Genomic DNA, 117290 nt, shown 5'->3' with positions numbered 1-117290 from the left:
CTTAGTGAGACGGAAGACAACAAACAGACGGTTGTTGTGTCGGATACAACGAGAGAAACAGATTTCTTCCAGGCTGATGACTGTGAAGAATCAAAATGGATGCCAAGTGAAGTGCTGCAGCTGGCACAGAGAGATGATGCGTTTGTGCCAGCGGGTGCCAAATGTACTGAAGCCACAGACTGCTACGCAGACACTTTTCTCTTCGCAGAGACGGTCGAGGGAGCGTCTGCTCACACGAGCGAAGCCAGCGAGCCGACGACTGGCACATCGAGCTTCCTCGAGGACATCTTCGCCGTCCTCAGTACGAGCAACTCCAGCCTGCTATCCAGTTTCACATCGAACACCTTGAGTCGATCTGCCGCGGAGACAATGACGACGACATCAGCGTCAGCGCTGGATGACCTTTTGGATTTCGGGATGGAGGCGAGAGAAAGTGCCGATAAAACGGGAGAGGAGATCGGTGACAGCACAGGCAGAGAAGGAGCTTCTCTGTGGTCCGATGACGACGAGGATCTGACGGTGGAGGAGCAGATAAAGAGGAATAGATACTACGATGACGACGATGAAGATGTGAATCCAGCCCATTATTAACTCGACAGCGTTGACCACATGTAATTTCACAACAGTGTCCATGGAGAGATGAACTGAACCGCTCTGATTTAATTTAGCGTTTGTTTTTCTTGTTTTGTACTGAGTTTTAAAACCATACTTCTGCTCTTTCATTAATATCTAGCTTTGTTTGATGCTGACTGTTTGCACCTGGTGTGCACAGAAATGGAAAGTGGACACTTTGTCCTTGGATGTCACTTACTATGCATATCACATTATTATTTGCTGACTGATTTAAACAGGCTTTTTATTCTGAAAATGTTCTGAAAGTTTTTCTTTGAACGAATGGGTGTCAGCTTTGGTTTGTGTCTGAATAAAGATGATTTTTTCCCCTTTTTTCCCCCCATTTCCCTAGTGTGAAATAAAGTTTCATGAACTCCACAACATATGACTATTCAATCAGCACAGACACAGAGGAGGAGCTGCTAAAGCTACTTAGCTGTGTCCCCCGTTTGTATGGCTGGCTAGTTTGATGTATAGCCTACCTAGATAACACAGTCCAGCTGAGACCTCTTTGGCGAAAGTCATATTGATTTCCCACTGATTGAGCAGGCCTGTTGTAAGGGTTACAGATTTTTCCATTAGGCTGCTTTTGTCACCTTTGACATATTTTTTCCCTCCTCTCAGTTACAGCATGAACAGACCAGGTAATTGGCTGCAAAGAGAATATACTGCGATGTTAATAACGCCAGCAAAAAAACAAAAAAGCTATACTCTGTTGTCAGAAAATTGATGGCTTTACAAATTCAGTGTTGCCTGTGCTAACACTTCCCTTCACATGGGGAAAAAGGTTGAGCAGTCAATAATTCAGCATCTTTTACAGGAATGCTGTTTGGCATGTTCTTAATTGGGCTTTTCTTTCCCCTCATAATGTTTTTTTTTGTCTTTGACAGTTGAGAGCAAATACAATTTTGTACATTTTTTAATTGTTATCGCTCCCGACAAACCTACCAAACAGATGCAACAGGCAACAACAAATAATAAAGCAAATAGTAAGACTTTCATATTCATGTGAGCCACCTAGTGTGGAGGTCCATTGTCTCTTAGTGTCACCAAAGCCTTTTTCCAAGTGTCTTAAATCAATAACCGTACACCCATATGTACATTAAGCCTCTGCAGATATTCCACATGTTCTTCATAATGACTCTGAAGGGATTCGTTTCACACATGTAATGGTTTTCACACAGATACATGAAACCGCAGCAGAAAAGGCAAAGCTCACCTTATGGCCCTTATCCACTCTGGTCCCGCCTCGCCTGAGCACGGCACGGCACGGTTTAGGTACCTGCTCAGCACGCTTGGAACCTCACCAGAGCAGGTACTAAAAAAAAGTACCTGTACCAGGTTTGCAGTCCCAAAAAAATACTTCCTAAAAAAGTGAGATGAAGACAAGACAACACCTCAAACCATGACATGACGCAGAGCACACACTGTTGTTTGCTGTAATTGTCTTGTCACTCTGAGAGTGGAAGCTTGTGTGATATTTAAAGGATTAAGTTTGTAGGATTTATTCATCTGAATGTCTCTCATCTCACTATGCACCTAAAAAAGTGTAGAAGAAACCTGCAGTAGCCTTCATATAGCATAAAATTAGGAATGAGACATTTTTGTACACACAATAATTAGTGATGGTGAATTTTTCCAGGAGCACTGGCCACTCCCAAGATTGAACCAGCAACCTTTTGCTTCTGAGCTCAATTCCCTTCCTCTTGACCATGGGCTACCCTTATGGTTATAGGGCTCAGTGTTTTTGACCATGACAAGTGAAAGTAAACCCACAACCAACTACCCAGGAATAGTTTGATACGATAGTTGGATTACAAAGTAAATAATAAATAATAAGTACAGTTACAGTACATTGGATTTTTTGAAATGTCCTTTATGGGCTACTGTCGAAACATGGTGGTGGATTTTATGGAAGAAGGTTATTTATGTTGTTATGAAGGACTCATCATGATGAGGTAATGATGAGGTGATTGGATAATATTCCTTTCCACCTGTGTGCTATACACGGGTGACTTACTTAATCTATATACTCCATAATCCATATATAGTTTAGTGAAGTCACAGTGACCTTGAAAGTGACCATCAAATTCTAACCAGTTCATTTTTTGGTCTAGTTGAACGCTTGGAGGTGTTTTTGAGACATCATGTCCACAAAAACAATTGGACAGAAGGACAGAGAGACAACCTGCGGCCAAAGTGCTGGGTCAGGGCACTGAGGCAGAAACAAGTCAAAGAGTCAGTGTATTTCATTCTGTATTTTTATTTATTATTATTATTATTATTATTGTTATTGTTCTTGAAAAGAATGACATCCTTTGTGATATGTGAAGGCCACCATAGTTCACTGAGTCCTCCCTGTGGTGCAGTGTCAACATTAGATGTCACTATTGCTCACACACTGGACCTCAGAGATCTGCTTCTTCATTTTCCTTCAAAGCGCAAAAATCATAGGGTTTAATTTTTGACACTTTACTTTTATAAATAATCAACACAATAAATAAATACTAATCATCAGCAACACAGTGTCACACAGCAGCATCAGCCTCCGCCTACACTCTCATTGGTTCCCACTCTCTCTCTCTCTCTGTTTCTCTCTCTCTCTCCCGCTGATTGGACAGCTCCTCTCTCCTCCGCGCTCCGCCGCCGCCTCCCCTCCATCCACTCGTGTACGGCGCGCGGCGAGACGCAGAGTGGAGGAGGAAGCCGCGCGGTGTGGAGCCGACGGACGGGGCTTGGCGTCCACGGGGAGCAAGTTGGAGAGCGACACAGGCAAGTGGGCATATGTTGCTGTGCTGCGTGCGTGCGCGCGTGCGTGTGTGGCGCGTGTCTTCCCCGCAGACACGAATTGTTTGGCTCAGCGCGCACGCGGTCACCCTTAATTCCGCCGCCGACGCGCGGACGCTGCTTTTGGGAAGTGGAGACAGAGTTAACAGCCTCGCCACTACCACCACCATCTTCATCATCATCATCATCATGTGCAGCTGTGCGTGTTACTGCTGCGTGGTTGATCCCTGTTGTGAGCTCAGTTGGTTTAATCCGCAGTTGTATGTGCATCCCCTGGTTTAAAGAACTGTGTGTGTTTGTGTGGACTTGTATTTGTCACCTCTTTCGGACCTTGTCTGGCCTAAACACTGACCTTGTGAGGACCAGCCCGTCCTCATGGAGACCCAGAACTTAATTTCTGATGAACTGGTGAAGTTGTGGGGGCGCTAAGTTTTGAAGGGTTTGACATTAATGGTCAAGGTTAGGGGATGGTGCTTGTTGAGGCTGGAAGTAAATGCGTGTCCTTAAAAGGACAGTTGTGCAAACCCTGTGTGTGTGTGTGTGTGTGTGTGTGTGTGTTTAAGTGTGTGCATAGCAGAGAGACTAAATAAATCTAGATAAGCAGATGAGAGCATTGTGCACTTTGCAGACTAATATCAAGTCCCCTCATGTATCTGCCTTCTTAATCCATGTCACTTAAAATGAACCGGGGCAATCCATCATCGGCACTATGCCTGCACAAAGGGATGAGCGTGTCCTTCCTCTCTCTGTCACATCCTGTTCCATTATTCCAAGGAATCACTGGGAACACTGGAAAGTAGAGTCAACCTCCACCTCAATGGGTATATATATATATATATATATATATATATATATATATATTATTTTACCTTGTATAGCCATGCGGTTAAAACAACAATCCCATGTGTGAAGAGTGTGGCCGTGCTCCTGCAAATCCATTTTGACAGCTTCTTTGAAACTTGAGTGCCACTGTTCTTGAATGAACCTCTCCCCAATGGGAAGATCCTCCTTTTTTTTTTTTTATATAAAAATACACCGGCTCGTTGAGGTTACAGCAGTGCTTCCTCACACAAGCCCCATTTCTTTTGTGAGCACCGTGGCTTTCAACCTGACAACAGCGCCCTGGGTTGTCGATACTGGCCAGCCTGCCAAATTCTCTCATTCAAGGCTGTGCGCTGGCGTGTGACCTGACACTGATATTGCACAAGTTTGGGGAGATGAAGGAGGGAAGGAGGGACGGAGGGGACGTCCTTTAAATTCCAAGACCGTCTCACAGTCCTCGAGTCACCATCTGTGACAAGAAATGCGGTCAATTGATATGGTTTAATATCAATTAGCCGAAGACAAATCATAGTGGCTGCTTTGCACACATTGATGGCTTCAGTTGTGATGAACATAGCCCTCAGAAATGTAGTTAAAAAAATAATGTTTTCTACCAGTTCATTTTTGCATGTCAGCGTTTCCTAAGTCTGCTTAGAATAAAAAGTTTGAATGTGAGTGTTTTAATGTTTCTAGAATGATGTAGTTCAATTATTTCAGGCTGGAGGAGGAAACTTGGGAGGGGTGTGAGATTTGGTGGATTTATGAGGGTAAAAATGATTTTAGATGTTTTGTTGTAATGACGACATTCCGGTGTGTTTTTATGAATGTCTTGATGCGTGATGATGACATTTGGACGTGTTTTGTTGGAATGATGACACTCTGGTGTCAGGACAAGACAAGATATTGTGATGCTATAAAAAAAAAAACCAAAACAAAACAATCTTTTTCTAGCCCTACCCAGATGCCAAAAGCAAACTGCAGGTTACCCATATAGTTGTCACACAATACAAGTAAAGAGACACATACATTTCTCACATAAAAACATTCACATGCGATGATTTGTTGTCTGCAGAAATGTACTGTACACCCGCATGAGTTTGCTGCTGGAAGAACTCGCTCTGTGTTTCCATTTATCTCTCTCTCCGTGTCTCTACATGTCTGCACAGCCTCTATTTGATGAATTTGCTCCCAACATGATGTACAGATTTAGGGACATATACAGTGGATCACACGTGATGGGTGTTAGGAGTCCCTTAGCGTTTCCTTTTTCCATTGCGCCTGTAATCCCCCCCCCCCCCCCCCCCCCCCCCAAATCAATGATTTTCACTCTCCCCTTTTAAATGGCATCCAAGTTGCTGTAAATCACGATTAAACACCTCTAATTCTTATCTCAGCTTGTATATCTATAAATGGGCTGTTTACATCTGCCGTGTTGTAAACTATATATTGACGTCCTGCAAGACGAAGCGAAGCCCCTGCATGTGCATCTTAATAGTCCTGGTTTTAGCTCATTTATCCCCGCGTGGGGATTAGATGGGGTTTTACATGTGAAGGCATCCATGCTGTCAGTTCCTGGCCCAATGTGACAAAGCAGATCGATCTTTTCAAATGTCCCACACTAAATAATTTGCCGCCATTCTCACTTGTAGCACAGAAAAGGAAGCCTTTTTTTTCTCTGGTTAGACTGAAACAAATCTGCAACACCCCCCCCCCACACACACAGACATGAGCAGATCCTCCTAATTACATCATATTTTTGTTCTGGGGAAGTGATTGAAATTGGATTTACGGAGCTACGCAGCGTCTCTCCCAGATGAGATAAACTGCATGTGGCACGGATGAATGTCGTCTGCAAAGAGGACTTCAGAAAGGACTGTGACTAACCAGCTTATTAACTCGTTCACAATTCCCGTGCACTTGCGTGCGTCTTGCTGGCTCGCCTGTCACCGCTGTTGGGAGAAGAGGATGTTGCCGTTAGTTACATGTGCTGTGGCGTTCTGGTGCCTTCAGGGAGCGGATTTCGTGTGTGCGGCTTGTCAAATGTCACAGCTGTTTGGTCAGACTATTCTTGTTTTTAAGTTATTCAGCCAACCACCACCTTTTATGTTTTTAAACCTCTAACCGTCTAATTCTCTTATTATAAACAATCCAACCATTGTCAAGTGAGTTCACACATTGAGCCCATCAGCTTTCTGTGTCTCTCAAGAAAGCAGTGTTTTGTTAAAATTACTTACATTATAATCAATTATTTAAAAACAAAACAATGGGGACAGTATTGCTTTCTATTTTATTATCAGCTTGTACATTAAAAAGCTTAATTTCTGCTCTTGAGTGTTGAAGAAACTGACTTTAATTTTGGTTTTAAACGTCTTTATAGGCAGATTTCACAAACTAGAGCTAATATTAACTCATGTCTATACTGTATATTGAACATTTGTAATATCATGATTCTCCAAATCCTTCCTGGAGGATCACTGTCGTGATAACTCATTTAATTTAATTTAATTTTTCCCATCTACGTGGTGTCACGAGTGATATAATGTCCATTTGTTTGCCGTGTATTACACTGAGGCCTTATTGTCAAACTTTAATCATTTATTAACAATGTGAATATAACAATAACCAGTAAACGCTTAAATCCAGGGTTTTGCGTGTCTGATGCTACAGACGCGGCGTTAGCGCTAGTTATTGTCGTTATTATGAATGCGGATGTGACGCTAACATAGCTTCATGGCTAAAGAAAACGATATGGTGACAATTATTCTTATTGGATTATTAGTCCCGTGTCAGTCAGCCCACCTAAAATTTCCGGTTGTCATGAAACAAACAGTCATTATGCCTCGGTTTAATCGCACCTCACTCTTTATACCAAAGAACAATTGATGCCATGCACGGTTGTTAGCAGCCTGCTACATTTAGCTGCCCGCGTATGTCTGTCTGTGACTTATTAAAATGACAAACTTCATTGGAGGCAGATTATATTAACTGTAGCTAATTAAAGTTTAATTCTGTTGCAGCTAAAATTAAAAGCTGGGGGGCTCTCTGGTTAGAGTGCTCTCTCTCTCTCCGACATTTTTACATTAGACAGAGATTGTGAGAGAGGAGACCACCAACATAGCACTCCTGTAGCTCCTAACCATTATTGTAGCATTAGTTTTAGCGACTATCCTATCCAAATTAAGACGATTAGGTGATTTCCCACTTGTTTTTTTTTTTCTATAAATCTGCTAATCCCTTAGTCCGCTAATCTTGTCAAACTCTAGGTGTAGGGAAGATGAACATTTGCTCATGATGGGTTGGGTACCAAACTCTCCTTTTAATGGTACTCACCAAATTGAGATGGCTGTGCCAAATGTTGGTACCTGAAAATGCAAATGAGTAAAGAGAGTAAAGAAGTGTGGACTTCTTTTTTCTTTTAACTATCATGTTGTCCCGGAGAGACGCAGGCAACAGTATCACATTCAGTATAGCAGTACTGGTGCTGTTATGAATTAAAATGTCAACATCAATAGCTTTAACTGTCGGCACACTAATTTAATGGTCCCTGTGATACAAATATACATTCTCATTGTTTATTAAAGGTCCTCGGCTTATTTTCAGGACTAAGGACAGCGCCACTGCAGCACACACTGCCTCAAATCACATTACATTGCATTACATTCATTTGGCAGCTGCTTTTATCCAAAGCGACTAACAAGTGGCAAACAGTGCCAGCACGGCTATCAGGAGCAACTTGGGGTTAAGTATCTTGCCCAGGGACACATCGGCATGTAGACTATAGTGGACCAGTGTATCATTTGATACAGGCAAATGATGATCAGACAAACAACCAGCAGATTGTTTTTCTTACCATCCCTCTGCAGAGCTGACACCTCCTTTTTTTTTGTTTTTTTTTTTGTTTATCTAACTTCCCTGCTAAGTAATGCTTCCAGTCTTTTCCCCCTGACGTTGCTTTGTATTCCAGCTCTTTTCTTTTGTCCATTTGTAGCTGCAGGCTGTGAACTGACGTGAATTAGGTCAGTGAAAACATTAGTCGTATTTCTGCCTTTTCAGCAAGCCGAAAGTGATTAGAGGTCCTTGTGTTATTTCAGCAGTTAGTCCCGTGTACGCGTCGAAAGGTGAAACTAATAATAAAACTCAGTTGGGGAATTAAAAGGCCTTTGATTGACAACTGGATTTGAATTTGATGAAACCAAGACTCAAGAGTGTGAGGAGAAAATAGATTTATTAGCCGTGTACGTCTGACTCTGCCTCCGTAGGTGGCGCTGTATCTCTCTGTAAACTAGTGAGTATTGAATCAGTTTCCTGTTGCCCTTTACGTCACAGAACAACAAACGGTGAATGGCGAGATGGACGGTGAGATGGACCGTGTTGTGGCTCTGTAATGTTCGTACCTGCTGTACAAGTCAAGTCCGACCAGTCAGACTAAGCGTATACATGCAGGAGTAGTCAGACTATGAATCGCATTATCCAGGCATGTTAGTCCGACTAAGACTAGCTCTATTTTGTGTTTACATGACATTAAGAGAACCAAAGTGTTGTCTCAGTCCGACTAAAATCTGACTTTCGTCATGCACGTAAACGCACTGACTGACAGACAGCAGCACTCAGCGTTGGCTAAAATAAGGAAATCGGCCCAAATCGGGTCTGATTCTTTGTAGAAAAAGACATGTTTGTTGTTCTACTTGTATAATCTTTATACTCGTACACTTTAATGCAGGACCACATATGTCTGCATTTTAATATCCACACAGAGCTGCATGCACACATGCATTTCTATCTATACTACTAATAATCTAAGATAATGTAATTGTTTAGTCATACAGACACACTGCTCATTAGCAGCTGGGAAAATATGCGATTACTTTGAGCTGTTTGTGTTCATCAAGCGAGTAGATATATCATTATTCGCAAATTAGTTTTCCCCCACTCTTATTAATAATGTAGTTGATTTAATCACATGCTCGGGGCAGTGTCATCCTTTAAATGCTGCCCTGTTTGGGGTCACTGGAGTTCCTCGTCTTATTTGTGAGGTCAACAAGGCTACTTCCCTCAGCGGAAATAGTGAAGTCGTACATTGTTGCCTCCCACCTGACCTTCTTTATGAATAATTAATCGGCAAATTGTTGAGTTTAATTGCGACATGAGGGAGTAAACCATGGAGGATAGCATTGCCCCGTTGTCCTTTTTTTCCATGTAGAATTAATGGTTTCTGGGAAACAACTCAGTCATAATTTACAATGCATTAGATTTTATTACCGTCTTGCTGCAGTGTAATTACTGACAGAAGGAGGCTGTAACTTACGACGCCGTCATCTTTTAGAAGGTCTTTTGTTTTGTGGCATTACAGTTTTCTGTCGGATTTCTTTCTGATTCGGTTTCTTCCTCCGAAGGCGTTCGCTGGTTTTGGCCTTGATGTTCTGCGACCCATGCCGTTCCTCCACACTGGCTCCCTTTCACTGTCAGGTTTGGAGGGCCAGCTACATTTCGTCTTTGGAGCCGAGCCCGTTGTGATCATGTCAGTGACTGATGCTTCATACTTTATTGGATCATTTGATAATCTTGTTGGACGGAGCTTAGCCTCGCATGTCACCACGTCTGCGCACAGACGATACGTTCGGATCAAACCAAGCCATAATGTGATCATAAGGATTTTCATATTCAACAGAATGGCACATTATGAAAAGAATCAACTTGTTATTTTATATTTCTGAAATAATAACACATAAAAACACATGCTATATGTTACAGTGATATAACGATCATAGTAAGAGAGGAAGAATAAGGTTGGAATTATATCCAGATATAGCAGGAAAATTCAAATAAAATAATCCAAAACTGCACATTATTTGTCAGTGATTGAAGACAGCAGCAGACCACTCCATAAACAGTACATTTATTTTCCACAACAAGGTTGTAATACATAAAAATGCTGTGCCTTAACCATAACCTTTAAACCACTATGTATTTTTCAAAGGCTGCAATTTAGTGTATTATGCAGCACATCTGAGGCAAGGTTAAGACCTGACTGTTCATGGTTTCAGTCATGGAAATGAATAGCTTCTTGCTTTCAGATAGAAAGCAGTTACTTTTTTTTTTAATGTATATAATTGAATTTCTCTGTTTGTTGGTTCCAGGAATATTATAACAAAGTAAATGGTTATTTTCGCTAACGCATTTGTCCTCTCTCATTCTTGTTAACTGTAAATAGAGTGAATTACTTTCTTCTACTCTGATGAAATAGACGTGCCGATCGCACCGTTCGATTAAACCGAGTTCATCTCACTGAAGGGCTGAATTGCATTTGCAAGGGTCAGGGCAGCTCACATTATGTACGGTGGATGGTTAGAGGGACGAGGGGAGAGTAGGCAGAAGCTTTGGCAGATTCATGCCGCTCTCCCCCATCCTGTTATCTCTTACTCTACCAGCTGTGCTCGTATGTTGGCCGCCACTGCCTTCCCTCTTCCATGCACAAAGCTCGACCATCATGGGCTGGCATGGTTTGAGTGCAGAGTTGAGGCTCCTAGCCCTGTTTTTATTTAATTGGGTTCTGATGAGGGGACTCTGATGGTTTGGCAAGCTGGCCATTGTGACTATTGATGTCCCCCCCCCCCCCCCCCCCTCAGTCCAGTAGATGATTGGATTTTCCATCGTAGTGGTCAAATGGTGCAGGGAGATAGAAGGGTGACGACCCAATCTGCTGTCCTGTGCTGCATCTCTAAAGGCTGTTTGGCCCCAAGTGCGCAGGTTCTTTCTTTCTTTCTTTCTTTCTTTCTTTTTTTTGGGGTGGGGGGGGGGGAGAGGACATAATTCAAGAAGGTCTTTGTGTCTTCCTGCCTTATCTCTGCTGCCGTATGGATACCCCGTCATTGTAATTCTGAGCGTCTGAATTGAAAGTTAATGCTGTCTGTGTTGCTGAGCAATATTTGCACACCCTGAATCACATTTTAAAACCCAAACAAAAGCATGCACTAAAATTGAGAGCATGATTTAGTTTTGGTTTACAAACAAACAAACATGAATGAATAAATAAATAAAAAGACCTTTAGAAGACATGTTGGACTGCAGCTTGGTGCTTTTCATTTTCACGGCAGATAATAGTCTCTGGGTAAAAGAATTATAGTGTTTTTTTTTTTATTTGTTTTCTGGCTCTGGCCCCTCTTCTCTCCACACTCTAATTCATGCAGCTAAGGGTTTTGCGATGTAGAGTTTTTTAATGATTTCATTTATATTTTTAAGTCTAAGTCTTACACATGTCAGTCGACATATTTTTAATGCTCCTCTATACTGTCCTGTTTTTTGATATTGATGTTGATATCCTGCGGTGTGCACGCCTGATTCCAGGATGCATCTGCTCTCACGGAGCTCACAGTGCTCAGTGGACCCCGACTAACCCATTTCAATCGTCGTGCGTTTGACTCGTAGGCCTAATTATAGACCGCGTGTGCACAAACACTACGCAGAACGTCATTACTCTCGCGCTAACTAGATGCAGCACTAATTATTTGAGGTGTTTCCGACACAGTTGATGCATGTTGAAGGGTCTTAATCCTTAGAGGCCTGTATGTAAATCTGACATTTGCCTCAGATTGACGTACACCAAACTGAACTTGAGTGCAGGCAGATTTAATGTTATCCTGGTCTTATCCCGGCTAGTCTTGTTAACGCTCTCTCTGGAGTCCATGAGAAGAGAAACACAGTATATTTAAAAGACTGACGGAGCTGGATTATAAAGTTTCCAACAGATGTTGCCTTTCAAACAGGTAAGAGAGTGATCTTGATCTCTCCTGCCTCCTCTCCTCTTGTTGAATTGGAGCCGCTGCAGGTTACCATATGCGCTCAGCATTATGCAGTGCAGCTGCTTTTATCCTGTGTGGGACTGTAAAGAGTTTGTACGTACCATGTCAGACCTCATCGAGATGCGAAGCGGCGCTTTGCTCTGGCGAAACATTTCGTCAAAGTTAAAGTGCAGTCGATATCCAGTTCTGGCTCCATCAGGGATTCACTGCCTCGAACCCACATTAAGGATTTTATCTCCACTTCTTCACATTGATATTTGCAGAAAGGGTGAATTATTCCCAGAATGTAAGAAGAGGTTGTAAAAAAAAAGGGCCAAAAAAGGGGATATTAGGTAATTTTGTTTTATTTTTATTTTTTTTACCACTGCCAAGACAGTTGTATGTGGATCTGTAATAATTATTTTTTGTGTTTTTCTGTCTCTGTTTGGAAATGATATAATATAATTTCTTTGCTCTGTCCATCTAAAAACAGTCTCTGCCAAGCAAAACTATCAGACGTGTTTGTGTGTAGGCTCAAAGTATAAAGAGTAATCCATCACATATGTGCCGATTCATTTAGTAGTCGTTAATTGTTGCGGCCCTATAATTGATCAGTCATTATTCAAATAGTGTACAATTTTCAGCTACTCCGTTTATTAGCTTATTATGTGTGTTCAGAGAAATCTGGCACACACACACACAGTTGTAGATCTAATTAAGATCTTACTGTGCTCGCTCCATAACAATGAAATTAATAAAGATTTGATCTAACATCTGAATGCACTTGCGTAAATTGTAAATAATTTAATTAACTGTAGTGTTGTAGCCTGTTTTTTTTTTTTGTTCCATTCAAAATCATCCTCTATATGGAGGATCATGCTTTTCTCCATTTTTTCATTTTACACGTTTACAGTACAATAGTCTTTGCAGTCGGCAGCAAGTTTGAAGTGTACGGTCTGTTCTTTCCATTCACGGTCACCTATATGCAGTAAAAGCAGCCATGCTTAAAAACACAAGACACCAGAGTTCTTCCACACTTTTCTCTCACTCTCTCACTTCTTTCTTTTCTTGCCTGGGAAGACCCGAAAGATCAAATAACATCAAGTGAAGCTGCTTGAATGATAATAGGAGAAGGCTTTATATTCCACACATACACTTCTGGCTCTTCTTCCTTTTCTGTGTTGATTTTGGAGTTTCAAATGCAGGTTGTTGTGGGATTGCGGCACTGTGTCCTGTGCTCCTCTCGTCTGTTTACGCAAAGCCACTCTTGTTTCATGTGGGATGACCTTGAGGCAATCTCTCCATCTCTGAGACTCTCTGCTCATATTGCCACGTGTTTTATTGCTTTTATTGTCCAACTTGCTTTAAGATTCTGCCCTGTGATTGGTCAAAGCCTCCATTTTATGCTCCAGATTAAGTGGTGAGGGTACACATTTGGTGAAGAAATGTCACATCGGATGACTTCATGTACATTACACTGAAAGATTATCATGGAATTACTGATTTGAGTCGAAAATATCATATTGAGATTATGCGACAGAGAGGCAGATGAAGTGATGCACCCATCATGCCTAGCGCCTACTGTACAAGCCTGTGGGGGCAGTGCCATGATCTGGCGTTGCTGCACTTGGTCAGGTCTAGGTTCAGCAACATTATGTGCTTAAAGAATGATGTCAGCTGACTACCTGAATAGACTGAATGACCAGATTATTCCATCAATGGATTTCAGATGACAGCGCCAGGATTTTCACACATGGATTGGCCACCACAGAGTCCAGACCTTAACCCCATTGTGGGTCTTTGGGATGTGCTGGAGAAGGCTTTGCGCAGTGGTCCGACTCTCCCATCATCAATACAAGATCTTGGTGAAAAATGAATGCAACACTAGACGGAAATACATCTCGAGACATTGCAGAAGCTCATCGAAACAATGCCACAGCGAGTGAGTGCTTATTTTGAATGAGGACAATCAGGAGTATTTGACATATTCAACAAACTAAACACATTTTGTCATCTGAGATCCAAGATTGTTTGGCCCTAGATATCCTGAAACACTGCAGAATTTCATTATAATCTGGTTTCTTTTGGATATCGCAGCCGTATTATTGCTCCCTAACTAAGAGTGTTACAATACTAAATGTAATATACGAAGGTCAAATCATAGACATATGTAAAAAATTGGGATAACACAACAATACTTGCTAATATAGCAAAATCTACCACGACACAAATTGTTTTGATGCAATTCAGGAGCCTGTGATTGAAAGTAAACTCATACACACATACTCGCCTATTTTTCCACAGCTATATTTATATGAACTTACAAAAAGCAACTTAAATATGATTTGGAAATCCAGGTGCATCGTTAATATAAAATTATGAATCCATGTTCATAAATATGTATGCATTATACAGTGCATCAAATTGTCGCAACATGAATTGTTAAACCACCAATTCATATACATATTCATGTGCTTCTGTGTCTTTGTGTTACAATCCAGTACATCCATTTTTTTTCAAAGGTGAATATATTATGTGCAATTTCATCTTCTTGTCCTGATCGTGAAGATCTTCAGGGTTTGAAGGGTTGGTCTGATAAAACGTCGCCCCGGGGCTCGAGGAGATCTCAGCAGCCACTTTTCATCCATATCTAACATTTTCTTTTTTTTCTTTCTTTAACAATCAATATTTACCTGCCCTAGACCCATGTTACAAAAACAAAGCAATGCCAAGTCGATTTGAGTTATGATTAATGCCGACCACAGAGGCTCGTGTGCTTTTTCGGTCCAAGCAGTGACAAATGAAAAACTATATTGGGAGTATATCAGCGCTCTCTTGTTTTTCTCTCGCTTATTTACTGCAACAGACATACAGTTTATTTGCTTTTTTTTTTACCTTGTTCACGATGCAGCACAGGGGTTCAGAAAAGCAAAACTGAACTATCGCTCCCTTGAGCACCCAAGAAGTCGCGGGGATACTCTCAAAACACGTTTGAGGTGTTTCGTGTAATCACTTCTTGTTTATTCCCAAGCACCTCTTTTAAACTCCAGGCGAACAACACACACGCTTTGTTCTAGAAAAGCCTATAAATTGCTTGTGAAGTGATCAGAATAATGGTGTATGCTGCACCGCATTAGCCACTGAGTTTTAACTGCGAACATGCTTTGCAACCGTAGACCTTAAATAAGAATGGATAGGCTCTTCTGGTTTTGAAGAGCCGCCAGGGGCCGACTCTGCTAATTGCAAATAGACCTTTGTTTGAATGTAAGTCTTTGAGAAAAATCATCTTCTACTTCTGACTTATTTGAGAACATTGGTAAACAATCTAAAAGCTCTATTAGCCCTATACTCTATTAACTGATTCTACTGATTGCATTTAAAAAAAAGTCACCAGTCACTCGTTTGTGCTTGTGCTTGTGCAATTTTTTTTTTGGGTGGAAAAGGGCCACTAGTTTCAGCTCTCCTTTAATAGCATATGATGCTGATTTTGTGAATGATGTCGTCGTTTTAAGATAAATGTGTGACGAAAGCACAGCAAGTGTGATAATATCATCCACTACAGGTGCCTGGTAGGGTCACATTTTTTATCGAAAATGACTTCATCCGTTCGAACTTGGTTAAGAAAGTTCTGCTTCAAGTACCAGTTCCAAATATGCAGCCTACAAGCGCTTGAGAGAAGGAGACAGAAGTCAGAAGCCGTGAGAAAAGACACCAATAGCTCACCAATTCCCCTTCTTCTAATAAATTCGGGCAGGCTGTACACTGAGAGCTTAAAAGCTGCCCTCCACAGATCCAAGTCCTGAGCTGAAGTCACGGCTGCACCGTCGGACAAAAAAAAAAGGAAAACAAAATGTTTTAAATACCTGTTTATATCTGATACTTGCAGTTAGTGGGTCAGTTTCAGTTTAGGGAACGTTCCCCTTCATATATCCGGTCCATGTTTGCATCATGAAGATGTGCATCTGTGCCCTGTAGTGTTGCCTTCAGCAGGAAACCTAATGAAACAAGCCCCAGCTGATGCATGTTCTGCTGCGATGCGCACTGTCTCCCCTCTAATATGTGAGCTCCATGCATTTTTCACAATGTGGTTGATTTCACTCTCCAGATGATTTTTCATATTTAATCAGCTGCAGGCACTGTGGGTTTAACGTACACGAGAGTGGCCATTAATATGCAATGTATCCACATTACAGACGTGCTGTTATACTTTGTTTATGCTCACCACTTTCGCTCGTGACTTATGGGGCAGTTTCAGGGGTGTTAATGATCTGTTCTGGCACTGTGGCGGAACGGTCTGGGTATGTAAATGATATTTTTCTGACAAATATTGTGATTTCATTTGCACCATTTTTTTTCTTGTAAGCCAAGCTCCAGCTTAGTATTCACTGTGTTACGTATTTAAAATGAGATGGAGCATTACCACGAGAGACACCACTCAATATACTTTATTTTTATTTACTTTTTATTTCATGTGATTTATGTAGGAAAGAGGAAAGACATTGGGCTTGCAACATTTTCAATTTGTTTAGCAAAATGCTTTGCAACACCTACTGCATAAACGGGAGATCTTTGCTGCAAATACTTATTTCCATAACCTTTTAATTGGGTGATTATTTTCTAGATTTATTATTTAGTTGTTCCATCCATAAAATGCACAAAAAAAAAGTCGATTTGTGTTTCCAAACCAAAAAAGAAACTAAAACATATTCACGAAAAACGAAAAAGCTGAAACCATCTTTTAAAAAGACACCATAAAACTCACCATATTATTATTAAAGTCTATATAACAATTAAGTAATCAATTAATAAACAATTGCTACAGCTACTTTTTCAAAAGAAACAATAATGGGAAAGAAAAGTATAACAAAAAAAGACAAAAGACAGATAATAAAGAAAAACAGACTAAAAATACAGCGCTGTGTAAAGTGATATTTGCTGTGTGAACAGAGCGGATTCAACACCCCCCAGTGAAAATACTAAAGTTATTTTTACGTTTCAGAGTTCTGCTCCTTTAATAGAAAACACAGATGGACCATATGATGTTTCACATATTTCAATGCGAGAACGATAACTTAAAAATATACGGACTCCTTCCAACATTCTATATCTTCTAATTGGCATGTTGAACTACATACTACACACACAAGCTGTTTCTGACATGTGCAATACATTCATAAAGTAGTTCTAATCCTGTAAATGATTTGTGACGTTGAAACCAACAGTTATGTGCCGCTGAACATATGTTGTCAATTGCAGCTTTCGGAATGTGCTAATGGTGTTGTTTGGAATTTGCAAGTTCAATTTGAATATAATAAGAAAAGGATGTATTTGTCTCCGACCGTTTAATGATGTCATCTCTTCCTTCGCTTTACTGATGGATCATTATTAATCACCTGATATGTTTGAATCCAGTGGTTCAACTCTCTATATTATAGTCAAAATGATCAAATATACCATAATGATCAATTATTTTCATTAGAATCGGATGATGCAGCATCGTGGGAGCAAAGCAGTTGCTCAGCAGGAGAGTATTCATTTGACTGACTTATGCAGAAACACAATAATGCCTCTTTGTTGTGAATGTGCAGCCGTTTTCCTGCTCACTGGCTCAGTGGGTAATCTTAATAATCAGATCATTTTTCATCGATTCATCGCTGCCATCATCCGTCTCGCACCGAGGGAAACACAGCTTTGGCTCAATCACAGATGCCTGCTGACCTTTACCAGCGAGCGTCCGCTTTGGAGAGAAAATTTGTTGCAGAGTCATTTAATTGAGCCGACTCCTAACTGGGATTGGAGTTTTTGCAGCTTCAGCTTTGCTCTATCATGTTATGAAGCACAAACACCCACTCCCATAATAAAAGACACACTCCCCCTGTTATTATATAGAGAGGCAGCGTGTCACCCTCCACTGTTTGCAGCAGCCACGACGGTTCCCACTCTTCACAGTGACGTTTTAACAGCTTGTGTGTAATGAAACGGACATTCCCGCTTGCTGTCTGCGCGGTTGCACCTTGGGACTCCACGCCCCTTGTGTTTTGAAGTCTTCGATTGGTGCTGTGGGGCCTAAAGACGCCACAGTCGTCCTGCAGGTTCAAAGCCGAGCGCGAGGCTGTCCCCATGCATGGAGAACAGGACGCAGGCGCGTGGCAGTGGGCTGCAGGCGCGTGGCAGTGGGCTGCAGACGACACAGCGTTTCGTTAGATTTGTTCAGTGGCATTGATGAAAAACTCGGCTGGTGATGTGTCATGTTAAAATGAAGGCGTGTCAACAACAGCTGTCCTCCTATTGTCAATAATTAAAACCATCAGCCATCGATCCCCTATGTTTTTTGTTAACATTAATTATTGTTCAGGACCATTTTATTCCACCTGTAATTATAATATGAGCGATTGGACGATACCACTTCCTTGATGACTGATATCACAAACTTGAGTATCTACCGACACTGTTAAGAGTCTGATTCCGTCATTTTAGACCATTTATGAAGTATGAGGCTGTTAATTCATTTGTGCTGAGTCATTTTGAAGACTTTCAACTGCGTAAATGACCGATAACGATTCCCATCCCTAGATAATATAGCATCAAAATTAGAGATAAGCCAGTGCAATACTCAGTACCACACTGATATAGGTCAAAATCACTGAAATCCATGTCAGAAAAAAATAAAAAAAATGTGCACATTGATGCATTCCACTAACTCTGAATGTCTCTTTAAAAAAGGTCTGTGGGCAGTTTATTTCTTCTTAAGGGAGCAAACTATCTGTAACACAGTATGGCAAATTATAGCATATTAACGTGTTAACCGCTTTGTTGTTGAAAAGACGTAAAACCATCTATAACGATTCGATATCCGTATCCGTAGATACTGAAGATGGTGACGTCAGTATCATTTGAGCAACATTAGCAGCTCTTAGCAGAAGTTCATTTTTAATTGAACAACATTATTATTATTATTGTTGTTGTTTTTTGTTTGCACAGCCTTAAAGTATATTTAAGTAAAAAAAAAAAGAATGCATAAACTAAATATTAAATACATCAAACTGTGCAATAATCTTTTGCCTAACATAAAGTTTTATGACCCAACCGATTAAAAAGGTAAACTATAAACCCACATAAAGTAATAACCTATAATTCCATTACATAATTGTCCATTGCCAATTATTCCAAATAGTCAAATCAGCGCAATTTTTCAGCCATACCAATTTATCCTAGTTATGACTGTCTTTAGTGTTTTCTTGATGACACCATGCCTCATGTTTAATGTCATGCCTGTACATGGTAGAAGCCGTGATGTAGAGTTATTGGTCCCTTCCATTGCTGCATCTGTGACACTGTGGCCTTCCATTCCCCATTAATTCGTCACCATTAGCGATCAGTGGGGCTGGAGAGCTCCGCTCAGACTATAGGATGCTCACAAGGTACATGGCCTAGACCATACCTTGCCAGCCTCCCAAAATCCCCCCCATCACTTTATCAAGTGCTGTGATCTGTTGAGAGAGAGAAAGCTGGAGTGGTCTTCAAATAAACGTAATAACCGTGCGGCTGGGGAAAAGGAAATCAGGACGTGGGCGTGTCCCAGACAGCCATCCTTTTCCCCGACTCAGTGTGGACGCGCATCCCTTATTCCTCCGCCTCCTCCACCACACCCTCCTCCCTATGCTTGTCTTCTCACTCAGGTTTATCATCAGCTGCTCCCCGTAGATGGCTTATTGCCTTTCCCAGACTTATCTGTCCGCCTGGCTGAAAAGGCCTCCCAGGAAGAGATTAGCAATCCAATAACTTGTGGAGCATCCACCCCGGCAGCAGGTGCTCCCCAGAGCGCATGCTGATGAGAAGAGGCAGGACACTGTAATAACAGGCCAGCCAGTGTTTGCTGGCATCGAGCAGCTTCCCAGAAGCCTCGACCTGCTCGTGTTCCTTCACTTTCTGTAAAGTTATTGCAATTTAGCGGTGGCTTTTTATGTGTTGCCACATCATTTTGAAAGGAACTAAGTTGTTTGCAGAGGCGGCTAAATATACTTTCCCGCTGCAAAAAATGTGAATGTTTGATGACTAGGATAAATGATTAAAGCATAATTAGACAAATAAATGTTTCCTCAAAGCTGCATTGTAATGAAAAACCAGTCATCCCCAGCAACTGTGTTGGGACCCACTGATGGGTCATGGTAGATATTTTTGATGTGACCAGATAAATTAAATTAATATTTTCCATCTTTTTAAGTATTGTTCATTAAATACATATCTCTTAGCTGTTTAACCCATTCATACAATCTGAATCTTATGCTTTATTAATCCCCTTAGAGAAATTATTTCTCTGCATTTGACTCATCCTAGAATTAGTTGTGTACCTTGCTCAGGGGTACCCCAGCCCTTTTGACCTGGTGGGGACTTGAACAGGCAACCCTTCAGTTACAAGCCAAGTTCCCTTTCCACTTGGCCACGGGCTGCTAAAAGGCATAGGTGTTATAGAAAGGGCAATAATAGTCAACATTATATTATGCACATATTTGCTCTTGCTATGATTTTTATATTATGAAGCGGGCCATCTTTAAAAAGTGGGTCTCTGAGACTGATTTAATTGGATTTTTTCCTTCTTCTTTTTTTCAAAAGAAAAGGTTCCATGAATTTTTGAAAAATCTTCTCTTAACTCTGTCGTTAAAGCTGTTTCGCTCTTTGACACAGGTCTCTCAGTCACAGGCTCTGGCATTAATTGAGAGGAAAAACGTCCCAGTTGTCCAATCAGGAAGCAGAACTCCACAAAGATGTGGTCCTCTCTGCTCGTGAGGTTAACCAAAACGGGTTCATGAGGTGACAGGAAGTTAGCCCAAAGTCTGTCTTTGACTCTTCACTACAGATTTAATCATTTATTCTCCTTCCTAGCTGCTCATTACTGTGCTTAACTTTCTTCTCTAGTGACACAATTCTCTTGCTCTTGTTATTTCTGACTACAATATTCTGCTGTGATGCAAATGATACCCAGCAGTAAATTGACCTAAAATCCAATGAAACCAGTGACCTTTTCTTTGGACTATACGATTTCTATCTGCACTTTCTAACTGTGACATCACTACTTGGGGACCTTTACACTCAATTATCATCAGCTATGAAACTCTCAGCCTGAACCTCTCCGATGTTAAATTTTAACTTTTTGCAAAACTATTTTTTATGACCATTCCGATTGATCTGTTTGTTCATTGGGTTAACATCTGTTTTACATTTCGTAGATTTAAGTCATTATGTGTCAGTTTTGTTTATCTATTTTCCTGGATGTTTGGCTCAGTTTTATCAAGATGCTGTTTTTACTGCGTTGTTTTGTAGCACATAATTGTAGCTTATGGGTTTATGATTTAAAAAAAAAAAAAAAAAAGCAAAGAAAACAACAAGAGAACCTGTTTTCACTGTTGTATAAAAATGACCTGTCTTAGATGTTGATAAAAGACCAGGTGATGTAATGTGGACTTCATCATGCGTTGTTTTTTGGTGTAGGATCAATGCGGAGTAGTTTTTGCAAAAAACAAAAGGAAAGCTAAAACTTCATAGTGATGCCATTGATCACTATTAAAAAAGTGCCAAGATAAACCAGATGCCTAATTGCACAACAGTAACTCTTTCTTTTACCCTATACATTGCATTTTTGAATCCATTAAGAACAAAAAACCTTAATTATATATCAATTGTAACAACCTCCCACCCTCTCCCCCCATGATTCCCCCTAAGGAGACATCACCCTACACTATGCATGTTTAGAGTACATAAGCACATGAATAATTGAGTATAATTTATCTGCGAGGCATTATATTTAAAACGAGTCAAGATACAATGGCTCATTTTCTCTTTCTTTATTATACAAACTTCTTGCACTGCACAAAAACAAACTCAGCACAAAACAGGGAGTTGTATTCAAATACTTGTTTCATGGGGAACACAGAAGGATTTAAACATTGTATAGCATTACTCTATGCCCTCTCTTGTCCATAAACCCCCCCTGGCTTTTTGCTCTGGGCTGTGCAGTGAATTTATGCACTGTGCTTATGTTTTTCGGTGTTTGTGTTTGCTTCAATTTCACGGGACTTGTGTTTCAGGATAAAGACTCAGCTGCTCAATGTGTAAAGCTGTAGTGTTGCTATAATGTGCTCGATGAATCCCGGTGGAGGCCAGTGCTTCTGCCATGAATCGTCTGCGATGCAAAGCTCCTACTTTATATCCGGCAACCGCACGGGTCAACAGGGATTATATCACTGTTAAAAGTGGAGGATTACATGTCGCATTATCCGTGCCATAGTTGAAGTAGACTCTTTATCTTTGTCTTCTCATAGGTGCAGTAAAAATCATTCAAAGTATGTATTTGTGATATCTAACTGCTTTCAGTCTAAATGTGTGAGAGGCACGACGAGCGATTTAGATAAAAAGGATTATCTTTTGCTGTGCTGTTGGATGTTTGTCATCTTCAGTGTGGGAAAGGGCAAGTACAGACAGTGAATGGGAGACACAGGTGCAATAAAGGCTTTCGCTTTAATTGAGTGAAGAACAGAAGCACAGGAGGGACAGAACAGGTCCACGTATACTAGCCAGGGTTAGCCTATATACGGTCCACAAGAGAATTCCTGTCTCTTGTGTTCTCATGTAATTGTAGTTAGCCTAATCTGTCCCCTGGCTTCCTGTCTGCGAGGAGAAAATATACACACCAAGTGCTGAGCAGTCATCTGGCATGAGGCTCAGCTGAGATCACTACATTGGCTTGGCATTCACCAGCCTGTAAGATGAGGAACAAATGAAAACTGAATCACTAGGCTGGGAGATTAATGTAGAAAAATGAAAAGGGATGGCTTAGCCCACAAAGAGACGCCAGCGTTACAGGTGTCTGGAGAGCAAAGACGGACTGCCAGGCTTCAGACTTGGCCGACTCGCGTCCCAGCGAATGATAAGTTAACGTCGTCATAAAACGGGCTGAAAAAGAGTGGTGTGATATTAATTGCGACTGGCGCTCCCTCCTCCTTCATTTGCAACTAGTGAAGGCACAACTTTTTCACAAGGAGAATTCATCTTTGAGGAAAGGTTTGAATAAATATCTGCTCAAGATACAAAAGACTGTGTTCCCGTCTTCTTGAGACTGAATAATGGGAGAGTCATTGCCTGCTATTTTTTTATCACATCCCTTAATAATGTATTTTTTTCTATGGTGGGTCATTATTTGTCAGTATTTTCTCTTTTGATGAGGGTTTTTATTAAACACAGATCTGTTTCATACCATTATAGATTGATGCACTGTGTCAGACATGATATCGCCCAAAGAAAATAATGGAGCCCAGTAAATAGCCCTGAGGGACACACGTGACAACAGTTATGAATAAAGGATTGAATCTGTTGCTGTTTTAGATAACTTCCTGAGAGGAAATGCCATCTTGTGTTTCTGGCTCCTGACTGGATCGAATGTCGTGGGATTGTACAACATATTTTATACAGAGATAAGATTGTTAGGGACTGCACATGTGAGCTTTACGGTGGTATATTAACTCTTGAAGTGACACGTCATGTACATATAGTTTTATTGGGATCCATATAACAAGAATCTTAAATAATGTCATTATAAATCATGAGGTCCTTGAAAGATGCAGACTCCCCCTTGTGGCACTTCAAAAAACAACAACCTAGGACTGGATGTCGGTGAGCTTCGTTGCATTTTCAAATTATTCACTGCGAGTGATTTTTATATTTGCATTGTAAGATAAAAAAGCATATTTTCCCATCCTTTTGTCGGATACTGCTTCTCCTTAATGTACTTGCAGACTTTAAAGACTGAGAGACCCTCTGTCACTGCCAGAATTACTGTTATTACCAAGTTGAACTATCCTGTCATTTGGGGGATGACATTTGGCTTCAGTATATTGATTATATGTAGGTGGCATTTTTCATTCTAATCAATATTGATTGTGAAAGCTGAAGTCATGTTTCCATTAGTCCCCATAACATGCCTTTAAATGTCACAAATATCAAAGATGCTGCTTTTTTCCCAGGATGGAAATGAAAATAAAAAAAAAGAATGCCACAGATTACTGAGCTCCATTTATCTCTCAAACATGTACTTTTGAATCCAAATGCACATCAGAAACTTGTTATCAAACGTCCTCGCTTGTGGTTCTTTGTTTTTGAATTCCTTTGGACATTGAACGAACGAGCACTCACACGACCTTCTCTGCAGAGCGTCGTCCGCTCTGTGTGCTTTTGGATTATAGATTGGGCCTTTAATAATCAATGACTGTGCGGTTGTCGGAACAGATTAGCGGGGTAATCTCCAGTGTACGGCCTCATAATAAGCATTGCACTGTAGGTCTCGGACAAGATACAAAGCCCCACTTTAGTGCAGCTGCAGCTAATGTGAGTCACCGTATTCCATTGAATACCATACTTGAGTTTATTTTCTGACCTGTTTGTGACAGAATCGCTCGGGTCATGGCTGCAGCGAAGTACACATGAACATCATTTTAATGTAAAGCTGCATCTCTCCACAAGTTGGCTGAGACACGAGGTCACCAGCTGCCTTTTTTCATGTTTATTGAGGTGTGAGACACTGGCATGCAAGCACTATTATTCTCCCCTGTCGCTGGCTGATTTCCCATCACTGTCGGCTGATAGAGGTGAGTGGATGATGGTCCCCATCAGGAGACGAGACGCGCTCTGTGGGCAACAAGTGTAACGTGGTAATTACGAGAAAACGGACAGCAATCAAGTCCGGACATAAATCTCCAGAGTGTACACTCGGTGCGTGACCCCACAGTTTAATACTTAGTGAAGTGGTGAGAAAATGCTGTCAGTTTGAGTGGGATTGTCGCTGGATGGGTTCACATTTGTCAGGATTTACAAGCTGAGGTTCACACACACACACACTATTTGGGCTGATAAAGACAGTTTGGATGGTTTGACTTGGCTGCACCTTAGTTTAGTCTAAGGAAACATTATTCTTTCCCATCATAGATTGCATACAAAAGTGGATCAAGACTTCCTGTTTTAAAACAAACTGCTCTTTTGAAGTCTGGTGCCATCCCTGGTGCTCTGACAGTTTTTGCTACTGGAAATCCAGATCTCCTTTCAGTGGCGATTTCTGTCTGGAAATTCTGGTGGGGCCATGCAGGAAAAAATTATCATGCAATCTAGAAATAGCACATATTACTCTCATACCCTCACAACAAAAACACAGTAGCAAGTGAGAGAGGGGACACAAAATGGCAGCTGAATAATGCCATCACACAAACAATGCCAATCTGATGACATATATTATCATATCAATAGCGCCACCAAATGGCAGTGTTCGGAATCTCACAATATCAAATAGTCATGATCCAAACAACAGCGTGACAACAGTAACAACGATGCACGACTCATAGCATGAACGGCGCACATCCCATATACAAAGCCACCACACACGTATCGCCTGTTACACATTACAGAAATCCCACTATAATTCAAACAATATGTAAACTACACTATCAATTCCAAGTTCGAATAATAATAATAAATTAGACTGACCGCTCACTTCTTTAAGATGATTGACGCTCTGCGGTCCTTCATGTGCACAAACCAGTGCCCGCCCTTGCTTCAAATCAACCAATGAGAAGCGCTCTACGTCCCTGAACTTCTGGCCCCACTGCCGAAACTGAAGCCAGCGCCCTCTGGTGGGGGCCCCACCGGCCCCTAATGCAAAGACGCCACTGTCTCCTTTGCAACCAAGCACTTGGATGACACCACCTGTCAATCACACTGGTGTCCACTCCTCTGCTGTGCTTTTTGTTTATTTTCCTCTAAATCTACACCATATTCTATGGTGGCGAAAGTAGTGATTGAGACCATTAACTTATCAGGAATACAGTTTAGAAAGAATTAGACGTTTATTTTGACCTCCATTCAAACCGAGTTACTGTATTTTTGCACTCAGCAGAGTCACCACCTGGTGGCTAATTGATACTTCCATCCCACTTCTGAGGTTTCAATTGAATCCCTTTTTAAAAATGGTAATTATTTCCATTTTTTATATGCAGTCTGTGCACGCCTATGTTCAAGTCACAAAAGAGCAATTCTATATATATGGCTGCAGCCGTGCTGGAGATCCATCGCCTGCTTTTGTGGCATATATCAAATGCTTCTGATGAAATGGATTTCTACTGCAACAAGCCTTGTTTTTTATCTGCTGATATGCAGTTTACACTTAAATGAATGAAGACTACGACTGTAACAATAGACTATGCCACATTTATTTAATTAGAATTTCCTTGTTGATTTATATTTTTTTTGAATACGCAATGTGTTACACTGATAAATAGCCCTTCAGCTAGGAATTTTGCAGCACATTTGAGATCATGGTGGTTGCCATAGTAATGAATACACTTATATTTGACAAATTTGGTGTTAAAATCAGTTGAACTACGGAGTATTGTCACAATTTAAAGCTGATCCATTAAATCAGTTTTGGCCTGTTGGGCACAAGCTCTGCTTATTAATATTAATACCTCGAGTCATTGTTAAGGAATTAAATATATACACCAGTGACGTAAAGAATGTTTTTTTTTTCTGTGAAAAGGTGAGAGAAGGAGAGTGTAGACTAGTGTATGACCTAGAAGGCGTTCTCTTCCATATGGAGGCTCATATGTTAAGAGCACTAACTCGGTGTATGTACAGGGGTAATTAGCAGCCTCAGGAACAGGCGCAGATGTAAGGAAGTGTTTGAAAATGCATGGAATACATTTGAGATCCAGTGATCTACTCTGATCTGGTCCCCATGAGCGAAAGGAGCTGTTACGTGACCCGTGTCGTGTTTTTCTTACGGTGGCTCGTGTCATGTACAGATCAGAGTTCGCTCATGTTTTCATACTATACATTTTTAATGAGTGAGTGACTTTGAGGAAATGCTTGTACTTGCCTTTTATCATTTGCATGTGATGCCATCCATGGGATTTTTCAACTGAACCCAGGTTAAGCACAGGCTTGTTGTCATGACATCAGGTCACATATCCCTCCTCGTGTCACCTCAAGCAGAACAGACGATGCTGCAACTCTCAATTATTTCTCAAAATCGATTGCCCTTTTTTTTTTAACAATCCATTCATCAATATGACTTTCAGTTTGACAAATGTATGTGCAATTCTGTGACAGCTGCACTTGCATCATGTACAGTAAAGTGTCATTTGTGTCTTTTTTTTTTATCTCTGTTATGTAAGCGCATTGAAGCTGAAAATCCCGCTGTGTCACATGGCTTTTGCATAACTCAATCCTTTGTGTCGCAGTGGAAGCTTGAAAAATATACCTTTGGACTGAAGATTCAAAACCGCACACGCACAGTTTGAGATCATCACCTTTTATTTGGTAATGTAATGAAATTCAAGCAGCTCCTTCCGCACAACTCTCATCCCAGTTATTGATGAAAAACAGGAGGAAATTATAAATGAGCATAAGAGGAAATTACAGAGAGCCACCTTCTCCTTTTCTGTCTGAAAAGTGAATGTCAATGGAACCTTGTTTAAAGGTTTAAAGGGTTATTAGAATTCAGGCCACAATTGCTCTAATTTATTCACAAAGTGGTGCCGTTCATTTATGGATTTGATCCAAATTCGGGGCGACAGCAGTGGCAAGATTCCCATCACAAGACGTCATTTAGAACAACGGCGTGTCTAATACGAGACGGTTAACTCTGCGTCTTTGTCTTTGACTCGCAGGTCAGGGATTAACGCAAGCAGAGCGTCAGCCGCTGTTGCTCCGCACCTGAGAGTAAATCTCTGTGAGGCGTCGACACCGTCGTTCCATCTTCATTTCCTCCTTCCGTGAGTAAAACTTGGAAACAACAACACTTGTCAGCTTGCATGGCGCACTTCTGAGCTCAGGGAGAAATGCAAAGGACTTTTGTGGCACCTACGTCTCGCTCGCTGATAAATGGCTAGAGGTGGAGGACCCATGTTGTGGCTTTGATGAAGCAATTTGTACAGTTCTGCGAGAAAACAATGGCAGTTCATTTTATTGCAATGTGTCTCCGGGGATACATCAGCACGCCTGCTACTGCGTACAGTGAGCGTCTTAGTGCAATAATAAATCAAAAAGATGCTGCTTTGCCAGGGAGGGGTGGTATTACAGCTCACTCTTTAATGGCCCATGTGCTGTTTGTGGCTCCATTTGGATGCAAAGTTTGAAGCAGCGTCTTATCATACTCGCATACAAATCCAAAGCCTCAGACGCTGTTGCTTTTTGATGATTTGCCTCTGGGTGCGCAGCTGCTGATCATTTAACCGTCGTCTTCTATACATGACATGTCCCTGGATGAACAAAGAGTTCAAGCAACAGTTACAGACGAGCTGCTCGGCATTCGTCGCAAAAAAAAAGGTATCAATAAGCAGTTCTGCTGATTCCCGGACTCATTACGCCACACGAGGCCTTGTTAGTCCAAGGAAAAGCTGTGAAACACTATTTTCCATCTGTTTTTTTCATTGACATCTTTGTCTCAATAATTGGCTGTGCGGCGCTTCTCTGCACTTTGTGTTACATTTCACATCGTTAAGGAAACAGCATCAACCTTAACTTTATAACCTTCACACATTGTATTACGTCTCACTTGTTGCAATGACCCAGCACTCAATGGGTCAAGATAGAATTCAATCGATCCATTGTAAAGAATAATCCAGAGTCTGGCCCTATAGCACATTGACTATTGATCTTCTTTTAGTTACCAATCATGAAAAATCCCCAGAGTGCCACATGGGTTTTACACAAATAATTTGACAAACTCATAAACACTCAAATTAGAATTCTATAAAAAAGAGAAAGAATTGAATTGATTGCAATTAAAGTCAGATAGCGAATCATTTAAAAGGCTAATACAAAATACAAAGCAATGCTGCTGCCTGTGACTCTGACATTTGTTCTTGATTAACGCAATTTTGTGTTGATTTACTAAATAATGAATGCCTCCTCTGTATAACCTTCATATAATCAGGTGCAATCAGGGCAGATGTGTCCTTGGGCAAGGCCAATGCACTGACAGCACTGGTTTAAGACAAACACAGTATGTTACAAAAACACATAATGAGAGATATTGTCAAATGACGGGAGATTGAATACAAACTATGACGTTTGAAGATATGCCGCACTTTTTCACATATCTACTGAAGAACAAAGTTTGCTCTTTTGATTGTTCGGCTTACAGTAAACCCACACATAATCACTGCAGCCCTCACTCCCATATTCTAGTCACATAATATTAGAGGCAAGATAGTATTTATCTGACGGGCGAGTCGAGTTTAAAAAGTGATGGTTTAGTCTGCTGAGAGGTGGCGCTCAATCTGACGATTAAAAACAAAGATGATGGAAGGCAGCTGTGTTGCTGCAGGTGAGAACTAACCTCCGCTTTTCTTTTCTTTCTTTTTTTTTTTACAAAGTGCGCAGTGATGAGTATGATATTTATATCCTGTAGTGAAGTGCATAGCAGTTTTAAGGTAGAGTGAGCATGTGACGACTGACTGTAACACAGAAACATGCTTTATCTACCAGCTGCTCACACACGCTGTCTCAGAAGTGACATTTCTCACCCCGGTTCACAGGTATTTATAAGAATAGACAATCACGACTGAAGTACCATTATGTTCATGGAGGGTAGAGAGAAGGAAGCTGCAAGTGTGTTCAGTTCATTCAGTCACTAATCTTGCTTTAGGGTGGTTTTCCATGTGGCTGGACTCAAATATTTTTCTTTGCTTTTCCATTAGGGATAGCACCTGGCACCTGGCACCTGGTGCTTTCTTTCCAAGTGAACTGAGCCAATACAAACATGTCCAACATACTGCCGGCCACTGATTGGTCAGAGAAATCCTGAAAACGTTCAGCAAGGACGTCTCTAAAATCTCAATATTTTACAGGGGGGAGTCTGGTTGACGTAGCGACAGCACGGCTGAAAGCCAAATCACAACCCGTTCAGCCGTGTTTCAGTGCGAGAACTGTATAATGGAAAAGCAGCACTAAGTAGGCACATATGTGACCGTGTCGTCCACAGAAGAATATATACGACATGGACATGTCCAGCATCAACATCCATCAATATCAGTAGTGTTTTGCCTCCTCTTGTACGCTGTAATACCGTCATGTGATGCTGCAACACGGCTCAAACAGCTTCATTCATATCTGTATAGCTCTGCTGGAACACGCAAACAAGTGTACAACTACTATTATCCCTGTAGCTTCCACCTTGTTCCTCTTCTGATCGACACAGCCATCAGTCAACAAGCATCCGACATACCCATCAACAAGTGTGACGAGTGACACTTTTTCCCCTGCTCATTTATTGCGGTGTTTTCTTTCATTTGTCACGTCCGTGTACGTTCACTTCAGTTTCACACTTAACCGCCATTAATGTCATCTTCGGTTATCTAGTTAATGACAGCAATGGGAGACTTGGCTTACTGTACCTGTCTGACTGAGGCACAATTTCTATGCTCATGCTGCTGCTGCTGCTGCTGCTGCTGCATTAGCAGGAGCCACAAGTCTGGACATAGATTGGTGTTGATTTAAATCTTTTTTTCCCATTAAATACAAATAAATCATTTATTTTAATAACCACTATTATACAAGTAAATAATTACTTTATTACGGTCACATGGCAATTGCAATACCATATATCCTTTGTATTTTTGTCAGTATAAGTAAAGTATGTCATTATTTGCATTCACCATGGTCTAAAAGAGCATTTTCTGGTTGATTGATTGATTGATTGATTGAGTGAATGTAAAAAAAATGTAACTTGCAGAAATGTGCTCAATGACTTGTGCTTTTCTCGTGGCTGGTCACATAATTCACTAACTATTTTAGATTAATATTAAAATTTCACCAGAAATACATTTTTTCAATGTTATATAATTATATCAAACTGACTATACAACTTCTTTACCTATGTCAGTGCCACTTTTTTTTCCACCTTTTTCCTTTTAAGACACTCCCATGCTTTAAGTGTTAACTTGCTTTGGTGTGTGAATTGTGTACGTTGTTTCTAATGCGTTGTAAGTGTCTTAATGATGTTATGATGCACAGATTTCCCCCCTCGGGGATCGTTAAAGTCATCTGTCAACCGTTCTGTCAGACGTACAAAGGTCTGCTAACGCAGCGTGAATAGCGACTGTGCCAGGCGTCGCATACCACACAATGTGCCTCTTCATTTTACGTTGGCTGTACGTTACCAAGCCTGCAGCTAAATGTGTTTTTGGGCAGTGGTAAGTGTGCATAATCCACTGCAGCCTTGTCAGCATCAAAAAGGATGTCACAGGCCACATCTGGGTTTGTGCAAATAGTTCTCAGGTTCAGTCACAGTACCTGTGTAATACCATATGTATTTTTATTTACATTGTCCGAGTATTGACTGGCAGTTTCTCTGCACGCATCTGTAAACAAGCAGTGGTAACGGCACCCTGGAGAGGGTGAAACAAACTCAGCGCGGCATCAGGTTATATTATATACACTGGACTCGGTTTGTTTGGACAGAAAAATGCACCGTGAGTCGGAAACAAACGCCTGCATTTAAGAAAACACAAAAACATGCTTTCACCTGCAGATTTCATACATGAGTCGAAACACATAATCGGTCAGAAAATGCAGTTTTAAAACATGTGTGGTCCTGTTTTCAGACGCACATCTGTTACGCCTGCTCCCTGTGTATGTTTGTGTATTTGAGATGTTGCAGTTTGCCTCTAGCTGCTGCTGCTGCTGCTGCTGCTGCTGCATTTCCTCTGGTGATGCGCTGACTTTGCATATAGCTACTCTGTGTGTGTGTTCCTTTTTCCCGGTGACTATTGGTTTAAGCATTCAACTGCTAATGTTTCCATGCTGAAAAATGTGTCAGTGAGCAGGCATTAAGCTGCGTGCCAAGGCCATCATTACTGTTAGTGCAGGATATATGGGCAGCAGCACAGCGGCTCTACAGCAATCAGCTCAGTGTAGAACAGACTCGATCAACCTCTCTGGGTTGTCCACTTATGGGCCGTGTCAGCTCTACAGAAGCCAGGAACCTGACTCTAATTGTTGACGTGAAGAGTCACAGCTGCACACGCGGCTACACATAAATGATTCACCTTTACATCAAACTGTGGCTCCAAAAAAGGACTGAATCTACAGTGTCTGTTAGTGAAAGTCTCAAATCTGATGACCTTGGATTCCACCGGTTAATCACTTTGATCACCTGACGCCTGCAAGACGAGAAATATTCTCTTCATGTCACTGTCTGTCCTTTAAGTTTGGCTTTGTAATGTGAGCTCTGTCTTATTTATTGACCTACAAAATGTGTGTGTGTGTGTGTGTGTGTAGATATTCTAAATGAGAGTTTAGGAACATTTATTTCTCATGAAAGGCTTTTTAAATTCGTATAACTTCCTACAAGCTCCGTAATAAATAATTAAATACTAACATCTCTAATGCAATGGTGTAGACTGCCTCTCTTGAGAGGGGGAAGTGTTTTTATATATCGAGTCTTTGGAAGATGTAACAAGACGGGTTTAACTTATTCCCTCACTGATCTAAATTAAAGTGGACAAAATAAGCGAAATGGCGTGTTCCAAATGATGGAAAGAGATGAATGGATGGATGGAATGAAATGAGTGAAAGAAAAAGAGCGTTGGCATGTCAGGACTCGGCTAACATGATCATGATTGAATATACTGGGGCTGAACTATTTAGGGAAATGTCAGATACAGGTATTACAGATTTTTCTGACCGATATTGCGGTTGCGATTTGATTTGCTATACAATTTTGATATATACGCTGTGTATAATGACTGTGTTTTCTAATACAACGATATGAACTGTTTTCAACATCTATCAGCTACATTTTGTAGTTTGTATTCAAAAAATAGAATAGAGTTCGATTGCAGCTTTTGTGATTTTGCCACGTGCATTGTTTCAAATTGCCTCTTTAATACAAAAGTGATCCATTATTCAGCCCTAAGAAGCACATGTTTGTAAAAACAAGAGGAGAAGCCCTCTCTTACTCGTGAAACTGGAGATGTGTTGACCTACTTTGTGCCACCGCCTATCGGCTTGTCCACTGCTGCTTTTAAGTCAAACATATGGGAAGATATTTACAGCTGATATTATTCTCCGAGCTTGTATAACACATATATGTTAGTTATGGAGGTCTACTTAAATATATTAACTTGTTTTCATGGTTAAAAACCTCCTAGTCGCTGCAAACGAGCCGATCAAAATGTCTCCTCACTGACGCTCTCGTCAGCCGCGCTGTTTCAGACCAAAACCACAACCCCATAACGTGGACTGTGTTGTGATTGGCCAGACAACGTGAGCTTTTCCCACTGTCCTGTGATTGGCCAGGTACCTGGAAGTGTCGTAATTGGTTGGCCAGCTCTCAGATACACAGCTCCCCCTCTGGCACGGTGGATGCTCTGCATCTCAGCAGCTACAACGAGAGTAGTTCTTTTTCTTCTGCGGTTGAATGTACGCAACCGGATGTGCCCTGACTAGTGCCCGCACCGGGAGGCACTACGGTGGTGAGAGGAGTGGTGAGGTTTTCTGATGACATCATCAGCATAGGGAAGTGCAGATCCGCTTCGCAGAGCCCAGGAAAACAATACAACGCTATTTTCTCAGCAGTGGCTGAACTGTTTGTTCTTAAACTTTAGGATTTCATAAACGAGGTAATGACGCAGATACACACACAAACGCAGCGTTAATTGGAGCTTCCGGTCTATGTCGCCTTTAAGTAGGATTTCTTACAATCAGCAAAGCGAAAGAAGAGTGATGCGAAAGAATAGAGCGATGGCAACATACAGTGAGGTGGGGGGGGGGGGGGAAACAGAGACCCCATGAAGAAAAATATTCTGTTTTGCACACCACTCGTCCTCTGTGGTTCTTCTATGCATAAATGAATACAGAAGCAGCTGTGTGAAATCAGCACAGCTAAGAAGTTGCCTGGCGCAAGATGCTGCTGCTGCTAATCAGTCTCTTCAACCAGTGTCCAACTCCACGTACAAAGCCACCTCACACACACACACACACACATACACTCAGTCACACCTTAACAATCGCTTTGTATTTCCTTTCACAATTGATTTCCTCTATCTATTCATCACCAACACAATCCAAGTGGAAATATGTGTTCTGCAGCTTATTATAGGACAGACTCTGGATGCTGTTTTGCATATTGAGCAACTTTCTCTTGGTGTGTTTTTTTTTTATTTATTTATTTTCTTATTTTTTTTAAGCATATGTCGCCATTAAATCACACAGGAAAAAGAACATCAGCACAATTATTTCCGTAAGCCCGAAGAAATTATAGTCGATCTTGGAGCCTGCCAGAATCCGAATGGTGTCACTTGTCTGTCATTTCATCAAAATGACAAAGCTGTGGCGTGTCCCGAGGGAATACATTAGGCAGGATAATAAAGGTGTGGGAGAGCACCGCGGGAGGTTTTCTGCTCCATAAATTATAATGTTGCCACAGAGCGACGCAGGTTCATGGAGGTGTGTGTCCATAAAAAGCCTGTGTAAATAAATAATCCCACAAACCGAGACAATAACGGACAGACTTGTGTAACGCCTCTTTGAATATAACGGCAACCATTTTGTCTGTAAAAGAAAAACAGCATACATTGCAACATCTGCAAATGGGAAAGACATATTTAACTTTCCTGCATTTAAATGTCTATGCAACTTAAATAAAAAGGCTGGATTACTAAGCGGGGATCAGTCTTAATTAGGAATTCCTCACTGCTCCCCAATGTCATCACCCTGACTCTTTGGTTGTTTTGAGGACAGGACAGGACAAAGAAGCAGAAATGACATACTGTACTTTTAAGAGAATTTTCCCATCACATCCTTTTTGAGGCTCCTACAACAATCATCGATCTGTACTGTCATCTGTCAGCTGTTTTCACCTTTAATTGGAAATCCAAACTGCTGAACCCCCGAAGCCCACGGAAACACCTCATTTTCACTTTTTACCCAAGTCCGTTTGTACTTCATCTTGTAGGTGGTTGGGTTGAGTTTGATGACCCAGGGGAAAAAAAAAAAAGAAACCCTGCTGTTCAAACTGCACAGAAGAAGAAAGTCCTTGCTATGTGCAGCCCAGCTTGAAACGCACTTCATTCTCCTTCCCCGAGAGGTCATTTGCAGATGAAAAAGGGAGTGCAGTCCATATTTCCACTTAAAAAGTGTTCAAAAAAATATACAGTGGAAGAAAAAGCAGCAATCTAAGGTCCTATGCAAACAAAGCAGAAATTCCCACAACACTGTCATGATATGATCATGAATAAGATACATTTTTGAGTTGTTCCACATTCTCGTACACTAAATCATCTTAAAATTCTTGTTTTTTAACGTTTCAGTGTAGTTTGGAGCATTTCCAAGAATTGAAAGCAAATTTGTTTACACTGTTTTTACAGAAAACAGTCTTTGCAGCTGTAGACTCATAACCTCGTCCATCCCGGATTAGTGTTTTCACAGGATTTCAACAATACTTACACTCTTCTGTGCAAAGGTCTTAGATGATGCTTAAGGAAGAGAAGATGTAAGAGTTTTCTGACCTATCTTGATGTGAACGTTTATGATCTTATAAGGAAAACAATGTTAAAACAGAATTTATAACCAGGTTGAAAAGAGTTGCAGTCAGGGGTTTGCCATTGGTAACTGATGAGCCTTTAAAGTTTACAAATATGAACAACACTATACAGAATATTTCACTTAAATAGCATAAGTGATCATAAACAGTTGGAGTTAAGTTTAGTTTAAATTCAGCATTGATAAGACCTCAACTATGACTAAATGAATCTCGAATAGTAAGGTTTGCTTTGGGGGTTTTTTTGTAATAGAAGTTTGATTCTTTGCTGTTCTGTGATGGTAAAACTGCATGTTTTTTGGTGTGATATAAATATAACATTTGTAATTTTGAGGTTTGGGCAACACCAATGTTACATCCATCCAGATACAGATGAATTGATAATTAAACGATATTTAATTGTCGCCACACTCCACTGATCAGTAAAAGTGTGCTGGGTTGTCATGGTGAAGACGCAAGACTGAAATTTCAGTGTAATTTTAACTCCCATTTGATTGAAGCTAATTACAAGGAGTTTGAAGTGTTTTCAGTGGGAATTATATCTTAGAAAAATGGTGTTCTTTGTTGTATTACACAGCTATAGATTTTTATGAAAGTAACCAAGGTTTGTGTAGGAGTTGGACTGTGTACTGTGGTTCAGTTCAGTGTATTATCTGTGGAATTAATAACAAACCGCGAGTCGATACAGGCCGACGCGAGGAAGAGCAACATTTTAAATCCTTGTGTAGTTGGGGGTTTGGTGTTCTCTCCTATAATACACCCAACCCAGAATTGTATTAATTCTGTGGCTGTGGCGTCTTTATCCAAAATACTTTAGTGTTCCATTTATCATCATCATCTTCCTGCTCCTGCACTATCATCAGCTCGTCTTCCACTGTCATTCTGTTGCAGTCCTCTTTTTTTGCTGCAGTGCTCTCATTACATGTGCCAAAACAAACGTTTGCCTGTATTGATGAGCTCTCTAAAATGTTTGTGATGAGTTTTAAGATCAATGCCCGTGTCTAATTAGATCAGACAATCTGAACAGAAATATGGGGCGCCATTATCTCGTATATCTGGCACTACCCAAACTATTTGGACACTCGTGGCACTTGCCATATGTGTCTGTTAAACATCTCGTTTCGAAGTCGTTAACATTTATGGCGTGCCCTAACGGCCTCCCCTCGTCTGGGTTTTAAGGTTTCCCACCAGATGTTGAACCTGCTGCAGTGATTTGCTCCAGTTCAGCCACAAGAGCATCTTTGAGGCTGATCTCAAAGCTGCTGGATGTGGTTGGATGTCAGAGCTGCTTCAGGTCAGTCTTGTTACTGATGTTAGAAGAGCATGAACGTGCTGATGTGGTGTTGAATTGTGCACATTATTATGGGTATTTCCATGTTCAGTATAACTTATCGTACTTAACCAGTCTGTGACTCACATCCTCTTTGTTTAGTGACACCTTGTCTGTCTGCACCCATGATCTTATATTTAGTGATACTCTAGATTACATTTGTAAATACATACAAATCATATTGCTGTTATTCTGATAGATATTGTGATTGTGATTAATACAGATGATCATTTTTGAATCCTAACTGTTATTTTCTGGTTCAAAGAAAAATCCCTTTTTGACATTGTGTGGCATCTGCCTCAAGTTTTGTTGCACATTTTTATCTTTAAATGAAATGATTGTAGTTGTAGCCGTTTCAGGCTGGTCAGGTTAGCATTAGAACATTATGTAGCAGCACTTACGCTGTATTTCATATTGTTGTAACCATGGCAGCAGCTGCATGTCAGCGACATGATAGGACAAACTCTGGTTGAGACACTGAACACCTGTTGGGACTGAGTCGCTCTCAGCTGGAAAAGAGCACTCTGTACTTGATACAAGTGACATCAATCCCGGCTTATTTTGTGAGTCTTTCAGAGCGTTGATTGATTCAAATATTACCACTAATCTTTCCTTGTTTATTCACTGACATAAAGACACTAAGTTCCAAGTTGCTCCTGGAGGATTTGCTGGCAGTATGTGAATGGATAATTTGATGGAATATATTTCAGCATATATAGATGCGCTGTAGCTGGGTATGAACGTGGCTGAAAGGCCAAACTGCAGTTCAACGCGTTTTCAAGTGGTCGTCAACACTAGACAAGTGCTTTAATCAAGTTCACTTTCCATCAAGTCACTGCTTTACCTCAGACCGCTGAATGCCGGATCATACAGAAGCAACTCGGATCCAAACAGACTGTATGCTGAGGGCCACCGCGTACTCGCACACAACAACGGCTGCAGTTACTGTAACTGACGCTCAGTCACTTAAGCTCATTTTACACTGGTGAAAAAAATCATTGACACTTAACATCTGGCATTTTTCTGTAATGGAAATAGATAGAATTGGCATTCAGTTCCTGTTTAAATGCCTCCACACTCGTCCATCAAATGCAAATGAATATTACGTGACACTATTCCTTCAAATATTTACCCGACTATCGCTCTCACACACACACAAACGTGAGGATTACATTAGGATTGTATTGCCTACATGCTTAGGAGGACAGTTTAGCTTGTTTACCCCATGAACAACATCGGTCTCATTGGCCCACTGCGCCCACATTGACTCAGAGAGAAGCTGAGCTTCCCTGGAAGCGACCTCTTCATTGCACATCACCGGTCGAGCTCGCCACAGTGAAATAAACCTATTCGGTGCCGTCCTGCAGAGGACAGTTGAAGCTGAGTGGTTTTAATGGGGAGGCTGCTACGGGAAATACGAAAATCACATCATCCGCGATAAACTGCTGATTCCGAACGGACTCTTGATAAGTTCTAATTGTGTTCTAGCGCACGCTGCGTATTGAAATGCAACACAACACACGTTTGACGATTCACTTTAGAAGAAGTTAAGCTTCGCTTGCCGTCTCCACTGATTTTAAGGTGCGAGTTTTGACAGATATCGGCTAAAAAGTGACAGCCCTAATTGGCAGTCTGCTTTTTTTTCAGCGTACTGTCGTGAACCGTGTACTGTGCAAGCAGAGATCTTAAATCCTTCTCCATGACACTGTCTGTGCTCTCTGTGGTGCTTTCTTCTGTCGTGTGTTGCGTTTCTGCTCTGCCACAATGGCTCATTGCTGAGCAATTTTACCTTGAGTCACTGGGGGAAGAAAAATACTGCTACAGCAACGTGAAAGGGGTAATTTGCCTTCTTTTAGCTGGTATACCCATGTTTAAAAAAAACCTATACATACATTTATTTATTTATGTATGTGTTTGCCTTTGTGTTTTTCTTCTTCCTCTTCAGTTTATTCCTATTTTCTTCTCTTAACCTCCACCTTTCCTGCCATTTTGGCAACCAATCAATGTGTGAAGTGATTGCAGTGTGATGCGACACCTGATACACCTTCTGTAAAGCACTTCCTCTACATTTAAAAGGTGCTACGCGCAAGCGCTCGCGGTTTGCCTTTTCCCCACAAATCTAGAATCAGATACCACAGACAGTGTGACAGGATGACACACTATGATTTATTCACACTCCCTATCCGTTACAGTTTACAGACAGAGAGATGTAAAGAAAACAAGCAGCAGTCACTCACGTTGAAGTCCTCACTGTTTGATGTGTGTTATTGTGTGTATTACAATTACTCCTCCCTCCTCCCGAGATAGCAGCAACGCATCAACCACCTGGAGGGAGAAATGCCTGGGTGGCATTTTGACATGCTGTTTGCAGCTGACAGGTTTAGGATAATCACTTCACGACTCCCATGAAATTTCCTAATGAGCCTTTTTTCGCTGAATGTCAAATCCGCCTTTACCTGTGTGAGGTGCGGCTTTTTTGAATTCGTACTTCTTGTCTGTTCTTTCCGTTTTTTTTTTTCTTCATCTTCACTTTTTGTCTTCTGCTCACTTCACTGGCTAAATTTGACAGCTGCTGTTCTTAATTTCATCCCTGGCTATTTCCAGAGGATCCATCTGGTGCTGCTGAGAATGAGGGGCTGATGGGAGCAGTGCGCAGCCAGTCAGACGCTCACACACACACACAGCGCTGAAGGCTCACACACACAGTGTACATGTGGATATATCCATACAAATAGTCCATAAACACGCAGACTCGTATTTATTATATTAAAGGAAGATTTAAACATTTTTGAAGCCTTTGACTCACATGTAAGCAACACATTGACGACGTTCCCCCTTGACTGCTCCAGCTGCATTCAGTACACTGAGTTTGTCAGTGGAAGAACATGTAAATCCCAATTATCTATCTGCAAGCTGTCTTAAATGGACCCATAGTGGACATAATTGCCTGAACGCTGCTGGGAGTGGATTTAATGGTAGGCATGTGCCCTGAAAAGTAGCCAATTATTGTGCGAGTGTGGAAGATGTGGCTCTGTGCACATATGCAGTGTTTCTTCCTTTCCCTCTCTGTTGGCAGAGGGAGAAGAAAGACAGGCCAATTACACTGAGTGATTTTTCTATTTGTGCTCAACAAACAAGAGGGATTTTCTGTTGTTAATGTGGTGCCATGGGCACTTTGGTTTCTGTCGTCTTCCAAGTACGCATCATTCCTGCTTGAAATAACAAGTTTGATTTTTGGTGTTGAAAGTTCTGGCAGAGTTGTTGTTCTCCTTCCACCCTGTTTCACCCTGTTTCACACACTTCTCTTTTATTTGTACACGTGGTTGTTTTCTCTGTAGGTTGTGGTGCTTTTTATCTCAGAGAGGTTAACAACAGCTATAATCCTATTGATCCAGAAAACTGATCCCTTCTAATCCCGTAACATGAAAGTTAGGCATTGTGCTATGCAGCACGGTACAGTGGAGCCGGAAGCTTTATAGCTTTATAAATCCTTATCCAGTGCCATGAGCCGTGCTGACAGTATTCATCTCAAATCTGCTTCAGAGACATGAGATATGTCCTGGCTGGACTCTAATTTTCTTGTATTGGATGATTTTCCTTTGTTAATTGACGGTGATTTTGGGCCAGACAGACAGAAAACTGTACAGATGAAAGGCAGTTTTTTAGATGAGCCGCAGGGAGTCAGCCTGACTTTCTGCTTCCCACTCTCCTTTCATTTTCTCACTCCTTGTTGTGGGCTCTTACTCTGTCCCTCTAGAGTTTTGCTCCTGGTGCGCCCTCACACTTATTCCTCTTTTGAATCCTTTCAACATTTCTCACTCCCCTTGTTTCGCCCCCCTTTTTTTTTTTTTTTCAGATTTTCTTTGCTGCTTCTCCCCCGAGGCTTGTGCCAGGTACAGCTGTGTTTCTGTGATGGCAAAATCATAGGACAGTAACCCTGCCACATCCAACACTCACCCATGCCAGTTAATGACACCAGGAGGCATCCCAAGATGCACATTAGCACAGTTGCTAGGCTGAGCATCGGCTGAGTCAGCAGTAAAACGTGGCATTTTGGCAGCGCTCCTGGTGCAGGGTACGGTGGAGGTGACATCTGTGACTCTGGATGACACCGTTTTGGCAGCCTGTGCCTCCTACGCTCTTATCACTGTCATGGATTTTTTTTTTTTTTTTTACAGCGTTTTGAGAGAGAGAAGCTGTTTGGGATTTTTTTTAATGTAAACTGGTTGCAACTGCAGTGCAATCAGATGGAGAAAGAAGGAGAGGAATTTGTCCTGAAATATCAGTTCTTGCTGTTTCTCTTGTTGCACCCCCTCTCTATTTTTTTCTGAAAGTGATTTACTCGAGCCGTGACACACTTTTGTGTCTAATAAGTTGGTATTTAAATGATTGTCAGTCAATGGCTAATGGATGTCACCATGCCACACCCCCCGTCCCTGCCATACACACACTCATTTGGTTTTCCCCACAATATTGTAAAATGCAGTCATTTATCACTGTCCATCATTCTTTGCAACAACACCTAAATCGATGCACTGGACTGGAGCTTGCAGCCCCTCTGAGTGAGTTCCTTCCAGAAATCATTTCATGTTCCAGCTCTTAACCTTTTTGTATGCAAACAATAGCCCTATTCATGCAACAGCTCAGTGTGTATGTAGACGAATGTGGAGAGGTCACTGCGTAAACTAAGCATGGATAAGTAACGGCTTTTATGTCACTGAGGACCATAGCGATCTAACTTTATATGAATAAGTAATATTTAAAACAAGGGGAATCACGGTGCAAGTGGATAATGCCTAAACCTAACTTGTATTCCAGATACTTATTCAAGTATCACTATATAGTAGTGCTGTCAGTTAAGCGCCTTATTAACGGCGTTACCGCAAACCCATTTTAACGGTGTCAATTTTTTTTTATCGCGAGATTAACGTTCTTTTTGGACGTGCAAACTTTGTCGTTTTTTTTTAACATGCTGTTGCAACAACTAGTAACGTTAGAAAAACTGATCTAGCTCGACTGGAAACAAAACAACACTTGCTGCACACACTTGTTTGGGGCGTGCGAGCCGGGCCAAAGAGTAGTAGGCTGACGTTACGCTTTGAGCGGACGGCGAGCGTTGTGCGCTTCTCCGTATCCAACGCAAGTAATGATGTGTGCAGTGTTACCAAACAATTGTTACCAAGTGTTACCGAAAAATGTGCGACTAATTGCAATTAATCGCGAGTTAACTATGACATTAATGCGATTAATTGCGATTAAATATTTTAACCGTTTGACAGCACTATTATATAGACAAATTAGTGTATATTATAGAGCATGTAAACCAGGGGTGTCAAACTCAAATACAGAGTGGGCCAAAATTTAAAACTGAACAAAGCTGGGGGCCGAGGTTGTACAAATTAACCTTTTAATAGGGACGCAAACAAGTTTTGCATTGAATATTGAACAAGCAAGGCTTATATAACTTTATAGTGACATGCAAAATCGAGTTTCAAATAATAATAATGATTAAAAAATATCAATGGCATATCAAATAAAATTTAAATAAAAATTGAATGCACCCTAAATACAGGATAAGCGGTATATAATGGATGGATAAAAATGGAATGCCTCTTTTCTATTTGCAGCCTTCTGAGGTAAATATCAACATTAACTTTTTCCACATGCTAATAAATTTGAAAATAAAATAACAATGAATAAATCAACCATTCAGGCCTTTTTACTGCTCAGTTTGCAGTTGGCGGTGCCGCTGTATAATACCGGCGGGCCAGCTCTAATGTTAATTTGATATTGCCTCAAGGGCCAAATGAAATTACACGGCGGGCCAAATTTGGCCCGCGGGCCAGAGTTTGACACCCATGATGTAAACGAACATTCTTCGTTGTCTCAGCAACTTGTGGAATTCTTGTTGTATTTTCTCTGCTTTGTGTCGATTGGTTGTAAAGTACAGAATCGTGTGACACCGTCTCATTCAAATGCAACATTTGACTATGCTGCTTCAACAGATGGTGATGTCAGTGAAATGGCAACAGGAACAAAGCCTGACCTCTGCTATTTCCGGATTCACAACTCGAATCAATTCACACACACAAACCGCTGATTGCTTGTTTGCCAGGAGCAGAGTGTCGCTGGAAATGTCAGAATGATAATAACTTTCCTAGCAAGCAAGCCAGCTTTTATACAGCAACACAAGCTGATTCTTATGTAGCTAGGGGTAGTGAAAAGTAAGCCATTTTTTTCGACATGAACTCGAGAAAAGGTGTGGAGAATTGTGTCTGGATGTCTCTGGAGACTTTTCATTTGAATATGATGAACGTAGAAGGAGACTTTCTTGATGAGATACATTCACAGAAGCAGGAGGATCTCAAGAGGATCCAGGCGTGAAAGAGGTTTGAGTGTGCAGGAAAGAGGACACTCACACTCTCACTTGCTGAGTTATTATCCAGAGATTATTGTGCTGTGTTCACACATGTGCTCACTTGGACATTATTCAGAGATTAGCAGGCATAGGAATCTGAGAAGAATACCAGGACGACCTCTACAGACCTCGGTGTTTACACAACATGTGTCTGGTGTGAGTTGGAATGAAGTCATGCGAGGAAAAGTGGTGCAGTTTGGATTTTTAACCTGGACAACTGAATGGATGAGGAGCTGTAAGACGCAAATGAACGAGGAGGAGATGTTTGATTCCAAAAGCCAAACATGAGGAAATAGTTTCCTCGAGACACGCTTGGCCGTCGCCTTTGTACCACATTGTAAAACAGCACATTCTGGCTTAGACGCTGCAGCTGTTGATTAGTGTGCAACCACACTCTGGTAGAGAAATGAACATGAATCACACAAAAACACAGCGCGAGGGGAATGCGCTGCTTAACCATGCACAGAGTGTCTGTTACATTCGAGCTCAGGAACGTCTCATTCACAACACTTTTGTCCTTGCTTGCAACATTAACCTCCACCAGTTTTTCCCCGGCGGCGACGAGGGAGCCAATCAATTTGCACGCTTTGTCAACCTCCAGTGCCTCCTCCTCCTTCTGAGACTCAAAAAAAAAAAAATGAACATCCTGCATATTCATCACCAGTGTGCAGAATTTCTGTCTTTCATTTCTTCAATTATGTTGCTTTTCCTTTCATCGTCGGCTCTGCCTCCTCTCGTTCAGCAAATGCCTGTACATTGTGTATAAACAGTACTGCAGGCTGCTGTTTCTTTCGAGTATATCTGTGAAGGAAGATAGTCACAAACTGTCTCTCTTACTAGGACAGAGATAATTGGCATCAACGTCGCGAGACTACTGCCACGCGCTGGTTTTCTGCACTTTGAGATTTAAATAAAGCTTAAATAGCCTTCAGAATTGGCTGTCGTTACTGTGTTAAATGCTCATCTCTCTCCTACCATATGACCATCAATACAGATTCTACTTAAGACACCTTCGTCTCTCGAAACCTTCCTCCAGCAGCTTTTCCATCACAACTATTACTGGAGTCTGAGAATTTAATTGAATATGGAATAGCGCAAGGGACCGAAGTGCAGCTCGGCTCATTGGCGTTTGTGAAGCGTGGGCAGGTGACCGGAGCTCCACACACGTGACACATGCAAATCCCACAATATGAGCTATGAGTCCAACTGTTCTACACGGAAATATGACCGTGAGATCTGCAGGATGATGATAAACAAGCAGCTCGGCAAACACAGTGTAAATAACGAGATTAAAACACGTGGTGCTTTGTGATTGAAACAGTGCCCTCTGGGCTTGAATTGATTGTCCATTTCAGGACTGCCAGTCTAATAAATAAACAGAAAGGAGACAAATGATGTGCTAAACTATTTGCTATTCCCATTTAACGCGAGAACCCGATCGATGTTGCAGGATCAAGCGTGGCACCTTGTTGTTTGCCGCACTCGTAACACCATGCTGCCGCTGAGGAGTGACCGCAACAATTAGCTGTAAACAGTCAAGGAACGGTACCACGATCCGGCACAACGGGGGAAAAAAGAGCCCAGAGACGAAATCTGTGGAGGAGGAGGAGAGTGCACAGGCTGAAAACTCTCAGAAATCTGACATCGCTGGGCAGAGGAGCAGCGGTGCCTCAGGGGATCAAAGGTGCACTCATCAAGTTCTTGTCTCTCTTTTTCTTTGACGGGGGCAAAGGGGACGGCGAAGGCTTCAGTGGAAAGTCAGTGATGATGAGGACAGAGGCGCTGTGGAGCAATCGGAAACAAAACAAACCTGCATCTTCATCTGTGCATCCATCACTGAAGTCTTGGTGCTTCTCCATATCATTTATATTCAGCGCACTCTCCTTGAAAGCTTTTTGTATGCACGTGTAATGCAACATGTAGGAGTCACACACTGTATAAATAATGTCTTCATACGTTTTCGACTTTCAATACTGATGTAATCAAGGGAGGCGACATGGGATTCGTCGGCCACGATGAAATGCTGGATGCAAAGTAAACTGCTTAAGCTACATACATTAAAATGTTCCTATAATTTATGTTTCTTGTTGTTACCATGATTAAGTTTTGTGAGAAGGATGAAAAGAGTACAGAGGTGTAAACAGGCTTAAGCTTCAGCCTACACAAGTGCTGTTTATTATCAAGGATTTCAAAAGTTCTTTTGTCTTCATATTTAGTTTGGTCTACTAACCAAAAAAATAATAAAATCAAATAAAATATAATTTTATCTCATCTCAAATGGTGCAGTGTAACTATTGTTAGCTGGGACGAACTATGGACCCCTTCTGCCCCTTTGTATAGTGTGTATATATATATATATATATATACTATATATATATATATAGATATTGGGGTGAATAACATAGCCCCATAGCCCATGTTGATTTAGGCGCCAGTGTTATTTGGCTTCAGGGCCCCATTAAAACAGTGTGATGAAGAGGCTTGGGCTTCAGGGCCCCCTGAATCTCTGGGCCCCTGGGCCCCACAGGCCCGTTCAGTAATCCATCCTTGATTGATTGATTGATTGTATGTGTTGCTTATTGGTCTAATTCTGGTGTCTGACAACAAATCAAAATTGCAATTTGAATGCAGTGCAGTCAGCAAAGTACAAAGGCTGCAATTTATTTCTGTTTTTTCAGCTCTCACATTGTTCTAATTGCAAGGTGTTCTAAATAAAAACAATACATAAACATAAAGGAAACTATTTATACCTTAGTTCTCATCCTTGCATTAGTAAATATCCTGATGGTATCTCTTATGTTCTTTGTATTCATATGCGTTTCAAGGCAGAACTATACCATCAACGTCTTTCACTGTGATTTATTCATAAACCTCGATTATGAGCCTCGATTATGTCAAAATAACGTAATTAAAATTAGACAAAACTGTGTGGGTTTTGGACATTTTTCTGGACTTTTGTTTCACCACTTTATCCCCCCCCCGCAGTATTTCATGATCAGCCCAGGAAACTGTTTTGACAAAACCTTAAAAAACAGACATGAGCATCCAGCCTTCAGAATTACGCTAATTTGCCCCAGGTACGACTTTAATTATTCCTTAAAAAAACAAGTTGTTTTTGTTACTTTGAAGCATCGACTGAACGGACTGAAAATACAGTGGCTGTACTGTATTTAGTGCAATCTGGATGAGACTGCATCATGAGACTGTATCATTCATGATTATTATAAACAGAAAGGTTACTCAGGAAGCTGTGGAGTTATGACCTATTTCTTTTTTTCTGAGTGCAGCTGCTCCCTCGACACTGAAGTCATAAGGAGGAGGAATATACACAGAATGCATGATTTACTATCATGCATTTACAATGCATCAACAGTTGGAACAGTAGACAGCGTAAAGGGGGCTATCACAGGCATGCAGTTGATGGAAAAGCAAAGTAGTTGTTGAATTGATGCTGCAGATGGATTTTAATCAAGTCTTCATCCGTGGTGTCTCTTGTGTAAATCTCTGGTCCATAATTTTATTCTATCAGGGATAAAAGCGAGAGGCGGAAAATATATGTTCCTCCCACCGTATATTGTAGAGCTAAATCCATCCATGCTACTCTGTTTTCATTTAAAAAAGCCATAAGTTCTGCTCCGGATATGCCCACGGTCCACATTACTCAGAGTCACAAAAGCGAGACAGGCGTTTTAGTCTGACGATGAGCATGAAATGGAAATCTTTAAAAAAATTATGAATTAACCGGCATTCACTTGCCTGTTGTGTTCTTAACAACTTACAACTCAACTATCAGCTGTAAATGAAAAGCTCATTAAAACTTACTTTCAGTTTCACCTTCACCTACTCAATTGCTCATCTGGACGCAGAAAATGGCATTTGCTGTTTTTTAACATTGCAACATGAGTCCTGGATTGAACAAAACTGTGTTAAGCCTTTTAAAAAAACGTTGTATTTTAACATATTTATAAATTTCAAGTACCTTAATCTTAAAGAAACCCTTTTTGTACCACTCCTTAATTTCTCAGGCCAGTTATACGTCAGATTCTCATTGTTATAAGATGCCGTTCACATTTTCAGAGCAGAAGGAGCAAAAGCTGCTGAGACCTAAATCTTTGGTGTTAAGAACTTAATAGAGAGGATCTTACATTGTTAAGGGACTATCAATTAGAGCTTTAATAACATCAAGTGCATTGAAAAGGTCAACCAATTAAGTCCATTGCAGAGATGAGTGTACGATGAGTTGTCAGCTCCAGGTGTGTAATTAGAGCAAGCAGGATCTTGGCCATTTCCAATGAAGGTCGGTATTTTGTAAACGCACCATTCATAACACAGCAGTCGGTCTAAAAATAAAAAAAAGAACAGGTCTCAAAAGACTGTGTCAATTAACTTGGATGAAAACAAGGATTATCTTTTACGAATTACAAGATGGTCCAAATGGGAACATATCTGATTTTAAGGCCTTTTAGTGTGTGATTGCATGTATGTAACCATAGTAACCATTAGGGCTGCACGTTATTGCAAATATAAAGAAGTGTATTGTGTTATCGCAATAATTGGGGATAATTCAAAGTCTACTTGACACGCAATGTATACAAATTGTTCCTTTCGCCAAGAACTTACCATAAAGTTAGATTTTAATTATTTTTCGGAAATCTACAATCCAGGTAACAGGGAATAATCTTGTGTAGATTAGCAGAATATACTTAAAGGTAGGCATTGAGGTGTTAATGTGCTATAGCGTTCAACCCAAAGCTTTGTAGCGAGAGAAGACTTTGTACCTGTGATTTGAGAGAAACCCATGTGATTTGGACATTTTTGAAATTCCAACTGAATCCAGTGCGCCGGCGAGTGAAATGTGGCCTCAACTTGCACATCCAATGGCGCAGTGAACACACTGAGCCGCAGTGTTGCCTGAGCTTGAGCTCAGAGTGTCCGTGGACCGTGAAGCACCTGCAAATTGATTGAAATAACTCCAGAGAAAAGGAAACTGAACCTTATTTGGGTGTTCGCTGAAAAGGAATGATCTCATTGTAGCGGTATCCCAATCAACCTTTCAGATGACACAGGGACAAAGACCACCACCCCTCTCCCTTGGTTGGCAACTCTAAGCTGTAATCAGGCAATCAGGATTGTTGGAATGTCAATAAGACGTGAAGACAAACACCAGTGGGGGTGATGGAGGTGTCTATCAGCCACTGCATCATTAGCAGGCAGAAAGGGATCAATGAAAACCCAGAGGAAGTCATTACAGTATTTTCTTTATTATTTTGTTAATGAATTACACTTCGAAAGGGCAGTGGTTTGAAGCTCGGAATCATGTCTGCGGTTATGTCTCCATTAAGATGGACGGACGCGTGACTGACAGTTCATTCTGAAAGGTCAGAGAAACCTTCAGGTCCTCGAGCGGATCTATGGATTAAGCTAAAGCCTTTCGTTATCTCAGACAGAAAGTCTACTGTAATGACGTTAACCCTGCCAACCTACACTCATGATACCACAATGTAACTCGTGATGGAAACAAATGTATATTGCAAACTGTTTTTGAGTCATTTTGAACAATCAATTTAAAAAAGTCTGTCAGGATTGAGTCATTTTTGTGTTCACCATGTGTCATTGAAGTGAATCAAAAGCAACGAGCTGTGCGGATATAACTGTTGCTAAATCAGTGTAATTAAACGTGTGGTTTTTCCATCAGCTCGACAAATGACGACAGTTGCCTTTGCTGTTTTGCTGTTGCTTCCAGAACTGTATGATGTTACCCATCACCTTCTGCTGCACTTTGTGCTCGTGTTAAGTGGAAAATGTTCAAATATAATTGTTAGGAACGGCCAAAAGCAAGGCTGCCGAAGATAATTCTTCCCCTCAGACAGAATCTTGTTTCTGGAGCTGTTTGACTGTCATCATTTATCTTTTCATCATCAGCGTTTCATTTGTACACTGAAACTTGGAAGAATTTAAATTCATAAAAAAAATGTATGTTATCGGTGTTTGCCGCGTCCTTCATCTGAAAACAGGACAAAAACAGTGTTTATACTGTCAAACATGTGGGTTTTACGAGTTGAATTCGCTTCTGAAACTCTTGTCGGTGGTTCTCTGTTTTTACAGGTGTCTCACTTTACTCTTTACAAATCACTTCCTGTGTGCAGCGGGGGGAACGTCACAGAGAGAGTCGTGTGGAGCTGACCGGCTTGATCAGCATTGAGTGAATTCATTAGACAGTGGTTTGAATGTAAAAGACCTGTATTTAAAAGTGACTCACTATAATGAAGAATGAACACTGCTATTGTTTAATAGAATCTTTAAGTTGAAACACTGATCCTCCGCTGTGAACCACAGGGAGGACTTGTATGCACTTAACACACTAAGCACTTATTGCAGTAAGAGAAAAACCCAGGCTGTACTGCATTAAAATCCAACTCATTTTATTATTATGATCCTGCTCCTCTGCGTTATTCACAGTTAGTGCAAACGACTGCAGTTGCAAGTCATCTTCTTCATATAATGGGGGTTTTCATGACACAGTTGTGCCTCTGGTTGTGTCTCCCGGTGCCATTGATATCATTTCTCCCAGTCCATCGTCCTCCACAATGCTAATTTGGCACTGGACATAAACTTGGTTAATTGCGTTAAAAAAACGTTAAATATTTAAAATTCCTTGCAACACTTAACGCATTAATTTTGACAGCACCAATTATGTCGTATTCAAATGTAAAAAAATAGTTTTTAATGATCTAACTGAACTGAGTAACCCTACAAAACTGCTTCAGCCTCCCAATAAGCACTTTATAACCCTTGCAAACAAGAAATTATAATGTGAAAAATCATTAAAAAAAGGGAAACTTTTTAGGAGCTCTCGTGGAAATTTCCACAGTAAGGCAAACAATACCAGGAGTTCATGCAGCGAGAAAAAACAAGCTTACTGCTCAAAATGATTTGCACCCTACATCAGAGACTTGGAGTCAAATTCTGCTCCCAAAGGAGAGAGAGATACAAACTCTAATGATTGTTGACAGCGTAAGCTAAAGGTGCATTTGCTTTCCTTTTTTATTATTCCTCGTTGTTGAATAATTAAGACCTATTGATATTTCTTGGCCACCCAGGGTAATGACGGCAATAATTCATATTATGCTGATTACCACAATGACGGGGGAGTGTAATGCATTCCAAATAGCATGGCTCTTTTCCAGTATCAGAAATGTTAATGGCAAACAGAGGTGTCGATGCACAATGAGGTGATTGTATGAGAAGAATGTAGTACGGCTTCTGTCGTGCCAAAGTCACCGGGGTGTGTTGGTAACACACTAATAGGTATTTCTCTGCGTCTCTGTGTATACGCAGTGTGCCAGGTGATTAGTCATCAGCCGCCTCCTCCGAGTGTTTCTGCGTGGGCTCATGCCGCCGCATGCGACTGCGGGTTTGGAGGTTTTTCAACTTTTCTCCTCCGTCCTCTGAGAGCCACCGCGGCGCATGAGCCGCCTGGTTAATGGAGGCCTGTGATTACTCCGGAGCCGGGGCTGACAGCTCGGCGTGTCTCGGCTCCGATCAGTAACTGACTCCATGCCACGGCTGAGACATGCCACTCAAGTCCGAGGGCAGGACAGTCTTGCCAATTACCCAGCTCGCACTGCTCTCAGCCTGTTAGCAGGATTGGTGACAGAGTTGTATCCTGAATTTGACATGGTGTTTCTTCTCTCTCTTCAACTTGATAGCGGTGATGGACACACCATCGTGGTCTATATATCGCCCTTCTCCTTCCATCAGTTTTTTAGCGAGCTATCAGTGTGTCTCTACACATAGTAAAGTCTGCCTGGCAACCACTTTTCAATCTTGTCCCCTTGTCTTTTACATGTCATGGAGTCAATGACACCTTATTGTGTAGAAACAACTGCAACTAACAGCAGAGAATACCCATATTTTTAAAAAGCAAACCTTTTAAGCCTCTAGCTTTATGATGTGCTCCGAGTTTTTTTCAATTAGTATCTACTTGTGATTATTTTGACTGAAATTGCGGTATGATTTGCGATGTGAGAGGGAATTGTACTTTTTACACATGTATTATTCTCATTTTAATTTGAAGAACATATTTAAAATAATTCATCTGTGAGAAACAAATGTGGTAGTTTTTCACACCTTTTGGCTTGTAGCAGGTGTTTTTTATTGCAATTTTGACAAAAATGTAATTCATTGTTCAGCCCTTTATATTTTGACCACTGATCATTTTGTGTGCGACGTAGGGATAAGTGAATGCATGAATGAGGGTGTCTCACTATACCACCACAGGAGGATATCCTGCACTCAATGCAAAATAAAAGGTGCAAATGATGTTCTGGGCTCTTTTGGGACATTTTAATTCAACTTGTGTTATCTGAGGTCTGTGCCACCCTTGACGTAAATGAAAACCTGGAACTGTTTGGAAATGCAGCGTGCGTTGGCGTGCCACCCGCCACAGACGCTTATTAATCAAGTGAAAAACTCAATTTGATATGAGAGAATTTCATTTGACCTTTTCTGGGGTGTAAGTGGGTCTTGAATGATAAGTTCTCACGAAAGAGCACTGCACATCAATTGATCCCTCCACCTTCCCTGCCTGTTTGTTGCCATAGTTAAGCAATAGCGGCGGCGCTTGCAGCATACTAATGACTTTTATAGCCTGATTACGCTTAAAAACTTTCCCTAATGGTCTGTGTCAAGACACAGTTGAGCTGAGCCTGTGCGGTTGGCGAAATGTAAATACACCACAGATTGTTTTCCTTTTCTGACACAATGAGTTCAGCTTGTGTAAATTAGGATTTTATTCATGTAATGAGACCCTTTTTTTTAATAGATTTACAGTGATGTCGTAGGCTCATGTTTATTCATGTTTTTAACTTAGTTGCAGTGTGCAACTTTTTGTTGTTGATGTTATAATTCCGCCTGTGTCTGGTCTTCATGAATAGAAAATAATGTAAGATTATTTTTATGCTGCATCCCTCACCTGAAAACAGGCTCTGTCACTGATGTAGCAGACAATAGTTGCTATTTAAAACAGTTTTCATTTCCTGAAGTCTTACACCAGGTTCCCCTGACCTGACCTGACCGGATTTTTTTTCATCTTTAATTCTACAGAGATAATATGAAGAGAAGGAGCACATATTGCATCGGACAAGAGCCAGCTGTGTCAGGTACGATACGCTACACTGACCTCAGCTTCCTGTCTATTTGTCAAATCGTTGCTCAGTCAGGGATGCAGCCTATTTCTGGTTTCCAAAGGCCTTTCATAAAAGGTAGTAGATGCATCGGTGCTTTATTTCACAGCACTCTCTCTGCTGGGGGAAAGCGAGAGGTGATTGAAAGCTGAGACAAGGCTTGGATAAAAGTTATTGTTGCCTCTGAGGTTGACCACTTCAATCTTGCTGTTTAATGAAGCATTGGCTTTATCACCCTTGCATGCGTTTACATTGCCCGTGTTCCCTTTGTCATCAAAGGGAATTACGACGTTATTTATTGAAGTGAAAATATGGTACATCCCAGTTTTTTTTTTTTTTTATAGTGGCCTCTCTCCCAAGCCTCCCCACGCTGACACAATATATCATCCCTTGCAGTATATAAACATTTTCTTTGAATGACGTCAACCATGTGATGCAGCAGTTGAGGATACAGTTGAAAGTGTTGACTTTCACATTAAGCACATATTACTGTGTTGTGGATAACAGTTTTACGCATCAATTATTTTGGTTTGCTTAGGTTAAACTTTGTCAACAATGTGGAAAATCAGCATGAATATAAAAATACGAACAATGACTAAACACTGGAGAGCTCAGAGTTCAAATACACAATTAACATTAGTTAAACAAAAGAACTTTCATTTGAACTGCACTTGGAACAAATGAACAATATTTTTTACCATTTGGTACAATGAAAGCTCCGATGCATAACTTATGAGACAAAAACTGCAATTAAAAATTATAACTACATCACAAAATTCTCAAAAACAGTGTCTGAAACTGCTATTAATTAACAAAAGCATTAACAGACCTACTGTACCTTATCATTAAAATGTAACTGTGGTGGCTCTGTGTTTATAAATGTTATTTTTTTTGGTGAATTGTAATTTAAAAAGCACTTTTATAATCACCGAGGTTTGCTGCTGAGCGACACTATTGCTTCAGTAATGTTGTCAGACTCTTACATTAACAATTTAAGACAATAAGTAGTGAAAAGAAGTTTTTTATAGTAGACATAAAGTAGAACGTTGCGCCTGAACCAGTCTACCGGCCCGTTTCTAAAATTTAAAAACATAGAGCCCAGGTAGAAAAATAGCAGAAATCCCCCTGGTAGCAGATGGCTGAAACTGTTTCCATGTATTAAAATACACTTTCAGGATCATATCTGAGAGAATATCGAGCTGCTTAAGTTTGGAATTTACCTTTCAATACTCCTGCCCCTGAATAGAGATTTTGTAAAACGGGCCTACAGGGTGTGAGAACCTTCAAAAGGCTTCATGGTGTGTCAGTGAACACAAGGAGAGTTGAGCCTTTTAGCTAAATTCATACTCTCTGTGACCATTCATTTTAAAGTGATCTATCTCCACATTACAGTAGCCTATGCATTACTACAGGTCATGTTATAGTAGTGAGAAGCACTAGGCGATTAAATCTCTAACTTAAAATCAGTCAGAGGCAGCAGACGATGTGAATGGAGACAACTAAAAAATGAAATTGGCTGTTTGAAAACGGATGGAGAGAATTGGTCAGTCGACATAATTTAACAACAGTTAATTGTCAGATTAATCGATAATTAAAGGAAGTTAGTTGCAGCCCTGAAAGCAGCACAGTATCAGTAATTCTTAAACCGGCTCTTTGAATATTATAAAAGGCAAACCAATTCCTACAATCAGGTGATTGTGCTCTTGAATTTTGAAAATAAGGCAAATTTCAACACATTCTGGATCTTTGTACGATGTTGTATTTTCTTTGTGTTTTTCATTGCGTCTAATGCCAACAGCCCACGGAGAGAAAAACAGTTAACGTGCATATGTCAGATGCTCCATGTGCGCCTATCTGCGCTTCCTTAGCGCCAAGGGCAGGGAGTCTGTGGAAAGGTCACCTCTCACGTCGAGTAAAATGGAGGCAAGCGAAGGCTTTCGCTTCTCCTCATCATGCCCGTGTGTAGCCACGGCTGAGCATTCGTGACTGCTGCTTACTCCCACTCACCTAATCACCACTTAGCATGCCAAATTAATACATGAATCATATTAGTAATCTGCATATAATTTGCATTTTGTAGCCTTGAATAGTATTTTGCCATGATGTAATTTCCCGCTGCAGCGCCTCTGCAGCCGGACTCATTGTGTCTCCAGCTTCATAATGATCAAAAGCTGTAATCACACCGAGATTCCACTTTTTAAACCCATCAGTGAGGGAAGCGGCGACATGAAAATGTCGTGGTGCTACCCTAATTGAAAAACATCTGATTTTCGCTGAGGAAGAAGATGATAGGGATCTCTTTTTCACAGACGGCGGCTTGTTTTCTAAAATTAGGCTTCAAAGCTGGATGTAATCACATATTACATACAACAGGAGTTGCAGCCTGTAACGTAAACACCAAATCTGAATGCATGGCTGATTCATGCACAACCTCCTGCTGAAATATTCAGGGCTGAATGTGTGGATGGGCTTTGGGGGGTGGAGCAGTCTGCATCTCAGAAGCTTCTTTGAACTTCTTCCCACATCAGGAGTCATGGAGTCGCAGTGAACTGTGCATGAATGTACTCCAACCGTTAAAAGGGAAGTCCGTTTTGTGGCGTTTTATCCAGTGCTGTCATTTATAAAGTCCACTTTCTTGAAATATTCGGCGAAACCCAGGAGACCATTTTTCTGACACGCCGAAGGATTTGATTCTTCGTGCCGTTATCTGGTTGGTGAAATAGAAACTACAGAAGGAGACACTGTGATGAATTGCACTCAGCTCACTTGAGCAGTTTTAGTGGCGCAGCCCATAGTGACAGATCTAGATATGAGTCTAATATGGGAACATGAATTAGCTTCCTTTATGAGGCTTGAAAAAATTGGTCTCTTTGTCTGACGGTGTTAATTAGTGTGTGCGCAAGGGTCAAATGCAAACTGCCTTGTTAGATTGTGGACGTAGCATCAGGATAATTTGTCTATATCTATACAAATCTGAAAATATTGCTTTTGATTTCATCATAATGCAGCATATGAAATTTCCCATGGATTCATTGCTCATCCAGTTCAATGTTCCTCCTAATTGAACAGTACATTCTAGAGAATCAGCTGCAGGCGTTATTTGCATAGGATCATCATAATTTATCAAAGACACCACAGCAGGCTCTTCATCAAGTTTCAAGAGCGATTTCTCCATCTTTTTTTATCTATGAATACATTACAGCGAGCGGCCCATACATCTTTTTAGGCTGTCCTTCAAGCCCTCGAATGAAGTGCAAGCGCAGGGCGCAGTTTGTCACACGCGGCTTCCTCCGCGCTGTGTGTTCAGCGTAAACTGCAGCCAAACACAGTGAGATATCGGCCTCGGCGCGACCACTGGCAGTGAGTTATTTGACGGCGCTGTGACACAATGCCTAATACAGTGGTGAAGAAGCCGCAGAGATGGACGCCTCTGTTTTCACACTGTGGTTGTAGCTCATTAGTCGATTTCACTGATCAATCATGGTTGAATTATTGCGCGTCATTAGGAGCATAAACTCTGATTGCTGGCCTAAGGGGGAAATCCATTTCGGTGCGATGGGAGGTGAAGTGCAGATGAGTGGCAAATCAGTGTGTGGCTTAGGTGTGAACTCTACTTGATGGCTTTTATTGTCAATGAAAATAGCCGTTTATGCCCAAAGATATAGAAAAGTGGATTATATTTTCTCCATAAAACATTTCTTATTTTAGTCCATACAGCCAGAACAACGGCAGCCTCTGTAGTACATGTACAGACTAGAAGCGCGCACACACACTGCACAATTTCAGAGCAATGATAAAACTATTAGTCCTTTATTACGTGGTTGACTCACTCACTGACTGGCATTGTTTGATATTATTCTATTTCAAAGGGTCTATTTGTGGTTATGGCATGGGAACAACAACAAGAAGGCCTCCTAAAGTGTCTTCGGATCAATGGAGTGAGTCCTTTATAAGCTTTCCAAACATCACAGCGGGAAAGGGCAATCTCAGAAGATTATTATTGTCAGATTAAATGGAAGTGTGCTGGGGTTTCAATTGGCAAGCAGCACGGGGGCCGCTGATTCAAACAATAACACCTCGCTGCTTTTGAAAGCAGAGGGCAAAAGCTGTGGCTGCGTCTCGCAGGTTGTCTCGGACGCATGCAAGTTTGATTTATAATAAGTGCGCCGTGGGATGAAAGGGTGATTAATTCAAGCACACACGCGTTGTTTGTCTTGGCTGACGTGTGAGTCACCGCAGCATCCCCACAGGATCTCACCTGCAGTCATATCTCTCTGCTGATGTACAAGATTCCACGTCATGTCTTGGATCGAGCAGGCTGAAGGTCGCGACGAGGGTCAAGTAGTAAATGCAAATCAGGTCTTTGATTTAAGCTGTTGTTGGGCGGGGGTGCATGCAGCTACGAAAGATCTGATAACGGCAGCTATGAACCTGGCACACACCCAGTATAACCTCTGTTCTTTATGTCCAATGTGTTATATTGTTTTCTTCAATAGCTCAATGCCTTAAAACGCTGTTAATTTACAGACTCTTCTGATTGTTATGTTCTGCATTTAAATGCATGGTATGTGATTTCTGCTACTAGGTGTCTCTGAATCAAAACAAACACAAAAAACCTAGTTTGAAGACACTGGCTAACTAGTATTACCAAATATTTCGTAAGAGATTTGACCCACAAGTTATAGCAGAGAGGGTCAAGCTGATGATGTCATCAAAAGGCACCTAAAATTCAAAGATTATATTTGTTAAGCAGAAGTGGTTCCAGTCAACATTTCCACTGTGTCTTCATTCTACAGGTCTGCTCTGTCCTCTGTGATAAACTCCTCATCTCCCTCTGAGCAGGTTCAGCAAATCTAAAGCAGTCCTCGCGATCAATGAGATCGATCGATGGGTCTGCTCCAAACCTCACTGTGTATAAGGCGGCGTCCACCTCGGCTTACTGCTTTTTACAGCTGCAGTGTTTAACCTGGACCATGGAATGGGCTCTGTGAGTCTTCTGATTCCCCAGAAATCAAACTGTGGACACTTGCGAGGTTAATATCTTTAAAGGAAGCAGCAAATAGTGTTGATCGTGACTTTTGAACTGGACTTAGCACAGTGCAGCGTCTGCCTATGCGGTGTCTGACCACTTATTTATTTGTAATACTATACGTATCCTCTGGAGAAGTGTCCGCCGGGCTCTGCCAGTCTGAGCATCACTTGACAAATCTGCACTTCCTTTTAAGCGAAGGTCGCACGCTGCTTTTGTTCTAAAAATCGGCCGAGTTGCTTTTCACTTAGCTGTTAATTTAAGGGTTTTTGGCTGATGCATCCTTCCGAGGACTGCAGAAGCAGTCGGTCACCAGCTTACTGCAGTTTTAACCACTTCACTGGCTCATAGTTCTGCTCTCAATCAGCACTTAATCACATATGGAACCAACAGAATAAATGAAGCCGAGTCATTGATTTGCTTGTTTTCCTTTTCGTCTCCTAAGGTCAGAGTGTTTTTGTGTGGTAGCAGAGCCATGTTGTGTTCATAGTTACATGCAGCGAGAATTGGCACAGACCTGTACGTTGGGGACTGAAAGCAACACATAAGTGTCAAGTGCATGAGTCAGAACAACAACCTTTGGCCAGAGAAGACTGATAGTTCAATAGAGTCTAAAGAAACAATCACAATCACAGGCCATCGAACAGCAAAGGTATTCTGTAACACCACTTATCAGCTGGTGCACACCTGGCACCTTCGTATTACCACTTAGAATAGAATGAAGTGCCAACTGCACTACCAGGGCAGTTTAATGGATATTATAAAGGACATTAAAATGTGTCCTGTATTGCCAATATGATAATGATAGCAATAGCGATTAGGCATTTTATATAAGCCACTCCATGATCTGTTCTTTGCTTTCGTACTGAGCTTCTGCTTTAAAATAGAATATGAAACACATGCGCCGTTGCCTTGTACATTCAGGCAGATGTCGGCCTTCAAAACATAAGGTATAAAGTACATGTAAAATACTTATTCTTAGTCTGTGGACATGCAATCATTATTATTTACTTATGCAAAACATACTTATTATTTTCAGTTTCTGCCAATAAAGCCTCCTGAAGGTTACACAGTAGACCTTCCAATTGAGTATTGATTGTTTTGGGTCAGAGTGAGAATCCTCAACCACTGTCTATAAAACTGTGCTGTTCAAAACAGAGACATGCAGTCACACCACAATTGTCCATTCTCAGCTCCTCTTGCATGGTTAAACTCATTTGCCCACTTCTTCTTTTACCCATTTACCCCACTGTGCTAGAGGTGTTTTTACACACACACACACATACAAGCAACACACCGTGTCTTAAAAACGGTGTTTGATGTTCAAAATGAGCCAGCGTGTGTGGACTGCGAGGCTTCCTCCTTATCCAAATCCTTCAGTCTTTTGTGATTGCATACACTTAATCATGCGTGACGTTGATAAAGCCTCACTCAGTGCAGATGAAAAGGCCCTGCTTGCACACACTGACAGTACACGTCATACAGGAGCTTTTATTCACTGCAATGCCTTTAATCGCGGGGCGCGTCATGAGGTGCGTCCTTGGCACAATAGTGTTTTGATGCCTTCTAAAAATGAGAATAGGCATGGCCATTTATCACATTCCCCTTCATCAATGTAATGAGTAATGTTTGTGTTATAAAAAGTCAGTAAGAGCAAGTTAAAAGGAGAACAGAGAGTGCAGAAAAGTGAACAGAAAGCCAAGGAGAATAAGGTAAAAGACTGACAGAGAAGGAAAAAAGTTCAGGTTTTTGCACTGCAGTAGACTGTGCGTGTCTCCTCACCCAGACTTTTCCCCACTGCGTTCATCTGTTGGTTTCAGTTTCTCTCTCTCTGCCTTGGTAAACATGTTGACGCTCGCTTTTAAATTTCAGAACATTTCTGTTCTGCTGCTTCAACTGAACCGGGATAGAAAGTCAGCCCGGAACTTTTAAAGTCGTGCTCACAATTATTTCTCTGGACGTAAGCACTCTGCCAGACACGCTCGCTCCTCGCTCCTATCTGTGGGAGTGCAGGCAGCCTTCTGTGGTGGGTCAAAGTGGGCTTGTGTCGGTGGCATGTTGTGTTGAGGTAATTGTTGCTAATTGATGCTGGATACACTGAGCGGAGATTCCTATTTAAACTGTATTTAACAACCAATTTGTAGCCAGGAACCCACAGCAACTTATTTACTGTATGTGCTGGAACTAATTTCAGCATCAATTGAATAGTGAGCAGATTTTAACGTCTTTTTGGCCTGTGTATGTTTGCTACTTCTGAGTCTAAGGTAGAGCTGCCACACATTTTCCAATGCTGTGCTTTCATTGTCTTTTCACAACTATACTCTCTCTGTGATCGCCAACTTCATGCTTTAATTGTGCTTTGCTTCAGCTGTTTTATGATGTTTTCCCTCTTTAAGAACACATGAGTCTTAAGCAACGCGACGCATTCTGTGCCGTGAGGGTTTGGAGTGACAAAACAGCTCATCACAGAAGGAGGGAGTGATCGCAGTGATATAAATGGCTTCACACATTTGTGTGGTAAAAGAAAAATAAGTACTTACCACAGCCCTAATTTAAAGTGACAACTCCAAATGTCTTGTTTTGCTCAAAAAACAGGCTAAAAAAAAAAAAAAAAGATAAAGATATTAATTGAGGTTTTTTTATTAGATAGATCCTTAATCAAAAGTAATCGTGTTATTCAGCAATTTGTTTTTAATGTCAATCAAAAGGTAAAATATAAATCTGTTACTAGCTGAAACTGTCGCTTTACAATAAAGTGTGTGTATATGATTTACAGTATATTCTGCATGCATACAGTAGATACATCTGTTCAATGGCTTGTATTTGGTGTCTGCTGAGTCCAGAAACCAGGCAGTTAATGTGGCTGCCTCGGATAGTATTACAGCTTCTTGATATAGTTGCAGGTGTTTGATTCAGTCAGCAATGAAACTCCCTTGTCACAGATATAGTTGCCCGCTGCACTATAGCTCAACCTGTTATAGCATAAGAACACATTGCATGCCATTTACTGAAACACCATGTCTTCGCCGTCTGCAATGTTCTGTGCATCGGTAGCTCGAGTCTCGAAAAGGGAAGGCAGGCATTTATTTTGTTTTTGTGCGAAGCTAAAAGAAAGAGTTCAAGGTCTGAGCAAGGACTCAAACACTCCCTTCCCCCCGCACGGAGATAATGATGGCCCTCCTCCCACCTCCACCTACCTGCCTCCCTCCTGTCCTCCATTTTGACACAGAGCACCAAGGTCAGATCCAACCTTGCTGTGACTTGCAAATGGGCGCCGAGCCGCTCTTCACACAGCTACAGGGAGGAGAAACGCCTGCAGCTGATGGACCAACAGAGGAACATGCCTGAACACACACACACACACACTCAAAGAGTGCATCTGCAGTGGGTCACAATTCTTAGGTCCAGATCACAAGGTCCAGAAAGCAATATAACCCCCGAGACAGCTCCGCCATTCAGCACTCTCTCCTCTGCTCCTCTCCCTCGCCTCGCCTGTCACACCTTCAGCATAATAAGTGTCTGCTGCATTCGCACCATGGCACAGTGTGACCCCCTCAGTCATCAGTGGCATAACCCCGCCCTCACTCTCGGGGCAAAACCAATTTACAACCCGCCCACCTCAGCGCTGCCTCTCAGTGCGTCTGCATCACCCCAACCGCCATTCATTCCGTTGCTTATTTACGACCCCTGGCCCTTCAATGAAGACCATTATGGAGAGGATAATACAGTCAAACCACTTGGCTTGGACCCCAGTCTCATTACTAACGGCTTGTCCAGAAAGACAAGGGAGGACACACAGAGTGAGAGAGATTAGTGTTGGGTGATAATGTATGTGTCGTTGCCGTCACGAGCGGTTTTGTCTTTCAGGGGACACCTGAAAATGCGCAGTGCGGTGGGGGCACCCGTTGTGAAGGCAGCTGTAGTTGAAGTGGAAATGACAAAAGGGACTCTGAAGCCCCAGTTGCCTGGAAGGACTGACAGACCAGAGGGGAGCTTGAGAAGCAGGAGGGAGGGTGATGCTGAGTTTCTCTGGCTTGCTGGGTCACTCGGGGCCTTTTTTTCCTCACCTTGGGATGCTTATTCACCTTGGCATAATAGGAAAAAAAAGATGAGGTAAACATGGAACGCAGCAAAGCTCCCACACAGAGAGGTGAGTCCTACAACTGTTAGTTGAGGAGATGCGTATTTATCCATCAGATTCATTATTTAAAGGCGACATAGACCGGAAGCTCCAATTAACGCTGCGTTTGTGTGTGTATCTGCGTCATTACCTCGTTTATGAAACCCTAAAGTTTCAGAACAAACAGTTCAGCCACTGCTGAGAAAATAGTGTTGTATTGTTTTCCTGGGCTCTGCGAAGCAGAAATGGCACTTCCCTATGCTGATGATGTCATCAGAAAACCTCACCACTCCTCTCACCACCGTAGCGCCTCCTGGTGCGGGCACTAGTCCGGGCACATCCGGTTGCGTACATTCAACCACAGAAGAAGAAGAACTACTCTCGTTGTAGCTGCTGAGATGCAGAGCATCCACCGTGCCAGAGGGGGAGCTGTGTATCTGAGAGCTGGCCTATCTATTACGTCACTTCCAGGTACCTGGCCAATCACAGGACAGTGGGAAAGCTCTCGTTGGCTGGCCAATCACAACACAGTCCACGTTCTGGGGGTGTGGTTTTGGTCTGAAACAGCGCGGCTGACGAGAGCGTCTGTGAGGAGATATTTTGATCGGCTCGTTTGCAGCGACTGGGAGGTTTTTAACCATGAAAACAAGTTAATATATGTAAGTAGACCTCCATAACCAACATATATGTGCTATACCAGCATTCAATGTCACCTTTAATGTATCAAGAAGGGACAGAAAGATGCAGATCCTTTCAACTTACTTTATGGTTAATGATTAAATGTTTTTTTCTTTTTTCTTGTTGGAGAATCAACTTCAGTCCTTTCAAATTTGTTTTAAAAACCTACTGAATGAGTCAGAGTATACACGCTGCTCAAGGCTGGAAAAAAAAAAGTCTTCCTCTGAGAAGCTGACAATTTAGAAAGGCAACAGTTCTTCCTGACAAGGCGTACAAAAGAGAAGGGCCTTGCACACATTGGCAGATTCTGCTTTAGGACGTTTTTTTTTTTTTTCAGTTCTGCAGCTGTAATGTGCAAGCACACATGCAGGATGTATAACAATGAAAACACTTGAGTGTCCAATAGTTGTAATCACTAATGTGTGCAGGTGGAAGCCAGGATTCACCAAAAAGATTTCAAAAGCAGCAGGTGGGCAGATTCCTGTAGTGTTGGAGCAACAAACATTCTTAAAGTTTGTGTGCGTGTGCGTGTGCGTGTGCGTCCATGATGCAGAGGAGTTATGTCATAAACTTTGCTTACTGTAACTCTCCTGGCATCCCGCTTTGATGTGAATCCAGCAGGAGGAAGAGTGATGTGGTACATCTCTAAATTAGAGATCAGAGTGTGTTTCAGCTTGTGTGTGTGTGGGGGTGGGTGGGTGGTTGCAGTGTGTGCTGGCAGCATGACTTGCAGCAGGTGGGTGTGCGCAGACACCATTCAAAAGTATGGCCATTGCTAGTCAAGTTAAAAAAAATACAGGGTTACTCTGCTTCCTGGTTGCTGGCAGATGCACCAGCGATGCAGCCCTCCTTGTTTCCGACAGTATAGTTACCAGGGGACACTCAGCTGGCGGCAAGCTCAAGGACAGAGCTCACTATCAAAGGGAACAGGATCCTCAGCCTCTCTTCATTCTCTCTTCTCTTTGATGGCATACCTTTATTCCACCTCCCTATAGTTTAAGTCAAAGTGTGGTAGCTACTGGCATGATTCATCATGTCCTGACACATTTTATCCTGGATGTAGTCGATTGATCCACATGTGAGGACACCGCAGCTGTTTTCACATCATGCTCAAAAATATTGGAACACTTTTTGTTAACTTTTAAAAGGTTAGTCTGCATAATAGAGGGACAGGGACGCTATAGCTAATAGGGGGGGGTGGGGGGAACCTGAAGCTGCCATAGATGGTCAAGACAACTTATGCTGTACTTCTCATTTGTTACAGCTCACTGTGTTTTTGTCGACAGTTTTTGCCCATTTTATTTGTTTGGAGCCAGTCGATGAAAATCTCCTTTTCATGTATATTTTGCGTAACAAATATGTATTTGTCTACTGCAGATGGAAGCAGGCGTTCCATTAACCGAAATAGAATTTCCCTCATTTGTTCATTCATTTCCATTTTCTGTATATAGCGACTCATTCGCTCTCTGTCCATCTTTGATTGGATGAAGTGAATGTAATGGCATACAATTTCACCAGAAAATCAAATGGAGCTCCAAATAAGTGACCGCTGCACTCCAGGCTGAATTAATGCCAATGCCAAATAACACGATAACGTACTTTTTTTTAATGAAAGACGGAGCTGATTAATAGATTCCTTGGTAAACGCTGGTTGTTTGTGCCTGATCGCTGCTGAATGTCTTGCACTTGATGCTGATGCTGTGAGCGAGGATGCGTCTCGACATTGAATATTTGCACGATACCTGTGTGATAGCTATCAGATAATACGTCTATTATATGGTTTTGATATACAGATAATACATAAATGAGTCCAAAATGCATCCAAAAAGTGTAGAAAATAGATTGTTTTACTCCCTAACATAAGCAGAATTAACATTCCTTTGATTATTCGTAAGCGTGGGAAGTCTTGAAATCCTCTGACATATCTTTGAACTCAAAAAACAGCCAAAAGCAGCGTAAACATGTGTTTAAATCTTCATCATGAACAAATGTGCCTGAAGGCTTATTATTACAGCATTTTGCCCGAAGTAGCCCGCGTAAAATCAACCTAGCAATGGTATTAAAATCAGATTCTCTAAATATCAACCCATTTAAAATGTAATTAAAAATTGAATGCGGAAATGCCATAAAATATTCAGTCATAGCTCATGTGTTGTATCGCTCCATATAAGCTCTTCATCTAAGGAGGTTATTGTGCATGAAATGAGAGGTGGGAGTAAAACAAGCCTGGGTGAATAGAAGTGAAAATGATCTGCCATGCAGTGTAATGACCTGCCTTCCTACGCCCGTGCAATTTAACGCTGGCTCTGCAGGACACACTTTGTGCCCATGTAACGTATACAGCTTTACATCCAGGGTCATGTAAGCCTTTAATGAGTCAGGCCCTGATGAGGATGTGAGAAGTAATTAATTCCCCCAGCAGTGGGAAAGTTTGCTGTCAAAGTGATACACATCATGCGAACCCACTCGTGCTCGTGTAATTGCGCGACTTTTCTTTTACTACTTTGTGTCAGATGATTAAATCTCGATGAGCTTATGAAGTGTTACGTGGCGGAATCTGCCTTTTTCACAGCTCACTTGCGATGGAGGTAACAGTTCAGGTGTCAATAATTGCATTAACTATGGCTCTCTTCTTTGTAATGACCCATTAAGTGTAATAAGAAGCCCCTTGTCAGCCAAAACACAGCTCAACCAACCATCATATTTACTATTTCCATCTTTCATACATACATGTGAACATAATATTGTCGTAAGTAATAAGTAAGTGGTGCTTTTCAAAGTCAAGAAAGAATGTTCAAAAAGCTGTATTTCAACGATATTACATCACTGAACCCCAGTGAGGAACTGTTTCAATGTGCAGATGCTTCACTTTCTATAAAAGTTTGAGTCCCTCCCACAGAGCTTTTACAAGCATGCATGTTGTGTATCCGTCAGTGAAGAGCAAGTACCCACAATCCTTCAAATGTAACAGTTCAAATATATAGAAAATAAATAACACCTACTGTATATACAGTTGGAAAATATACAAGAAAACCACTACTTGTGCTGCTCTAACATGAAATAAGATACAAATATTACAAATCAAACAAGCAGCTAAAGAACTAAAGTGTATAATCCACCCTGAGGACCGACTGTGTTCATGCTCAGGGATGAGCGTCCTCACAGAAACCACCTCCAAATGTGGTTTCTGTGATCAGATCTGAGGATGTATTTAGGATGGATTGGGAGCGTTCGGGCCTGTATGTGATCTCCTTGTAATCAAATCACTCAGAATGGATGTTTATACCATGTCTGAACAGGGTCATGGTATGTGCCAGACGGCAGGCCGGCCGCTTTGGGGTTTTTCTGTGGCTGATGCCAAATTGTTGAAATCAGGGCAGCAGATGGCCGATATATAATGACATTTATTTATTTATTTTTTTTAATCAGATAAAATACAACGGTCTCACAGACAGATCACCATTTCTTCTTCACCATTATTTTAATTGTGATATTAATACATATTTGTGTGTCTTTCCCCCCTCAGAGGCTGGAGCAGTGTGCCACTGCCCGTGCTTGACTGGCAGTAGCGTGCAGGCCCGAACCCTGGCAGGAGAGTGACGGACAAAGTGGACAGACAGTGTATTGTTAGTGCTGCCAAAGAGCCTGGAGCAAACACCAGCATCTAAATGGCCAGAAAGTCACATTTGCAGGTACGATCCCATGCTGTGTAATGTGCTGCAGCTCAGCAGCTAATTAGCCATTTAGCAGGCAAACTGACTTCTGCTATGTACTTCACCACTAAATAGTAGTTTGGTGGTTATTCAACAAGCTAAGGTGCAGACTCTTTTGTGATGTCTGCTTGCTCTGTGTGGATTAGGGCTGTCAATACATTTCTGAAAACAAATTTGAAACTTATTATTCAAATAATGTTTTAATGGCTTTCTTTAAATACAGTCTATCTCCTGTGAAGTACAAATGTGGCAGTAAAAATGCATCTTTCTTATATTCTGGAATGTGTATATATATATATATATATATATAAAATTCTAGAAATAATAATAATAATATTTCTATATAATATTTCTGTATATATATATATATATACATATATATATACAGAAATATTATTATTATTATTATATAGAAATTTTGTATATATATATAGTATATATATATATATATATATATTTTTTTTTTATATATATATATATATATATATATATATATATATATATATATATATATATATATATATACATATACAATTCTAGAAATAATAACAGAACACATGCCCATGTTAAAGTGCAGGTTGAATATCAAAACCACCAAGGCCAGTCAGTGCCAAGTGTGTTCATTTTTACCTTTATTTTCCATTTGTTTGCAACATCCAGAAAATAGTTAGCACATGCCTCGAAATAGTGTCTCTTTGCATTTTCTTTTTTTTGGAACACTTTAAATTATTTAAATGAATGTGGATGTGAATGTAACTGTGAATACTGGTAGTCATCATATAGGAGGTGCATAAATCTACTTCGACTACATTATATTGAGAAGTTTTAGGAACAGATTATGTGTCCTGAAAACTTCCAAGTGAGATTTCTTAATTGTTTTCAGTAAAATTGGATGTGGTTCATTTAGTCATTGTGTTAATGCCAAAAGCAAGCAAGCATGTTAGTTTCAGGCAGAATCTCTGTGTGTGGGTGTGAGCACATTTGATTGACTGCTGCAACTAGGACCAGTTATTAAATTCTGATGAGTGCATCCCAAGTGTGCAGCACTCACCTCTGCCCTTGCTCAACTCCAACAGCTTCAGTAACCCGAGACGTTCCGTGTGCACATCACACACAACAATGGGTTTAAAACTGCAATTATCATCCTTGTTTTTCATTAAACAGAATGGTCGGGGCATGAATTATCACAAGGGAGAAATTGGTTTCTAAATTTCAGAAGCTGGCAGTACAGAGGGATGGAAAATGAAAGCTGAAGGTCGAGATGGAGAATCATCAGTTGCTCCGTCTCAGAGTCTCATCGTTTAGCAGTGGATGATTAAAGATGAAATTGTATCTAATGAAGAAGACGTTGGACTTTCCACTATACCACTGAAAAATAAAGGTTAGCTCTAAATATAGTCACCTGTGGAAACACGTTTATTTATATAATGTAGGGACAAAGGCATGTGTCATTCCACAGCATCTCTAAATAAATACACCAGGGCTTGGAGGTTAACCATACTGCACACAGTGTTATATTCACCGCACCAAGTTGTCAATGAAGACATGTATTCATTATGTGTAGTTAGCAGGAGAGGGATTATTGTGTCCAGGAATAGTGTGGATCACGTGGCTACAAAGACATTTAAGAGTCATTAAGAGGTTTTCTGCAATTTTCAAAATAAAGGTATTTGTTTTGATGCTTAGCGATATATAATTCACGACATCTATAAATCTCAAAAACAAACTTTAGACATTCAGTCTGTCAGCAAACACAGTTCCTAGATATTTGCTCAACGGTGGTACGGTGAATAAATGAAGCAGATATGTTTATGTATCTTGTTGAGATGATCATTTCTTTAGTGTCGGACACATTGAAATCCAAAGAGGAATCATCACGCCAATCATTGGTGATGCTTTTTCTGCATGCGTCGAAAATATGCACCCACAGATTCATTATTCCATATTTAGATGTATGCACACATCTGAATCGTCACAGATCTGCCCACATGCTGCAATTACAGGGAGGAGGTAGAGAGAGAGAGCGGGTGCAGGATACAGTTCAACAATGCAGCCGTCACTCTCAGACCTCAGTGCAGCGTCTCAACGGGAATCTTCCTCTCCACGCTCTGTTTTGTTTTGGGGGTTTTTTCTGCGCAATGACATCTACACGGGGAGTCTAGGCGGCTGCGAGAGGAGATCATGAAATCCAGACATGACTGTCACAAAGAACAGAATTGTGTACATTTTCTTTTTCTTTCTCAGTTGATTTATTCCGTGATGCACTGTATAGTTTTAACCCCTTATCCATTTCTGTGGATTTAGTCAATGAAAAAAATGTATCATAACTGTATCCCATTATGTATATAGCAGTGTTCCAAGTCCCCCAGTGCCATGATGGATGCCCAATGATTTTGGGGGAAAAGGGAAAAGTGAGTGATAGCATTAGCCTCACAGCTGTATGAAAATATGTTTGATGGAAGCAATTGCATGAAGAAGAAAAAAAAGAAGCTGAAAAAACACCAGTGGTGTTCTTGCTATTGGTCATACCTCGAGGAAAGCTGCCTCATGGTCACTACACAAGTCCCATAAAAATCAAACTCAAGCCCCTCAGTCATTGTTTACAGCTGCAGCGAGATGATAAAGCAGAACTATCCTTCTGGTCATAGAAAGTAACACAACCAGGAGGGAGTCACAGTCAGATATAGAGAGAGCAGCTGTGGCTGAGGAGGTAAAGTAGGCCGTCCTCTAAACACAATCTCTTTGGACAGGATGCTGAATCCCTCATGGTGAATTTAAACCTGCAACTGACAGCGAAGCACACCAATTTATTGCGTTTGATAGATGTCAGCAGTTACTTGTGTTTCTAAACTGCAGCTGTGGGTCGATGAAGGTGTTTGTGTGCATGTGCAGGGAAATTGAAAATCACGCTCTGTCACAGTCGCACATCGCCACATCTGTCTTTACTGGGCTCAGGACAATACTTGGTGCTTAGAGTCACACGTCATGTTTGTTTTTCAATGAGGATTGAGCAGAGGAGTCCTCCCTTTGTTACAGGCTGCAGTTTCACCTTGAGATGGCGCACATTCTCACACACAGGACCTCAAAAATGCTAATTTAGCTAAAAAGAATTGCTTTTTTTGCTATGAGCATATATTTGACAAAGAAATAATATAATCCCTCCATCGGGGAGATACTGAGCCAATCCCACTCAATGCTTCAGCAGAGGCACACACAGGTAAGGTCACTGGTCTATCCCAGATACTTTATACCAAGAAATCACTTTAAACTGGCCTGACTCAACATTCAGCTGTAGCATTGATATGCATCCTTTAAATAGTCGGTGAAAGCTCTGAATCAGAAGAACACAAGCACACATGAGAGAACACTGGCTGAAGATTTTAGCACACAATCTCTCATACACACACACACTCTTTGATGGCGGCTGGGTGTGCGTGTGTGTGTGTGTGTGTGTTGTCTGTCTCTGTCACCCCAACTTGGTGCACACTGCACACTGCCTCTCAGCCTATCATATATTCTCTTTGATGCTTCGATGCTATAGTCCGAACTTCACGGCAGCTACACGTTCAAAGACCAGTTCAACTTCCTGTGAAACACCTCAGCAGCTAATGAGCTGCATTCTCTCCAAGCGGCACATCGTATTGTGCAAATGAAGGGGTAAAGCTTGGAGTAGAGTTTGTTTGATAATTATTTTTATTCACTTTATTGCGGAAAAAAAAACAAAAAACATTTTGGGTTTTGTTTTTGTGACTTTGCCTATGTTATTAAAAAAAGAAATACATATATATACATATATATATGTGTATATACATATATATACATAAGGATGTTGCCTGAGTTGGGGATTTTAATACAATAGCTGATTAAGATTTTATGAAAATAAATTGAAATGATGGATACAATTATGGTAATAAAAGCCAAGTTGTAATAAATCAGAATGATATTTTAATAACTATGGCCAAACACTTTTTAATCCAAATTGCAAATTGGAAAGGCTGCAGTTTAATCATTCTATTTGTTTTATATGTTGCATACCAGTTCTAAAACAAGCACTAAATAAATGCTAGAAACAATCGTTAAGTTGTCATCATTGCATGTGAGCATATTAGTAAATAGTCTGAGGGTATCTCATTTGGTAATGTCCCATCTTGTTTTAAATCTAGAACTCTAAATGTTATACTGAAGCCTGATAACTTGTTCAGCAAAAAAAAGTCCATATTGTTCCCTTCCTGTTCTGTTTATTCAGGTTTAGTTTTGGCCCTTAGGTACATGTTTGCTCTTCAGTATATGCTCCATGTCTTTTACTGTAAACAATTGGTCATTTCTGCTCCATCTCATTGCTGTTCCATCTTACTACATTTACTGGTTATACTCTGGACTGCTGTTGTCTAAATGGTCCCATCTGTTGAGGCGTTGACCTGCATTCAACCTGAAACAATTTCACTGTTATTGGTTCTAGAGTCTCTTTGCCATGAGGTCTAATTTCCGTTTCCAGGCTTTTTTTCTGTGCTATAATACATTTCTGCGGGGAACAGAAACGCCACCGAATACCAGGGTAAACGCCAAGTTCTTTTTAAAAGGGGATAAGATATATAGCTTCAAACTTTGTTTATTACCTCCCACAAATGTGGGTTGTGCAGAGAAGCCTGGCCTTTTTTTTTGGATAAAGTCCATCTCTGTGCGGCCACTGGAGTATTCGTCCTCCTGTACATAACAAACCCTAAATGAAGTTGCAGGGTTCACAAGAAAGAAAAAAAACTGCTGTGTTCCTGCAGTTAAAACTCTTTACTTTACTGTGGCAGCAAATATCTGAAATAATTGGCCGTTAGTGAAACTCTTTCTTAAAACAACTGTTGTTTGTCCGCAAATGGGTGTACATCGCTCCATATATGTGTGTTTGTGTGCATGTTTGAGGAAGGAGCATGAAAGAGCGACATGCATAGTCATTACTACACAGCCGGTGACCGACACGGCATTAGACTCTCCTGCAGCGGAGTCTGTGAAACTGAGCTCATTACGGCGTCGCAGTTCAGATCCAGGGCTGATTTGTTCACCGTGGTGTGGATGCCAGTCGTCATCCACTGGAATGATTCAAACAAACTAATCTCATTAGCAAACAGTGACCGAACATCATAACCTCTAATAAAGTGATATATTTGTGTCAGACCGGCAGTTTGCTTTTGTTTTATTGTGTTAATATACAGGGAACTAACTTGTTTTGATGCATTAACAAGTGCAGTGACAAATACATAATGATAAAGAAAGCCAACGTTTACCAAAGTTGTGAAGAAATGGCAACATTAGTCGCATTGTAGGAAGAAAAAAATATCCATGGAGGCGTGCATGTCTGTACTAAACACTAAATTATGAAAATCTATAGTAAATAAAAGACACCAAACGATGTCAGTGATGTTCACAACATCTATTTAATTAAATATTTAGTCCACATTTAAATAACTAAAAACTGGACTTCACAGTTTGCCAACTTGTATATTTAGATTATTCTTAACAGTTTCAATATTTAAACTTCCATCACGCAGTTCATTTTATTTGGTGTCCTGTTATTACACTGTTCTTCAGTAAACATTAGTGAAAACGTTTAAACACCTCATAGATATTCTTCTTCTACTACTTTTGGCTTCTCCCCTCTGCCTGATAGATATTATTCTTAATAAAAAATAAAAACTCTAGACACTAAAAACAAACACTGGACCCTTGTGAGAACGGGTGAATGTCACATAGTTCACCCTGAAAAATGACCAGAATAATGAATTGGTCAGATAATCAAAAAGTGCTGGTACTGTGTAACGAACAGTACTGGCCCACTTCAAGCACTCATCTCATCAAACTAAAAGCAGTGGTTTTCATAGCCCTAAAATACGTATTTTACTCGTATGTACTCTTAGTAAGGGTTTTGCTTTAAGCAGCTTATACGTTAATAATAAGAAAGACATCCTGGCATGTTAAGGCCACTAGTTAGGATACAATATGCAGTCTCAACTTTAGTTGTCACCAATTCCTATACTCTGGGAAATATAGAAATTAGATAATATACATACATTTAAACATTTTATGCCCAGCCATGGAAAAGCCAGGCTCAAGTCTCCCGAGGTGCATTTTCCAGTTATCAATAGCAGGTCTAGGAACTCTGAGGGTTCTATGAAGAGGTCCCAGGGGGTTCCCAGAGAAAAATAAAATGAAATATATGCATTTCATAAAAATGAAAAAACACGAATGGTAATTGGTAATGGTAATACTTAAGGATCAAAGATAGATATTCCTAATATCAAATAAAATAAAATACATTTAAGTGGCTCTGATTTGTAGTGTGGATGAATCAGTTTGTTGCTGAATGAGCTCCTGGCTGATGTGCTAACTGTTGCTAAATCATTAGCATCACAGTCAATACTTCATAACCAAAGCTGTGTCATTCACACATTAGTCAACACATCAGGTTGGTTTATTATTCATATTAATAGCAGATGCTCACATGCTCCCGTTACAGTTTATAATCCCATCGTCTGATCAGCGTCGGCATGACCAGAAGCCTCTGTCTTCGTTAAGACGAGCAGCCAACGATTTGCATTTAACAGCCACCATTTAGTTACTTCTGCAAAGTGTGAAATTTCAATTTCAACAAAAAACGAAAATGTCTTCGCTTACTCGATTTGTGCTGGACTGACTTGTTGTGTCTGGTCACATTTGTGCAGGATATGAATGTATGTGCATATGTGTTGGTTTGCAAGGGGTGTGGTAAGCAGTGTTGGGAATGTTACTTTAAAAAAGTAATTAGCTACAGTTACTAGTAACTTGAAACGATCGTTTAGTTAACCAAAGTTAGTTACCGAGTTACAAATTATATAAGTAACTAATTACTAAGGAAAATAACTATTGTGTTACATGAGTACATTTAAAGTGCTCAAAGAATGTGGACCCCACCTCCGGCCCCTCTTTAACAGAACTTAAAATGCATGTGCATGTCCAATTATTTATGATAAATCTGAATATTATAATGAAATGGACACTTATTACAATAAATAACTAATAGAAACTGTGTACACACTGTTGGACGAAGTGAGTCTAACATACCTGGCTACCAGTTTGTTAAGTTCGGTCTGAGACAAAAAAAAAAATCAAGCTTCAGTTGTTTTGATTGCGTGGCACTGTCTTCGTCTCTTTCGGTGTTACTGGCCACTCATTTGGTGGGAGCGTGTGACAGTTTCATTAGGTCAGAATTGCTTGAAGAAGCACTTTTGCTATATATATATGCATAATGTGCATTTAACGTATCAATTTCCTTTCCTTTAATTTAATTTTACGGAAAGGTAAGGGCTATACTTCCAGTTTGCTTTAGGATTAGTCGGGCTCACCATTCCTGTTGTTATTCGCTTACTCTCTTGTGTCGATATGTGTGTGCGACTACGACTGCGACTACTTTTTTTTTTGTTTTTGTTTTATAGATTGTCCCAGTTCAGTAATACCAGACTTCATGATACAATAACAAATTCAAAGACACTGTGAGAAAAGAAGAAAAGAATAAATTTGATACCGACTGGGCTGAGGTAGCTCACCTCTTTTATTTCCCTCAACATCACTGCAGCTGTAACAACAATAAACCAGAGCTGACAGCTCTCACTAACAGGCCAGTCAAACCAAAAGTGAGCTCTGACCTCAGGCTGTGTCTCTTGTAGATCAGCTGTGATTTCCAACAGAGCGTCTCACTCGAGTGGAAATGTATTTCCCTAAGGTTTTGGACTACATTTCCAAGCTTCTGTGAGAGGAGAAAACACAGAGGACACTTTTCCAAAGTACAGGTGTGTTTTGAAATGCTTCAAGACTGATTAACTGATTCGATTTGATTGATATTCATATGGTCTTGTTTTGAGAACTAAAAGCTTCTCTTTTTTTGTAGTTTTTAAATCTGAAATGAAAACAGACATCTGCCTTTAGTCTTGGACTGCCTTAACGGACTGGTCCTGTCATAAGATAAGATAAGATGAAATAGTCCTTTATTAGTCCCGCAGTAGGGACATTTACATTGTCACAGCAGCAGTAAAGATAGAGGTAATAAATAATAAATGTGCATTTCCTCATATGTGAAAGTACAATATAGAAAAATAAGTATGGGCTTGATATTTATAGTATAAACAGGATTGAACATGAGATATTGTATATGTAAAATGACACTATATTACACGTGGGATGAGTAACCTGTTATGTGTGGTCTACTGAAAGCAGTGATTGTTGTACAGTCATGATTTCAGGGTCTCGATAGTTGCACGTGGCCAGATAATGTAAGACTAATGGGGTTACCTACGGGAAAAGGCATACATTTGGACAATTACCATCTAGAGAGGTTTGACGGTAAAGTGCTCAGAGGCTGGTAGTTTTTATTAAAAGGTCCAGTTTAGGGGGTTAGGGGAGGGTTTATTGGCAGAACGTGAATATATTTCCCATATGTGAGTGGACGACTGTATGAGTGCTTTAAAACAAACATTGCCTCTCTTGCCTATAGTACATATTATGAACTACAGGCAGGGATCTTGCCACAGGTGCACCCTTGTTAAATTGCAGTGGGAATAATACACACAGTTAAAGTTATGGTTCATTTTATATTGCATTTTTAGTAGTGATATAAAGTAGAAATAATTGTGCACAAGTCCCAAAATAGACAGTTTTTCTTTTCTTTTTGTTCATAAAAATGAGCCAAGTGAACTTTGAAATGTGACATATTTCCAAATTTCTCAAATTCTATCAGATTTGAAATATTTGAAGTACTTTTTGCACAGGTGTGCTTATATAGTTGGTGATTTATTTTTTATTTTTTATTTTTTTTTACATCAGACTGCTGATATTGACCAGCATCTCAATGAGAGGCATTCACATTTCTTTACAGACACACATGTACTCTGAGTCTTATCTCTCTTCCCTGCAGCATTACCTCTATCATATAATTAAATCTAATTGCACATTTGAAACAGTACAGCTTGATGGTTTTTGCTAATTGGTCCCACATTAGAAACCATAATTACCTCTGCGGCTGCAGGATAATGTGTTTTGCTTTCACCATTGTCACTCATTTTAGCATCAGCATCAACACTCGCCGAGCCCTTTCTTGTCGTCAGCCGCGTGTGGACTCATTCTTGTGTGAGTGAGCTCACGTGTGCGAACACTTTATTGCTAATCAATCAGGATTAAAGGGATTTGTGTTTTTAAAAGCCACATAATATAAACGGTACATGTGGTTTCATCGTGACGCATGTACATAATATTAAGGACCAGCTCTTGAGTTAAATGAGCAGCGATTAAACATGATGAGTTGCCAGAAGATGATCACAGGTGATGTCTTTAGTAAGTGAGTTCAAATGTATGTCTCATCCTTGAATACATAACACCCTATGATGAGAGTTCTAGTCGGAGGATGCAGTTATATCAAGCTGTGCTGCAGTTTGTCACAGTTTGAACTAAAGACTCTCCCACCTGCAGAGTGTGATAACCGTGAGGCATGTGCGTATAGACTGGACTCCTTATAGGAAAGTGATGAGGTCTTTTTATGATAAGTCTTTTTACTTTAGGCAAGGGCCCTTGCCTAAAAAAGTCCCCCTATTTTGCGCTGCCATGTTTTTACAGCAGCTTGAAATGAATAAACCAGTCTAAGTGAGTGTTTGGCATTTTGAAGCAGAAGCTCGGAACTTAGCGCAATCTTGCATGTGAAGGCCACCGTAGTTCCCTGACACGCTTGATAAAGGAAGGTGTGAGTGGAGGAGTCCTTTACTTCTTATTATGTGAATTCTGACCACTAGATGTCAGTAAATCTTACACACTGGACCGTAAACACAGTCTATGACTGTCGTGAATACGAGGGGTGAGGGGTAAGTACTCACTCTCACTAGAGCTGTTGTGCGAGGATATCGCAATATATGATTTTGCAAATACAGCAAAGTCGTGATAATATTGCTCTGGCGATTACTAATGAATAATCTCAATTTCTGTAAATTTGGTGGGTCACTTCAGTCTAGATCGTTACTGGGGATCACTGCATATTGTTTTTGTTCCTCAATGCATTACAGCTTGTGTTATCCAGACTCTCAACCCACAAAGGGAGTAACAGAGGGACTGATGTGGCCGCCGTTTTCCTCCTGATTGCTCTTGTCACTGTTAAAGAGTAACTGCACCAGTGTGGATGTTGTAACTGCTTCAATTTGTTAAAGTTTAAGTGAAGTGTATCGGGAGGCTTGGAAATAAACAGCACCTCGGGGCCTGTATACAAGCAGCATCTTAGATCAATCTGAAAATGGCTCGCAGCAGCGACACACACAGTTAAACCAGGACTGTAGAATGTAGAATGTAGTCATTTTCTGGCAGTTGAGGTTTACGTTACTGTACATTGATGAAATTAAAAATGCTAAAGGATAACTTTCCACCTGCTCTTATGTTCTCTTTAATCTCGTACTCGCTTACGCTTATTAATCGATTACCAGATTAATCGTCAACTATTTTGATTCTTGAAATCGATTTGATTCTTTTTTTTTAATAGTTAATACAAGTTCTCTGATTTTCAAGCTTCTTAAATATGAATATTTTCTGGTTTCATGATGACATTCAAGAACATCATCATTTCCAGGTTTGGTAAACACTGATCAAACACTTTTATACTTGAGTATATTAGACTTTGACACTACTTTATTTGTAATTCTAGTGTTCTATTATTGTGTCTTAACAATGGCAACAAATAAATGACCACTACTTGTATGTAATATAAGTAATATTTCATACAGTAAATATGTTTCATGTACACACATTATCTTCTACCTCCCTTTATCTGAAAATGACATTTCTCCCATGTTTACCTAGGCTTATAATGACATACATAAAGTCTAGGTCCTGTCAAAACTCCAGAAGGACATTATAATCTGATTAAAATGTCTTTATCCGAATATGGCTTAATCTTTATTTGCTGTCCATGTAAACACAGTCAACGACTTGCGGTGTATTGTAATTCATTTGTAGTAGTAGTGCAAATTCTCCCCTCTTGTACTCATTCCAGAACCAATTTGTATAATTTAATAACCAGCCTGTGATTTGCTTGAAGCAGCGATCAAAGGTCAATTGATTTTTGCTGACACTGTGATTGTGATGGAGCCAAGAGTTCTTAGTGTTTGAGTTGAATGTTTGCCGTGAGAAACCGTCTCCTTGGCAAAGGTCAGTCAAAAAAAAATGACTCATCTTGCTCCCAAAAAAAAAATATTTCTTCATAAGTTGGTGAAGACCAATGGGCTGAGTCGGCACTTATGTCTGTCACTGCCTTTCATTTATTCACTTCTAGGGCTCTCCAAAAGTATCACTGAATATTTTTTCTTCCCGTGTTTTTATATAAACACAACAAAAATATATTTTTTGCATTTCTTTTATTTATTGCTTTAATTCAGAGCAGGACTGCAGTCCAGAGTCCAGAGCTTCCCCTTCGGGGATGTTAATGTATATTATACTTTATTGTGCTTGAATCTCACTGGGTTTTCACACCATTCAACAGTGTTAATAATTGAACTCAGTACAGTAACTTCAGTTTCCATTGTTTATTATTTTTAAGAGAAATATGCTGTGCGCATCCCTACACACTTCCTACAACGTTTTGATCTAATATTTAACTTATTGGTGCCATATATTTTTTAAAATATGTTTTTCTCTTGTACGTTGTCTCTTTATTTTTTCTTTATTTGCTCTATCGTGAGACTGTTGGCAGCTCCATCGACCCATTTTCCATGTAGGATCGTTAAAGTTTAATCTTATCATGGAATCTGAAAAGCCATAAGAAGCAGAGGAGAAGAAAGCAAAACAATAGCATCTGTGAACGGGTGCTGGATATCACAAGTGTTAATCACGGGCTTACATCTCCTCCTGTTGTCTGCGCGCACACCATCAGATATGACAGAGTATAGACTTTGGTTCACTTAAAAAGAAACTCGACACTTTCCTTTGTTGTTGTTGAGGAACTGTATGCGGCCGTGATGATCAACAGACTCAATGACTCGCACGGATAATTGAAGATACCACTTTTAAGAGATAAATCTTTCTTCTACTATAGGTTATCCACATTTTTTAGATGAATATTTCGTCCAAAACGCCGTCTTTGAGCACATCTACAAGGAGTAGAAGGAGAAGTTGTGGTAATAAGCTTAAATGTGAAAAGGCTACATTCTATTACGATTTTAGTGACTGAATCAGCCACCAGGTAACACCACCATCAGGTAACGCCGCCATCAGCCTTCCAGCTCATCTGCAATCCACACCTGCTTACATTTTTTAAGAAACTTTTTCATCCCTTTTCTGGCTGGAAATTGTTTTCCATCCTCATGTTTTCAAACGTGTGTCTTTGTTTTTAGGATTTAACTCGATAGAGAAGTAGAGCAGACATTTCTGCCTCGGTCTGATCTCAGAACAGAGCGATGACCTGTTTACATTCATTCATTAATAAACAAACAGGCATCTGTTTGTGTGGAGAAACCTATTGCTATGTGGTGATTCGATGCACTCTGCACACACTGTGTCTGTGCATTTGAGAAGTTTGAGACGAAATCATAGCACCTTTATTGTATAGCGCGTTGTGAGGGGGCGACTGTGCATCCGTGTGAAGAAAGGTGAACATGTCCAAGCGACACCTCGGCACCGGAAAGAAATTGAGCACAAAATCATGAGACAGAGCCGGCTCGGAATTTAGGAGAGCTGTGTGACTGTCGCGTCTTGTGCTTCCGTGTGAATGTTTGCATCGTCATCTGCCGCATGTCCTTCTCACTGGTGTATAGTAAACTGCCTACACACACTGAGCTGCCAGTGGTTTTAGTGGTGAAGGTGGGGAATCAGTTGTTTGGCTGTGCTTCGCTGATCTGTAAAAGTCACCACACTTCACTGCAGTATCTATATTCCTCATCCATGCATGTGTGTGTGTGTGTGTGCTCAGCTCTGTCCCATGTGAGAGCTGATTTAGAGAATCTATTGAATTTCACATGCAGGAAGATATTGAGTGTCTGCTGCTTTTGCTCACTTCCCCTCAGATATGAAAGAATGACATCTGGGATTTTCACAGTTTTTAGTGTAATTCAAAGGAAATGAACATGACTCTTTGAATTGTATCTGAATATATATTACCATAATACCCATTTATAGCAGTTTTTCTAGTGTTACAAAGACATAGGGCTAACCTCTCTCTCCCCTACTGTATTAAGAGTATCAAGTTGGTCCATCTGATACAGCTGATGTATCACCCATAAACCATTAACAGTCACTAAAGCAAATCAAAGTAGCATGATGCAAATGAACATCGTGGCATCGTCAACGTAAAACAGACAGCAGGTTCTTAAGTCACAGCCGTGAAAGCCGACAGTAAACACATATCCACTCCTGTATCAGATTCAGTACCAACATGGCAGCATGAATCATGACGGTAATGCGATAAAGTGCTCATCCTGGAGAAGATATCCCTTTGCAAGGCACTCGCATTTAGAGTTGTGATTTACATTTATTTTTATGTCCAGTAAAGTTCCATGAGGACCAAAGTACTTGAATCATGCAGCAGGTATTTGTACCCCTCTTACTCTATCTCAAGAATATGTTCAGCGCTTTATGTTTCTCACTGCAAGACAAGTGACTCACTCCCTGCACCAAAGTCCACTAAGAAAGTCAGTGTTTTTAGCTCTAGGTCTGCTGCTGCTGTTTGGTAGGTTTCATTTGGGTAAGTCTGAAGGATTTCAATCACAATTTGCAGCAGAAGCGTTGTGATATGGTCCAAAGCAGCAGTGTTGAGTGTTAAACTTCGGTACAAATTACAAAAAAAATCAACTTTTAATGGGGGAAAAGGTAATAAAACGTGGAGGTTCCATCTTATAGAACTGACAAAAGTGCAACAGATGTCGCATATAACAGTAAAGCATAGATAAACTGAAGGATATGGACACAGATGTAAATATAGACATGGATAAATTAATAGTGTTTATTTATACTCACGCATCTGTCGATTAAAAACACAATAAAATCAGTCAAAGTCACATTCATTCCTTTTAATGAAGAACCCATTGAGCTTGAATTTATTCCATGATTGTCACCACAGGTTCATCTGTTAATTCCCACTTTAATGAAATCACAAATAGCACTGTTGCAGATAGCCTAATTAAACAGATGGAATTATAATCTATAAACTCTTAACATGGGTGTTTTAATTAGTGATTTAATGAAAGCTGCAATGCAGGTCTGGTTATCGAATGCTAACTAATAAAACAAGTCTTTATTGTCACTGTGTTCACAGTGCTGTGCTTGGAAAATGATTTAAAAGGCAAATTACAGTGTAGACGATTGTTAGCTGAATAGATTTTCTGTAAACTGAACAACATGTGAAATTCAATTTTCTTGTGTAGAAAAACCTTTTTTCCACTTTAATATCAGTCAAACTCCCCCAAAAAGAAGAATCGACCAGTTTTCATTATGTAGTCAATGGGAGTCCATCCCTACACTTGTTAAATTCATTTCGCGGCTATAACTTTATTGATGTTTTTTTTTTTTGTTTTTTTTTCTTGCAGGAGAGAGTTTTACTTTCCTATTTTACATTTTGTCAGTGTCAGGAGCTCACTTTCTTTGCTCCTTCTCAGCTGAAGATACTCAACTGAGCTTAACTTTTATTCGCCGCTGAGTTCTTCGACGTCCTCCTTTCAAAGAAAGTGACAGAGAAATTAATTTGTGTCAGCAAAACAACAATATTTACGCTGTGAGCTCGGGGAAGAGTTGCCGCTGCCCACAATCCTCCCCCCTCCTCCTCCTCCTGCCTCCTCACCTCAGCTCAGGCTAGCGATGAAGACACATCCTTTTAAAACTTAATTGACACTTTTTTTACTAATCACCCACAGAAATAAAAAAAACATTTCAGGGATATGTGTGTGTGTGGGTGGAGAGTTTGTTGTCAGGGTAACGGTTTTAGTGAAGTACTCATAGGAAAGCTCAAGTAAGAGGCTTCATTGAAATGGATGTGTAATGGTCAGTGCACAATCAGTTTCGGCTCTTTGTGGATCACGTGACTTCAGCCTTCCCCATCATACCTCAGTTTATCCGGATAAGATAAGAACACTGCAGAGGGAAGTGCACAGAGCTGACATTGACACAGATTCAGGACTAGGGGTTGCTGGGTAACATAATGGTTTCAAAGAAGGCACAAAGAAACGGCTGCATCGTCTGGCTCAGAGGTTTTTGCTTTTCCAACCCTGCCGTTGTGAGGGATAATCTTACTATGCTATTGCTGAAATGACAGCTACGGCTTTGTATGCATATCTTCAGCAGCAGCTATTCTCTTTTAAAATGGGAAATGCAATCATACATAAAAACATTGGCGAACGTGGACGGTAAAGGAAATTGAAACATGGGGAAAAAAGGAGCTGCTTTCTGCAGCAACACGTCTCCATCGCAGAACCTTGATTTTGATGTTTTTGAGAGGGGTAGTGGGGTTTTTTTCAGGTCTGGTAATGTTCTACATGACCAACCCATAGCTGCAACTCACTAGGTTTGAGTAACTTTACTGTGTAAGTTCTGCTTGAGCAGCATGTGACTGCTGGATAACGTGTACAGCCATGATTGCATTCTGGTTCTATTGTCTCAGCAAAAACAGCTTTATATTCTTTTTATTCTTTTTATATGTGAGCATGGAGAGAAGCATACATGGTCGCCTTCTGTGGCCCCAGTCCCAGCCCTCTAAATGTTCTCAAAAACAAACAAATGTTCTTGTTTCGCAACCTCACACAGCGCATGTATCCTCGAGGTCAAGACTGACAAGTGGAATATGTTTTTGTCCTTATGAGACATATTTGGCTCTCCTGAGAACGTCTCGCAGACTCACTGGCACGGATAGGATTTGACACAGCGATGGAAGCTGCCGCCGCTGCTGCTGCTGCTGCTGCTGCTGCAGGGACAAATCTCCAGGTGAAAGAGCCATCAGTGTTTCTCAGGAGAGCTCCTGCAGAGACCTGCCTCGTGTGGGGAATGAGAAATGAGAGGTGAATTACGTCATTGTGAGATTTCTGGTCACATCGGAGTTATCGTTCCGACAGTGCACATTAACTATGCGGCAACAGAAGAGAGAGAGAGAAAGAGAGAGGGGGTAGTTTTTATTTAAAAAAAAAAAGAAGAGTCAACTCACGTGGTTTCTAAAAGGAACTGAGATGTGTGATGTGGAGGCCATTTTGCAGTTGGTCAAGGACATGCTGGAAGGTGACGTGATGAGAGTGAAAGGAAAAAGCAGGCCGTAGGAGGAGTGAAGGTAATAGGTACACTCAGCGCAGTCAAGTTGTTTACATAAGTACATCCTAATTATGTTTAATAACAGGTGTTCTTTTTCCACTGTTTTCCTCTTCGCCTCCCTGTGTAGTCAAGAAGAAACATGGAGGGGGGGGGAATAAATACGAGGCAGGTCAGACTCACACACAAAAACTCTCTTTCTCCCTCGCGCACACACACTTATACACACACACACACGTGCAGAGCTCTGACAGTCATCTCAGCAGCCAGCACGGATCGATCCGTCCCAGAGGAAAGTCAGGCCGTCCAGTACCTAATCGCACAGATGGATCTCTCATCTGACAGCCGTCATAAGCAGTGAGACTGCTACTGGATCACACACTGTCATCACTGACACACACACACACACACAAAGGCATTTCTCTTGTTCACTGTGTTGCATTTGAGCTGTTTTCCCAATCAAAAGTCCGCCACCTGAGAAACAGGACGGATATAGACCTTCATAGTGTTCACTGACTCTTCCTCCTAGTCGATTTTTTACCACCCTTTGCCTCTAACACCATCATCTCATAGATTTATTTAAGGATAAACCTGGCTAATGTGGTCCATTATTGAATTATGTTCACTGTTATATACTGTAATGTGCAGGGTTTCTTGTTTGAAAGGTACGGCATAATGTATGCAAAGTCCCTTAAAGACAGGATTCACTTCCCAATAGCTTTTCACTTTATTTCTCCTTAGCCCTAACTGCAGAAATACTCAAAAGATTGTTACATTTTTAATGGCTGTTTTATTTCCAAAGATTGAAATTTGAAGACTCAGCGTCTGGTAAAATGTTTGTTGAGTAACCATTATTGATCAACAGCCCTTAAATCCATTGCAGATGTATTATGGCCATTTGGTGCTATGGGATAGTAAAATTGTGCTACCAAGGTTCAGGATTGGCCTATTACTCTGCTCATAGTCTTTCCTCCTCCTCATCTTCCTTTTCTCTCTGTCTATTGCATTTAGGGCATGCTTCGTCTCTCCTCCCTTCCCTTTATCTCTTTATCCCTTTTTTCTTCCCTCTATGCAACAGTGGTTTCTCTGTCAAAGCTTCGCCTGGAGGTGGAAATGCTCAAAAGCTCTCATTAAAGTGGCATTCAGAGATCTAGACCTCCTGCTGGAGATACATTCAGTCTTTATCCACAGCCGTTAACTTTGTCTCATTCTCCATGCAAGGATTTAAATGGTAAAAAAAAGTCTTCCTGCTACTTAATCACAAACAAACACATGGTTTAAAGTTTAACAGTTTACAACCACGTCTAAGACGACTCCTCCAGCAGATGCGTAATCCGTTTAGAGGTAGACCGATTAAATGGTTGGGTGGAATTGAACCATTTTTGAATAATCTGCATTGGCCAGTCATTCTTTTTAATTAATCTGCTGAGAACTGTACAGTTTACACATTTGTAGTCAATATGCTGCATAGTCACCAAAGCTGGTTTTTTCACCCAAAGGTTTATTTGACAAAGTTTAGTTTACTTAATATTTGGTTTATACATTATTTATATATACATGGGTGCACTGCAGTGCAGACACCACATCAGATTGATTTGCTTTATTTGAGTTAAGCAATTTTGTGTATTATTTGTTATTATTAACTACATCTATGGCAGAGTGCATAGATGTAGTCCATCGATCTATCATCTATATTTTATCAGATGCAGGCAGGAGAAAGACAATTGGCATGCTAACGAATGAGGACATTTTGGGAAAGTGAGGACATTTTGGCTGATCCTCATGTTCTGTCACCCATTAAAAGGGCTTTTTGAGGGATAAGGCTTGTTTTTAGGGTTAGAGTTAAGGGTAAGGGTTTAGTAGTCAAGGTTAAGGGTTAGGGGCTAGGGTATGCATTATGTCTGTGAGTGTCCTCACTATGAATGCTGTGCAAACGTGTGTGTGTGTGTGTGTATGCAACTATCAATACTATAATGTGAGTTTTTGAGTTCAGTTCTCCGCCTCTCTCCCTCCCTCTCTCTCTCTCTTTCTCACACACACACACACACACACGTGGATAAATACATCTATATGTCACATGGAGAGGAAAAAAACATACTTTATCCTGAGTCTCACCTCTGTGAAGCCAAAGCTTAGTGGCTTTGACAGGTGGAATCATTTATTTACCGGGTGCACACTGAGAAGCACGGCCTCTGACCGGACCTCCTGCTGGCTGCAGATAGCAGCTTCACCTCCCACTGCCCGAGGCAGCTGTGGGCAGCCCGACTGTGGGTTATCACGCCATCCACACACACATCAGAGTATCTTAAGTGCCTGCTGTGATTTCTGCAGGATAGTGAAGTTCATGTCTCGGCGGGTGTGCGCGCGTGTGTGCGTATAAAGAAAGACACATGTTTCCATTATTGTGTATTTGCCCTTTTGACATGCACTGGCTGCCCTATATTTCTTTTTTTTTAGTTTAATTATTACTAAAAAGGCAACAGACAATTTTCTTGTGATGACTGTTTCAAAGAAGGAGCAGTAGCAAGACACTTCATCAGAGCTGGTGGTGTGTTTTGTCACGATAAGCAACACCTTCTTTGTGGAAAACACTACTGAGCAAAGGCTTGTTTCTCAGTAGTTTTGCATATTCCTTTATGCCATTAATCAAGGCGTCGTTAACTATGAGGAGAATATGAACATAAAAACTCAGGTGTTTCATTTGTCCATTATGGGCTAATCACGGTGGTCCAAAATGACAGCCACTGTAGAGATGTAAATATAAATGGCTTTTTTCTGGGGAAATAAAAAGCTCTAATTAAATTCAATATATTCAGGTGATTGTAAAAGAAAATGACTGCTTAATTATTTTATATTCTATTTCTGCCAAATTGAAATAATTTCATCTAAATCTAACTATGGAGAAACCAATTAAATCTCTTTTGTTAAATGTCTGGGGTGGACTGTGAGTGGCAGGTCTTCTGAGGGAATGATCAGCTGACCATGCACAGCATCAGCACCAGGAGAGTGCCAGTTAAATATTTATGAACATCGTATCAATATTTCATAATCGTCGATTTAATAATTCGGAATCAGTAGAGGAAAAGTAAGTAGTTGACGTAGTCTGCAGTTGCGTCACTGTGTCGCCTCATTTTCAGCTTCTGGTTGATAAATGTCAGTTGATCACATGTGGACGGCGTGAAGTGCCACCGGTCTGACGCATCTCCTGCAACTACATGTCTACATGGACTTCATTTAACCATGATGTGACTGCAAGAACAAAACGATGTTATAACTGGGTCTGACTGAGCAGTAGTTGGGGTTCCATTACCCCTAGAAATGCACAAAACCTAAATATCGCAGAAAACTGGTAATGGAAACACCTACATTTAAAAAAACAACTAAAATTACCACTTAAATATTGATAAAAACATGTTTATACTCTCATCAGGCACCGGCATCAACGGACCAGTGGACTTAAGACAAGATGGTGCAGTATGTTGTTCCCCCGCTGCGTTCGTATTCTGTTGAAAACAATCACAGCAACCGCAGTAGCCGCAATTGAGATCCAAAACCATGGAAACGCAAAACGCTTTACAAGAATTTCAGCTCATACACAAATCACCCTTCAATGGAAACGCCTGCAAGTAGCAATTGTAAAAACACAACTAGTGTGTCTGTGTGTATCTGCAAGAGTGACTATTAGAGAGAAAGGGAAAAGGAGTCAGTAGCAGCTGAGAATCAAAGCACTACTCAGGCTGTAACAGGAAATAAGATTTTCACCGTTAAAAAAAATGAGATGCTGATGAGTTTTAATGTTGCAGCTCTGGCTACAAGTATATGCATGTGACATTCTTGGTATGCAAAGGTCATTGTCGTTCCCTGATGAGCTTGGGCAAGGGAGGGCTCGAGTGGATGACTCTTCCGTTTGTTGTAATCTGCACGTTCACCATTGGATGCTGCTAATTCTGGTCCTTTAATAGAAATCATGCACATAAATACAGTTTGTTGCTGTATGACTGCATGTGGTGTTTCAGCGGGAGCATTATTTACAAGGAGTGCTGAAGCTGCATGTCCTCGGCCTGTGCTGCCATCAGCAGTGTGTGTGGAGGCGTGTATACACATTTTTTGTGACCTCTTTGGAAACCTTTTCTGATATAACCACAGGACCTAAAGTCATCCCGGGGACCAGAGCCCAGTCCGGATGAGGCAGAACACTCATTTTTGAGATCCTGCTTAGGGTAAGGAGCTATAGGGAATGCATGAGGTCCTGTGAGTGTCCTCACTAAAAGGGCAGTACAAGCATGTGTGTGTGCAGTAGTAGTACACAGACTGGGGAGACAAGGTAATCACCACAGGACCTTTCATCTGGCATCTGCTCAGCTCTCAGGATCAGCAGAGCAGCTAACAGGAGCTGTGCCAGCTCATAGCAAAGACACCAAGCAAGGAAAGTGTGTGTGTGTGTGTGGCCCGTGTTTGCACATAGACCTAAAAACAGAAACAGTGGAGGGCATCAGCATACGTGTGTGCGCCTGTCTGTCCTTTTGCCTCTGCCCTGTGTGGGTTCTCACCCCAGCATCACTGTTGCCTGGAGTCGTGTGTCTTATCTCGACAGGTGCAGTTGTCTGCGCCCTGCTATATAATGGGATGTGTTGAGCTTGTTCCACGCTGTACCTGTCTGCCGGCACTGAGATGGTGTTTTGCGATAACTCCTTGCCCCCCCCCCCCGATAGAGGCTGCGGCTCCACAGCACTGTGCAGGAATACTACCACTGGGCAGCCGCACTGCACAAATGTTGGAGTTGCACTAATCCTCTGTCCCCATCAGCTCCTTCCAGATGTTTTCTGGCTAAATGAGTCCATATGAATACATCGCACGTCTGTTAAAAAGTTGAGAAGTTAATTAACTGGCTTGTAGTGGAGCTAGACTGCTGCGACTGTGTCTGTGAGCAGATGTGCGTCAGTGCTAACTGACGCCCCGGGGGTTGAGCATGAGGTCCTTTAATGTCACACAGAGACGCCACTACAGTATCTGCCGTCCGCTGAGGACATGGCGCTCTGGTATCAGGGGCCATGGGAGATATATGTGCTGCAAGCGTGTGCACACGTATGACATGGCATAGGTCACGAATAGGGCTGCAAAAAGCAGTCCATTATTAAACAGTTTCATAATTGATTCATATACATGAGCGTTAGTTTTATTCCAGCTTCTTTATTGTGAATATTATTACAAAATGGTACATAAAACATTGTCTCTCAATCTCTTTAACATTTTCAGACATTTTATAGATGAAACAAATAAAAGAAAATTACAATTTGTTGTTTGACTATATTTATGTGTCTAGTGGCAATTCTTTTTCCAGACAGTGCTCTAACATCACTTACAGCACAATATAATAGATAATACACATTAACATCACAGAGCCATCATACCAACATTGTCATCATGAAAATAAAATAGGCACGCTTCTAATTTATTTTAAAATAGATCGTTAATAACCAAACCATTGGTAAACAAAACAATAGCAAAGGACACAAACAGGAGTCTGTGCAGTATATCTGTTGTTTGTGTCTTTCACAGTATTTTTTTCTCTCAAAAAATGTAGGACATTCAAAATGAGCTGGCTCAGTGTCTGGCAGTAAGAAGCCAGGGGTCAAAAATACTGTGGGTCACAGGAAGAGTTTCTTATTTCTTATTATAAGTGTGTGATTCAGATGTTGTTTCCCGCAGGATTCACCGGCAAACAAAACAACATTTCTCACTACATGTACAAGGAGTGTTCCAACATTTTCAGACGTCACTGTTTAATATAACAATATTTAAAGCTGCCATGAGTGAATGCAGCAGGTAAAATGTTTGTTCAACAGCTTGATACTCTTGACTTTGCAATCACAGCTCATGTTTCAGGAAATAATTCTTCCCCCAATCATCAGTCTTTACCCTTAAGTTAACAAGGAGGCTGTCGGGTCTAAAAGTCATCCAAATGTATCCACTATGTGCCAAAATGATGCCATTTTTTCCCTCTCCATGATGAGGTGAAGTGCCAGTTTTCTTTGACTGGAAGTTGCCTCGGTTTAGGAGTGAAAGACTTCATGTGATTGACTTGATTCACATGCAGTAGCACTAAGTGCCTGCTCTGCTGGGTACTTTTTTATGTTCCCATAGAAACTGCAGCCGCGTGGACAGAGTAGCATGTTTGGAGAAAGGTGTTTTGACAGAGTGGTAATGTTTTGCTGGTTTCTGCCTGTTTTGCTCAAAATGTGATGGTGTTAGTGTGTTTTTTTTTTTTTTCTAATTTGGGATGGAGGTTTTTATCCTTCCGCTCACACAGTATTATGGAAGTCCGATTTATTGCTTTGCTGACGGACGTATGGAAAGTCAAATCAAATTACAGCGATACAGCCGGCAAGACTCTTCCGAGGCGGATCAATAGCAGAGAATTAACAAGTTCATCACAGACATGCGGCAGCTGCAGCAGCATATGGTGTTGAGGATGCTCGTGGACACTGTCACAGGTTTAATGTTCGTGTTCAAGTGAGACAGAGGACGGGAATAAAAGAGGAGAGGAGGAGAGAATGGAGGGAAAGTCTGGTGAAGGTTGGGTGCTACATTGAACTGTATGTGCACAGCTGCTGTATCGATCACTCTCTCTGTATTTTCTTTTTCACTCAAAGGTTCCCGTGCGTCACGTTCTAAAAGTATAAAACCACCTAAATGCATGTTAAAAAAAAATATGGATTCTTAGATGCATTGTTACTCTCTTGAACGATTATGAGTCAATGCAGAAAAATCAATCAACTATTTTAATATAACATCTGACGTCTCTTTTTCCTCTGCTCACCTGTGCTGCAGCCGTAGAATAGTTTCATAGTTAAATAACACCTTTTTTTAAGTACTTACAGAGGAACAGAGAACTAACAGAGCGGCAAATTGTCTGTCAATCACCTGGAGGACTCGGCTGATTCTCTTTAATACTGGATTTCCGTGCCTGCTCATTCTCAGACAGTCATTTTGTTGGTCTATAGGCATTCTTTCTAGAGCTTACTCATGTGGGTGCACAGTACTACGGCTCGACTGAGTTCATCTTAGGGCTGCGCGATAATGGATATCATTCAATCAATCAATTCATCAATATTTCTGTCAAGCTTAGAGGATCATTTTGTATTAAATATTGTTTATTTTTGGTTCAAGTTGAACATGCACGTTCTGCAAACAACTTAATTAAACAGGTATAAAGTAACTAAAATCTTAATATTTACAGGTTCTAAGCTTTTTACAGAACAAAATGCATTTTTTGATCAGTTCTCAATAAAGTTAAATATCAGATATGACCTTCATGCTGTGTCTTTTACTTTGTAGAGCTCAAAATAGGGATGGGGAATTACCACTTTGTTGTGTCCATTACTGATATCACATGCTTTTGCTGATGTCTATTTCCATTTTTACACTATATATACAATGTTTGTATTGTATCAGGTTTGACTTGACTAAATCTGACGTGGAAACAAAGACTGATACACTTTGCGTCTCTTCTTCAGTTCTCGCTCTGCTGGGGAAGAAGTGTCTGAGAGAAATGTTCATGGCCAGGGAGTTAGTAACGAGGGTCAATTACTTTTATCAGCATCTTAAATCCGCTTCGACCTTGCTTAATTGCACCATATCTTTGGCAATATTTTAGACAGTTGCATTTTTGCTGTCTGCTGTTGGCTGTTGTGGTGCAGACATCACGTCAGCTTTAAAGGGAGGGCCGCGTTCTTGCATCTTGGACTGTAGTGTTTCATTGTGTGTTCACTAGTGTCTTCTCGGGTCTTCTTCAGTCACACTGTTGCTCGAGGTTCCCTTCAGATATTCGGTCATAATTTGCTCTTTTGACACTCGTGACCCCTGATGGTAGATTTTCCTGAATAGAACAAATGAAATTCTGCTGACAGGAACGAAGATGAAGTAAAATCTGCGCTTCTGTAAATATATTGTCGTGAAACATGTATTTGTCTTATTTGTTCAAATAATGGGGGGGGGGAACTGACCTGCACACATGTAAAACCCACCAAACTTCAATTTATGCAAATGTACCTATAGCCACGACAAACCATATAACTGAGAGACTGTGTTTTTGTAAACAGGAACATAAGGAACATGTAGGAACATTTCAAATACATGAAAAAGGCGATCGAACCATCTAAACTTTGACTAATAAACTTTTAGATGAAAAAAACGAATTGAAAAAACAAAATGGCAATAACTGACCCAATTTATCGGTCCAATGACTAATCGGTTGTGCTCTTAAGGGACAAGCATATCATCTCGTGTACGGCACCACGGAGTAGCTCGATTGGTTAACATGCAAATGCTCTACTACTGTACGGTCCACTAATATCACGGATAGGGAAAGTTTGTATTAATTTCCCCCCTTCACTACCACTTGGAGAACAAATATGATTTTACTCCTTTCACTGTTGGTCTTGTGTTGATGAAATGGATTTGCTTTATTAAATTCATGTAATGAATTTGTTATAAACAGCAGCTACAAAATAACAATTGACACTTTTCAAACTGGTTGTTTTCTTTGAGTATTTAGTTGCTGATTTGTTAAAATAGCCTTATTAGTGAAGCATTTGTTAGTTATATTTTTCTTAATTATATCATTTTAGTGGGTTTTTGTAGTGTTTAGCACTCTGGAATAAACCCGGGGTTAAAGCGGCCTACGCTAGATTATACCCCGGGTATATAAAGAATAGAATGTAGCCCTTATGTAAAGAGGTTTTGATTATATTTGCACAAGAATTACTTAATTGTTCAATATTTTATTGGTGTTTCAGCTTTGTCATGTAAGTTAAGTGAGAAAGCAAACTGACTTCAATCTTGAAATAAGACCTCAGCTTGCGACCCGGTCAGAACAAGGGCCTTTCTGCATGGGGTTTGCATGGGTTTACTCTGGATTATCCAGTCCAAAATTATGCAGATTTTGGGATTAGGTAAATCGGACTCTCTGAAGTGTCTCTATGTGGCCCTGTGATGGACTCACGATCTGTCTGGGGTGTACCAGCCTATCGCCCTTTGTTGGCTGGGAGTAGCACTTGCGACCTGTGGAGGATAAAGCAGTAGAAGATAAATGAATGGTTTAGCATGCTTGAGTATTTGTTATTTATTATGAATGATAATCATACGTGGGTATCACACAAGTTCAATATGAAGCTACATCTGGATCTGGTTTTTTTCCAGAGTGAAACAGGCATGACATGGATTCATTACTTCACCCCGCACTTGCCAATATGACCAACAGAGGCCGACAGAGGCTTGTTGAGTGAAGTCTGCCATCTCTGATTGCCTTGTTGTTAGTTTTTTAGACAATAAATCCCCATAACCTGTCCTAATCGGGACTGAACATTAAGTTTATTTGTCTGCATAAGTTACATAGCCCAGTTGGTTAAGTTTTTGTGGCATCTTGTTGGTTTTACGCCTCTTAAAAGCAAACGGAGATTGTGTTTGAGGCTGTGTCACGTGATATCCGCCCACTCAATTAAAACAAATGGACTATTATATTGAAGTCACGACTTCTTTGTTGTGACTCTGGATACAAAGTCGCGTAGGAAGGTTTGCGCCTGGATAATGGTGCCTTTGTATTCTTTTTAAAAAATACGATACGATTTTAATGACCTTCTTCTTGACCAAGGCACTGACAAGTGAGTCATTGCACTGCAGAGGCCCAGAATTTTGCCTCGATCGACCAAACAGCCACTCTGTTTTTATGTGTGTGTGTGTGTATACAAGTGTGAGGCTGGTGACCGCTGAAGTGCTGAGAGTGTGTGCTCGCTCAGCAAAAACTCTATCCCGGTTAATGTACAAGTTTTTTAAAAAGGCGAACATTGCTTTACCCCAGGCACCTGCTCAGGTTCTCCTGTGACCACAGCTGATACATTTCATCAGTACGATAAAACTCACTCCTGCCGCCAGACCTATGAAGGTTATCGCCACCTTATAGCCATATCAATCCTACACTGTGTTTTACCTTTACCTCCCCGAAGCCGCATCTCAGCAGAGACATGCAGTGTTAGTCCTCACTAGCTGGTGTCACATAAGGTTCAATTTTAGTTGTATCGCCGTAATTCCACTCCACCTCAATGTAGCACCAGACCTAAATATTCTGGGCTAACAGCAGTGTTACCCAGTTGGACAGTGAAATGTATTACCTGCATGAATCACGTTGTCATTTCCGATTTATGAGGGAGTTTAGCATTCAGAGCGAGGCTGGCCAGTGTGAGGAGCCAACTGAAAATGTGTACAGGAAGAGTCTCCTCTTAGCGACGCCACTAAACAAACCAAACTCACCTCCACTTGGCTGGTTGCTCGCTTTTACCTGAGGTAACACTGACTGTGTAGTGATGAAATACACATGACATCTTGGCCCTTTTTGAGTTAAAGACAGAAGAGTAGAGGTAAAAGAATAACACATTTCACATTTAAACAAGGTCTGCCTTTCCTAGAAATAAATTACAAACTAACTGGGGGAAAAAAACAACCATGTCAGAGCACTTACATATTTTACAAAGATGTGTGCGATGATATTCTTATCAAATAGGCCAATATTTGTGCACAACCAAGTCATAAAAGACAAGAAAGGAGCCCAGATTTCATCATATTTACTCACACTGTCAATGTTCCTGTAATACACCATTTTTGGCAAGTGCATCGTCTCAATATTCAGTCGTGTCCTTCCATGTCACCTTTTAGCAAATGTAGAGGATGTAGCCAACCACTGACCGAATGATGTCGTTTTTGACTGTGTACCGACAGAGTCTGTGCCAACGCTAAGTACCTGGAGGTTCATCTACATGGGCTGTAGCGTGGAATTTGAGTGACAGCGCAGCTGCTCCGGCTTCACGCACCGCAAACATTCATGACCTGCTGCGCCTCTGACTGTCAGCTGGAGCACAGCTCAGGTCCAAAAGAGTGCAAACTGAAACTGACCCGGACCTGGTTATAAATTCAAAATAAGCTATTTGTCCTTGGGCATGAAAGTTTGAATAGCACATTTATTTTTCACAGCTTAAACTACATTTGTGTGTGTGTGTGTGTGTTTTTAAACAACACTGTGAACTGAATTTCACTGTGCTTGTCACCTCAGTCACTGGTGGGCAAAAAGCCTTCTTGCTTATCTCCTCTTTTAAAATGGAAACACGAAAGTGACTTTCATTATCTTGCAGTTAGTTTTCCTCAATTTTGAAAGCCTTGCGTTATTGGCACCTGGTTGTTGGAATAATTTACAGCCTGCTCTTCAACTTCGATACTTAGCTGAACCTGAATTAGTCTAAGGCTCTATTGACGACTTAGTCCAGGTTGTCTGCAGCAAGTTTAATGTTGTAGCTGTGCTGCAAGTGCTGTTTGGCCACAGACTGATGCGCCGCAGTACAGTTTGGACTCCAGATGCACTAGAGTGGGAGATGTCATATGAGGCTTCTGTAGAGCGGCCAAATCGGTTGGCTGCTATTGATATCCTATTTCCTCCATCGTTCCTCAGCTGCTTTGCATTCAGAGGTTCATTGTGTCCCGCCTGTAGCCGGCAATACTCACTATATGTCTTTGCAGCCACACAAACAACTTTGAGTCCGGTATTATCCGGCAAACAAAAGCATAGCTTTTGCCACAGTAGGAGCTGTCCAGCGTTGGCATGTCAATTGTGCCTCTTTTATATGAGGTGGGATCCAAACCAATTTGGCTGTCGGTGTTAAATTCCTCATTAATTCCCCTTTTGAATGTGTAGAAGGCAACATAATGGGTTTTAGAGCTGGCAGAAGGCAAAGCAGGAAAAGAGGATCAAACGCTGAACAGAGAGTTTGGACTTATCCAAAAAACCCCTGTTGAACTTATCACATATTCAACAGAAGGAGCTTGAGATATGGTGATGAGCTTGTGGGCTTTGGACAGTGGGGCTGCATAATAAAATGAAATTGTATCATCATTGTGATATCCATGTATATTGTATTTGTAAAATACATATCCAGGCCCTAAAATCTCCTTAAAATGTGATAAACAAAGATTTTTTATGTTGTTCATTTTCGGTTTCAACGTGAACTTGCCATACAGTTTGCTTAAATTATGATTTTTTTTTTACATCTCTCCAATCTCCTCGATACCCACAGCCCCATGAGTACTCTCCATTATTCCTCCTCCATCCTCCTCTCCACACCTACTGCTCCACTGACTTCCACGGGCTCCAAAATCTTTAGTTGAGTAGCTTCACGGCCACGGAACTCACTCCCACAAACCATCTGTGACACCGACTCTCCCTAACTTCACATCCCACATTTTTTCATTATTTTACATTGAACTTTTATCTGTTAATATTTCTTGTTTGTTGTATTTGTAAGGTGACCTTACATTTCCTAAGGAAGGCGCCTACTAAATAAAAATACATTATTACTATTAATATCTTTATTATAAAGTAGACAGTTGTTGTTGTTTTAATTGCTATTGTATTATAATTATGTTCTCCCACAGCAGTGAAGCTCATTTTACTTAAATATACTGCAACAATTGACATTTAAAATGATGTCGTTTTCAGGTACTGTATTTTGCTGTCATCAGACTCACCATCAGCATCAGTTGTAGTCAGTCCGGCCTTTCTGAATCCTGACAGGATTGTTTCAGTTGCCACTGCACTCCATGCTTTTTCGATCCATCCAGAATCAGAATCAGGAGTATTTTAGTTAAGCCTCCAGGGATGATAGCAGGTTTGGAGTTGCAGGCTTTGATTTTGTCTTTGATATGCGCCATTATATGTGCTCCACACTGTCCTTCACAAGCAGAGCACTTTGTGAGCCAAAAGCTCATCATTTCTTCATCCATCTACCCTTTCTCGTTTGTGGTCACGACAACAGCGGGGGGGAATTCGGCTTTCGGTATCGTCTTCCGTTTGAAAATGACCCTTGGTGTCAGTGTCGAACCATCTCCACAGCATAGCACCACCGTGAAGTGTGATTTCTCATGACCAGTTGTCATGCTCACACTTTTCTGCCCTTTCTCTGCGACACTTTCGGCTCATGGGGATGTCAAACGCGAGGGGGACCTCGTCCACACACTGTGTCGACCTTGGCTTGGTCCATGCTGTGATTGAAAGGTGGTTGCGTTGCATGAAGCGATAGCACCAAGAAGGCCCGTCCAGCAAAATCATTTATTTTCATCTCCTTGGCACCTACATGGAGTGCATGGAGATGTAACTGCACCGTTGATAAGCCTCTTCCAGCAGCACGCTGTTCAAGAACCCATTTGTGGACTCGTTCCTCCAGCTCTGGCCATCGCGCTTTCATCCCGCGGTTACCCTTCTTTGATTTTTTCATAGAAGTGAGAGTTACCTCTGCTTGTCGCCAGTCCCTGATGAGTTTTTCACTCACTCCAAACTTTCTTTCTGCTGCTAGATTACCGTTTTCAGCTACTTTATAATTTCTTTTTGGTGGCATTTTATCTGTGTTCTTTCTCTGTACAAGTGTGGACAGTGCCCTCTTGTGGTCATAGATGACATAGTGTATATTTTTGATATACAAGTCGCTTCTAAATATAGGTTGCATGGCCAGCCAAACTACTAAAAAGTGCCACTTATAGTCCTGAAAATACGGTATTTATTATTAGTTAAAAGTTACAGAAAATGACTTAAAGCAGGGGTGTCAAACGTATGGTCCACGAGCCAGATTTGGCCCGCCAGTGGGTCCAATCCGGCCCCCAGGATGATTTTGTGAAAATGTCACATTATGATTAGATTCTATTCATAATGTGACATTTTTTTAATATATAAATAAAATACAATCTTTTTTATTATATTATATCATATTATTATTATTATTATTATTGTTATTATTATTATTATTATTATTATTATTATTATTATTATTAATAATAATAATCCATTATAATATAATATTATTTTACTATATGAAATACTACATTTTTTTAGTTCCAGATACCTGTAAATGATTAAGTTAGGCATAATGTTGTTGAAATTGCATTTATTTTTCTCAAAAAATTTCCGGTTGTTCATAATATGTTTTGTAAATAGATACTTAATTCAATGTAAAATAAAGGGAAACATTTTGAGTGCTATTATTTGACTGGTCCAGCCCACTTGAGATCCAATTGTGCTGTTTGTGGCCGCTGAACTAAAATGAGTTAGACACCCCTGATATGAAGGATAGTTATTTTTAGTTTTTTCAAAGAAACCATGTTGTTGGAATGGAAATAATTGATTTAATTTGGCTACTGATCATCTAGGTCAATGTATGCATTGAACCCAAAGCAGAAAAGCATTACAGTGTTTACTTAAGTATCTGTCTATTTATCATAAGTGATGCATTCATCATAAAATTCAACATAAAAGCATATCGCGTTTTCCTCACACATTAGCATCTGTAAGAGCTTTGCCGTTCTCCGGTTGTATTTTTTTCTCAGATACTGAAGTGGTTTTTAAAAAGACATCAGCACGCACATACACACACACACACACACACACACACACACAGTATTCACATCTTCATTCCTCCAGTTCGACAACATTCATATTTAGCTCTCATTGGCCTTGTTTCTCAGTGTCGGAGGAGAAAGTGTGTTTGTCTTCCTCCAGGGAAAATGCTGTGTGTTAAGTAATCATCAAGCACACACAGGCACTCTGAGACATTATCACAAAGAGTCACTGTGGCGAGTGCGTGTTATAGATATAATTTGGTGCTGTTTCAAGCCTCACACATAAAAACAATTCTTTTTTTTGTTTGCATTACCCTCTTGATTCCATTTGTTGTTGTTGCTCAGTGATATTCGCAGGTCATGCTGTAATGTAAAGGATTTCTCAGTGACAACAAATGCTTAAGTCAGCTGCTGTTGCAATCATTAAATCTGTAATAGAGAAGCAGGCATGAGTGAACGCACGATGTCATCCTGCAGCTCAGAATATGATTCATTTACCTTCAGTCTCTCATGTGAAGACAAAAGACATACAGTCTATTAAACCTCCGCGCAGAAGCATGTGGTGTCGCCTTTGTTTTTCTCTCATTCCATTTCTCACTGACTCATACACACATACACACACACAGTGTATCCTCTCCTCAAGCAAGGTCACTCTACCCTGCACTAAGTGACTGCAATCAATTATCTGGTGCAGCATTAAATGAGACTGAAACTCCCACATCTGCATTAGCTCCTGGTCCTTCTTATAGAAGTCATTTGGTTGTGGGAAAAACACAGTGGATGATTCACATCTTTTCAAAGGTCCAGTCACCTGCAGGCAGAGATGCTACACAAGCGTAAAATCTAAAAATAATTTCTTTAATATGCAGTAACAAGCTGCTCCGATACTTGTTTTAATTAGTGGCTAAAGGGCGAACAGCAAACTGTTTCATAATGTTTTCTTTGCCCTTGAAGAATCACATGCTCCAGGTGATTCATATCAGACAGGATTTCGGTTACAGACTGCGCTCAGACTGTGAACAATGTGGGTTTTACAACGACTCACCTTGGAGTTACATTTAGGCGATGGTAGAAATCTAGCATTTTTGAAGCTTGACCTGAGCTAGAGGTTTTCTGCAGAGCCGGATCCATTGATATTACAATGCTTTTGTTTATGTAGAACAACTATAGTAAGGCTGTCAGCTTTATTGTCTGCCCATGAGTTTGTTTGCTTGTTTTGACTTGGTCTTGTTTTGTTTTCCAACTATGTAAAGCAGCCTTGGGTATTATTTCAATTTAATTCAGTTCAGACTTTATTAAAGACTCACACAAGGGTTCATAACAGATAAAAATAACTTAATAACCTAGAAGACGGGTATAATATACCACATTATATTATATTATATTATATTATATTATATTATATTATATTGTATTATATTATATTATTCAGTGTTATATCAATGTTTGGGTTTTAATTGGGTTTCTGTATTGTAATTGTCCAAATAGAATCTGGAAATAACGATACTTTATAAACGCAATACTTGTCATTGAAGATTATTATTATTCCACCCTTTGGGATCACATTTGGAGAATGTACTTATGTCCGCCTCACTTGCAAATATTAAGACTGTAAGTGCTAGGTGTCTCTGTCTTTTCTGCCAACAGAAGAAATGGAAGAGATTTGTTCATCTGTTGCTTCTCAGGCTTGACCATTATTTTGTTTATCTATGTAAATGCAATACCTTTATACACATATACAGTACACAAGTGGTGGTTGTTCTAAGACAGCAGGGGAAGCTCAGCTTCAGATATGTACTGACTTAAAACCACTTGAAGCTCAGCCTCAACTTTACTCCATGGAAGCTGGGCTTCCCCGTAAGTGGATTTGTGGGTGGGTGGGCGTGGCCGCTGTGCTTCTGCATGATGACGGTCATTGTGTGTTATTTGCTCGCCGATATAGCCCATTTTCATTCATACATACACACTGTCAATAAAAACACTATTATAGCATTTAAGTTTTACATACTTATCGCGTTTCCTCGTTTGCAGAAGTTATGTAAGAATTTATGTATAAGTAACTGGGCCTGAAATGAGCTTCCCCTGTTTCAAAGACCAGCATCCGCCACTGCAGTACCTGCTGCTACAGTAGTACTACCAGACACTTGTTCTTGACAAATTACTTTAACGTTGTGCCGTTCATCAAATGTATGTTAGATTGATTTCCTGTCAAACTATGGATGAAGTGTTGACTGAAAGTTGGATTGCTACATCTTAGTATTTTAAAAAGCCACACAAATGCGATTTTAAACGTGTGTCATCTTGGAATCCATGTGAGGCGTAATAGAGCAGTGTGAGATCACTGAGATGACTTCCTGTGTACAACTTAACTGACTGTTTCTCTCCCACTGTTTCCTCCTAGTCTGTCTCACAATGTCACGCTCTCTCTCTCTCTCTCTCTCTCTCTCCATCTCCATGTGGCCTGTCAGTGTGCTGTCATGACAACCAGTTCAGTTTAGCAAGTCATTACCAGTAATCCCTGTGAATGAGCGTTAATAATGACTTTCGAGGGGTAATTATTACACTTTAAAGGTTTCTCCTCCCTTTTTTTTACGTGTTAATGCTTGCTTTTACTGCAGTGTGGTTTTCTTTTATTGTCCTGTTTTAGCTACAGTACAGGGCAACGAGGGGAAGGATCGCATTCTTGCTTGATGAATGATATTGACACCATCATCACACAGGCACACATACTGCTGCAGCATTTGCGGTGCAACCAGGATCCCCAGTGTTGTGATCACTGAGATTCATGCTGGTCATCACTGGGCCAGTAACAGCCTTGGCCTGAGGTAAAGGGCGACATGGGCTGGTCAGTGAGCTTTAGAGGTGCTGGAAGGAGAGTGGTTGTTAGCGTGTAATATGTAAACCAATGGAATGTGGTATTGTGGACGTTTGATAGCTATGATAGATGGATAGTTTGTTATATGACAGAATATTTAGTGATCACGCATTCCCGGCTTGCAACGTTTGTGTTAGAAGCTGTCCTACGTTCGGCGTGAAAAGGTTTTTTGACCGTTATGTTCTATCAAATTAATATTTTGTGTGTTATATATTTTTTTTTTATTGTTGTAAATGTGCAAAACCTTTAGATGACTCTTCCATAACTTGGTGACAAGTCAAGCCCATTGAAACCTGCCGACAGCTAATCATTTTGAGTGGCTTCGGAATGAAGTTTAAGTTCGCCACTATAGTTGTTAACTAGTTAACTAACTAACTTCTAACTAACTAGTCATTGGCTGCACAGTATGCCGTTTTTGCCATTATTCCCTCGACTTGAGTTAAAATGCAAACCATAATGTATAGTTATTTTGCTTATTTTTTGAGATTAGAAATGATTGCTGTATTTTGCAAAGGGACATTTTGATTTGAGGATGTAGTGTTGGTGAGCTCGTATAATGCCAAATTGTCAAATGACTTTACACAATGTTAATAAGAAAAGAAAATCTGTATCTGAGTATAGTGTTGCCCAGCAACATTTCCACACAGCACACAGGAAGTGAATATCAAGACAAAGAGAGGCTTCAGCAACATTGGATTACGTGCGTCAGCTGTTTAAGTATGACAGAAAACACAAAAAGGCATTGACCAAAACTTTCAGAAGTGAATTCTACAGAGGCAGAATAATGACATCAGCAACATCATTGTGAACACAGATCACGTTTGTGGCACACGGTACACGGTTATCCACATAATTTCACATCCTTCATCTGGCACTTGAACCTCTCTCCAGACTGTAAAATCAGTATCCATCTGCGGTCTGCAGGGGCCACGCTCAATTACTTTATGCCATTCACATTTTAACACTGATAAAAATGAATATTTCTCATTGCAGTAACTTTATCACCTATATCTTAAGCTGTGATGGCATGCTTTGATATTCTGTTGGAGGTGTCACACATAGTGAAGAGGAGCTCTGCAGAGTGCTAATGTACTGTAATTCAAAGCGACACGGAAGCATGATACAGTTCAGCCATCTATCATTTCACTCCGGGGGAAGTTAGGTCTGAGGATTCTTTTGAGATGCGTCGCCAAAAGGGGGATATTGGTTATTCAAGGCTCCGGAGGGTGGAGGTGGGGCGGGGGTAATTATTTAGGATTACAAATAAGAAGGAGAGTGAGGTCAAGGACAAGGGAATGGATATGATGATTTAGTGATTTTGTTCAAGTGAGAGAGAGTGAAGTGAGAGAAGGCGAAGGGGGGCATTGGAGATTGAGTGGCTTTAGGAAGACTGATTGTAGTGGAAGCTGTCAGAAAGTTAGAGGTGAGCATCAGGGAGAGGAATGTTACAGCCCCACCAGGATGAAATTACATAGAGAAGGAAGAGGTTGTTTGGGGTGATGTAAAAAAAAGGAGCAGGAGAGCATGGAAACCTTGAAATTAGACCCCCAAAAAACCAGGGGAAAAGCCAGAGGGATGTAGGGTGAGACAAAGAAAAGATGCAGAGGGAGGTAGTGAGACATATAAAGATGGATCAAGCAGTCACTGGAGTGGAGAAGCAGATAGTGATTGAGGGGATGGAGAGGGAGGAGGTGTGTAAAAGCAGCCGTGATGAGATGGATTCTACTGGACCGTGAGATTGATGACTCAGCTTCACAAAGGGAGGGAAGAGATAGTAGGAATGGGATGAGGAGAGGAATAAGAGAAAGGTCCTGATGAAAAGAAACATTGTGCCCCTGTAAGACATGGCAAAAACTAGAGTCTGATAAAAGAATGAGGTTTTTTTTTTGTTTTGTTTTTTTATCTCAGACCCCAGCGTCTTTGCACATGTTGCCATCTCTAAAAGGATCTAAACTATGCTTTTGGTTCATCCTTGGTTATGCATGGGTGGAAAAAAAAGTATTTCTCAGAATAAAGGCAGAGCTGCCGCTACATCAAAAGAGATTATGTGTATAACAAAGAAAAGTCTGTTTGAAAAGAAGGATTAGATGTAGTTTGGCTTTCAGGCGGCTGAAAAACCGGTGAATTAGTTATCCATCACTGCCTTTGAACAAATTAAACTACAGGAAACACACAATCATTGCATGTAATAAAGGCACTTTTTTTCCGATTTTTGATTTAAAGCCTTATGGTCTGTCAGTTTGACCAATTAGAAGAGTGATTCCTAAGGTTTCTGGAGCTCCACAGCGGTGCGTGACCAGCTAACGAAGGAGCACCTTATTACAGGGTAGAATATGCAAAATTCAAGGTATAGAAATGCTGAGTGAGAGGGGAAATGGTGGGAGTAAGTGGGGAGGAGGGAAAGTGAAAGACTATTAGAATGAGAGGAATGGTATATTAATCTTCTCCCATGGCAATGTTTTGCTTTCACCCCCTATGCCTTTATCCTTCTCTCGCTCTGTCTTATTCCTCCTCCTATGAGACTACTGGAGTAGTTCTGATTTGCCAGCATGTGTCTGGTTGAGGGGGGAAAAGACTGGAGGTGAACTGTCCTAGCAAGACTTTTTTGGGATCTTCACTTTCTTCAGACTAAGAGCTCTTATCAGGAGCAGCGATAGAGTTACTGACAATGATGCAGTGTCTTCTGTCTACCCACTGGACTGATGTTAGAGGCTGTAATGAATAGGGAAGAAAAAATACTGTTAAATGTGTCACACGTCTTGCTGCTGTAAATGCAATTTCATGAAAACTCGATAAGTGTATGTTGGCAGTTCTTCGTGTCGTCAACACGCTTATCTCCCTGTTGCTGTTTTTTCATACAGTAATGATTAATGTTGCCTCTGACTGTCTGTTTTTTTTTTTCATCTTTTCTTAGATGCTGTCACGAAAGAGCCGAAAGCATTCTCGCCAGCCGTGATGGTGCACAGTAAGGCTGGGAAAATGATAAGAAATCTTTACAGCGCTCGCTTTCAATCACGGCACCGAAACCAGACAGCGGGGACGTCCATTATCTGAAATTAATGTCAGCTGTGTTGCAGAGGCAGCCTCAAGCTGCGCCGCCAGATCCAAGACAACCCATGGGGGTGTGGCCTCACCGGTTCCTACACTGCTGCCACTGGTAACACCAGCCAAATGACCAGCGATGCCTTCTAAGGTCTCCTGCTTATATTTGCTGACAGTAGTTTGTTGGGCCAGCGCTCTGTGGTACCTGAGTGTGTCGCGCTCTTCCTCATCCTATGTGGGACAGCTGAACATCCCCCTTCGCAAGGGGAACAAGAACGGCACCTTCAGCAACATCCGCACGCGGTCGCTCAACCCGCACGACTTTGACTACCTTATCAATGAGGCCAAGAAGTGCGAGTCGGAGCCTCCCTTCCTTGTCATCCTCATCAGCACCACCCACAAGGAATTTGACGCCCGCCAGGCCATCAGAGAGACATGGGGTGACGAGAGCACATTTCCAGACGTGCGTGTGGTCACGCTCTTCCTGTTAGGCCGCAGCACCGATGGCGTTCTCAATGAGATGGTGGAGCAGGAGAGTCAGATCTTTCATGACATCGTTGTGGAGGATTTTATCGACTCTTACCACAATCTGACGCTCAAGACCTTGATGGGCATGCGCTGGGTGGCCACCTTTTGCTCCAAGGCTCAATATGTCCTCAAGACGGACAGCGACATATTTGTTAACATGGAGAACCTCATCTACAACCTCCTAAAACCCACCACTAAACCCAGGAGGAGGTATTTTACTGGCTACGTCATCAACGGGGGGCCAATCAGAGACATGAGAAGCAAGTGGTACATGCCCAGGGATTTGTACCCAGAGAGCAAGTACCCCCCCTTCTGTTCCGGCACTGGTTATATCTTCTCGGCAGATGTGGCCGAGCTCATATACAAGACTTCGTTGCACACGAGGCTGCTGCATCTGGAGGACGTTTATGTTGGCGTGTGCCTGCGTAAGCTCAGCATTCACCCGTTCCAGAATAGTGGCTTTAACCACTGGAAAATGGCGTACAGCCTTTGCCGCTACCGGCGGGTGGTCACCGTCCATCAGATCTCGCCGGAGGAGATGCATCGCATCTGGAATGACATGACCAGCAAGAAACACCTTAAATGTTAGCACGCGTGTTTGCAGCTGTGCCAGTGGACAAGTCAGGGAGGAGTATAATGCCTACTCATCAACTGCTGGACAGCAACGTGCTGAAGGAACAATACCGGCATCCAAGGCTACATCTATACTACCTTGTTTTCATTTAAAGATCTGCATTTTCAGATAACTACATGCATCTTAGCTCCATTTCAGAAGTAATCCGTGGCAAATACTAATACACTTTAAAATTGACATGACTCTGTGTGACCCTACCCTGTACATGCGAGCACCTCCAGTTTGAGTCCAATTGGACCACATGTGCCAGCAGTGCTTTCTCCTTGTATAGCACTACACTTTCCAGTCCAGTTGGTGGCGCACTCTTATTTTGGTCAAACGATACACTGAAGAAGACAGTTACCATGGAAACTTGCTCGGGCATGTACAACTCAGCGCTCCAAGAGCACAAAGACATACAAACTCCCAGTGAGAAATCACCACAACTGGAAGAGAATGTGAGATCAAGTATGCATGTGTGGAATGCTAGACTAGATGTAGGCCCTTGTTTTAGTATGGAAAACATGGATCTTAATAACAAGAAACAACAATATTGAAAAGTAGAAGAAGGATTTTATTAATTAGACTGATGACCAGGTATAACAGAACACAGCTAGTGTGGAAGGCATTTCCCCTGCAGGATTTATGCGTCTTTAAATGAAAAACGGAGTAGTATGGATGTTTGCCTGGAGTCTCTGTAGTGCAAGACCAACACAAGCGGACTTCAAGTTTGAGCTCCGACTCAAATCGTGCACAAGGTTGGAAATGTTTTCCAAAGATGTGCAACGTGTTCAGGTGGTTTCTTGAAATTGCCAGCAGCACCTTTTGTTTTTACTGGAAATTACAAAGCAGGAGGATCAGAGCCTTGCGTTCCCTTGTACAAGATACATCATCATCCCCAGTTGCTAAGTATGAAATCACACAAATGCCAGCACACCTTTGAACCTGCGCCCCCGCCCCCCCCCTCCCCCTTGCACCGATCACAAGCTCTAATTATGAATGTCCCTGATGTATTTTCAGTTTCCTGTACTCTCGGAAAACAAGTTGTTAATGTTGGATGTACTGTCTGGTACCGCCGCGGCTGTCATCCACCATAAGGACCACGGCCGAGCTCGTGATGTGGAGACTCATTTGAAACATGTGTTTCATGACTTGTTCTTCACAAAAACACATACAGTATTTTCTTACAACAGATCCGTGGATCTTTGTGAACATTTCTTCAGACGGTGTGAAGATAACGGCTGCTCACATTCCCAGGTGAATGTTCCTTCTGTTTAAGTGTAAAGTGTGGTTATTTGTCTCAGACACTGTCATGTGCTGTTGTCGTCTGCCTCCAGACTATTATATTTTCTATTACTTGAACAGGATGGAGAATAGATTTACTTGGTGGAAGTGTGCCGACTGACAGATATCACCGTTTTGAGTGCTTTCTTCTTTTCAATTACTTGAGATTAAATAAACCACTTTCATAAGACTTGATATGTTATTTATTACAGAAATCAATATGAAAAGTTGTTTTTTTTTATTCCGTTTGGAATAACCCTCATGCATACAGGAAAACTACATTGCACACTGTGACTGTTGGAAAAACATGAGACGCAGAAATCAAAGTGTCTCATCAGGACTGCTGCTCGGTGGAGCAGCTGCGCTCAGTTGGAAGCCAGACGCGGCTCTCAACACGGCGCTGACGGACGAATGCCGCGCGCGCTGAAGTCTCTGCGTGGCTCTGGAAAACAACGCCGCAGTGGCTGACGCGTGTGCAGAGGCGTGCAGGCGGCGTGGAGTGTGTGATTACATCAAACGTAGCATTTGTGGAAGTGACAGTGGAGGACATGTTTTCAACCATAGTTTCTAATAGAGGAATTACTGAGGTGAGCAAACAACAAGGGGGCATTTAATTATTTCAGTCAGTCAAGATATTGTAGTCATTTTAAATGGTTTCCCCCACTTTTCTCATTCTCTTCTTAAAGAGCAAAACAAGAAATCAAGAGAAATGTATTTCCTTGGCTGATTTTAAGAATCAAAATCAGGGTTATTGGGTGTGGACTGGGCTTGACCAGTCCCCTTCTGTATGACCACAACATGCCCACACTCAACAAAAGCAGAGAAATGAGGAAGTTATTTACAGTTAACTGTAAAGTATAGTTTGAAAGGAACACAGTTTGTGATATGAGTTGGATTACTATATTATTATGTCAATTTAATGAATAATACACAGGGTCAAACATCTGTTTGTATGTTTTTGGGTTTTCTGTCTGTCCATTCAAAGGTGGTGCTCTAGTGATCTGCACTCGATGATGCATCCAGCTCTGTGTGTGTGTGTGTGTGTGTGTACATTTGTTACCTTTTCTGCCATAAACACTGACCTTGACAGGAACCGTAGTCCTCATGGAGACCTGGTCCTAATAAGGCAGAACCTTATTTCTGAGGAACTAGTTTCAGGCTATTTGAATTGTGGTTGGGTTACGGTAGGCATTAACTGGTTATTTGTTACTGCTTTGTCCTAAAAAAAATAATAGTTAGCACAGACCTGTGTGTGTGTGGTCTAGATTTTAGCGAGTACAAAAAAAAGATTCTATTCATTTGCTTTTTATTCAAAAAATTCATTTGCTACTATAATTGGTTGCTTTCTACAGGTGTGCGTGCATGTGCTTTGGATCTGTGAACTCTTTGTTCCAGGCATCCTCATCTTCATCTGAGGGAGCAGCATCACTCCAGCGGGAGTCAGTGTCAGAGAAATGAAAAATGTCTTCTGTTCTCTTCTTGCAAAGATAAATAACAAAAAAAAACACTAGTGTGAAATACTAACGCTCGCTCCTCAAACACTTTCACACGCTAGTCTGGTGGGAGCTTGGAGACGGAAAACACACTATCGCTGTGATGATTTCTTCACATTAAAACTATTCCCAGGCGGCAGCTTTACTTCAGAAACTTATCTTTGTAACATTTTTAGAAACGTTTTTGTAAGTAAATGCAGTTTTAACCGAAACAGTTTTATTCCAGTGAAAGATTTTGTGCTTTTTGCTTATTGTGCGGAACAAAAAGAATTACCATCCCCTCACTGCCTCAGCACGTCATCAGTTAATGGCTTAATTTTTCCAGAAAGTGCACAAGTGCCGTCTGCTCTGTTGTGTACATGTGCAATAATTGTTATTCACAGCTTCTTATCCTCACTGCTGTGTTGTGCATTCCCCTGATCACGCCCTATGGCATATGCAATTTGATGCATAATGCTGAGTAATAGGAAATCTGGGCTGTAATTGGCCCAACAACCAAGTGGTAGGGTGTTTAAAGGGCTAAAGCTTGGGGAAAATGAAAAGCGAGTGATTATTCAGGGGCTTGTAGTAAATGAACCTCGTAACGAGCGAGGCGGAGTGCGAGACAACTGGGAGCACTCTGATTTCTAAACAAAGCATGTACGGCAGGCTTGTGGAGCCTTGAGTTAAAAAAGCATCACTGTGAGTTGAAAAGACCTTGATTTGGTGTTATGGTCCAGGAAAGTGATGTAAAGACTGGAGGCAAATATGTAATGGCTACATATGCATGCTCATATTCTTCCGCCCCAAGTCCTTTCTCTTCACCTTTCCAGTCAGTGTGACCTCCTCATGACCTGTCCTTTGAGGCACAGAGGGAGCATGTTTACGAGAAAGCTGTCCTGGAATAAATAGGTGGTGTAGAAGGCACCATCTGTGCAGGCACACTTATATGAAAGTGGGAGGAATAGGGCTCATTGAGAGCAGCTGGGGAGCTTTTCCCCCCCTTCCTCCAGAAAAGGTGCCATCAGAGGGGATGATGGGATGCATCAGAATGCTGCAGGCTATCTGACATGATTACAGCAACTTCATAAGACCGGCAGAAGGTCATTCTGAATTTGTTCTCTTGTGTGATTACTGTCTGTAATGTTTATTTATTTATTTCCCCAGTAGAAAATGTCCCCTTTCTTCCTTTGTTTTAGCCAGTGAACGGCTCATATAACCACCTGTGTCTGTCTCTAAGAGTCTGGCAACATCGCCCAACAAGAGTCTCACTCTCGAATCTCATGAGACACTTGAAACTTAAATGATTCCAAAAATGAAAAGCCTACAGCAAACAAATCTCCTTCTACAGTATGGCAATGTACAGTAAGATCTAATTCATAATTACTCGATCTTCTCTAATTTGCCCCTTTATTTGTGTCTGTGTGTAATAATGATGAGACTGCAACAAATAGAAGCCTCTTCCACTCCTTGTGTCCTGAAAGGCGCTTTTATTATTATAATAATAATTATTATTAGTAGTAGTAGTATCATTAGTATCCCTCCTCTTCAAAGTGCATTAGGAAACTATGGTGGCCTTTGCAAAAAATAAAGTATATAGAGTATTTCACAACTCTCTCTTTCTAAGTGTCTGTTTAAAAACACAAAAAAACGGGTATTATATTCACTTTCTGACAATAGACCTTCCCAAATGGACCTTTAATTAGCCTACGTAAATGGTTTCAAACACGAAAGGAACATTTTCCTTTTGATAACACACAGTATTTCATACGCTGTCATTCGTGTGTGGCTGTACGTGGCTGCAGAGAGGGGTCAGAGAAGCTCATTACGACTCATAAATCTCCATGCGGCAGGTGGAGCCACAGTTATCTCGACTCGTATAACTCTGTAAGCCCATAAATTAGTCATGAAGGAAGTGTGGCCGTGAAACTGATATTTACTTCCTACTCACTGAGACTCAAAGGTCAAAACTGGATACAGTTTTGATGGGATGAAAATCAGAAGCAGTCTATGTCCACATCCTGAATGTTTTAATAAATATACATAAAGTGGATTCTCTCAACTCTCGTCTTCTACGTGTCCAGCAGCCGAGTTTTTAAACTTTTGCCGCAGAACAACTCACTCAGGTGTGTCAAAGAAAAACCTCAATTTTGATATCTGGCAGGTTATACAGTTTCGGTAGCATAAATTATTCTCTGTCATCCAGAGCAGAGAGATGGGATTTAAATAGGAAGCATACATCAGGATGTGAGGCAGAGGGATGACAGAGATGAGTGTGACAGCAAAGCTGAATTTGAATTGCACAAGCAATAAATTAACTCTTAATGGTCCTGGACAGAGGCCGATCTCTCAGAACTGATGGAGGCTCGGAGCTTCACCTCACCTCGTTGCAGAAGCAGCAGGCGCATATTTATGACCTGCTCCACGCTGAAGAAGGATATTTGCATATTTGCATGAGAGTGGAGCCTCATAAAGACCCGACTGGCTGGTGAATGTTGAGATCGTCGAGTTTAGAAGAAGAATTTTATTACAGTTTTGCTATAAAGTAGATGTCAGTCTTTTTTTTATAATTTAACAAACCTGGGGAAAGTATGCAACAACTCATGTCCTGAAGGCAGCATGTAGAGAAGATCAGTGCGTCTAATGTGATCCTTGTTTTCCTGTCGGCACTCAACCTTTCCAAAGGCCTGACCTTTTGTGAGTGAGGTCACATCACTGTATGCTGAATATACCCATTACATTTATCCATAAAGTGGACAAATATAAACAAATGCAAAAAAAAAAAAGAAAAAGGCTACGGCTGTATTTCACAAGTCTCCATTTAAGAAAACAAAACAAAAAAAAGGTTAATCAATGTGTCATTCGGGTCGGATAAATATAAATGCACAATACTTCATGAATGTCTTTGTGAATAAAATAACATCAATTATCAATCATCTCCTCCCTCATAGTGGTACGGATTTATCTTTTATAGCACAAGAGCTTTAGAAGCACCTGGTGTACAGTTAGACAGTTTCTCCCCTATAGATAGTTAACAACATTAGTATCATCATCCAAACCATCAACCTGTCAGTTAGATCCCATCCCCACTAAACTGTTTAAAGATGTGTTTCCTTTATTTAACAGCTCTATATTAAATCAAATCCTTATTAACTGGATATGTGCCCCAAACTTTTAGTAGCAGTGATGTTTTAGCTCATTACCGACCTGTATCAATTCTTCCCTTCGTTCCTTAGATTTTAATTATGCTTTAATCAATTCCATACTGTTCAACAATACAATAGCAAGAAAAACTAAAGAATATTTATTAATATGAAGTCAAATTAAAAAAAATTTTTTAATTTAAATGTTTTTTTTTTTGCCTGATCTCTCTTTTTTTTTTTTTTTATTAAAATTGAAAATCGTGTATGGTCCAACCTTTATATGTATATAGTAAGTCCATGCACCTTTACTTTTCACTGCGCATTTACAGCCGATCAGAAAGACTAAATCGGTCACACACACATTCATTAAGTATATTAGACAGACTGTGGAACGTCAGCATGTGTAGTACATTAAACTCATTTCCAGAACAGCCTTCTTAGTAGTAATAATAATAATAATAACAATAACGTTCATATCATATCATATATGCTATAATTAAAGTTGATATCAGTATCATTTTTATCAACAATCTCTGCTGCTGCTTGTATAAATAACATTCTATAAACATACATACAACAAACTACTTGATACAATTGTTGTATATAATAATCTGCTCCAGGTCTCTTTCTTCTGTCTCCACCTCTTCTCCCTCGTGTCCTTTCTCTCCCCCCCTTTCTGTCCCCCGCCTCTCCTCTGTCCCCCATTTGTCCAAGTGCCTAGTGTTTGCTCATTGTGTGAATTGTTGGGTTTCTCTGCTCTCGATAATATTGTCTATGTACAGTGCCTTGAGATAGTTGGCGCTATAGAAATAAAATTGAATTGAAGACAATAACGGACCAATAGTCTGACCAGCTACTTCCTTTTTTCACTTGGTCATCGACTGTGATTAAGTTCCTCCGCCGCACAGCACACAGACGTTCAACACTGATTTGTCCGGTTTGTTTACATTCTCTGCAACACAGACCTGAGCCGCTTGTGACCACCCACTGTGTCTAAGATGCTGTTTGTGGACTAAAAGCAAGCTTTTTCCTCTCATTAGCCGCGGCCGCACCAGTCTGGCATCGGCCTGTGGGGATTAATTGCCTCATTTGGGATGTAATTCATCTCCATTAAAACCGCATCCGTGTCTCTCTTTACCTGACTGACCCAGAGCTTATAAACCACTGAGAACAGTCCTGTAGATGCAGCGAGAAACTGGTCATGAAGAGAAATGAAGTATTTATGATGTCAAATCTCACAAAATACAGCTGGGCTCTGTTTTCCCACGTCAGCCTTTTGTTTCCCCTTTCATTCCCTTTAGCCCTTTTCTTTTTGTCCCACCGTCTGTACTTCATCTCTCTCTCTGTCTCTGATAATATTCGGCAGGTTTACGCTTCCATACACTCTGTCCTCCCCCCCCGCTGCGTCGCTCAGTTTCTCCATCTGATGCTGTTCTCACTGCGAAGACTCGAGAAATCCTCAGCAGATGCACTGTTTGGCCGGCTTCCCGCTGTTGACAGACAACACACAGCTTTAAATGTGAAAACAAGGCTATTTCAAGCAGGGCTTTGAAAAGATGGAATGCATGAATTTATAGACGGACTGGTGGGACAGCATCTCTCTGAACTCGTCAACACGTTATGCTTTGCGGAAGAAGCGTGGAGGGAAATGCAAACATTTTGTGCCTGTCACAGTTAGGCCTTTTATCCTTTGACGTCACAAATGCTGCACATAGAGAGAGATTGGAGCACAAATGCCTGCTGATCTGAAGTTCACACTCGCCATCTTGCAGTTTCTAATTGCCCGACGTGATAAATGCAGTTAAACTGTCACTTTGCTCGTTATTCAAAGATCTGATAATCAGACAGAGCAGCACTGCGGTGGTTCTGTTTTGAGGTTGCTGTGAGAAAAGTAGTGATCTCCCTGTCATTGTGCATCCAGCCATCATCTCTAACAGTCAATAATGTTATTGAAATGCAGCATTTTTGCTATGAAGACGTCAGGACAAATAAACAGTGCAGGCTCCCTCGTCCCTATTATTGAGATTTGACACCACACACATTACAGTAAAACTAGAGACTGGTGGATGATTTGCCCATGGAGACTTTGGAGTGACAAAAGAAATGGTGTGTATTTTAATTCACATTATTCAAAACCAGAATTCACAGGTTTCACAGTTTGCTTGGAAAATGTTTCTAATGTCCTCAATAAAAAAACTGCTTTTTCATTGTTTCTACCCCTGCTGATTCTTACTGAAATGAATTCATAAATACTAAACAACGTTTAGTATTCTACTGTTTTTTTTTATTCCGTCTGCATATGTGCATATATGACTTTTCTGGACCTATTAATCTAAAAGATTTAAATGCCAAAACAGAGCTGGACTTTTATTTTGAAGTAGTGCAATATCTCCGTGAATTTACCATTAACCTTACTAACCAACACAATACCTGTTATTTTTATCATACACGCACCTGTGAGGGCTTTTGAATCCATACAATTTCATTCAAAGTTCTTTAAAAATAAGAAGTGTGACAGGCCTGACTCATCAATAGAGCTAATAACTGTCATTTTTTAGTGATTAGTTTCTGTTTGCAGTCCTTCCTGTATGTCACACATATCTGGCTTGAATGCAGGATAATAAAAGCTGGGATTGTGAATGTGAAGCCCGAAAAGCCCTGTGTGTGGTGTCAAGGCTAACTTTACAAAAGAAATTCAATCAAATCTCAAGTGTCCAGCAGGCCTATAGCTGCCATTATTATCCATTCTCTACTCAAGGTGCATGTGGATGTTAAAGAAGAAACAGATTTGTCTGCTTCTACAGAGACTGTGCGGCTCACACAATGATGATCAAACACCAAAATCTCTTCAACAAAGTGCTGTTATGGGTGAAAATGATGGAAGGACTCTCTTACCCAGCAGGCTGAGGGGCAAATGCAGCCGGTACATGACATTGCAGGTTTCTTTATCTCTCCTATCAGTACCAATTTAGTTAATACAGGACAACTGCTCTTCTCCCCAGCACTCTGGAAGATAATCGACAATGAAATTAAGTGTCGGCCGCTCTGTGTCAGCCGGGGATTGTGGGGGATGTGGCAGCTCAGGGCTGATGGGAGATAATCGTAGGACACAATAACCGCTGTCGGGAGAATTCGTCTAGGCTTCTTTATGGCCATTACAACCACAACCTTGTCTGGTTCGGTGAGGTGAGTCAAGGATGGCACAAACACTGGACACGTACAGTGGCGTGCACGGTTGCCCTGAAGGACAAAAACGATGCCCTCTTGAGTCACAAGACGCACACTAATGCACCCTCTCGTGTGGGAGAATCATGAGGAAGTGCCCTACTGGCAGCCATTCATATTTATATGACCTTAAAATTAGATATAAATTAGATATAAAGACGCCCTTGCAACTTTGTTTCTTGGATGCCCTTCCAATCAAAAAGGGTGCTATTATGAAGTTCCCTACTGCCCCTATAGTGTCCCAAAGGGTCACTTTGACCCAATTATATTCAGTGCTGTATAGAAAATACCTATTTCAGTGATTGAAAGTGATGCTGTTCTTTATAGGATGTCCCTGTACTGGTATATACAACAAAAAAAAGATATACTAGTGGAATCGTGCCCTTTTAATTTTTACCCCTGCCCTTCCTGACACAATATATGTTCACCAGCCACTTTATTAGGTACATAGGACACAGGATCATGTGGCAGGAGTGGCAACTGGTGTGGTCTTCTTCTGCTGTAGCCCATCTGCGTCAAGGTTATTTGACTTACTTACTTACTTTCTATCATTTTATGGTCATTCTGCACCTGAACTCTGGCAGCAACAAGACATTTTCACAAAAGAATCTTTAACGGTGTTTTTAAAGGATTGTTATTGCGAGTGTTGTCTCACTTCTCCCTCATACTCTATTTATTAGCAATAGTGACTCCAGTCCACACTCACACTGGGTGGGAGTGGGAGTGTGCGCTACACTTCCCAAGTCATGACAAATTTCTACGGCTGTCCCACCTCAGGCTGTGACAACGGTGTCGGCTCAGATGAGGAAGTAGGCAACTCTGCGACATGGAGTCATTGAATCTGGCGACAGCTTTTTACTCTCATGTTATCAGGCTGTTTGGTTTCATTGCCCTCTCTTTGAGGGTTTGTCTGAGAGATTGCAGCGGAACAAAGTTTCCTTCTTTATCGTGGCTTTGTTTCATCACATTTTGTTTTATTGTGACTTGTTAGAAGTGTCTCCGGGCAAGGCGGCTGCTGAATAGCAATAGCAATTTAATCAGTGGCTGCTGGTGGAAATATTTCTCGGCAATCGGCAAATCCGTTTTTCACATGGGCTGTGGTCATATAGGACATGCCAAAGCACCATTCTCATGCCTGATAGCATTATTTTTAAACATTCACTTAAATGAAAATAAAAAAATTCTTTGTGTTTTTTTGAATTTGTTTGTTTGTTTTTGGAAATTGACACTCTAAATGTCACAGCGATATCCAGGCTGCTGATTGGACAATATTATGAAGACTTCGACTGGCAAAATAAATTTAAATAAAGTGCCACTATGGGCCAGCCGCCCCTGAATTTAATACTGTTCAATCTCTCATTTTGTGTGACATTTAAATGTTCATGTTTTGCCATTAGATTTCCTTAGCTGTTTTTAATACGTAACATTTAGCTGGGCGACTAAACACTGTAAAAGACCAGTGTCAGTCCGTGCTGATTTCTTAGATAAATAGACACAGCACAGTAATTGCACCCTGCTGACAGTGCACACATGGCGTACATATGCAGCAGCCTCATCGTTATTAAAGGTGTCATTGTGATGCAGAATCGAAAGGTTAACACTTTAAACCAGGGCTCTGTTTGACACATAATAACAGTGTTTAGTTTGAACAAATGAAAGTCATTGTGGCTTGCTTGTTTTGGCCCTGCTGCAGCTGTCTTATAATGACTCATTATTTATTATGCCGCCACTGAATATTTTTCTTAAACAGTGTGTTTATCTCATCTATGTTTTCTCATCACTGGGGTTCTTAGTCTGTGACTGAGGAAGTCTGATGATTATAGCTGCACTTTATGCTGTGTGCACCCCCTGCGCCAAGAGCCAGGCAGGCACACTCAAAGGACAGTGGGTGCACAGAGAAAAACACATTTTAGCCATTTAACAAATGGATCACCTATAAAAATCTATGCTTTTTGTTGCCGTGTAAACTGCTCACTCTCCTGCACCAAAGCCCATCAATGATTTCACATTGTGGCACACAGGAGTTTTTGATCCAGTGCTACCTCAACTTGTGTAATTTTGTGACTTCTAGGAACAAAACTTGCCAAAAAAGGCACCAGTAGACCAGCAACTGTCAAAAAATGCAGATTTTCTCTACGGACTTTGGCATGGCAGAGTGAGCGGGTTACAAAGTTAGAAAATTAGCCTTTTAGGTGCATTCATTCGGTATTTTGCAAAACTTTCTCCCTATTTGACAAAATCAACACATCTCATATTTGTTATGGAAACTATGTAAAGTCTGTAGCATCTCACGTCTCATAAGATTATTAAGAGTATTAAAGAAAGCAGTTGCATCCAAACAGCTCCATGGACACAGGTGGTAAACGGCAGCATCCATCCTACAGCAAAAAGCACTGCTGTTTCTGCTCCGAGTTTGTATTTCTGGAAATTGCATGTTTCATTATCCCATGTGTGGAAACAGTCTTAGTGTTTGCAGTCATTCAGTCACAGCTCACCCAGCAGGAGTCGTGCAGCTCGGCACTGAGTGTCTGCCGTGTTCACTTCAAGGTCAATCACTGCCTCATTTAGTGGAAAAGCTATTTGTTAATCCTGCTCATGGCTCTTTTCAGGGACTGAATCTGATTGAGAATTTGCTCTCAGACAGTGTAGTATGTAGACAGCAGCATGTTAATGTTATCTTAGGTTATTTCAAGGGGATTGATCAAGGAGGGAGGAGATATCTGAGGAAGGCGAGGTGAAATGAGAAATCTCAGCTGCGCTGGGGGAGTAACAAATCACATGAGGCTATACAGGAAGATGGTTGCTCTGGTTCCCAGGAGCTGCAGCTGCATCTGCAATGAACACCAAAGGCATAATAAAGCATAATATATCTGTCCACTGACTGATTTTTATTAATCCCAGCGGGCCATTGTGCCGTCACCAGGGTCAACACAGCAAAGACCCTAAAGAGCAAAACACTCTGAATTAAAGAATCGTGTTGTGATCGGTAAGCACAGTTGAAGTGGAGCAGCCAATAGGAGCGCACGCTTTTTCTCTGAACTGGCGCGTAATTGGTCAAAAGTTGAATTGGACAGGAAAATTGCATATTCCAGAAAGATTGTTAACCTGGAAATAATTTATCTGAACAATATCTCATGGCCTCAAATCACCAATATTCCACACTGCTCTTAGGTCACAGCAAATTCAGATTTTTTCTCTCTCAAACCCAAAACCCAAAGTAAAATTGGATTAAGCTAATTACTCAAAATATTGTTTTAAGAAAAATGATCAATTGTAACTGAACGAATAACAAAATTCTTCCAGGATATAAGCCCCCTTATGTGGTCACAGTTAATGTTATTAGTGCTATAATAATACTTATAATGATGAAAAAATGTATGTTAATGGGTGTCATCAGTAACGACGAAATTGGACTCATGTTATACTGTAGCTCCGTTTCACTTCCCCCCCGGGGGTTAATGATACATCTTCAAGTCGGGATGTATTTAAAAATGACTCCTGTAATTTGGGTTTATGGGACGTTCGTTTGTGCCAGACTGAAGAAAAGACATAATGGCTCAGCAGTTTTTATTATTGCGGCTGCAATTTTGTGTTAAAGCGAAAGGAATCTACTCCATTTACAACATAGCCTCATATTTGGTGCATAACAGAATTATGAAGGAAACAAACCTCTTCTGCCGTGGTTCAATATTAGGGATGAGTATTGATATTTAATTATTCGTCAGAAAACATCAAACTCTTAAATCAATGATTAATTGATTGATTAAAAAATAAGCAATTCTGGCTCCTACCTAATTTGTCATTGTGGCAGCAACAGCGAGCATTTAGTAAGCGGATGTGATGAAATCTAAGAGGGTTTGTGTTATTTACTTATTTGAATGTCTTGAATATCCAATTACCAAGTACCACTTTTGCGTGGAATGCCCATCCATTGTTATTATTTGCTGTCAACACACTTTTTCAGGCTTTTCAGAGGCTGAATTATAAAGAGGCCACTTCACTAGAGCCACTGCACAGATAAAACCCCCTCTAGTATGAAAGTGCTTTTGTATAAAGGCTCAAACAGCAACTCAAATTCACAGTCAATCACAAGCTCAGAGTTAGAATGAAACCTCCAGCTTCTACCTGGGATCAAACACAGAACTTCCTCTTCATGCTTCTCTGTAACCTGAAACCAAGTCTTTTTTTTTTTTTTTTTTTTCCTTTTTCTTCTCGTCTCCTCACTTTCTGCCACATTCAAATCCGGACTTAAAACACCACAACCACCACCCCGGGGCCAGCTATTGACAAATCGAAAAAAACAAGTCTCCTCCATCTTATTTATTGCTCCTGCGAGCCAACCAATTTGCT

The 117290-nt window shown here is 40.9% G+C and overlaps 1 protein-coding gene across 2 annotated transcripts; it reads left to right on the top strand.

Annotated features, from left to right (window-relative positions):
* The first annotated feature begins 27734 nt into the window (after positions 1 to 27734).
* Positions 27735 to 105290, top strand: LOC131475536 (beta-1,3-galactosyltransferase 1-like). 2 transcript variants are annotated; one of them, XR_009242511.1, is made up of 5 exons: positions 27735 to 27811; positions 52437 to 52492; positions 65870 to 66035; positions 102548 to 104725; positions 104837 to 105290. XR_009242511.1 is itself a non-coding variant. In XM_058653740.1 (4 exons), exon 4 carries the CDS (start codon positions 102815 to 102817, stop codon positions 103790 to 103792), a length of 978 nt encoding a protein of 325 aa, XP_058509723.1. In that variant the 5' UTR covers positions 27735 to 27811; positions 52437 to 52492; positions 65870 to 66035; positions 102548 to 102814; the 3' UTR covers positions 103793 to 105290. The 2 variants fall into 2 exon arrangements, 1 of the variants encoding a protein (XP_058509723.1); XM_058653740.1 differs by having other exon boundaries at positions 102548 to 105290.
* The last annotated feature ends 12000 nt before the right edge of the window (positions 105291 to 117290 follow it).

This window comes from Solea solea, chromosome 2 (genome assembly GCF_958295425.1).
Source record: "Solea solea chromosome 2, fSolSol10.1, whole genome shotgun sequence".
Classification (NCBI taxonomy): Eukaryota; Metazoa; Chordata; class Actinopteri; order Pleuronectiformes; family Soleidae; genus Solea; species Solea solea.
This window is presented reverse-complemented; position numbering and strand designations above follow the sequence as displayed.

What these genes read in the sequence shown, in the direction of transcription:
- LOC131475536 (XM_058653740.1), top strand. Translation starts at nt 102,815, where the DNA reads ATGCCTTCTAAGGTCTCCTGCTTATATTTGCTGACAGTAGTTTGTTGG.